Genomic DNA, 144,179 nt, shown 5'->3' with positions numbered 1-144,179 from the left:
TAAAAGCAGTACCAAAGTGGAAGAAGAGGTGGTTGTTAGAGAAGAAGAATATGACGCAAAAGTTAAGCTTTGTGAAGATGAATTATCAGAGTTTCTAAAATTCCATACTCAAGATAACAATGATATGGACAGTTGTGAAAACAGTGTTTTTGTAACTAACTCAGCGCTAAAGAGGAAGAAAACCCCCGAAGACGACCTTCCTCTTAATATGTTAACGGATATTTTCCTCCGTATATTTTACCCCATTTCAAGATGTATGTCTAAAGGCATTGCAATCGGATTAGTGAAGGACCTATCATACGCACCTAACGCAATTTTAAATCATGGAGCAAAAATGTTGTTTTTTTCGGAGCATGCTTGGGACTCATTCATAAAACATTTGCACTTAATCGAATGTTATTTGGCTAAAAACATGTTTGGTAAAAAAACGGCTGTTCGGTTATTGGATTGTGACATAGAAATAGATATTTATAAGTATCGTGGAGGACAGCAAATACGTTTCAGAGACCTATCAAAACACGATATTAAGATTCAACTAACAAGAGAAGAATTTTATGTTTTGGGTTGTGCCGCTTCACCTGTAACTAGATACATGAAACAACTAACTTTTTCAAGCTCTGTAATAAAAGAATATTTAGTGGATGCTATGGATCAATACCCTGACTCCCAGATTCTACACGGACCGATCGATACATCAATTTTTAATCGAATCCCCTATGAGGTTGAAATGTGGCGGAGTATAAAAGACTACGAGATCAATAAGACTACAACGGATGACGTAAAAGAAAATATTGAAGAAACACAGCCAATCTAAGTGTGTTTTAGTTTGAAATAAAAAAAACTAATTTAAACTCGTGGGGTAGGCCTACTTGGGGATGATGCCCACGTTAAATATACATCAACGCGCCTTAACTGTACGGCCTGGTATAAATATAAAACCTACCGTGGTGTGGAAATCAGTTACTTGACATTCTTACCATGGAGCAGAGGGTATGGTTCTCAGACAAAGTTAAAACAATAGAAGAGAAACCCTGTGTGATTGAGTTCCAAGCTTTTCGTGGAAATACAAATGAATATGTTGTTAAGGAGTTAGTAATTTTAGATTTATTAACGTACGTTGTCTATCCCTTTATGTTTAAACCACCACATTCTTTTAAAAAACTAAATTCTAAAGCCAAGTTAACTAATAAGTGGGTTACTAGGAATTTTCATCACATTGCATGGAATGAAGGATTTTTAGATTACAACACTGTAGATGATGTAATGTATCACTTTTGTGCGAAATTCAACCGTATTTACACTAAAGGTTTGGAAAAACGAAGCTGGATTCAAAAATATACCATTGGTAACGTGATTGATGTAACGATTGACTCAAATTTTAAAGTGTGTTATGACGGTATTTGTCTTGCAGGCAAAAACAAATGTCATCGTCAAGGTCAATGTGCTTTAAAAAATGCATACCGTATAGCATCATTCCTAAACCAAAAGGAGAGCTGCGGTAGTGGGGGAATCGATGGGTATAAATATGAGGAAAGTGTGCAGACAACACATCAGTATTGTTCCAACCTAGGACAGGAAAACACCTACAGCTTGACCAATAAAGATGGCATCTCAACTCCAGAACCTTGTTGATCAGTTCAACACTCATTCAAAGTCAAGTGTTTTAATTACTAAAAAGTGTTCAGAACTTAAGGAACTAAAACATTATATTGTGCATAGAATGAAGAAAATGGAAACATCTATTGGGGACGCTATTCTAGTCTCCTTAAGCGATGCACCTTTTACTCCAGGAGATGAACCAAAGTTCCAAATGTTTCTTCCAAAACGGTTTGTCAGCATGTTACAAAATGAGGATCTACGCAGCATCGAACCGGGCTCTCTCTATTTGGTATCTCATGGAGTTAGTGGGAACAACTCTACAGAACTCTCTTTGCACTGTTGTTAGAATAAGAATATTGTACAAATGATTGTATATAAATAAAATATTATAAATTATCATGTTAGTATTTTGTCTAAAATACTAACATGATATTTTTTAAAAACTGATATGGATGACCTTGACCTAAATCAGAAACAACATTTTTACAATCGATTACAAACTAGCTAACCCCCACCCCTCTTCTTTGCGTATAAAACGTTGCTAACAGTTGGGTTTTAATCATTTGGATTGCAGCGAGCCATCTACTCTCTTAATATGTCCGCAACCATTTTGAAGATTAAAATTGCCTTTCCGAACTATACTCACTTTCAAACTAGGCTAAATTCTTTTGAAAAAAGTTTACATAACTCTGTCGTAAACAATTCCAAATGGGAATTATCCGAAGCAGGGTTTTTTTACACTGGGAAGAATGATGAAACTATATGTTACTACTGTGGAGGAGGATTAAAGGATTGGCAAGAAGAAGATGATCCGTGGCAAGAACATGCACGATGGTTTCCAAGATGCCCCTTTGTGGTTGTTAACAAGGGGCAAGACTTTGTGAACAAATATTCCAAGCGAATAAATAAAAATGTGATAGTTAAAAAGAGAAGCTCAACCAAAGGCGTAGGAACAAACGAACCTGTGCAAAAACAAGGATCGGAGTGCATAGTATGTTTGTCCGCAGAGAGGGAAATTGTGTTTTTACCTTGCAAACATTTTTGCAGCTGCATCATGTGCGGCCTAAGTGTTGACAATTGCGTTTATTGTAGAACCCCTATTATTTCTGTGATGAAAATATTTATGGTGTAATACGAGGCCCTTTAAAAAGATTAGTGGTGGGGGTAGCTAGGAGGGGGGGGGGGGGGGATGGACTTTACCTATAAATACAAGAAGATAGTCCTATGCCTTCAATCGTTCTGCAGACTTCCTAGAGGCAACTACAGCTCAATACAACAATTATGTCTCTCAAGGTGAAGTTTGTCCAGTACGACGATGTTCAACTTTCAACCTACCATGATATAGATGTTTTTGCTGAAGAGTTGAGAGTTCTACTTGCAAGTGGGTATGCAGTTACAGTAACAACAACAGCCAACAGCACTCTGCTTCCAGACTACGGAGCTTACAAACCACCATGCCCCAATCGAAGAAAATTTGAAACCGACCATTCAGCATTCAACATATATGGAAGCAGCAGCTCTACGACGAAGAACGATTCCAACACTTCTTAGATTTAACTTAGATTTAACTACTTTACATTATTATTACTATTGTTGATTGTAAAAAAAATAAATGAATAAATAAAAAATATTCTGCACTATTTATCCATTAGTGCAGAATATTTTTTAAAAACAGATTCAGATGACCTTGACCTAATAACAATACCAACCAATCCACAACATACATCGCCAGAGTCGCTGCGTAATTCACGCTGCTCCACAATCACAAAATACTTACCAATTACCTAATTATGACGTCACGGGATCACCCCCGTGTTTTATACTACTATTGGTTTTATACCGTAGAACTAGATACGATTAAACGTCAGTACTGTTGTTTAACGTACTACGTTTGTGTAATAGAATTACAGGATATTTATTGGAATTTAATTGAATTCGAACGTATCCGTTTATACTTCGCACTTATTTATACCAGTGTTTATAGATTTCCTCTGATAATTTATTGTTATTCTTTTAAAATTATTTAAGTAGGAAATAGTTAACACTGCCTTTCGATTTAATTCATAATATTCTGTAAGAATTGTTCTGCTTTAAGAAGGCTAGTCGACCTGTCAGTTCACTAGTGTTGCGCTTGCCTATTGTTCTCTGTATGAATGGGTAAGAGATAAGAGCGGCCCGATCAGCTGTTTGATAACGGTTTGTTATTGGAGTTTCCCCGTAGTTCTTTCAATTCTAGTGGGCTTATTTCTGACAATATTTACATCCATTGCATTGCGTAATATTTATAACGAAATTGACGCGCTTTAAATATTTGGGATCAGAACTGTTTTATAATAATATTGTTGATTAACATATTGTTATACTTCTGGTTGTCCTAATATTTATCAGCAATTAGAATACCCCAGTTTTATTGTATTGTAATACAATATTGTTACACACAGGGAATAACATTGTTAATATAATAACACAGGATTATTATTTTTTGGATCGAGCTTAATTACGACGGTCTACGTACACGTTAGTGATATAATAATATTGTTGGTTAACATATTATTGTATTGCTCAGTAACAATTAGTTCACAACGATCATTAGGCTAACGTATTATCGGAACTTTGTTTACTTATTGCGATTGTAAACATTGATTGTTGGGGTGGTGTATCAGTGGTTTAAATATTATACTGAACATTTGCGATTAGCGACGAGCCTTACGACAGTTACCCAGTCTTTTACGTATTTTTTCGACAACAACCATTATCGTCGACTGTTGTATTTCCTAATAATAATTTAAAAATGACACCTTGGGAATTATTTTTGCGCCTTTGGACTTATCTTTTCCCAGTTATGTATATGCTGACTCCAGATGAATCAGGGAAAAGGCCCCCGCGCAAAAACAATGACCCACCGCCAACTGCTACCGCTCCCGCCGTCACAACCGCTCCCGCCGTCACAACCGCTCCCGCCGTCACAACCGCTCCCGCCGTCACAACCGCTCCCGCTGTTACTACCGCTCCCACCGTTACCACTACAACTGCCGTCACCACTTCAACGTATGTCGCTACAGCAACCACCGCTGCCACTGCCGTTACCACTCGTGGGTCTACGGAATCGATCGTGCCGCGCACACCGTTTGACGAACCGCGCGTCGGGTGGATTTATAGACTGAGCAAAGAGGAGCTGCAGAATGAGATGAGTAAATACGGCCTTTCTACGGCAGGTACGGCTGAGGAACTTAGGAAGAGTTTTGTGGATTTTTGGCGATCGCCATTCTCCGCAATTACCCGTACCGAACCCTACCGGACCGTTGAACCTCCACGCACTCTTAATATCCCGCCGGCGAATTACGGGTTGGAATACGCGTCTAAGGACAAGTTAGGCGTACATACCGCCCTCGACGAACGTGACAGTGTACGGGAGATACTTGGGTTGTCACCGAATGCGGACTCTACGCTAGTGAGACGGGTCCTAGCCTCAATGGTGAATACCTTGAGGTCAAACGACGCGACTCCCACGGGACACTACGCGACCGACACGGTTCCCGCTCACGCCGCACCCCCTACCACGAATTATGCCGATCTGTGCTACGGTGCGGTACCACGTCCTAACGCCTCGGGAACTCGCGAGTTGCGCGATGCCGATCCACCGAGCCACGCAGGCCCTTCAAGCCGCCAATCGCTAGACGGAGCCTCCATTTACAACGTTGTTCGTAAGTGGAACCTTCGTTTTGACGGTCGCAAAGACCCGGTATCGTTCCTGGAACGCTTGGAGGAGCTAATGGAGGCGTATTCCTTAACTCCAGACCAGGTCTTCAGGGCTCTGCCAGAACTGTTGACTAGCAACGCCTTGTTATGGTACCGCAATAACCGGGAAGCGTGGGCCGATTTCCAGGATTTTCGTAGCCATTTCGAAATCCAATATCTACCACTCGGTTATCGCCGTAACTTGGACGAAGAGATTCGTAAGCGGACACAGGGTGACCAGGAGCCGTTCAGAGATTTTGTAGTCGCGTTAAGCACGCTAATTCGAAGGAGAGGATCCATTTCGTCCCACGATAAGATTGACTTGATTTATACGAATATGCGACCCGAATACAAACTTATGGTTCGACGCCAGGACTGCTTGACTCTGACCGAATTGATTAAGCGTGCCGAGGAGTACGAGTCCTACGTTAAGGATAAGAGCACGTTTCGTCCTCCACCCCTTCCGGCTATCTCTCTCATTCCTGAAACCGCGTATCACGGGCGAAGGCGTTCTGAACGTCCGGTCGATAACGCCGCAGTCACTGCTGAACCGCCACGCGAACCGAGCTCCCGGACCTACCCGCAGCACCAGAGGTACGACCGCGCGCGGCAAGGACCGAGTTCGCGACCCAAGGCACAAACACTATCCGTGCCCAACTCCCACTCGAATGTGAGAGGGGCGGCACTGGAGAAACCCGTCCACGTCAACGACCAGTACGTTTGCTGGAATTGTGACCGTACGGGACATTTGTTCCGCGACTGCCCCGAACCAAGAACATGGAAGTGCTTTTATTGTAAGACCAAAGGCATTTCGACCGCAAAATGCAATTGTAAGGCGGGAAACGCACACAGGATTCAGCTAAGGAGGGGGCGGCTGAGTCCAAATCCCCGATCCCGAGCAGAGCCACCCCATCGACCCGCGGTTGCCACGGTCGCGCTGGTGGAGGTATCCCCAGCCAACCGTCGCAATGCCCCCGCCGATACGCCTCACACCCCGATTGCCACCGATTCCACTAGCCGGCCAGTGCCACAGGAGGTGCGCGACATCCTGTCCAATTTACCGTTGGAAGACACGGGGCGGCGAAGGAAAAACCAGAGGATGAAGGTGTTCAGGGGAGATGGAACGTTTTTCCGGGTCCGTACGAAGAAGCTGCGGACGATGGAGCACATATATTGAGGCGACGTGCCCATTTTAAGGAGAGTTTCGATTTCGTTATTTTCTTGCTCAAGAGTTTCGCAGCAGACGCCGACAATACCTTAGGTTTGGGTATTTTTTTTTTCTTTTTCCGTTTTTCTTTTTTTCTCTGCGAAGTAAGAAGGGGGTGTAACGACCCAAAACCCGTCAAGGGGTAAAAACCCGATTTTTAAAAGTTTCATTTTAAATATTATAATTTTCTACGTTCGGGGTAAGCCGCGCTCGCGTTGTCAGCGGTATCGTAGGGGCAAGGGTCCTACGTCATCGTAGAGGGGATGATGCTAGTTACCTACCCCGCCGCCAGGGGCGATGGCGAAGAAGGACCAGAAGAGCAGACCTGATGACAGTCAGTCGTCCACCCGCTACCGAACCGTCAGTACGCTTGCTGTTTGGAGACAATCCAACAGTCTATAACCTCCTAAATTCTGGTCAATTAAAGATTTCCCCCGTTCCTGGTAGAATCATAAGTCATCAGGTTAGTGTGCTACCGAATTTATTTTGTTTAATCTCATTTTTAGAGAAGTTTTATTATTTTTATTTTACTGTGCCGCAGTCGCGCGCACCCCGCACGCCTTTTCACGTACGAGCACACTACCTTTTGTCTTAAACCAGCTTCGGAAATCAGTTAAGTTGCCAGAACGGTTTACGTACGACTTACCACGTTACCCCGGACCGTCCTACGTAAATTTGGTTTAAGAAACCCCGTACCGACTCTGGTGATCGACCGAGTCTAATTTTCCCGACACGTTTACTTTGGTGATTACCAAGTATAACGACCGAGTCTCGTTTTAGTTAAGTTTCTAATTAATTAGGTTATTTCGCATTCATCATAGGTTATTCAAAATTCTAAATTTAATTTCACATATTTTTCGAGTGGCTATGATGAGCACTTTTTGAAGGTAAGCTTAACATTGTAAGCATTATTGTTGTAATTAATATTCTGAGCCAATAAACTCGAAACGATAATTAATTAACGAACACGTTAGAGTCCTGGACTATCTCATAGTAGGCTAAGCTATCTGGACAAATTTAAGGTGTGACCTAATTTCAGGTGAGACGACAATTACGTACTTAAAAATCTAATTTTGTCTCTCAACCCGAAATTTCGTCATATAGTATAGTACTAAAGTTGCTTATAATACTTTCTGAATAAGTAATTTTGCAAAATTAATACTTCGACATTAAATCCAATATAATGGATATTAAATATTGCAATTTAATTCACATTATTTAATAGGTTGGGTAAACTCTGTTGTTGAAAATGAACGCAAAAATTTAAAAACTCAAACTACTTTAAAGTTTTGCAAAATAAATCGAATAATCAACCATGTGACCCTATTATTAAAGTCTAATAAATATAATAACTTGATTGAAAACTATGTAATGAAGTTTATTTTTTGTTAAAGTACACCAACAGGAGAGTAGAGGTAAGACACCTGAGGTGACTTATTGACATGGCAGCCACCGGATATGAGAAGACCGGATATGACATCAGTCTTACACTTTGTATATTGGACCTCTGAACTTATCTCTTCTAAAAAGAAAAAAAAACATCACTAGAATACAGAATGATTATACACTTAAAAGCCGTTGTGTACAATCAATTAGTTCTATAACTCTATGACCCTCCTTAAATACAGTATACATAGCTCCTTAATTTAATTAAAAGTTGAATGGTCACATCTATGTTGATCACCTGTGACTGTGAGGGTTGTACATATCTGCATCTCATTGATCAAGATGAACTTATCTGATGTTTGAGAACATTTACAATGATAAATGATCACTGAAGGAAGAGCTAACTCCGCTGATTTCAGTAATAGAATTTCTATTATTGGAATTCTGTGTACTATTAAAGACATCTTTGAATTATACACTAATACAACTTTTGTAGATGCAAATATTTGGTCTGATATAATAAATTTTGTAAAACAATATTGCATAAAAGTATTTCCTCGATTTATTTCAAAGTAATGCAGACTCAATATGTGCCTAAACACTACACATTCCTTCTAAATTCAAATTAAATTTATATTCCACAAAAAAATATATATATTTTTCCCCTAATATCAAGGCATTATTGAAATTATGGTTAAGGTAGTAACAGCAAAGTTTTAGGTAATTTTCGTCTTATAGGATTAAAAGAGACAATCCTTTGAAATGATTATTGTGCATACTAGTTAGCATACCACTTTTCGTTCTACCATAATCCTTGGTGGAATAAAGGTCTTAGAACTGAATCTAATTGATATTAAACTTGAAAGATAAATTCTTTTTCACAAGGAGTTATGGCCTTAACCAAAGATTAGGATATGGACTTACGAAAATCAATAATTCAAAAATGGTAAAACGGTCCATTCTAATTTCTATTCAAATAGTAGAATATTTGCAATAATACAAGGACAAGAAACACATTTCATAATCGTGCGAACTATGCTGATGGTCGTCTGAAATCATGACACTATTAAGGTATTTTAATGGAATGAATAGTGAACACTTTTTTATTTTTAAATTAGTTTAAATTTTCGCCTTTTATTCGAGTACTGCCTTAAGTGTTATATCTGCGAATGATGTGATCTGTGCATGACAAAATTAATGAATCTAAACCTTTGTATATTATAAAGAAAAGAGAGAAATAAAATCACAGAGAGATGTTCAATAATTAGTTTATATTCAAGTTAAAAGCAATGCATAAAACCATGATGACAGATTTAGTTGGGATCTTTACACATCTAGTCATTTAATTGAGGTTTAATAAAGCAATATTAAACGAATAAATGATATTTTTCGAAACACAGGGGTCGATCAAAAGAATCCAGCCTTTGGTGATGAATAGAAAACCTAGTAGGAAATCTGTATTAGTGGTAATTGGTTGAAATGTTACCATAAAAACACGTTTTTATGCGTTTTTATGCTTTTTATTCCCCATGCTTAGAGTTATCAGTTTTCTAGGAATAGGTTGACCTTTTATTCAGTAGCAATCACTAGTATAGCCAGAGTGCTAGCATTATTATTAAGTAGCTGTATTTCGTTATGAACTTAATTTTGTTTTTGGTGCCTTGGTGGACAATATACTTTTAATGTTCTTACGACTACTAAAACTAAATGACTTCTAATGGGAATTTAAGGTCTAACGGGATGCAAGTTCTAATTCAGAGATTTGTGCGTTATCTGCATACGACATACGTACTTGACTTTTTTTTTAAGTGAATACAATGCAAATGCAGTTTATTAACACCGAAAAATAGTAAAACTTATTATTTGAATTATAGTAGCCTATTATACACTGTTATAATAGTAAATGTTATATTTAGCGTTAATCATCATTGTTTACACAAAACATTTCCAGACCTTTTACATTGTCCAAACTTTATTTCAGTCACGATAAGCCAAAGAATGGAATATTTGCAAAGCAGCGTATTCACTATCTTAAACCGCAAGTTATTCTCTGACAACATTGCGGACAAAATTTAATCTCAAGAAAACATTGAGGTTATGAGGGTACGTCTAAGCCTTTAGATGGAGTTCAGTGCTTTCATTTTAGTACTTCGCAGTAAATCTTTAAGTATTGAGTTAAAATTCGTCTAATGTTGGTGTCAAAGTTTGATGCAAAATATGCGCATTTTAGAGTCACTAAATGATGAAGCCATTCTTTATAAACATCTAATATGGACTCATATCAACTAACTCTACTCAACTACAGTTTAGTGACTGTTAGTATACAGAACCCGCTTTGCAGAAATCCTGCATGCAAATCCTAGTTGCCTTACACAAGCAAATTGATGTTTATTTTTAGATTCAATATATACAGGTTGTCACAAAAGTACGTAACAGGCTCTCCAGAACCAGGCTATACACACAAGGAAATAGGCCATAAACGTCTAATAACATATTTTCGATTTCCGTTTAGTTAGTATTATTCATTTCTTTTAATACGTCTAGGGATTGTACTTTTTTCGTTAAAGGTGTCTTTAGAATTGTACAGAGTTGTTAAAATTGAATCTATAGTACTTTAAATATCCTAGTAGTATTAAATTTACCGATTTCATTTGAGTAAGAATAGATATTTAATGTATTAAACTGTTTTACTTATAGTGTGATTAGTGCAGTATTAATAAAATATGTTTTTGTAATTGTTGTATTATTGTGACTAAAGATTAAACGAATATTCGTCTGAAACGCATTAGAGAGGTTGTAAATCTTTTGAAATAATTCACGTAAAATCCTAAAGCCAATAAATAAATGTTGTGTACTTTGTTCCGAGTCGATTAAATATTTTCAGCCCAAAAGGAACATGAATAAAACAATTTGTTATCTATTTAATGTGCATGAGGATGGATTATACTGGTACCCGTATGCCACATACTGTCTTAATCTAAAAGGAAAACACAACGAGTTTTAGAAAACATTGTATCTTTCATAAAAAAAAATAAAAACTTGCCTTACTAGATAATTTAGGCTTATAATTATAAAACGTTTCTGAAATTTGTATAATGTGTCATCTAAATACATCCACTAAGTGTAATATTTGTAACATGCAAATTATTTACCTGGATATTCACAAGAAAAGATAGACAAAGCATTTTCAATATAAACCTACTCGTTTAGGAGCTACATGATGCAACATGTACACCGGAAGTAATTTTTTCATAGGCTGTAACTCCTAAACGAGTGGATTTATTAAAAAATGTCAAGACTTAAAAAGTTTTTAAATTGCATGTTCTATCTGAAAACATGATCAAATATAGGGTGTTCTATAAGAAATTTCAAAGGTGGTTACCATGTTGGAAAATGGTGGCTGAATTAAACAAATTTCCGATGTCTTATGAATTTCCGATATCCCAATGGTGGCCTCCTTAATTTGATCACCCTGTATATATGAATTTGAACGGATGGTGTTTTTGGCCTCTGGGGAACTCAAAACTAAAAACTAAATCGGCCCTGGGTCCAGGTCTTATCATAAGACCTACGGTGGTAATAGCTTATTCCCTACAAGGGAAATTCGCTAAAATGTAACAATCTGATAAGTATGAAGCAAGGACAATGCAGTAGAACGATTACACCTTGTAGAGACATTAGCCTATTGTTCAGCTTGTAGGATAACACATGATGTATGGAAGGCATTACCTCATGTGTAGCTTGGAGATAATGTCTGTGTCATATTAACACTCGAGATTAGAGATAATAACGAGATACGAGACTGTTGTAACGAGGTAACTCGGCAGTTGTGTCTATGAGTTGAAAATTACAAGCTGCATGTGGTCATTAGTATTTTCTTGTATTGCATAGAGAATAAAACCCTACTAAATTTATTTCATAACGAGAAAATATTTTTGTTTACGGAATAAAAGTTATTTTAAGTAAATAAGAAAATTGTGCTGATGAAATAATGTAACCATACCTCTTAATAGTAATTAAGAAATAATGAGTACTCTACATTTTGTAATAGTATATGTTTGACAAATACTTAAAAACCAAAAAATAAATAAAGCCATTGAGTGGAAAGTTCAATTAAAATGGTGTGATTATGGGTGCTGCAATACCATGAATTGGATGCACAGTATTCACTTTAACTTTCCAAAATGTAATGCATTTTGCAAAATATAAATACTTGTTTAGGTACTGTTTCGTAAAATGCATCATACTATCCAAAACCTTGGCTCTTAAATTATTTTGATTTCAAAATACAAAACACTATGAACTTAAAAATAGAAACGTTTACTGTTTTATTTAAAATTTGCAGACTATTCAAACTTTGCAGTCGTAAACGGCAGGCATCGTGAAACTGTCGCATGCACAAATTAGGTTTATTATCTTAAACTTTATTAAGTTCGAGAACAAAGCTAACTGAGAATAATAGTCACACTTTTAATGTGCTGTGAAAGTTCTAAATGTATTTCAACTTAAAAATAAGACTAGCTCGAAGCTCTTAAAGTTAATTTTTTTATACTTGTCTTTCAAAGTGAGTTTAATTTGTTGTTTGTTACATTCTCTATTCCTGGATTGCATTAACAATCTAAACTTTTTATTCAAAACTGAAGTGATTCTACAAACAATTATCAGATAAAAGACATTAGTTTAGACATATTGTCTAAACCTGAATAAAGAATATTTGATTGATTGATTGATTAAAAGACTCAATTTGTAAATTATTACCAAAAATACCGAACAAATTTAACAAAGCTCACAGTATATAAGCTTATCCAAACAGCTGGATTATGCAGATGGTATTTTGCGCCAGGTTATTGGTATGGTGATGGATTCCAACTTCTTCCTTTATTCAAGCCCGTTATGCAAATTATAGCTTTCATGAATACGTGGACATGAATTTGCGTTTGCATGAAGGGAATATACCGTTGACTTATGTCTGAGTTAATTTTTAACTATAACAATGTAATGTATACAAGGTATTATTTAGATATGTTTTTATAATTATTTATTTTCATTTTAATAAGATATTTTAAGCTTAAAACATGTAATACAATCATAATAACCTATTAAAATACAAAGTACCTTACAATACCAAATCCATATTTTTATCATGCAAGGGATATAGAACTTATAAAAAACAAGCATTGTAAGCTTACACATTTTAATTACAATATCCTTATGATTTCTCGTACCATCAAAACAAAATATTTTGGTTAGGTTAGGTTAGGCTGGGTCAAATTTGAATTGATTTGATTTGGTAGGTATTTGTCTGTCCAAAATAGGTGGGTATGAGCGTAATTATTATAAAAAAAATTATTCTTCAAGAAACGTCAACATTTTATGTTAGTTTTAACAAATATTAAGCATTTAAGTAAAGATATATATGATTGTTTCGTAAAGATATGTTTTATGAAACACACAGAATTATCGCACAAGATTAAGAGATCATAGCGATTTGCCAAAAAAATCACGTAGTCTTAAAAAGTATAATTTTCCAAGAGCAGTAACAATATAAATCGTATATATCTACTTGTATCCAAACAGCAGATTTCCTGTAGCCTTGAAGAGCCTAAACTAATTCAGTTAGTTAGTTGACGTCATGCATGAAGTCAAAGTCCTCCTTATGACGTCAGTGTAATGAATTTACAACGATACCAACTTCAAAGAGTCATCATAATCATTGGATACACGGGTCTTCTCTAAATAGTTAATCTTACTTTCGACGAATCATTCAAATGGATCTTTCACCGTATCCAATAAACTACTAAAGTGATATAGTCAACGCAACAGACAAATACTAAACACATTAATAGCGTAGTGACACTGATAAATACAAATTATAAGCTTAAGAACAATAAGGGATTGCAGTCTTGAACCCAACGAAAGCAAAATACTTTATAATCCTAAATGTTTAATTATTACTTACACTTTCCGAGACATAAGATCACAAATTTATCATGCAAAATGGGATATTGAATAAGAATTACTTTCTAATTTACTGTTGGTTCACGTAAAAGTCACTTTACATTCAAATTTGGAAAAAAGACACTTTGTGTGATCAAATTAAGGTACTGAAAAGTATGTATAAGATTTCAGAGAATCAGTTTTAATATACATTTTAATATTTATACACAACATGTATGCAATATAATTTAAATTAACTTGGAAACACTTAAAATAATAAATAAATAAAAAAACTAATGAAAAACTCTTTGTAATAGAACACATTTTATTATTAAGGAACTATAATAGACTACTTTATTATTAAGGAACTATTTATGATAAAGTGAAGAAATTCATAATTGTACGTTAGTTTAGCGTTTTGATAAATTTTTATTTTCAAACCATCATCACTAATTATCCAAAAAAATGTTTATCAAACTTTATATAGCCAGCAATGTTTCTCAAAATTATTATTTAAAAACTATTAATTCTTGTTTTTAATAAACATACCTTATAGCTTAAATACCTCTCAGAAGTTGATCGATAGCCTCAAACTTGACACGAGAAGTCAAGGCCTCTAAAATGAGGTCATTATTGGTCAAGAATGCCACTAGTTGAACAGTTGAACTTGCTTTCAACACAATTCAATGTCCTAAGCTGGATTAGAAATATTAAACAAATTTAATCAACCGAGCTTTATCCTCGAAGCTAAAACTCGAAACTCGTGTAAAAAAGTAATAAACGCGTGTATAAAGAAAACAACCCACGAACTTGTGCTGTAGGCTGGTTGTTTTCCCGAGTAATTAATTAAGCCACGCCTCAGTATCATCATTGAGGCTAATGGAATCCTGTCTCTCTTGTTCGTATTTTAAGGTCTGTGAAAAGAGAAGGGTTGTTTAGTACGGTCATTGCATTGCAGGGTGCGTGAGAAGGGCCTTTAGGGGTTTCCATTGAGGGATATGTCTTGCCTTGATGTTAAAACATGATGATTTATCTTAAAGACTTAATCTGGCCAACCAATATGAAAGTCCAACTGAAATTGTAGCGTATGTTTAAATTAAGGAGTAAAACGTCTTCTAGTACAGGATAACTGGTTGTTTGGGACAAACATAAACCGATATCTAAATAAATTCATCATTTTTAAAACTACCAAATATAAAATTTATTTTCCTCTTAGGAATAGTTTTATTAATAGTAAACAACTAATAAGACCAATGTATTAAATTTGTATGAAACATATTTAGGTTCATGTGCCTAATGTTCTTTTTTGTATATTTTGATTATTTAGACAAACTAACTTATTTTCAGTGTCCAAATCTTTTTTTGCTGTCACAAAAAAAAAAAATTACAACTATACCTAACTACATTAATACTTGAATAGACCTACTTTACTATATTGATCAATGATATTAAATTCTGTGATAGAATGAAAACCACCATCACACCACATGTTTGTCAATGTAGAGCTATAATATTATAACATTTATTACATTTTCAACAGTACAATTGCATTTAAATAAAATCATGATGTCAAAACTCGACAAAATGTATTTTTTGGAAGCTATTGGAACGCAGTGTTTTGTTGATTAAACCCACGTTGAACATAGACCGTGCAATGTAGAATGTGTTTTGTCTGAAGTCATTCGTCATAAAAACACAATACGGTCTGACCTATAACATCTCACCATCACAGATGGCCTCTGTCGTTGTAGTCTACACCGTAAAGTTTTAGGAGCATTTTGGAAGCTATGATTCTACATAAACAAGCTTTGCTATGACGTTTCATTGATGTATGCAAATATATTAACTGTGTAAACATTCGTTTTTAAAAGCCAATTATTACAATTATGGTATCTACAAGCAACAAACGTAATTGTGTGTTAATAAAATATGTGTTATTGTTTTTTTATGATTTCCTGGCAAAGTCTGCTTCTTAATACGCTTATAAACAATGTATACATCATTATGTTCTGTTGAGCTTGAAATTCTTCGTCTTTAAGTTAGAGATTGTTCTGTGTACGCAATTCAAACACAAAAACGCTTTTAAGGGTTTTTTGGACAATTCGTGGGGAAATACGGTTTTAATAAAACGTGTATAATCGATTTTTAACGAATTTTAATAGTGCAATTCGTATAATACATTTGAAAACTACACTATTTAAATAAGTAATGGTTTGAGGATTATCAGTGCACATACCTTTCACCAATATTTTTGATCTGATACAAAACTGAGGAATATCGTCGCAGTGCGTCTGCAGATCACATTGACCTGAAATGTTGCTATTTCTATTCTGGTTGTTCTTTCAAATAGCATTATATACTTCTATAAAACCCTTACATTGAAATAAAAAACTGTTTCAATGTATATTTACTTTATATAAGAATTGAAGATGTAAAATGACTTGAAATATTGGAAAAGACTTTGGTTGCAGTTATGTTTAACAATATTACTCACTTATTACACTTAGGTCGTGTTTAGTGTAATGGGTATATTCTGTGTTAAAGCTGTGATTAATGATACCTAGTGAAACTAACCCGACCTGTATTCTCTTAGAGTAAGTAATTACTAGTAGCACTGTGACAGATTACAGTTGGGTCCTGTATCAAACACATCTTAATGATAGCAACGGTTTATTTAAAAAAAAAAACACATGATGTTCGCTCAAAATATGTAACAATTTATAATAACAAACCTGATCTTATCCGTACAAATATAAAATAAAATACAGTGAATTAGTAAAAAAAGCAAAACACTATTTTTGCGTATAGTATATATGTATAGTGGATATGAGATTGATATTATTTTGAACTATAGGTTAAAAAACAAAACTGAAATGAAATCCTGTCTGGTTTATCGTTTACTTTGTACAGAGACAGTGTAAACTAGAAGCTATAAAAAATACTTAACAAGTAGGTAAATTCTTGTTACGAAGAGACGTCATGAATATACAATGTATTGTGGAGACAGGACGATCCCTTAAATAAGCTCTTTGACGAACAACTTGCCTCCCTTACACTATTATTTACATGTAATTAAATTACGAGAGCAGTAAATAGTGAAATATTTACCATAATTTCAAAAGTAAGAGGGATATACAGTACCATGTTATATTTTAATGCAGAAACTGAATAGTTTAGTGAGTCGGTGGCTCAGTCGGTAGCGTCGCGGACTTCGGGCCCAAGGCAGCGATGTCGTGGGTTCGGATCCTGGTCACTGCCGATAACATTTTATCAGTACAGTTCACCTTTGTACTGTACCGGCTCACTCCTTGCTTTGCTGTAAACGATCCACGCACGGGCGCTTAGTCTATGTGGACGGGCAAATGCAAGGTTAAAAGAGGCTGCCAACCTCTTAAAAAAAAAAAAAAGAATTGTAGAAAGTTATCAAATCTTGATAGATGATTTTAACAATTTCTGAATTGTTAATAATTTGCATTATTTTAGGTTGGCCTAGCGTGGTCCTAGAAAGCTTGTCTATGGAACGTGTTAAGCAAATCAATGAGAGAGCTGGTACAGTATAAGAATAAATACATTTTTACATTTTTAATAACGGTGCCGAGGTGCGTATGCATGGCATTACATTTCTCCTCACTTCCGAATTTGTTACCAAATCATGACAATGATTTTATTGAATTTTTAAATATTACGCCATTGTAAAAAGGCATAATGTGCTTTATAGCCTACTATTTATTTTGTGTTTCGTAAAAAAACAAGTTTTTAAATTTTCCCATTGCAACCCATTTTCGTTACACTTTCTTGAAAAAAACATGATTTTTGGTTTATGGAGCCATAGAAAAAGGTTCCGGGTCTAGGTCTTACTGAACCCCCTTTGGTAAACAGCACAGAAAAGAGAAGTAATTACTTATCTTGTCTGTAGTAATATATTTTTTCCTAAAAGGAATATTTTCTGAAAAAAATAATTTCTATTTCGATTCTGATTTAGAATCTGACTCGACGCATAGCTCGATTCTTTCTACTTTGTAAACCCACAACAATAATTTAGGTATTTAATTAGACGAATTCCACTATTTCCAATTTGTTTACATTAGGGGACCAATGTTTGTAGCTACAGACGTAATAAATTAATAAAAACCTTATTTGAATAGAAATAAAGCGATTATCGGTAAATAATAAATATTTCCTGAACTATGGTACCTCAGTTTTACCTATTTTTGATCTCAATCTCAAGTGATGGAGGATCGTTTATCAATATTAACTTTTTATCACACTCTAGATATCATATAAAGAGTTTTTAATGCTGATCGTGAGTTTTCATACAGAACACTCACAAAACATCTTTAATTGTCTACAATCCCTAACCTCCATAACTATGCTTCAGATAACAGTTTGTTATTTAAGTATTGTTGAATATTACATTATCAGTATAAGTAGTGGGATATTTAGTGCTACTTCTTCCAAATTTGTATTGTTTTAGGTTTCCATGTAAACTTATGAAGATAAAAACGAAAATACTGTTTTCGCGCACTTACTAATTAGTTTTAATAAGCTTAAAATTAAATTGAAAGGTTCAAGTGTATACTAACTTGAAAATAATGTAGATTTTAGCAATGATAGATAGTGTGTGTAGTTAAGTGGTTAAAGTGCTCACTTTTTAATGTAAAGTTTCACAGTTCAATCCCGAGAATGATTTTTTATTTATCCAGTTTTGTAACTCTTCGTTAATAAGTTTTGACCGTTATAGCACATCATAGAAAATTGACAAAAAAGATACATTTGTTTAAAATAAACAGATAGGTAGGACAAATTGATTGAAACATAAAAGAACGAAAAAAAAATAACAACTCAAATTATTTACATAATTAAAATTAATAGTTGAGGATGTATGAAGAAGTTACTATAATACATAGTTAGTTTAATACATTTTCACGGCACAATAAGTTCATGATTCGGGAACATTTTTCATCGACCCCACACTCTAACGTGGCAGGTTGCGTGCTGAGCTTTGTAGAGCAATCTTGGACATCTGCTTAAACGATAAGAAAAACACGAACCCTTGATATTTGCATTGATAATCTTTGGCTACTGTTAGGGACAAACAACAGAGTTAATTCTTGTAGTCGAATTGGGCTGGTTCGTCAACTTATTCAAATAGATACGACTTAAGATGTGTTTAAACATTACATCAAAATCGGAAAATATTATAAACTTTTAGAGTTATGAAGAAGATATGGAATATGTGAAAACGGTTTATATGATTTAAGGTGGGGATAGGTAGTAAAAAGTATGAATAAAATATAAGTACATTTGAGTTGTTAATGTGGTAAGTACAGGTATAAAATGTGTTATATTTGTCATACACAAACACCAGATGTTTGATCAATAGTTTATTAAAATGTTCGTGAATTAGCTATAACTGTAAATATCAATCGTAAATGAAAAACGAAAACATTAATTATTACATGTGCCAAAGGGATTTCCACCAGTTAAGTATTGCATTGAGAACGCTCAAAAATGTTGGTAAATCATTTACCAAACATATGTTTATAAAACTAATGTTAATTTTTCACTAATTATCGTCATTAATTAACCATCGTCACTAATTATCCAAAAATGTTTATCAAACTTTATATTGGTAGCGACATTTCTCAAAATTATTTAAAACTATTAGTTCTTGTGTTCAATAAACGTACCATGATAGCTTAAATACCTCTCAGAAGTTGATCGATAGCCTCAAACTTGACACGAGAAGTCAAGGCCTCTAAAATGAGGTCATTAATGGTCAAGAATGCCACTAGTTGAACTTGCTTTCAACACCATTCACGCGTGTCCTAAGCTGGGTTAGAATTATTTCACAAATTTAATCAACAGAACTTTATTCTCGAAGCTAAAACTTGAAACTCGTGTAAAAAGAAATAAACACGTGTATAAAGAAAACAACCCACGAACTTGTGCTGTAGGCTGGTTGTTTTCCCGAGTAATTAATTAAGCCACGCCTCAGTATCATCATTGAGGCTAATGGAATCCTGTCTCTCTTGTTCGTATTTTAAGGTCTGTGAAAAGAGAAGGGTTGTTTAGTACGGTCATTGCATTGCAGGGTGCGTGAGAAGGGCCTTTAGGGGTTTCCATTGAGGGATATGTCTTGTCTGGATGTTAAAACACGGGGGATCTGTTTTAAAGGCCCTCGGGTTCAAATCTTGCCAACTGATAAGTAATCATTGTTATAATGCTTAGGCCCGGGGTTCATAGTCCAACTAAATTTGAATGTTTACATAGCAATTAAGGAGTAAAATGTCTTCTACTCGTGGTACCGGATAACTATACTGCATGTGTTTGGGACAAACTCATTTATTTTAAACTCATATTTTCAGGGACCAACTCCTTTTTTGCTTTCATAATAATAATATTACTTTACTTCAAATATTAATGAATTACATTTTGTGATAGAATGAAAACCATTTTCACGTCACATGTTTGTTCCTGTAAAACAATAACATTATAACATTTATAACATGTTCAACAGTACAATTGCATTCAAATAAAATCATGATATTAAAATTCGACGAAATGTATTTTTTTGGAAGCTATTGGAATGGAGTGTTTTGTTGATTAAACCCACGTTGAACATAGGACGTGCAATGTAGAATGTGTTTTGTCTGAAGTCATTCGTCATAAAAACACAATACTGTCTGACCTATAACATCTCACCATCATAACCGATGGCCTCTGTCGTTGTAGACAACACCGTAAAGTTTTAGGAGCATTTTGGAAGCTATGATTCTACATAAACAAGCTTTGCTGTTACGTTTCATTGATGTATGTAAATATATTAACTGTATAAACATTCGTTTTTAAAATCCTATTATTAAAATTATGTAATTGTGTGTTAAAAAATATTTGTTATTGTTTTTTTATGATTTCCTGGCAAAGTCTGCTTCTTAATACGCTTATAAACAATGTATACATCATTATGTTCTGTTGAGCTTGAAATTCATCCTTTTGAAGTTAGAGGTTGTTCTGTGTACGCAAATAAAAGACAAAAATGCTTTTATGATGTACTTTTAGCGAATTTCCCTATAGGGAAGTAGCTATTACCGTAGGTGGCATGGTAAGACCTAGGTGCGGGACCGATTTACTTTTTCATTTTGATGTCCCCAGAGGCCAAAAACACCATTCGTTCAAATTTTATATATGTATATATATATATATATATATATATATATATATATATAGATTTATATATATATATATATGTGTCCGTGAACACGATAACTTGAGTAATTTTTATCCGATTTTGATGAAATTTGGTTTGAAGGTGTAAGGTGGGATAAACTTGAATGAGTTCGCAAACCAGCATGATCGGACCATGGGAACGGGGTTTTACGGAGGTTTTATGGGGTAAAAATTGGTTTTTCTAATTTTTGACCCTACAAACGCAAAATTTCCCAATTTCTCTTCAGACCTTCTTAAAGAGCTTAAAAAAACAAATAATTTAGTATATCAAAGTGTTTTTGTACTATTATTAGTTACGGAGAAAATTCAAATAATTGTTATTTTAAAATTCCCATGTTATTCTTATGGGGAATATTGTAAAATGTTGTAGTCTGCTTGTTTATGGAAATATTTTGATCAAACTTGGTAAATTTATTTATTTTATACTAAGTTATTAATATTTCTCTAAAAAACACACTTTTTTACCCTCCCTGTAGCAGCAAGCCTATGTACTCATAAAAATTAATGTTAATTAAATACATTTAATTGAAAATCAATACAGGCAACTGGAAATTCGCTTAGTCGGCAGGTTTGCTGCGGCGGGGGTATTTTATAATTCGTGGGGAAATATGGTTTTCAGAAAACGTGTATAAACGATTCTTTTGTATTTTTAATGATGTAATTCGTAAAATACATTTGAAAACTACACTATTTAAATTTTTAATGGTTTGGGGATTATCAGTGAACATACCTTTCACCAATATTTTTGATGTGATACAAAACTGAGGAATATCGTCGCAGTGCGTCTGCAGATCACATTGACCTAAATGTTGCCATTTCTATTCTGGTCGTTCTTTCAATAGCATTAAGGTGTGATTAAGGTGGCATTATATACTTCTATAAAACCCTTACGTTGAAATAAAAACAGTTTCAATGTAAATTTACCATAAGAATTGAAGATGTAAAATGACTTGAAATATTGGAAAAGACTTTGGTTGCAGTTATGTTCAACAATATTACTCACTTATATTACACTAAGGTTGTGTTTAGTGTAATGGTTATATTCTGTAGCAAAGCTGTGATTAATGATACCTAGTTTCAACTAACCCGGCCTGCTTTCCCTTAGAGTAAGTAATTACTAGAAGCACTGTGACAGATTACAGTTGGGTCATGTATCTAAAACGAACAGCAGCTTATCTTAATGATATCAACGGTTAATTTTAAAACTTTAAACATAATTTTCGCTCGAAATACGTAACAATAAATCGACAAACGTACATTTAAATACACTAAATTAGTATAAAAACTAAAAACTATTGTTGCTAGTATATTATCCAAAGATTGGTTATTGGTGATATGTGATATGTGAGGATTGGTGATTGGTATTGGTTACAAGTAAGTATGGATATGAGATTGATACTATCATTAACTATAGGCTGGAACCGTTAGCGTAGGTTACAAAAGGGCAAACTATACAACTAATAGTCATTAATATGGTTACTATTGATTTTTAATTGAATCCTTTCCATTTTGCTACCTAGTGACACATAACAAACTTAATAGATTATACATTCTTACAACACCACCATGACGTAGAAAAATATTTGTATGGCATTCCTTCAACAGTGTTTCTATGTAGCCATGATTATTATTACAACAGATGAGATCTACTTAAATGTTATATTTAGGTGATAAATCCGAGAAGGATGTATTTTTCTAAGTTTCTAAATAAAATAACCCCCTTGGAGTGAATGCAACACATTTAAATGATAAATTAGTTTATTATATTTTTTATGAGTTTATACAAAAACATCTCTTTAGGATTATGGGAAAATAATGACAACTATGTGAATGAAAATATATAATAGATTTATTTGACAAAAAACTTCCTCCAGCAATAATTATCAATGGAAGTTAGTTTAAATTAAGACCATTTTGTAAGACGATGCTTAAAGATCATAACTGCAATAAACTCCTGTCTTGAGTTTTCTACTTTAGAAAGAAAAAGTGTAAGCCAGAAGCTTTAAAAAATACTTATCAAGTAGATAAATTCTTGTTACGAAGAGACGTCATGAATATACAATGTGTTGTGGAGACAGGGCGATCCCTTAAATAAGCTCTTTGACGAACAACTTGCATCCCTTACACTAATATTTACATGTAATTAAATTATTAGAGCAGTGGGTAGTGAAATCTTTACTAATGCAAAAAACTGAATTGTAGAAAGTTATCAAATCATGATAGATGGTTATAACAATTTCTGAATCGTGAATAATTTATTATATCAGGTTGGTGGGTTCGTTCCTTAATATTGCCTGGTGTGAGCCTTAGAAAGCTTGTCCTTGGAACGTTCTAAGCAAATCAATGAGACAGCCGGTACAGTATAAGAATAAATTACCGATACATTTTTAGTGACGGTACAGGGGTGTATAACCACGGCGTTGCCTTGGGGTACATACCATCTCACTTCTGAATTAGTCACCAAATCATCATGATAAGATACTTTATGACAATGGTTTAATATTTAGTGTACTGTATTATAATCTTTTTAATATTAAGCGATAAAAAAAGCATAATATGCTTTACTGTCTACTATTTTTTTGTGTTTCGTAAAAAAAACATGATTTTTGGTTTATGGAAACATAGAAAAATGTCCCGGGTCTAAGTCTTACTGAGCCACCTTTGGTAATTAGCACAGAAATGAGAAGTAATTACTTATCTTATATATATATATATATATATATATATAAATATATATATATATACATTGTCTTTTTATCATATATATTATTTCCTATAAGGACTGTTTACTGAAAACACTTGTTATCGAATGACAATTGATAGTTTCTACTTATTTTCAGATTTATAATCTGACTCAACACATAGCTCGATTCTTTCTAATTTGCAAACCTACAACAATGATTTAGGTATAACAAAGTCCTCTATTTCCAATTTGTATGTCCATTAGAAAATCAATGTTTGTATACACGTTTCTGGGGGGAGGCCGGACCCTCTCACCCTTGGGGGACCCCACGGTTATTGTGGCCCAGCTGGCCTCAAAGACACATACATCTGACCCTTTTGTAAATAAGTTTGGAGATCATTGGTCAAAATCATTTAGAAATATAGTCGTGATAAATTAATCAAAACCTCAAGTAGTTGAATAGAAATAAAGCGATTATCGGTAAATAATAAATATTTTCTGAACTATGGTACCTCAGTTTTGGCCTATTTTTGATCTCAATGTCAAGTGGTGAAGGATTGTTTATCAATATTAACTATTTATCACACTCTAGATATCCTATGAAGAGTTTTAATTGCTGATAGTGAGTTTTCACACAGAACAATCACAAAACATCTTTAATTGTCCACAATCTCTACCCTGCATACCTGTGCTTCAGATAACAGTTTGTTATTGAAGTATTATTGATTATTACATTATCAGAATAAGTAATGTAATAATTAGTGGTACTTTTTCCAAATTTGTATTGGTTTGGGCTTGCATGTAAACTTATGAAGGTAAAAAAATTAGGTTTTCTTGCACTTACTAATTAGCTTTGATTGGTTTTTAAATTCAATTAAAAAACGCTTAAGTGTATAATAGCTTGAAAATATTGTAGATTTTAGCATTGATAGATAGTCTGTATATTTAAGAGGTTAAAGTGCGCACCTTTGAATGTACAGTTTCACAGTTTAATCCTGAGAATAATTTATTCTTTATCCAGTTTTGTAAATCTTCGTTGTGTTTGTAACATATGTTTTAGCCATTATAGCACATAAAAAATTTACAAAACACATATTGTTAAAATACACAGATAAGAAGGAAAAATTGATTGAAAATATAAAAGAACGAAAAAATAACAACTCAAATTATTTACATACACTAAATTAATAGTTGAGGATGTATGAAGAAGCGAAAATATGGTCATGATTCGTGAACATTTTTCATCGACTCCACACTCTAACGTGGCAGGTTGCGTGCTGAGCTTTGTAGAGCAATCTTGGACATCTGTTTAAACGATAAGAAAAACACGAACCCTTGATATTTGCTTCGATAATAGTTGTTGCTACTGTTAAGGGCAAACAACAGAGTTCTTGTAGTCGAATTGGGCTGGTTCGTAAACTTATTCAAATAGATACAATTTAAGATGTGTTAAAATATTTAATCAAAATCGGAAAATATAATAAATTCTTACAGCTTTGAATAAGGTAACGGTGGAGTGGTTATAGGTAGAAAGAAGTATAACTAAAACTCTAAAACATAAGTACGTGAAAGTAGTTAATATAGTAAGTAAAAGGTATAAAATGAGTTTAGTAAATTTTGATAAAATAACTTTTTAACGTTTTGATACTTAAAAATAAAAATTCACGAAAACTAATCCGAAACACTGTTAGCTAAGAAATTTAATTTGTGAAATTATAATTGTTTTTTATTCAAATAAACGAAACAGTAGAGGTACAACAAGTAAAGCTGCTCCTTATTGTTAAATGACTTTCAAGTATTTTGATTTGCATTTATGGATTTCATTTAGTACATTTTCATTTTGAATTTAGACATTTAACCTGCCACTATACAAATACCTTGTCAAACCGGTTATAATACATGATGAAGAATAGTCAATGAGTACAGTTTTATTTTAAGTTTTTTTTTAGTTTTTATATAGAGTGAAATACAAAAAGGGGAAACCATGCTTAAAAATAGGGGTTTAGAGATCTCCGACGAACAGGTAAATATTTTTATCATAAATCCAACAATTTCATTGTAAAAAGAATTGAGGGAAAACTCTTCTTAACATTGGTCAGTTTCAAGACATGATCACATTTAAAATTGTATGGAAATAAAAAACAACTGTTAAGTGTTTGCTTTTTCAATAATTTCTCATTTCAGAAACATTAATAAATTGCAGTTTTTCTCAGTTTTGTGCCAAAGATAAGCTTCCTCAGAAGAAAATGTTTTATATTCAAACGGTTGGTGGTGTGTTACAATATTATTAACATTGTATGCCTTTAAAGAAAGGAGCATATTGAAATATGTAGTACATGTTGAAAACACCTCTATGCTCTCAACAACCTATTAACATATTTTTAAAATGTGTTTTTAATAAACTTATGTTAAATAAAAATTAACCAGGTTTATGACCTAAATATAATGTTCGTGTTAAGGAAGACGAGCTTCTTCTAGAGCAGCTCATTAATCTCTCATCTATCCAAGATACATTGTTTATTCATGGAGCTGCATCGTATCGAGTTGAATAAATTTACTCTAAAGGTAATTGAAAATGCGATTAGTTTACTGCTGCACAAAAACCGATATAATAAATGATGTAGTTTAGAATCAGTTAGCTGAAGGTATTAGTTAAGTACTTTAGTTGTATTTCAACTGAATATAAAGAACTCAACAGAAATCTTCTCCAAGCAATGGAAAATGTTGTTTGACAACTACCTCATCACGTAAAAAGTTATAAACCTAGAGACTAGTAACTATACAGTATGTGAAGCAGTATTAATGTGTCTCAAGCAGAGCAGTAGACATAACTCAATACAAACTATCGTTGTCTAAGTCAAAGTGCACTTTTTACGTATTGTTTTGGTACAATATAAATCCATATTTACGAGGATTCACAGCAGTTACGATACATACCAATTTCATATACTTAAGAATTTTTTTTAGCAAAAATACCGTATTTCAAATACTAATAAATCTTTGAATAATTAAAATGGTTTTCGCCCACAATCGTGTCTATTAAATATCTTTGTAATTTGTTTCACATGTTGACCACAACATATATAAATACTTGCTTGTCCACTACTCAATATTTTACATTTGTCAGATGACATGTGTTGCTACGTCAAGAATATGTTGGCGAGACGTGTCAACCGTATGACGTCATAGAAGTTGATGGTTGTTTGTTTGACATCAAAAACTGACATTTCTGAGCTACTCCGTGTCATGCTTGTTAGTTAGTTTGACAAATTTATACATGTATTCTACACAACGTACCTCAAAAAATGCCTTGGGATATAGGTGATTGAACAACGACTGGTATGAAAATGACTGAACATTTATTTCAGGGACATTTAGCTATAGGGTGTAGAGGCAGTGCGATGTTATCATTCAGTCTTATTATAACGTTGAATATTTTTTCAGGAATATATTTATGCTAAACATTTGTATAAAACAAGTTCCAGGGAATTAGTATTTACATAATAATTTTCAGTTATACATTTTAGAAAATGAAAACTAAAAATTAATTCAAACCTTCCATTAGGTCTAAATCTTCAAAGATTTCTGACGTTTTTGCAACTGTGTTTGACCACAGACATTTTAGTTTGTTATAACTTACTAGTTTAAACAATTATTTTTTTCGTTTCAGGTACAGCACGTTTTTACAGTAATCATTAACGATAAATAATTTGAATTATACCCACTAGACTCACAAATTATACTACAGTACTTGAATTACAAATACCAATTAACATCATCGTCATATCTTATATCTTAAACGTTTAACTTCTTGATATGTTAAATTTTGATTACTTGATTTAGGTTTTTAAATACAAAAGTACAGTATTTTAATTACAATAAATAAGTAAGGGTTTGTCGACAATGGCGAAAAATGCACAATTATTTTTTTTTAATTAGAGTTCAAATATACTTAGTCATCTTTTGAAAGCATCCATAAGTCAAACTGTGTTGTGTTTTTTTTATGACAAATGACTTCAACATGTACAATGTTTACGTATTGCTCATGTTCTGTGTCAAACTCTGGGATTAATAAAAAAACTGCCATCCATTCCCTTGTGACCTTGCAAAGAAATGTTTTCTATTGAAATTGCACTGTAAATTTGCATTATTTATAAACCGTAATGTTTCAGTGATATTTGTAATAGCCAGTTATGGGCATGTTTTTATGGTAATGGAAGACTAAATAATCTTTTCTGATATCATAAACATTAAAGTATGTGGCATTATTATGTTTTCAAGGTAGAACTTTAGTTATTTTGTACAAATCCCGTGAAGGATAGGTTTTATTAACTTGAATTAGGTTAGTTTACCAAGACAAAACTTCAAATTTTAATTGTGTACTGTGCACAACCAGTTATTTAGTTGTAGAGGATTTACGAAAAGGTGTGAAATTAAAAATTAAATTAGCCCTATATCCACTTACGATATTTGCATAAAACATTTTACTTGTATATATTGACACGATACATTGTTTTCCTACAGTTACCTAACAATGTACATGATCTCTCACTGATTTGAGAAAGCAAAGTGGCCAATTCGCTCATCAGTGAGACAATGTTAACATTGTCTCACTCTAATTACTTTGTCTCACTCCAGATTTGCAACGTGAAGGCACGTTTCTTTACCAATTTATTTGTTTTATGGTAACTGTAGGAAAAATATAATGTGCAACTCGAGTGCAAAGTGCAATCGCCTCTCTCGAGTGAGGCAATTGCTCACCTAGTTGCACAAATAACTATTGTAATCAAGGCTAAAAATAGTATATTTCATCACTAGGGCGTAAAGTGACTCTTTTTGACCCAAGGTCACGTTTTACCTCGGAACCTTTTACTTCGGAAAATGAGCGAGGGGTAAAAACAGTTTTATATATCAGCAATCAGTACTTAAAACTCTGTAATTTTGGAACGTTTATTCTAAATGTGTTTTGTCCATATTAATTATATACAAAACATATTTGATGATTGTTTAATTGTAGTTAAATCATTATTTTCTATGACTAAACGTGATTTTATGAGACATTTACGACTCAAAATACCTTCTACATTAACCAATGATTTTTATTTTGCTCCAGATACCTGGTTTCAAGCATAAATGACGGACGTTATATAGGTCACCAATTCATAATAATGTACTTTCTTGGTTAGGTTTTACCTTTGACGATGTGATTTCGCATAAAAACAATCAAAAATACATTTCCATTTTCTTCATCCTAAATAGTTGTATGACAAATAGTTTAAAATACATTAAGTTTATGTCCGATATTTATTTAAAGAATTTATAGATTTCCAGCTTCTTGTTTGCTTCTGAGGAGGATTTCAGGCCGGAATATAAATAAACCTTGCAATGTTCTGTACAATATCATGCGTTTACCTGAGGTTAACCCGAGAGGTGGAACGTTTCAGAGTAGAATAATTGACTTTGAGCAATCAGGTTGTGTGGTTAGGTCTACCATCACCGTGTGTAGCTGTGAGCTCGGGGTTGTAATACATTTTCACGGATATGTAGTTTTTTTCTTATGTCCCACCTTCACATCTTAGGACGCCATGCTCTAGCCTAGAACCGAATTAACATTACTTCATGCTAGGCCTGTGGTATTATCGCTTATATAAAACCGATTGGTGATGGGTGGGATTTGAACCCGAGATCTTGGGTGTTATATATACACATTTGTATTGTGTCTTAGAATATTGCACTCTATGTCATGAATGGCCTACTACTTGTCCTAGCATAGAGAACAGGAATAAAGTCTCTTTCATGTTAGCCTCCAATGAGCATTTTATTTTCAAGCTCCCATTTCCCAATGTTTAATTATAATGGTTGTGGCAAGATACATAATATTGGAGACTAAAGACCCGCGCTCTACAACTCTACCAGCTGACTTTCAATTGAATTCCACCACAATATTACAAAACTATAGTTAGCATAAATAAAATATGCGTATGTAAGGATGTTGTTCTCCGTAATCTTTAATATTCAGAAAACAATAACAACGAGTTGGCTTCTGAAGAAATTCACATAAAGAAATCCACATAAAGAAATTCACATTTTACAATGTGATTATCGTGATATTGTATTCTCACTCATTTGTTATTTCTTGAAGCAATTGCTTTCACGTCTAGTTCCTATAAACCTATAAATAGGTTTGCGAATTAATTACCAAGTCATAGAATAAATAATATGAAAGATTAATTCAACATTAGCCTGAAAACTGTTGACTGTTATAAAGGTTTTGATTTACGGTTAGCAATATGCACGGCTATAAAAGTCTATCTAATTTATTAGAAGCTTGCTTATAATATCATTGAATAGCAACTGTTAAACCATGTTAATTTAGAAAACATTTTTCTCCAACCTTCCGTCGAGTAGAAAGAACCTAACTAAACTCACTAACTAAACGATTAAACAACTTTGATAATTTATGCCTATAAAAAGTATTTGGGTTTTGCTCACTATGCGTCGATAAACTAAAGACTCTTTAAAAAAAAATTATACCAACTGTTGAAATAAAATGTGTTGGTATACACAGAAGACAATAATATTCCTCTCATACAAACTAGAATTGGGACCACGTTTACATGACATCTAGGCTATCGTTGGAGTAATAGCTTGAGTTTGGGATGATGTTAGAATCATCATATATTATAACTTGGTGCAAACTTCCTTTAGTGTAAACTAGTAATTTAGTAATGCTAACAGCTTGAATCCACACATTAACACTTTGAAAGTGGTATTTTATTGCACTAATTGTATTTGTACTCTGTATACAATTTATTTAATCCAAACAGAATGTTATAGTTTCAACTCAGTGAAAAATAAGTATCGAAAAAACTGTTAAAAATTAACAATAAAAAAATTTTACAGAACGTGTCAGAGTAAAAAGTTGCATATTTTCCAATGTAGAGCTCGCTGCTTTCAACGTAGAGCCCGTCTAAAAATTGCCTGTTTCATACGACGTACTTGTCTTTGAGCCAATCAAGAACATTACTTTGAACTCAGATGAAGGCTACATACGATTTTAAAAATTAGATGCAAATTCATTTTTATTTCCTGAATCTTCATTCGTTGAACCAGTTATAATTCAAGTTGCTCTAATAATAGCAAAATCGCACAATTGTAAGGCTATGGTTTAGTAAATATTTTTGGGAAAATTTGCTTTTTTCATTATTTTCCTTTTTCTTAATGAAAATAATTCCTTCACAGCATTTGCAATCAATCACATTCAATCTGCAATCTTTAATCTAATGAATTTTTTTCCTAGGGGAGGAGATGGTAAAAATCCCCTAAACCACTACTCTGTTTGCCTGTTGATAAATACTGACCCTTTGCTCCAGATGGTCTTCCATATTAAGAATCCCCCAAGGCTAGAAAGGACATCTGATTGTTTGATAAGTATCTTTCTATAGGATGAGATTTATTAGTAAAGTGCCTTTCACGGATACAGCAGCCTTAACAGATAGCTCAGTTCTGTTAGGTGAAGGTAAATTTAACAATGAGAATGGCAAAGGAGTTTAAACCACGTAATACATAATAAATCTGGCCTTCCGCAAAAATTCCTGGGGGACCAACCAGTTAACATATATTGAGCAAGGCCAGGACAGAGTTGCACTTTAAATTGGATCAATTGAATCAATCAAAATAATGCTAACTGTATTTCAACGTAGCATTTCAACAGAACACCCAAATGTGTTACTGTTGATAATCTATTCAATCATGGACCTCCAGAGTACCTATACTATGACTAAGTTACGATGCCGGGCTGCATTGCATGAATCAAATATTAATCTACTGCATCACCTTATGTTGCAATACTTATGCTGTCGTGGTATCATTAAACACAGCTTTCAAACAACATAAGAATTTAATTTTGCTATCGTGCATCAGTAGAGAATGATATAGCAAGTTGAACTGTAATAGTTTTAATCTGGTTTTCCTTTGGTGTACAGTTTCAACATTTATTTATTCATAGCAAACACCATTTTAAATTGTACATTACAATTTTTTTACAGATGGCAAAAGGAAAAGTAATTGGCGTACTAATAACATGCGTGTGACCATTACAACTACCTACTACCTACACTTAGAATTAACGAAACAAAGTTGAGAAAATAAACATATGATAAATATCACAGCAAGTGGCAATAATGACTGGTTACACATGTAGAAAAAATAATAACAATAAATATTAACGAAGTAGGGAGTAACAATAAGGAAACCCAAAATTTTGAAACACTACAAAATAAATACATAGAATGGATGCAAAAACAACAAATTTACAGAAGAGAACAATGTGCAAAAGGTACGATAAACGCTGGAAAATTCTTAACAATAAAGGTAACAACAAGATAGACCATAAAAATTAATGCATATGAAAAAGTAATGCACAGAAGTGAGGGTTGGTAAACCAAATAGTACAATCTTTTCCTTACTCTAATAATACGTAAAGCGGGTGGATAAAATGTCCTCATACTACGCCAAACAACTTTTATTTAAGATATCTATACAATCTTTTGCCTCTGATACTTCATAAATATATGGAGAATATTATAAATACGACCGTAAGCTTGTTTCGAAAGTGTAAACTGATTGATGCAAACCAATTTGTTATTTTCTTTACCAGCCCTAGGACGAGAACCAGCTATTTATCGTGGTAATAAAGATTTGTCTTGAACCTTTTAGCTTGCATTTCTTTATAGCCAGACTGTGTGTATTGACTACATTATACGGACATTTTACATCACATATGTACAATTTTATCAAAACTGATCTTTATACTTTGTGCCGAGAAAATTTTTCCATTAGTATTTATTTAGTTATATAAATCCTATTCATGAAAGAAAACTTAACAACTGAGTAAAACTAGTTACGAAATGTGAATGAATTTATTTATAATTCTTTATTTGTTGCACAAGTAGCAAGATAATATTAAATTAATACAAAAAAGATTCTGGATTAGTTACTATGGAATGTTACTTAATACCATTCCTTATAAAGGGTTATATAAGATGTTAACATAACATAATGGTTGTTTAGAGTATTTTAAATTGAATAGGGTTTTAAAAAGCAAATAATTATATGCTAATGGATGAACATGTCGATCAAACTTAACAAGCAAATGTTATCCAAGCAGACGATTAAAAGCTTCAAGTAAAAAAAAAAATATTAAAAAAAATATTGTTGACTACATACTTAATTTAGAAAAAAGACCCAAAATAAACCGAATAGGCTACTGTGATTTATTTCTCATACAAATTCAAGTTTGTGTCGGCGTTTCCATGGAATATATTATTTGCATAACTGACTTGAATAAAGGCAGATGTTTGAATCCATCATCATACCATTATCTGTGTTCAAAATACCTCTTGCATAAACCATGCGTTTGGTTACGTCCAGAGGTGTATTCGTTAAACATTGCTAAGGCTTTAAATCAATTTAGATGCATGCTTAGTGTAGCTAGTAGAAGGCTCTTTGCAGATATATTGAAAGCTTTTTATCAACTCGTTTAGGGTAATTTTTGAAGGTAAGCCCTCATTAATAATAGTTGTACCTGTGGTCCCGGGTTCGATCCCCGCCAAGTCACCAATGGATTTTATCTAAGTGATAATGCCGCAACCCCTAGGTCTAGCCTGAAGTAATGTGAAAAACAATCCCAGGCTCGTGCCTAGCGTCCTTAGGACAAAAAAAAAAATAAAAAAAAAAAATAATAGTTGTATCCAAAAAATATTCTTATACTTCTGTGGGAAGGAGATCATAAGGAACGCAATGTATATACAAAATAACACAATTCAAGCTAGTAAGTACAATACCTACTTACTATTATTAGTAGTATTAGTAATGTATCACAATTTTGACACACAAGTAGTATAGTAGTAGTAGCATTGAATTTATGTAGTAGTAATGTGTAGTAGTAATTTTATTAATCATTGTCTATTTTTATTTATTTAAACATCTTCGCAAAAGTGTTACCCTAAAACTGACAGGTAGGGCCTACCGTAAACACAAATTTGAGGAGGAAACAGAAATTTTGAGCACTTAAAAAATATTCATAAGTTTCACCCCAGATTAAAATTAATAAAAAACTATTATTTTTTTATTTTGAAACGAATGTTTTTCATTTCTAAAAGAATTGTAAAAAATCAATTTAAAACACAATTTGAAATACTGCGAAATCAATGTCAAGTATTTTCATAGAATCATAGGTACAAGGGACACTTTCGGACTTTCGAATAAGAACTGATCAAAATATTCATGTTTTTTAAATCATAATAAAATAAATTTAAGATCAAAATTATGAAAATTGATCAGGTAGACCACCAGATCCCACTCGGAAAAAAACAACCAATATATTATATAGATTTCAGATAATAATATCTTAGGCCCAAGAGGCGGAGCCTGTATGGAGGTTCCACCAATTTAATAACAAACGAGAGCATAAATAAAAGAGGTTGATTCTAATTAATATTATTCTCGACTTCAAACATGATGTGTAATTGATCCATTTATCACATAACCAGTTTAATAAAAAGATCAAAGTGAATACGACAAAATACGTCGGGAGAACCTTGGTTACTTGTTATACGATATTGCTATAACTAACGCATTACATCCATAACACTATCAAGCAACAACTCCTTTATTGTCTTGTTAACTGAGCTTTTCATATTACAATGTAGTTGACGTTTAAATACAAAACAACTAGGTTCATCACAACTGTTATGAAACATCACAGTAAAACATTTATGCGAAGTAAAAACTCTGATAATACCTTACAGTTCATGAGTTTTATTAGAACCAATGAATTTTCGTTTACGGTTTGTATGCTCGTCTTTATGATCACAGTCTGAGACCTTAAAGCAGCCAAGTATAACAGAATTTCTCGTTTCATTATATTTGTATAATGTTAAGTATTATAAGTCCTTGCTGGATTTTGGCATGTTTATGTTTTATTTCTTACATGTATACTGCAATAATACGTCATTGCAAAGTAAAATAATTCACACTATACATTTTCAGAACAAATGCATGAGATAACATAGAGAGTTGATAAGTTTTACCACCACATTGAGTTTATTTTATTCATTTTTGATTAGTTTTTGTTTGAATGCCATTATGCTTACTTTGGGTGCGTAAAACCAAACACAAAAATATGATTTGAGTGAATCTGTAACGGAATAGTTTGATACAGACTTAATTCTATTACAGTAAGAAAACTTAAGTGCAGTTGTATCTACATATTTTTTCTTAGTGTAGGTAGATATTTCAAAGGCTTCATTCTTTGTCCTACGATGCTAGGTTCAAGATGGGATTGCGATTGTTTTTAACACTACTTCAGGCTAGACCTAGGCTTGAAGCATTATCACTTAGATAAAATACATTGGTGATTTGGTGGGATTTGAACCCGGAACCCCAATGACCGATGTCCCGTGCTCAACCACTAGACTAGCTCGCCTCCTTCAAACGTGTTTTAATGATGCATACAGTTCAATGATAGTAAGTCTACCTAACTTATATTTCACAAAATAAATACTGCAGACAAATGATGGTAGAATACAAATCGTCGGAGTTAGCTCTCCCTCAGTGATCATTTATCATTGTAACTGATCTCAACTCCGTACTCAAACGTCAGATTTGTTCATATTGATCAATGACGTGTAGATTTTTACATGTAAAACTCTCACAGGTAATAAACATTGATGTATTAGTTAAACTTTAAATCAATATAAGGTGTTATTATGTTTAAGGAGATTCATATCGCTGCCATTATGCTACGGTTCCAGTTGTGCTTGACTAAAAAGGAAATGTCTTGATAAATATGTTACTGTAGAAAGAAGTGTGAACCAATGTTTGAAACAGTCATAGTTTTAAAAGAATAGCAATTGGTTAAATTTTACTAACTGTAATATTTAATTACAACTGCCAAACTATATTAGCTGTATTAATTTTGGGAAATACTTTCTTCAATTATATATTGAGCAAATGATGATGTACTTTGATTTTTGCAAAGCGTTCTATGGTACAAACAAACTTGGTAAGTTAAACCTAGAACATAAGCATTAAAGTTTCCTAACTATACGTCGATAAACTGGTTGAACTTTTTAAAGCTACATACAGTATTTGTTTAAGTACAATGTGTTTGCGTTCTCAAAAGACAATAGTGTATTCCTCTACTCACTGCAAATACTAGTTTTGTGACCACATTTACTTACTTTTTTAAATAGCTTGAGTTTTAATATGACGTTTGAATCGATCATCATATCATCAGCCTGATCATAAATTCAATGTATGATTTGTGTTTCTGAGAAACTGTTCCTTAAAAATTATTGATTTATTTATGTACATGGTAATTCATTATAACATTAGGTTTTAGTTTTACATTTTATCATACAAATCAATGCTATTTTTAACTACGTTTTGTAAGTCTCCTAGTAGCAGAAAACCTAAGTACTCGTAAAACTAAATAAATGTTATTTCAACAGATTTAAGTAAAAATCATATTAGGCAAATGGAAATTCACGTCCTCTGCAGGTTTTTGTGGGGAGGATTTTTAATTTCAAACAGTTTGGAAGTAGAAACATATATTTGTGGTAATATTTATTAAAGGAAAGAATTTTGTAGTGTTATAATACCTAAAGTGTAGTCCTAAGGTGTATAATACTTTAAGTGTGTAGTCTCACCTAAAGTGAACCAATAGCTAACTTTTTGATTATTAGATATATAGTTCACTTCTTATAGGGTACTCCCCTTTATCTTTTAAGATGTTTTTTGGGATTGTTTCACATCTTTAAAATATGCCCATTATTTTCCAATATAGTAGTAGTATATTAGTAATGTAGTAGTGTATATTATTAGTTCTTTACAGTTTATAAATATTCCATTCAATAAAAGAGTTTGTTCAAATGCGTGCAATAATTCAAAGTCACAATAAATGGCGACGAGGAATAGTTTTTCAAAATTTATACTCAGTATTTGGATCCAGAACCTTTTCTAAATTTCTATTTTGTACATTATGGATGCAGAACTACAGCATACAGCATACAGTACTTATGAAAGCATTCAGTGAGAGCTAAATCACTCTTACAGCTACACTTTTAACGAGTATAACAGAGAAACTTCAAACTTAAACCTCCAGTACAACAGAGTAAAAGTATTCAGCCATTTAAACATTTTGATCAGAAATAGAAACATTTTAAAACTATTTGGAACACTTTGAATATTATCTTGCTGTCAAAAACATTCCAGATGAAAAGAGAAATACCCCCGCCGCAGCAAACCTGCAGACTAAGCGAATTTCCAATTTTCTCCGTAATTATTAGGCGCATAATAATGCTTCAATATACTAAATTATTTGTTTTTTTACGCTCTACAAAATGGTTTGGAAAGAAATTGCTAAATTGTAAATTTTCAGGGTAAAAAATTGGGAAAACCAATTTTTACCCCATAAAACACCCCATAAACACCTGTTCCCATAGTCCGATCATGCTGGTTCGCGAACTCGTTCGAATAAACGTAGGTTTACACTTTTGTACCAAATTTAATCAAAATCGGATCATTTTTGCTCGAGTTATCGTGCTGACGGACACACACACACACACACACACACACACACACACACACACATATATATATATATATATATGAATTTGAACGGATGGTGTTTTTGGCCTCTAGGGACCTCAAAACGAAAAAAAATCGGTCCCGCGTCCAGGTCTTACCATGAGTACTACGGTAATAGCTTATTCCCTATATGGGAAATTCGCTAAAACACAACTTCTATGCCCTTCAGTTATTCACTACAATAATACTCGTATTTCAGCATTAATTGGACCTGAAAAACCTATCAAATACCTAGATTTTGCTACTTTGGGCAAATCACTAAGTGACATGTTTTCGCCACACAGAAACGTGTAGTTTCATAGCATTACTTTCTAAGTACTTATCAAAAAGTTAATCAATCAATACCTGAGTACGTAGCTTCACTAATTTACAGTCCAGTTTGAGTATACAAAACAAGTTTCAGTCTTATATATATTTTTAAGAGCTCAATTCACAAGAGGCATAAAAGATGACTGGATTCGAGAGCAATTATTGCAATCAGACACTACTTCATTCAAAGACATTTTAACCAAAGCCACTGCTTTGGAAGCTTCCTGATTAGAGACCCAGGCTTTGGACAAACTGCCTTTAATTCCAACTGATGTAGATATCAATTAACTTTTAAATGTAGGCACCGCGAACTTCCATTAGGAAAGTCATTCAGACTACTGTAACAAACAAAAGTCCGGTCATACTTATAGTTTTATGTCAAAAGTAGATTTCAGTCATATAAAGGTTTGTGGCCCTATATTCATGACAGCTTTTATTTGCATCAGTAACTTGATGACTTGATAACTTTATTGAACTTGGACGACGTTGGAATCCTTCAACATATCATTAGTCTGGTGCAAACTATCTCTTGCAAAATCCATAGGTGTAGGTATGCCAGAAAATCCACTTTATGACAAAAACATTGTAGCTTGTTCTGGTGACAATTTTATTCTTAAGCACTCTGACCGTAAACAGTATAAGCATACAAGCCAACGAAAATAATACGAAGTAAACGAAAATTCGTTGGTTCAAATAAAACCCATGAACTGTAAGGTATTATCAGAGTTGTTACTTCGCATAAATGTTTTACTGTGATGTTTCATAACATTACGATGAACCCAGCTATTTCTCGTTTAAACTCCAACGATATTAACCTCAGTTAACTAGAATATAAAGGTGTTGTTGCTTGATAGTGGTCGTTGTTGTTATACGTTAGTTACAGCGCTATCGTAAACATGTTGCCAAGGGTCCTTCGACGTCTAATATCGTGTTCACTTTGATAGTCCTATGACTTTGATACTGTAACAACCTGGATTAAGTGACAATTGGATAAAGTAAAACCAAGCTTTATAACTAATTATGGTAAAAACGAACCATCTTAGACAATCCTTCATATGTTTTGTAGTGTCGGTATTTAACTTGCTACATGTTTCATATTCATATCTGTTATCGTATTTAATCGTTTCGTGTTTTGTGTTTGTGTTAAATGTGTGTAACAACTCTGACGACACTTCAAGAAGTGGATCCTTTTGTGTGCCTGACGATGGTGGAATTGAAGAACCAGCGAAAAATGTTGCAAGTTTATTCCGACACTGCAAAACATGTCAAGGATTGTCTGACAAGGTACGTTTTTACCATAATTAGTCGTAAAACGCAATCCTGGGGCTGTAAAAATGAATTATACAAGCTTTATAGCTTAGTTATTTTTATACAAATTTTTATCCAGGATTAAAACTTAAGTAAATTTTTTTAGTTTCCTCTAAGTAATATCTGTTAATGGTCATCATTTCAAAATAAAACTGTAATACACTTCCTAAGGAGAAATGTTTGGAAATAATAAAATATCTATTGGTTAAAAAATTTTTAATATACTAATGTAAAAAGTCGAGCAAAGCGATTACGATAGCATGCATTTCATACCTCATTGCAAGTAAATGTGTTTAATTGCGTTTATTATGATTAATTACGTTGTCCAGGTACTAGCTAGGTGAATAAAAAAGTTAATTGTTTTATCGTGATGGTGGTCCAGGACCTCTAATCCAGGTCTGAAATTCAATGTTGAACTTTCATTGTTGAAAAAAAACCATTTAAATATCTTTTCGTCTCATGAACAGGCTTGGACTTTAGTATATTTGTCTATTTTTGCCAAACTTATTGACACCATTAAAGATCTTTTAAAAATTCATTGATCGTCTCTCTTTGGAGTTTGCCTTGACAAATTAGTGACTTTTTTCAAATGTTTTTGGTCAAATAGACCTTAACCAAGATTTTCATTTTGTCAATACTCTATTTAGGCCACTTTATGGTACATTAAGATACAAACATACAGATATTTTATTTTATCTTTCAATATCACAAACGACTTACGTTGAAAGCAGAAGATATAGTAGTATATTTCAATTAGTAAATATACATATATGTACAGCAGTGTAAACTGAGTACACATAATGCTGATGGATGGAAACTAAATACAAATTTATACAGTTAGAAGAGCTTGGCTAGTATTTATCCACTTGTCGATTCAGCCTACATTGTAGACAACATACACAAGCTCAGACTGTTCTGTTATTCAGATTATGTATACATTGGCATCTTCACCAGACGTGGCTTCAATTAATCTCATACATCAAATTATTGTAAAACTCTACTTTGAACGTATATTGATCGAGTTAGTAAGTAACAAAATGGCGGAGATATGCAGTACACATATACAAGTAGTTACATAGAGTTTAAGTATTTGTCATAAGCACAATACTATCTTACAGAAAAACATCGCACATTGACCATGTTTTATTTTGTTTTCCCCATCAAAGCTTGAGTGTGCAATCCATTTAAGGGATGTTTGTCAATGAAAGCTCAGAAGATCTAATCAAAATAAAAAGCGAATTTGTTACTTTAGTTTATGTATTTGTTGTTTACCTAATAATTTTTTAAATTAACTAACAGGCTACGTCAACTCGTGACTTCATAATCCGTAATTTATTAGAACTATTTAATTGTCTATTGCTCTGAGTTAAGTTTAAAATTGTAAATTTTTTACGTGATAATCATTAACTTTAGAAAACACAAAATCTAACGCAAGTCATTTTCTTAATTATATTTCAAACAAATAACTTACGAGAAAATAAATGTCTAACGTAAGTAATTTTCTTTTTTACATTTTATACCAATAACATTACAATATTTTACTAAAACATCACCAAACTTTAACGATAACCCCATTTTCTATTAGTTTGAATGTCAACTAAATTGTATCATGGTCATCTGTTTTGATGTCAACTTAAAACAATACTTTCTCCATATACTATGGTATAGGGGGAGAAAGTAAAAGGTCAGATGATTGACAACATAATTCATCACATACTCTAAAATTTTCAAGGCATATAGGATGAAGGGCTTTCATGGGATTACATCCAAACCTGCAAAAGGCACATCTAGAGGATGAGAGCTTTAAATTCATACCCAATATTCCTATGAAAATAAATATTTAGGGGTCGATTTGCTGAATACAATAATCCAACAAAAATTAGTACGGTAATGGAAAAAAAACGTGTTGTTGTTGAAAGAAAAACCACATTAGTAAATATCTTAATAAGTTAATATAAAGGGGGACTGTTTTTCTAGTGGGTCCTTGGTCTAATACACTCTTATTGGTTGCCAAAAGTTTAATTTTTCAAACAATTAAAACAGTAGAAAAAGCTTAAAACATTTAAGATTTTTAATTTAATCTGTGCTTTAGAAAAATCTAGATTAAGCTTATAGATCAGATAAATAATATTGCTCTGACAGATATAACAGTGCACAATACACATCACATATGAGGAATATATGGTGCGATAAATAAAACTGTCGCCAAATAAGTGTGTGAGTTCCGCACTGCGTCTCTCTAACATGTTGACTCATTTCACTCAGCATTCACTCATTTTTCATCTCATAAAGATAGAAAGTTCGTCACGGAAAATTCAGGTGTAAAAATCGCTCGTAAAATTATACGTATCATAAACTAGGGGGATAATATTTATTCAATAAAAAATACAACAATTAAAAATAGGGGCTTTGCCCCTTTAATGTTTGAAATAAATTCTTTAACAAAAATTGGCCTATAATCTAACAAAGAAACACCATATTTCGTGTTTATAAATTTCTCAATAAATATTTTGTGGATTATTGAATAACCACTGCCAAGACAGACATAGGGATACCAGAGTTGTCAACTACTCAATATCAATATCAACTACCGTCACATTTCTTAATATCTTGCGCTCATATAACTTAGTTGTAACCAATTTGTCTCCAACCAGAAAAAAGTCTTGTATTGATAATGTTTTTGTTAATTTTTCTGAGGATCTATACAATGTAAAAATATGAAATCCTGTTTATCTGATCACGATCCTTTTCTTATTAATTATAAAATAGATAGAAAGAAACATGTAGAAATTAACTCAGATAAATCTGGAATCAAACATTATTTTCGCAGACAAGATTAAGAACAAATTTCCTTGTTTATTGAGTGTTTAAAAAATGAACACTGGGAAATGATAAGCTCCTATCTATGTAATGAGATAAATGTAGAAACTTTGTTTGACTTATTTTTTAAAAGGTATGTTAATCTTTGGCATTTCGCTTCTCCTTTAGTATCATCTAAGAGTAAATGTAGAACCAAACAAAAATTTAATTGGTATTCAGACGATCTAAGAAAATCTAGAGATCTAATGCTAGGTTATCATAATGTGTATAAGTGCTTTGAAAGAGATCACTCGGTCCATACTGATGCGTCTTACAGAGCTTACTTGTTTTTTAAGAAGCAATACAAAGATAATATTAAAATGGCTAAGAAGCAGACGTACGAAAATTATATTGAAAACTCAAGTAATAAGTGTAAAGCCGCGTGGGAGGTGATTTATTTAGAAACACAATCACATACAAACAACACTAAAATAACAATTGATCAAAACCATTTTAACAATTTTTTCATTAATTCAGTTTCAGATATACAGAAAAATATAACAAGCACCAACACACAGGCACATAACCTCACACGGAACTCGAAACAAAAGTCAATTGCTTTCAATTGGTGTGAGACCAATTGAGACCAAGTTGAGACCAAGACGTGAGGTCTCCACGGATCAGGTAATGAAAACAGTGACAAATCTTTCCAACTCAAAAGCAACAGATTTTTACTGGATATCTAATTTTCTTCTAAGAAAAACCATAATGTATATTAGTGAGCCTCTTGCATTCATCTTTAACCAGTGTTTGACTCAGGGCTATTTTTCTGATTTACTAAAAGTCAACGATTCCAAAAAAAAGTCTAAGGTGATTCCTGTATATAAAAAAGGGGATAAGGCTCTGGTACAGAATTATCGACCAATTTCAATTGTTCCCATCTTCTCTAAGGTATTTGAGTCACTCCTACACGTTCAGCTTAATCATCACTTCCACATAAACCATCTACTTAGTCCCTACCAGTTTGGGTTTCGATCAAAGAAATCAACAACCACTGCTGTGTCTACTCTGGTTGACAACATTCTTACTGCTTTTGAAAATAAGGAATCAGTGTCTCTAAAGCTCTGCGATCTGAGTAAAGCCTTTGATTGTGTTGAACATCGTATTCTCCTTGACAAACTCTCTTACTACGGCATCTCACACAACTCTGAATTTATTGAAGTCCTATCTGTCTAATCGTAAACAATATGTTTATTTTAGTTCTAGCCAATCAACAACATTAACTGTAACAACTGGTGTTCCCCAGGGCTCTGTTCTTGGACCATTTCTTTTTGTAGTTTTCATTAACGACCTACCTTACAACATACCCTCTCAGACAGTCATTTATGCTGATGATACAACGTTACTTTCATCACATTCCAATCTGAAAACTCTTGAGGAGAACATAAATCATGCTTACAACTCTGCACAAATATGGTTTTCATCAAATAAGTTGCTTTGCAATAATGATAAAACTCAAGATTTATTGCTAAGCATGGCAGGTAGAAGTAACTATAAATCAGTAAAGCTTCTTGGTTTTCATTTGGATTCTAGACTTCATTGGAATGATCATATAGATGGCATTTGTAAGAAAATTTCCAGAGTGTCTTTTTTAATGTGGAAACTTAGAGATTGTGTGAGGGATGAGTATTTGAGGATATCTTATTTTTCTTTTATCCAATCACATATTTGTTATGGAATAGTTTTGTGGGGTCACTCTAGTGCTGTACACGACATTCTCATAATTTAAAAGAAAATCTTGAGAACTATGTGTAGAGTGGATGAAGTGGAACACTGTAAACCATTGTTTATCAGACTAAATATAATGACAGTAATAAACCTTTACATCTACCAAGTACTTATCCACTCAAAACTACACCTTTCAGATTTCACCACCAGAGACCACTTTCATGCACATGACACGAGAGGCAAGGCTAAGCTGGATCTACCCCAACACAGGTTGGCCAAAACAGGTAAATCCTTTAAAGCCAACTGTGTAAGGTTTTTTAATAGGCTCCCCCAAACTGCAAAACTCATCCCATTTAATCACTTCAAAAAACTATACAAAATTGGCTAGTTGAAAACCCTTTTTATTCGCTTTGATGAATTCGAAATGTCAGAGTTTAATGTTAAGTTTTAACCTGTTGTACATAGTTTTTAGTTAATTTTAATTTAATGTATTAGCATTTAGTAAGAATATTTGACTGTTCCTATTTCTGTATTGCTATAGATCAATGGAATAAATACTCTTGACACTTGACTATCTTTTACATTTGCCATCAGTTGACACATGTCACCACCTCAGAGATATGTTGACGTGACGTGACATCCGTATGACAAACGTCATAGAAGTTGACGGTTGACAGTTTGACCAGGTGTCTAGTAAAATAAACTTTATCAATCTAGTATATACTATTGTTAAACAACAATTAATCTGTTTTTGTCATTGAAGTGTTACACTTAAATAAATCATGCTGGTTCGTTAGTGTAAACGTAATGTAATGCTATTTTTTTAACTACACATTTAAAATATACTTGTTTGAAAAAAGAGAAAAAAACACACAAATACGCTTATCCTGCAGGTTTGCTGCAACAGTCGTATTCTCTGTAGTCTAGAAACGAACAATGTATTGGATTTTTGTGATGAATGGCTTGAGCATGTCGTGACTATATTGCACGTGTGTTGTGTTAAACTTTGGCCTAACTCATCAAACCTGATGTCCCTCCACTCGTAGCTGTAACGAAAATTTACTTCATTCAATATTTACCTACCAGTTGTATTTCCTTTTAAGAATGTGTTAGAATTTATAAACATCACGAGGAAATTGGATGGACAGGTTTCCGTAAGATGTAAAATGTTTATGGATTATAAAGTTTACAAATATCTTATACCATAGAGGTTTTAACCTCAACTTATACATAATTTACAATGGTGTGTTTGAATTAGAGAAAAATTAAAACCAATAAAACTTAAGCCGTGACCTCGATGTTGTCTTGAGATTAAATTCTTACAAAATGTATCTGAGAGAATAATTTGAGATTTAACAAATGCTGCCTTGCAAATATTCTGTTTGTTCTCTTGGTTCTCTTCTCGAATAAAAGACTGTTTGAGTAGTTTCTAAAAGGATTTAAAAAACTCTTAGTTAAAAATGTATTTTATTCAAATATCGCCTCTTGTATAAAACGCTGGTCATATACAATATTTAAAATTAATATGGTCGAATGGCAGTTTCCACTACTTATTTGATTTAAAAGCCATAAACGTTTATTAAATGAAGTGGTATGGTAATGTTATTTCCAACAGTTTTGACTGATGTCTAAATATTTTAAACAACATAAACCTTATTTATAAGGTTCTTTGTGCAATGTTTGCTTACTATAAAGTTAAATTATAATTGCCAAACAGTGTTAGCTAACTTAATTTCATAAGCGCAACTTTCCTTAACTAACTAGAGTGTATAGAAACTTTGCACTTTACTAAATGCTCCACGGCTTTAATAGTATTCCTTAAATGGTTTACGTTTTTTGAATGGTCACAGATCTTTGGTGATTACTAGGGCTAAATAACAGTTTTAAAACACAGTGCGCTTTCACATGTTATAATGATAAATATATAATATTACATTTATGTTGTATATGGTAGGTTCAATATGTTTATAAGCCATTAAACTAGGTAAATAGTTTATCATTTAAATCAAGAACAATTATTTTAGGTAAATCAGTCAACACAAAAGAATAATATTCATTCTCTTAATGATATAAGGTCGGTATTGTGTCCATTCATGCATAAATATCTTTAAAATGGAAGAAGCAACTGTTAATTATACCTAGCCGAGAATGAACTACGTTCACCTTTAATCATGCGATTTATAATCTAAATGACTGCAATATATGCTTCGAATTTTAAATTAGACTTTGTTTTTAAAATCCTGATCAATATTAATTCGTTAAAAAATATTATTATAGTATGTATATAGTTAATAAAACTAACATCTAAACTCATTTTGAGCTAAAAAAAATATGTTTTTGTAATTATTTAAAATATTAATAAATCATCAGCAAGTGACAAAATGAAGAACCTGGTGCTGAATATGAACCTGGTAATCTCATAGAAATTCGTCATATTAAAAAAGTAAAAAAAAAAACTTTTTATAATTCATTAATCACGTTGTCATAATTAATAAAATATAAATATATATTTTATCTGCCACAAGAAATAGAGCCATCTTTATTCCCATTTAAAGATTTCTCTAATTCTTACTGTTTCTGATTTCCCCAAAGGTGGCCTCCTTGAGTTGATTATAGTTAAGCTTCATTATATACTAAAATTACTCTGTGTAAAAATCTAAAGTTACTGTAAAGAAAAAAAAGTAGATATATATTGATTTTATGATTCCTCACCAGAAGAGCTTGGTTCAGATTATCCATGCAATGTAATAGTATATTTCGTACCTAGGGCCGAAAACGAGGTTTTGCTGGCTTGAGATAGTTTTTAAGTTCGAGACGAAGTCGAGAACTTAAATCGATCGAGAGCTGCAAAACCATTTTCGGTTCGTGGTACGAACACTATTTTTTACCACACTACTACTATTCACAATATTAATAATGGAAACTGATAGTCAACGCAACTTCAAGGTTATATGTGAAGATGTAATTTCAGGAATCAGCAAAAATAATAATAAACAGTTGCTAGGCAACAGTGAAAATAAAACAATTCTATTTCAATGCTATGGATACTGTTTGTGTATTTAATATGCAAGCGGGCAGCTGATTTTGCGGCCCCGGGATGTAAAAACCTGCTCGGTCCCCAAATTACGATGACAGCTGGCATGGCCAGCAAAACGTAGCTTTCAGCCACCAATTAACGTATGTAATACAGCCAAAAACATCATAGTGTGGTGAAAACATCATTGCAGCCTTGTTTGTCATGAGGGTACGGTGAGTCTAAAACCTAATTAATATCTTTGCCACAAATGTCTTTAACGCTACCTTACTCCTTCCACACAGTAAATGCTGCGGATTTGCGTGAAAATAATTACGTCAATTGGTTAATACAGACTTGATAAATAGCAAGTTAAGAAAGTAAACTAAAAAAGTAGTTTTTTGTTATTTATTATTATTTTACCTTCCAACGGTCAAGAACCAATTTACAATGTGTTTTGTAGATGACTTATCTGACTTAAACATAACATACAGAATAATTTTTGACAAAGACATGCAGCATAACTTTAAATACAACCAATAGACAAGAACAACAAATGAGAAAATTGAGTGAAAAAATAAATGAACGACAAACAATAAATAAATGTGAGTTTCAACAATAACAATAAATATATGAGTTTCAACAATACAAAAAATATATGAGTTTTTAAATAACAATAATATAATATGAATTTCACCAATAACAGTAAAATAATTTCAACAATACCAAGAAAAACAAGATTTGTAAGAAGATAAACCATTCATTGGTATGAAACAAATAAAAATAGAATAATTTTGGGTGGTAACTATGATGTGCGGTGGAAGTCAGCCAGTACCCTCTTCCGGATTGTTTTTTGGCTGTCTGTGAAGATGTCGAAAGTGGCACAGAAGACATTCCCATTCCGAAGCATCCTTGCAAGGGGTCCATGGTACAGGTATCCACGTGCATAATGCCTCCTTCCGAATAGGTCCTGGGATCTTGTACCAGATGGAACACGAATGTCCACTTCAGACAGCAAGGCAGGACAATCAATCAACCCGGTTACGAGCTTGGAGAGGAAGACCATATCAGATGCACAGCGCCTCGCCCGAAGATCCTGGAGATTTAGGTTTTCCTGCACATCCCGATACTGTAGACCCTGGCGAACTCTAACCAATCTCAAAAACTTCCTCTGGATGCTCTCAAGCTGGCCTATCTGGCCGATTAAATGAGGAGACCAAACTGGGCAGGCATATTCGAGCAGCTGGCGAACAAGAGAGCAGAACAGAGTCCTAAGCGCCCAGGTGTTGCTCAGTCCACGGGTCGACCGAAAGAGAAATCCCAGAAGCCGGTTTGCTCTGCTACATATATCGTCAATGTGGTTGTCGAAGGTAAGATCCGCCACAAAAGTAACACCCAAATCTTTCACCACTGAGACTCGTTTCAAAAACTGACCATCTATCGCATACCACTTATAAAGCTGGTGGGTGTTAACCACTTATAAAGAAGCAAAAATGTCGAAATGTGTTGTGAAAATCTTTTAAGCCTGATGTTTTTAGCTATTGTTTCATAAGTATAAAAAAATAAGCTGTAAATACTGAATTGTACTGAATGTATTAGTTGACATAGTTGACATAAAGTGTGTATTATCAGTATTTTTATTTAGTGGTTTGGAGGCATAACTGGCAATTATCGTCCTTTTATTTAAGTCCATTAGAAATTAAAATGACAAATGCTACCTTCCATTGCTCTTTACCAAGGTTTATGATTTTAATAATTTTGTTTTTAATCTGAATGTAATACTTTTGGCAAGTCAAACACTCATTATTCATAACTTAATCACTAGAACTGAGGTAGCGTGTTTTCTGGTAATTCAACACTATAATGGTCCGTGTATTGTATAGGGTCATAATCTGGATTACAAGCTTATTTTCATGGCAATTAAAGACTGCAAGAGTATGCTATTATTATTCTAATTAACAAACCTTAATAAATGAAATTCGTTAACAAAATTGACATCTATTGATTAAACTATTTACCTCAAACAGTCACACAACACTATCAGGCTCGTGCTTATACCGTAAACACCTAAATTTGGGCCTATTGTAATATACCACCTACATACAGTACATTAAACTGTCTGTATTTTAACTCATAAATTCAATGGAAAAAATCTCTTGAATCTTAAATTAAACTGCAACATTGATTATTTGCTCTACTATCAACATTGCTGTAATAATAATTCGGTTCAAACATTAGTAAATGAAATATCCCCCTCAGGAAAATACAAGTATTCGACCGCATATTCATGCAAACTATCATTTGCATAGTTGGCAGGAATAAAGGAAGATCTTGGGATAAATCATCATACCATTAGCCTGGTGCAAACTACCTTCTGCATAAACCAACCATTTGGATAAACTATCCAACTGTAAGTTATGTTAAAACTATTCAGTAGGCTGGTTTATTTTATTACCTTCGTTATACATTGTATTGTATGGTATATTAATACAACATAACAGTATAATTTAATAATGCTTTTTGAAATAAGGGTGGATAATATTTATTCTCCTGCCCATACAAACATTGTTCAGTGTTTAATAAAAAGTAATACGGTACATTTCCTCGATGTATGGTATACCATGATTTTAACTTATAAATTATGTATTTATTCGTAAAAAAATGCGTTGTTTACAAAAAACTTTATTACACATACCTAAATATTTCAAAGCTGTAAATGGGGTTTATGAGTCCCTACATCAAAGATTTGATAAAACAAACGAACTCATTTTCGGAAATCTCTAGACCTTTGTCTTATGTCCAGAGCTTATACTTTTATGCTTTCAGCTTACGCTTTTAGCTTAAAAAAATTATTTACCATTGCCAAACTGCATCAAAGAATCACATTGAAACATAAGATGAATAGAATTGTGGACACAAAATATTTCTTTCCAGTGACTTGGTATAGACGAAATGAGATTCGGTCTAAAAAACCAATATTACTCGACTTTGAACATCATATCCGGTCAGTATAATCCTAGATCGAGCAGTTTCTACAGAAATGTTATTTACTGGAAAGTTATCTATGAGTAATATCTATATGATAATACCTCACTGTTTGTTGGTCTATTTAACCAATGAATATTTATTTAATTCTGGTGAGCTACTGGTTAAATGACCAAATTATCTGAGACAATATAGTGGCTACATACGTTTTCTTTTTGAAAATGTTTCTCCATAAAATGAACTTTTTCTCACGTGTAATAAAATGTCTGGTTCATGTTAACAAATGCCAAAATACCATTACACTATATATATAAATTATATTATACAAATATAATTAACTAAATTATCTATGTTATTAAATATATGTTATTAAATATATTAAAAATAAATAAATATATAAATAATATATGTAAATATGTTATTAAATTATTATGTTGTTAGTAAGGTCTAATTAATAGTACTTTGCCCTTTATCTTTAAATTGTATCATAAATGTTTTAGTAAAGTAAAATATCGGTATGTATACCAACTTAATAGAGTGGGACACAAACACATGAGACGAAATAAGAACGAAATAATATTTCTTTAAATCTGTTTATCGACTTTATTCTGTAAAATACACTTGAGATGTATACACATAGATTCATAATATTCATTTGGAAAAATTGTGTAAGGTGTATCTAAGTCAAATACATCTGCAAAAGTCTACAGAATGCAGCAGTACCATATACCGGGACACAACTAGGTCAAACTACTCATATTACCTACATATTATTCATGACATTGTAACACATACGTTGCAGCTTTATCCAAATCACTTATGGAATCTAAAGATACATTGCGCAGTCAACATTCTCCTTTTCATACTATTATAAATTAGTAAAACTGTTTGAATTGTTCCTATCATCAATTGAAAAGTCTAGTAGCACTTAGAATATGTTTCAAGTTATTTCATTTCTGTCAGTGTCCATGGCTAAATGAGTTAGGGGTTTTATTTAACTAAAATAAAAAGGGCTCAAAATGTTTCACATTTAACGAAGGTTACTTTCATGAAAGTTACTCAAGGAAAATAAACGGTATCAGCATTCTGACACATACTTTCTCCCATAAGTTTGTCAACAACCTTTATCATGTGTAAGCGGTGAGAGTAAATATACGGAAATGGGATTTGTACAATTTTGTTCAGAATTTAAAGGACTATAACATACTAAATTTTTATCAAAATCGTTCGGGCCATTTTTGGGAAAATCCGAACTTTCTGTTATTTTATGGGGGTTTTATGGGAAAAATGACATAATTTACAATAATTTGTTCAGAATATAAAGGACTATAACATACTACAACATTTTTATCAAAATCGTTCGGGCCATTTTTGGAAAAATCCTATTTTTCCATTATTTCATGGGGTTTTATGGGAAAATCCCCATTAAAAATAAAAATTTCAAACAAATTAAAAAAACTATCAAAATTGTAAGGACCATAACATACTATGTTAAATCAAAACCGGATTTTTTTCTAAAGTCCTATTTTTCGTTATTTTATGGGGTTTTTATGGGAAAATAACATTTTTGACCATAACTTTTGAACCGTAATTTTTACAGAAATGGGATTTGTACCATTTTATTCAGAATTCAAAGGGCTACAACATACTAAATTTTTATCAAAATCGTTAGGGCCATTTTTGAGAAAATCCTATTTTTCCGGTTTTTATGGGGTTTTATGGGAAAAATCCCCATTAAAAATAAAAATTTCAAAAAAATGAAAAAAATGCCTGGAGATACCATGGATTAGAACTTACATACCAAATTTCATCGAAATCGGCCCACAGCTGTAGTCTCTAGCTCTGTACACATCCAGACACACAGACACACACACACACACACACACAGACATCACTTCGAAAACCACTTTTTTGGGTCCAGGGGGACCCAAAACGGTACTTCAGTACTAAACGGAGGCCACATTTTGTCAGCGCGCTGCGGCGGTTATGTTAGGTTGGGTTATCATAATAGAAAGTATCGTTCGATTCATAACGAAGCGAGGAAAGTCCTACACACATAATATTTACGATAACCCAACCTAACATAACCGCCGCAGCGCGCTGACAAAATGTGGCCTCCGTTTAATACTGAAGTACCCCCAAAACGAATATATCCACTCAAAACTCAAACTCGAAAATTTTGACGAAAACAATACTTTCTCCATATACTATTGTATAGGGGGAGAAAGTAAAAAATTAAAATAAAGTAAAAAATACAATTCTTATATTTTAACCTTAAATTTCAAGGAACTTTGACCATTTTCCTTTTGTAATGAATGCACAATTGAAACATGTACAAAATTGACTACACATCTTATTTAAACCACAGATAATAAAACATTAAAACATCCATAGTAAGAACGGTGGAAAAAAATGGTTAAAAAATCACATAACCAGCAAACCATAACCAGCATTGTTACTGTGTATTAACAATTTAATAACATTTTTGGTACAGAAAACATGTACTTTAATAAAATAAATGGTCATAGTTTGAAACAAATGTTTTAGGGAAACAAATTATTAACTTTAGTAAATTATCTCAATGAAAAATGCAATCATTACAATAATACAAAAAATTCACAATAATAAAGATGCACAATTTTCAACCTTCGACATTTGATATGAGACAGTTACGAATAACAATAAATAAACCCCATGTTATTGATTAATGATTTATATTTAAATGCACATACTATTAGACAAATAATACACTATTTTAATTAATAACAGTTAGAGGGACGATGCTACAATTTGAAATAAAAATTAAATGAATTCAAAATGTATAGATCAAACAAAATATTTACAAGCCATTCTAAATTTAGGTAAGCCTGTAGTTAGTCTATACTTTGGCACTAAGGTATAGACTACGTGGTCGCTAGTAATTTGTCATAGTAATGGTCCGTGTGTGGTTCATACGAGTAAGTACATAATCATAACACATTGTACTTAAGTAGGCTCTTAATCAGAAATGCATGTTGGTTTATACTTTATACTCGGGCTGGTGTACATATTTGCAACGGATAAACTATAATATCGTACTCGTGAGTTAATCAGGATTCTAAGGGAAGACGAAGAAAAATATTTAATTTTTGTTACGTTCAAAATAATTTTTTTCGTTTTGGGAGGGATTTATTTTCAAGCTCTTTTCTACATATTTATATTTTGTGGGGTTTGGTGGTAGTGTTTATAACGAGGTATGGTTTAAGTTTTAATTGAAGCTATAGTTCAATACTAAGCCGTACAAGAAATTTATTTGTATGTGTTTCAAATTTTAATTTCATATTTTAGATTGAATCCAAACATTATACTATATCGAAAACTACCTATTTAATGTAGGTCTTTTGGTCAAACTGTTGATTATATATGATGCTGTGTGTGTTTTGAACTTATAAAAGTTCCTTTAGTAACAGTTTAGATAAAAAAACAGCACATTACCCTACATTGTTCGTAGTATGTTATAACATAACAACAAGAAATATCTACTGTAAATTATCTCATACGTTCCCTATGTACTCAATACAGGATCAGTTAAACGTTTTGGAACTACTCCATGTTTTTCTTTTGTTTGTCCGTAAATTGAATATTTAATAATAAAGGTGTCAAGGCCACAACCAATACTAAATACGAACTTTTAAAGGCACTGAACGTTGTGAAAATGTTTCTATGATATCGGTAGAATCATTCAAGAGATACAATGACATATAGTTAATACTTCCATTATACAATTCCAAGCCTAAGCTTGTCACAATAAACCAGTAGTGTATAAGATCACCTTTGTAATATAAATGAAATGTCTCTTAAAATGTACGAATAAAGAAGTACCGCGAGACATATTTTTTATCTTTATTTTACCCAAGATCACAAACCAGAGAACCTGCCTTATATAGTTAAAATTTTCCCAGAACAAGCCGTAACTATTTACGCAAGTTTCAAGAGAATTTGTGGATATTTACTGAAGACTTGAGTTACATTTGCTGCAATGTTTGAGTGTTGACTTAATACAATGACGGTTGACTATTATTTATTATAAGCACCTATCACTGCAATTTTGAAGTACAGTATAGGAATTATAATTTATAATAGTAATGTATAAAATAACTCCGCCACAGGTTGAAGACCTGCAAATTTAGACTAAGAAGATATTCATTTGACTGAAAGGGCTTTTGTGAAAACATTTCCTGTCACATATCGGATATGTTCTATTTAAGTGAACTTTAAAAGCATGGGAAACGAATAATTATTTTAGAACATGTGTACTGTATGTAATAGTAGGTCTATTCCATCCAACTAAAAAAAGTTAGTTTATAAAATAATAATTTTAATACAATAGTTATAAAGTAGAATTCATGTGATGATATGTACGTTGTAAAGTCCAACCTTAACTTCTCACGATAACACGTTAACTTATTAACTCAATGTCATGGAACCTCTTCAAGGATAAAAATGATCGTTCAAGGAAGCTGAAACTCAAACTTAAATATCTATATTTTGGACAGTTGTCCCAAACTGCATAAAAGCACCAACGCAAGCTTTTCTTAAAACAAATTAAAACAACATGTTCTTATAGATAAAACCTAAAATTAAAGATCATTGTTATAGTCACTGCCGGAATCTTAAAACGTCTTCAACGATGTAACAACAGAGTGACAAAAGAAGACTTTCAACATCTTTACCGAAATTTGTACACATTTTTTTTCTTCAGGGGAGTGGGCAGTACATTGAACAGTTTAATGCCATTGTGAAGTAAATGATTTTCAAAAAAAGCTGTTTTGTGTTTTGGAATGTCTAAATCGGACCGGCTTCTCAAGCCATAGAAGATAGGGTGAGACAGATTTTAAAAAAGTCAATATTTTTCTTAAAAAAATACAAGAGAGTTCAAGATATAGATGGTCGAAAAAGTAAGAATTTTATTGTTATTTGTTTTTAGTTTGTTTTATTGTTATTGAAGGAAATTACATTTGTAACCATGCAAGTTACAAGCGTTTTAAATGATTAATTTTATAGTTGAACAGAGTATTTTATAATTAGATGTAATACAAGTATTTTTATACAATATCTGATTAGTATGAAGCAAGGACAATGCAGTAGAACGATTACACCTTGTAGAGACATAAGCCTATTGTTCAGCTTGTAGGATAACACATGACGTATGGAAGGCATTACCTCGTGTGTTGCTTGAAGATAATGTTTGTGTCATATTAACACTCGAGATTAGAGATAATGACGAGATACGAGACTGTTGTAACGAGGTAACTCGGCAGTTGTGTCTATGAGTATGAAGCAAGGACAATGCAGTAGAACGATTACACCTTGTAGAGACATTAGCCTATTGTTTAGCTTGTAGCTTGTACACATGATGTATGGAAGGCATTACCTCGTGTGTAGCTTGGAGATAATGTCTGTGTCATATTAACACTCGAGATTAGAGATAACGACGAGATACGAGACTGTTGTAACGAGGTAACTCGGCAGTTGTGTCTATGAGTATGAAGCAAGGACAATGCAGTAGAACGATTACACCTTTCAGAGACATAAGCCTATTGTTCAGCTTGTAGGATAACACATGATGTATGGAAGGCATTGCCTCGTGTGTTGCTTGGAGATAATGTTTGTGTCATATTAACACTCGAGATAAGAGATAATGACGAGATACGAGACTGTTGTAACGAGGTAACTCGGCAGTTGTGTCTATGAGTATGAAGCAAGGACAATGCAGTAGAACGATTACACCTTGTAGAGACATAAGCCTATTGTTCAGCTTGTAGGATAACACATGATGTGTGGAAGGCATTACCTCGTGTGTAGCTTGGAGATAATGTTTGTGTCATATTAACACTCGAGATTAGAGATAATGACGAGATACGAGACTGTTGTAACTAGGTAACTCGGCAGTTGTGTGTGTGAGCATGGCAATTACAAGCTGCATGTGGTTGATTGATATTTTCTTGTACTGCATAGAGATTAAAACCCTACTAAATTTAATGGGTAGACTTCCGTATCTGTTGGCACAAACAACCGAATGAAAAAAATTGACTATTCGATTGTTTCATTCGATATATCGTACGGTTTGTTAGATTAGGTTTACTATATTTGTTTTCGGAATAAAAATTATTTTGAGTGACGAAAATTGTGCTAATAAAATAACGTGTACCTCTTAATAGTAATTTAAGAAATAATGATTACTGTACATTTTGTAATAGTATATGTTTGACAAATACTTAAAACCCAAAAACTAAATAAAGACATTGAGTGGAAAGTTAAATTAAAATGATGTGATTATGGGTGATGCAAAACCATAAATTGAATGCACAGTATTCACTTTAACTTTCCAAATGTAATGCATTTGTCAAAATAATACTTTTTTAGGTACTTTTTCGTAAAATGCATCATACTATCCAAAACCTTGACTCTTTAATTATTTTGATTCCAAAGCATAAAACAATATGAACTTAAAATTAGAAACGTTTAATGTTTTATTTAAAATTTGCAGACTATTCAAACTTTGCAGTCGTAAACGGCAGGCATCGTGAAACTGTCGCATGCACAAATTAGGTTTATTATCTTAAACTTTATAAAGTTCGAGAACAAAGCTAATTGAGAATAATAGTCACACTGTTAATGTGCTGTTAGAGTTCTAAATGTATTTTAACTTAAAAATAAGACTAGCTTGAATCTCTTAAAGTTATATTTTTTTATGAGTCGATTAAAGTGAGTTTGATTTGTTGTTTGTTGCATTCTCTATTCCTGTATTGCATTAACAATCTAAACTTTCCATGCAACTAAACTGAATTGATTAAAAAAAAATTATCAGATAGAAAAAAAACACGATTACGATGTAAATTAATTGTTAAAATATTAATTTTTTGAATTTTCGATAAGCCATACAAATTAAAGAATACATACATAACAACATTTTATTTCGAGTATTATAATCGCGTCTTCCCAAAAGCACTACCAGTGATATACAAAATAATCTGCAGACACACAACCAAATGTGGATTGTTAGTAATGGCCGGATGACGTTCAAAGTAGATTGCTAAGCCTATTAGTAATTGAACTTAATCTTATGTTGTATATTACCAAGACCTTTTGTATAAATATTCAAATTTTACTATCATACGTTGTTTAAATGATTAAACACAAGTTTGTGATCCAATATGGCCATGGAAAATTCGTGGTATAAGCTATTTACACAATAGCCCCCAGTTTTTTAAGGATATATGTATCAATTTTTTGTGTAGGAACTGAAAAATTCGTTTGTGCCATGTAGCTCCAAAATTGGAAAAGAACATCTTAATCATTAATAGTTTGTATTATTTGTTGTTTTTACGATCGTACAATGGTAAACATTTTTCCTGTTGATGGATATTAAACTCCATAGCTTAATCATGATTTTTTAACACTGCTATTGTTAATTTCAAAACACTCAATTTGTAAATTATTACGAAAAATACCGAACAAATTTAACAAAGATTACAGTTTGTTAGCTTATACAAACAGTTGACTTATGCAGATGGTAGTTTGCACCATGATATTGGTATGGTGATGGATTCCAACTTCTTCCGTTATTCAGGCCCGTTATGCAAATTATAGCTTTCATGAATACGTGGACACGAATTTGCGTTTGCATGAAGGGAATATACCGTTGACTTATGTCTGAGTTAATTTTTAACTACAACAATGTAATGTATACAGGGTATTATTTAGATATGTTTTTTTAATTATTTATTTTAATTTTAATAAGATAATTTTAGCTTAAAACATTTAATACAATCATAATAAACCTATTAAAATACATTACCTAATCCATATTTTATCGTTCAAGTGATAAGAACTTCTTTCAAAAAAAAAGTATTGAAAGCTTACACAATGATTTCTCGAACCATCAAAACAAAATATTTTGGTAGGTTTTTTCTGTTCAAAATAAGTGGGTATGAGCATTATTATTATAATAAAAAAAGACTCGTTCTTCAATAAACATCAACATTTTATGTTAGTTTCAACAAATATTCCAGTATTTAAGCAGATATATATTTGATCGTTTCGTAGAGATATGTTTTATGAAACACACAAAATTATCGCACAAGATTGAGAGACCTTAGCGATTCGCCAAAATAATCACGTGGTCTTAAAAAAGTATACATTTCCAAGAGTTGTTACAATATAAATCGTATATATCTACTTGTATCCAGACAGCAGATTTCCTGTAGCCTTGAAGAACCTAAACTAATTCAGTTGGTTGACGTCATGCACGAAGTCAAAGTCCTCCTTATGATGTTAGTGTAATGAATTTAAAATGATACCAACTTCAAAGAGTCATCATAATCATTAGCTACACGGGCCTTCTCTAAATAGTTAATCTTACTTTCGATGAATCATACAAATGCATCTTTCACTGTATCCTACAATAAACTACTAAAGTTATATAGTCAACGCAACAGTCAAACACTAAAACATTAATAGCGTAGTGACACTGATAAATAAAAAGTATAAGCTTACGTACAATAAATGTTTGTAGTCTTGAACCCAACGAAAGCAAAATACTTCATAATACTAAATTTTCAATTATTACTTATACTATCCGAGCCATAGGATCACGAAACAATTATGCAAAATGGGATATTGAATACTGATTTACTTTCTAATTTACTGTTGGTTCACGTAAAAGTCACTTTACATTCAAATTTGGAATAAAGTAAAACAATTTGTGTAATACAATTAAGGTACTGAAAAGTATTTATAAAATTTTAGAGAATCAGTTTTAATATACATTTTAATATTTATACACAACATGTATGCAATATTATTTACACTAACTTGGAAACACTTAAAATCATAAATAAAAACTAATGAAAAACTCTTTGAAATAGAACACATTTTATTTCTATGTGTATAGTAGAGCCGAATCGACTACTTTATTGTTAAGGAACTCTTTTACAAGACAAAGCTGGATATTTATGATAAAGTTAAGAAACTCATAATTGTACGTTAGTTTATCGTTTTGATAAATGTTTATTTTCAAACCATCATCACTAATTATAAAAAAAAATGTTTTTCAAACTGTATATAGCCAGCAATGTTTCTCAAAATTATTAAAAAAATATTAGTTCTCGTTTTCAATAAACATACCAAGAAATAGCTTAAACACCTCTCAGAAGTTGATCGATATCCTCAAACTTGACACGAGAAGTCAAGGCCTCTAAAATGAGGTCATTATTGGTCAAGAATGCCACTAGTTGAACTTGCTTTCATCACCAATCACGTGTTTGTCCTTACCAGGGTTAGAAATATTTCACAAATTTAATCAACAGAACTTTATTCTCGAAGCTAAAACTTGAAACTCGTGTAAAAAAGTAATTAACACGTGTATAAAGAAAACAACCCTCGAACTTGTGCTGTAGGCTGGTTGTTTGGTTGTTTTCCCGCGTAATTAATTAAGCCACGCCTCAGTATCATCATTGAGGCTAATGGAATCCTGTCTCTCTTGTTCGTATTTTAAGGTCTGTGAAAAGAGAAGGGTTGTTTAGTACGGTCATTGCATTGCAGGGTGCGTGAGAAGGGCCTTTAGGGGTTATCCATTGAGGGATATGTCTTGCCTGGTTGTAAAACACGGGGGATCTGTCTTAGAGGTCTCCGGGTTCAAATCTTGCCAACTGATAAGTAATCTTTGTTATAATGCTTAGGCCCGGGGTTCATAGTCCAACGAAAGCTGTATGTTTACACATCATTTAAGGAATAACAAATGTCTTGTAGTACAGCATAACTGGTTGTTTGGGACAAACAATGAGATGAACATAAACCGATATATCTCAATAAATTAATCATTTTTAAAACTACCAAATTTATAATTTATTTTGCTATTATGAGTAGTTTTATTAATAGTAAAAACTAATAATACCAATGTATTAAATTTGTATGAAAAATATTTCGATTCATGTGCCTAATGTTTTTTTTTTTATTATATTTTGGTTATTTAGACAAACTAACTTATTTTCAGTGTAATAATCTTTTTTTGCTAGCACAACAAAAATTTCAACTTAACTTTACTACATCAACTATGTCATTATTGATGTATTAGTACAGTAAAAAAAATGTTTTGACCCAACAAAAATTAGCACAACCGGGGAATTTGGTACAGATGTTGGGTGTACCTTCCTTTTGAACATTGGTTGTTTGGGACAAACAATGAGATGAACATAAACCGTTATCTAAATTAATTATTCATTTTTAAAATTAACAAATATATATATTTTTTACCTATTAGGAATAGTTTTAATAATAGTAAAAAACCAATAAGACCAAAATGTTAAATTTATATGAAAAATTTTTAGTTTCGTGTACCTAATGTTTTTTTGTTGTATATTTTTGTTATTTAGACAAACTAACTTATTTTTGGGGTCCAACCCCTTTTTTGCTTTCATAACGAAATGTTACTAGTCCCTAAAGTAGGGTTTTTTCGGGACGATATCGTGTTTAACTGAAATTCGATTAAGTGACAAAATAGCATTTTATGACGAGTTACGAACAATGTTTTTCATTACATTGTCCATATACTACAGTAGAAAATACAAAATACAGTAACACTGAATGAATAAGGTTATGTAAGAAACAAACATAGATTGTTTATATATTGTTGAAGCATTTTAATGGATCAGAACAACTGATTTGTTTTTGAGATAAGCTTTGACATAACCATATGATTCGAGTCCGTAAAAAGCTATCTTTAGGTACTCAAAACGATCCGTAAGACAGCTGTTTTTCAGAGAGTGTAGTAAAAAAATATTACTTTACTTCAAATATTGTTAAATTATATTAAATTTTATGATAGAATGAAAACCACAATCAAGTCATATGTTTGTCAATCTAGAACATTATAACATTTATAACATGTTCAACAGTACAACTTCATTAAAATAAATCATGATATTAAAACTCGACGAAATGTATTTTTTGGGAAGCTATTGGAATGGAGTGTTTTGTTGATTAAACCCACGTTGAACATAGGATGTGCAATGTAGAATGTGTTTTGTCTGAAGTCATTCGTCATAAAAACACAATACTGTCTGACCTATAACATCTCACCATCACAACGGATGGTCTCTGACGTTGTAGTCAACACCGTAAAGTTTTAGGAGCATTTTGGAAGCTATGATTCTACATAAACAAGCTTTGCTATCACGTTTCATTGATGTATGAAAGCATATTAACTGTATTAACATTCGTTTTTAAAATCCTATTGTTAAAATTATGTAATTGTGTGTTAAAAAAATATTTGTTATTGTTTTAATGATTTCCTGGCAAAGTCTGCTTCTTAATTCGCTTATAAACAATTTATATATCATTATGTTCTGTTGAGCTTAAAATTCATCGTCTTGAAGTTAGAGGTTGTTCTGTGTACGCAAATAAAACACAAAAATGCTTTTATGATGTACTTTTTTATAATTCCTGGGAAAATATGGTTTTAAGAAAACGTGTATAAACGATTCTTTAGTAATTTTAATAGTGTATTCGTATAATAGTGTATTCGTAAAAAAATAGTCTTATTGGAAAGGTAGAGCTGGACGGTCAAATTCTTGTGGTGTCTGATTCTGTTAAGGTGTTAGGTATCAGAATTGATTCTCAACTCAATTTTCGCTCACATGTTAGTTACATTTGTCAGAGAGTCTCAAATAGGTTGAGAATTTTACACCGTTTGAGAGGGATACTATCTGAAAATGCTAAGCTAGAATTGATCAAATCAACAGTCTTCCCTATTATTCACTATGCACTTCCATCGTTTGGTGAATGTCTTACTCTTGACTGTAGAGTTCTTCTTACGAGGTTGCAGAACCGAGCCTTAAGGTTTGTCTTCAATCTGAGGAAGTTTGATCATATATCTGCCTATCGCAAACAGGCTAAGGTACTCTCTTTGGAAAAACAATGTTTTCTACAAACTGTTTTAATTGTTCACAAGACACTGTCTTCTAATTTTCCTCCCTATTTGGAAAGGATATTTATGCCTCGAACATCAGTTAGGGAACGCTGTACTAGGCAGGACGGCTTGCTTGAAATGCCGAGAGTGCGGCGTGAGATAGGTAAAAAGGGGTTCTCATACTTTGGACCCCAGGCATACAATACCCTCCCAAGAAACATGAAAATCATGTCATGTAATTCATTTAAGGTCAATTTAAAGCTACTTTAGTTCCACTGTTTGTAATTATTGTGTACTTGTAAGCTTTTTGTGACTTTGAGTTGTCTTGAAAACCAGTGTATCTGAAGACCGCTTTAAATAAAGGCATTTTATTATTATTATAATACATTTGAAAACACTATTTAAATTAGTAATGGTTTAGGGATTATCATTGCATATACCTTACACCAATGTTTTTGATGTGATACAAAACTGAGAAATATCGTCGCAGTGCGTCTGCAGATAACATTGACCTTAAATGTTGCCATTTCTATTCCGGTTTCTTTCAAATAGCATTATATACTTCTATAATAGTCTTACATTGAAATAAAAACTGTTTCAATGTATATTTACTATATATAAGAATTGAAGATGTAAAATGACTTGGAATATTGAAAAAGACTTTGGATCCAGTTACATTCAATAATATTACTCACTTATATTACACTTGGGTTGTGTTTAGTGTAATGGTTATATTCTGTGGCTAAGCTGTGATTAATGATACCTAGTTTCAACTAACCCTACCTGTATTCCCTTAGAGTAAGTAATTACTGGAAGCACTGTGACAGATTACAGTTGGGTCATGTATCTAACACGAACAGAAGGTTATCTTAATTATAGCAACGGTTAACTTTAAAACTTTAAACTTGATTTTCGCTCAAAATATGTAACAATTTATAATTTCAAACGTGATCTTATCCGTACAAATATACAATAAAATACACTGAATTAGTATAAGAAGCGAAACACTATTTTTGCTAAGTATAGTGGATATGAGATTGATATTATTATGAACTATAGGTTGAAATCAAAACTGAAATAAAAACCTGTCTCGTTTATTTTTTGCTTTGTACAGAGACAGTGTAAACTAGAAGCTATAAAAATTACTTAACAAGTAGATAAATTCTTGTTACGAAGTGACGTCATGAATATACAATGTGTTGTGGAGACAAGGCGATCCCTTAAATAAGCTCTTTGGCGAAAACTTGCCTCCCTTACACCAAAATTTACATGTAATTAAATTATTAGAGCAGTGGATAGTGAAATCTTTACTAATGCAAAAAACAGAATTGTAGAAAGTTCATGATAGATGGTTTTAACAATTTCTGAATCGTGAATAATTGATTTTTTTATGGAGACATAGAAAACTGTTCCAGGTCTAGGTCTTATAGAGCTACCTTTGGTAATCAGCACAGAAGAGAGTAATTACTTATCTTGTCTCTGGTAATATATTCTTTCTTATAAGGAATATTTGCTGAAAGCAATTAATTTTTATTTCTATTCTGATTTAGGATCTGACTCGACATATAGCTCGATTTTTTCTAATTTGTAAGCCCACAACAATGATTTAGGTATTAAATAAGACGAATTCCACCATTTCCAATTTGTTTACATTAGGGAACCAATGTTTGTAGCTACAGACGTAATAAATTAATAAATAGAAATAAAGTGATTATCGGTAAATAATAAATATTTTCTGAACTATGGTACCTCAGTTTTACCTATTTTTGATCTCAATATCAAGTGGTGAAGGACCGATTATCAATATTAACTTTTTATCCCACTCTAACATCGTATGAAGAGTTTTTAATGCTGATAGTGAGTACAGAACACTCACAAAACATCTTTAATTGTCTACACTCCCTACCCTAAATACCTGTGCTTAAGATAAAATTTTGTTATAGAAGTCTTATTGATTATTACATTATCAGAATAAGTAATGTAATAATTAGTGCTACTTTTTCCAAATTTGTATTGGTTTGGACTTTCATGTAAAGTTAGGAAGGTAAAAACAAAAATGAGGTTTACGTGCACTTACTAATTAGTTTTAATAAGTTTTAAAATTAAATTGAAAGGTTCAAGTGTATAAAACTTGAAAATAATGTAGATTTTAGCATTGATAGATAGTGTGTATAGTTAAGTGGTTAAAGTGCGCTTTTGAATATAAAGTTTCACAGTTTAATCATGAGAAGATTTATTCTTTATCCAGTTTTGTAACTCTTTGTTGTGTTTTTAAATAAGTTTTGACCGTTATAGCACATTAACAATTTACAAAAACACATATTGTTGAAATACATAGATAAGAGGGACAAATTGATTGAAAACATAAAAGAACGAAACCAATGAAAGAAAAATAACAACTCAAATTATTTACATAAATAAAATTAAAGTTGAGGATGTATGAAGAAGTGAAAATAAGGTCATGATTCGTGAACATTTTTCATCGACTCCACACTCTAACTCTCTCAGGTTGCGTGCTGAGCTTTGTAGAGCAATCTTGGACATCTGCTTAAACGATAAGAAAAACACGAACACTTGATATTTGCATTGATAATAGTTGTTGCTACTGTTAGGGGCAAACAACAGAGCTAATTCTTGTAGTCTTGTAGTCGAGTTGGGTCGCAAACATATTCAAATGGATATAACTTAATTAAGAGGTGTGTTAAAAATTTCATCAAAATCGGAAAATGTAATAAACTTTTAGAGTTTTGAATAAGGTATGGAAGATGTGAAAACTGTTTATATGATTTAAGTGGGTATAGGTAGTAAGAAGTATAACTAATACATAAGTACGTGTTACTAGTTAATATAGTAATTAAAAGGTATAAAATGTGTTTAGTAAATTTGGATAAAAAATTTAAACGTTTTGATACCATTTCACGAAAACTAATCCGACACTGTTAGCTAAGATATTTAATTTGCGAAATTATAATTGTTTTTTATTCAAATAAACGAAACAATAGAGGTAAAAAAAGTAAAGCTCCTTATTGTTAAATGACTTTCAAGTATTTTGATTTGCATTTATGGATTTCATTTAGTACATTTTCATTTTGAATTTAGACATTTAACCTGTCACTATACAAATACCTTGTCGAACTGATTATAATACATGATGAAGAATAGTCAATGAGTAAAGTTTTATTTTATTTTTTTAGTTTTTATATAAAGTGAAATACAAAAAAGGGGGAAACCATGCTTAAAAATAGGGGTATAGAAATCTCCGACGAACAGGTAAATATTTTTATCATAAATCCAACATTTTCATAAAGAGGTTGTAAAAAGAATTCAGGGAAAAATATTCTTAACATTGGTCAATTTCAAGACATGATCACATTTAAAATTGTATGGAAATAAAAAACAACTGATAGGTGTTTGCTTTTTCAATAATTTCTCATTCCAGAAACATTAATAAATTAACTATGCATTTCCTAACAGTTTTTTGCCAATGATAAGCTTCCTTAAAAGAAAATATTTTATAGTTTCACGGTTCGTTGTTTTTTACAATATTATTAACATTGTATGCCTTTAGAGAAAGGAGAATATTGACCTATGTAGTTTGTGTTGAAACCCCCTCTACGCTCTTTTAACCACCTAATAACATACTTTTAAAATGTGTTTTTTAATAAAATTATATTGAATAAAAATTAACCAAGTTTATCTTAATTTTATGACCTAAATATAATGTTGGTGTTAAGGAAGACGAGCTTCTAGAGCAGCTCATTAATCTCTCATCTATCCAAGATACATTGTTTATTCATGGAGTTGCATCGTATCAAGCTGAATACATTTACTCTAAAGGTAATTGAAAATGCGATTCTTTTACTGCTGCACAAAAATGGATACAATAAATAATGTAGTTTAGAATCAGTTAGCTGAATTAGTTCAGTACTAGTTGTATTTAAACTGAATATAAATAAATAAATAGAAATCTTCTTCAAGCAATGGAAAATTTTGTTTGACAACTACCTCATCACGTAGAAAGTTATAAACATAGAATCGTACAGTAACTATACAGTATGTGAAGCCGCATTAATGTGTCTCAAGCAGAGCAGTATACGTAAGCATAAATTAAACATACCCCCTTAGGGAGTATGTTTAATGTATGACGTAAGCCAATACAAACTATCGTGTCTTATGTCAAAGTGCAGTTTAATTTATTGTTTTGGTAAAATATAATTATTTTTATACACACGAGGATTCATAGCAGTTGCGATACATATTAATCTCATATACTTACGAATTTTTTTACGCAAGTATACCGTATTCCAAATACCAAGAAATCTTTGAGTGATTAAAAGGATTTTCTCCCACAATCGTGTCTATTAAATATCTTTAGTAATTATAATTTATATTACGTATTCACCACAACATGTATACACTGAGATACTTGCTTGTCCACTAGTTAATATTTAATATTTGTCAGCTGACATGTGTCGCCACGTCAAGAATATGTTGACGAGAAGTGTCAACCGTATGACGTCATATAAGTTGATGGTTGTCAGTTTGACATCAAATATTGCCATTTCCGAGCTACTCCATGTCATGCTTGTTAGTTAGTTTGACAAATTTCAACGTAGCCTCAAAAACTGCCTTGGGATATAATATAGGTGATTGAAGAACGACTGGTATGAAAATGACTGGGCATTTATTTGAGGGACAACGGTAGCTGTAGGGTGTAGACGCAGTGCAATGTTATCATTCAGTCTTATTTCTAACTTGAATAATTTTTTCAGGAATAAATTTATGCTAAACATTTGTATAAAACAAGTTCCAGGGAATTAGTTTACATTATTATTATTTGCGGTACTACATTTTAGAAAATTAAAACTAAATCTTAAAAGATTTCTGACGTTTTTCAATTGTGTTTGACCACATACATTTTAGTTTGTTATAACTTACTAGTTCAAACAATTATTTTTTTCGTTTCAGGTACAGCACGTTTTTACAGTAATCATTAACGATAAATAATTTGAATTATACCCACTACACTCACAAATTATACTACAGTACTTGACTCACAAATACCAATTAAAATTATGTACCGCCGTTTCTTATGTCTTATACGTTTAACCTCTTGTTATTTTAAATTTTGATTACTTGATTTAGGTTTTTTAATACAAAAATACAGTATTTTAATTACAATAAGTAAGTAAGGGTTTGTCGACAACGGCAAAAAAATACACAATTGATAATTTTTCATTTCATAAGAGTTCAAGTATACTTAGTCACGTTTTGAAAGTCTCCATAAGTCAAACGTGTTTTATGTCAAATGACTTCCACATGTACAATGTTTACATATTGTTCATGTTCTGTGTCAAACTCTGGGTTTAATGAACAAACTGCCATCAATTCCCTTGTGACCTTGCAAGGAAATATTTTCTATTGAAATTGCAGTGTAAATTAGTATTACATATCGGTTCTAAACCGTAATGTTTCAGTGGTATTTGTAATTGTCAGTTATGGGTATGTTTTTATGGTAATAATATGAATAAATATTTTTTTCTGATATCATACACATTAAAGTATGCGGCATTATTATGTTTTTAAGGTAGAACTTTAGTAATTTTGTAAATATCCTGAAGGATAGGTTTTATTAATAAATTGGTTTAGGTTAGTACCAAAACAAAATAAAAAACTTGAATTGTGTATTGCTATACACAACCAATTATTCAGTGGTAGAGATTTTACGAAAAGGTGTGAAATTACAAATTAAATTAGGCCTTTAACCACTTATGATATTTGCATAAACATTTTATTTGTATATATTGACACTATGCATTATTTTTTATTAAGTCTGCAAAAAATATTTTACATTTAAATAATAATAATAAAAAAACACTTAATTTATTTTATTTACGGGTTTTACAGTTTATAACTATGTCAAAAATAATAAGGGACTTTAGTTAATTTCTTTTCGCGACCAATTAATTATACAATTAAAAATCTATAATGTGTTCTAGTTTCAAATTTATATTTAGACGAACTATAAAAAGTCAATCCGATATATATGATGAATCAATTATCGTAGAAATATTCACCAGCTATATTTTAGTGGTTTTACCCTAAACTACAACACGTTTATACAATTACAATTGTTGTTGTTGTCTTAATGTTTCAATTATAGTTGACGGACGTTATATAGGACACCAATTCATAATAATGTACTTTCCTGGTTATGTTTTACATTTGACTATGTGATTTCGCATAAAAAACAATCAAAGATGCGTTTCCATTTTCTTCGTTATGAATATTTATGTGACACATAGTTTAAAATACATTAAATTTATGTCCGATATTTATTTAAAGAATTTATAGATTTCCAGCTTCGTGTTTGCTTCTGAGAAAGGTTTCAGACCAGAATATAAATAAAACTTCCAATGTTCTGTACAACATCATGCGTTTACCTGAGGTTAGCCAGAGAGGTGGAGCGTTTCAGAGTAGAATAATTGACTTTGAGCAATCAGGTTGTGTGGTTAGGTCTACCATCACCGTGTGTAGCTGTGAGTTCGGGGTTGTAATACATTTTCACGGAAATGTAGTTTTTTTCTTATGCCCACCTTCACATCTTAGGACGCCATGCTCTATCCTCGAACCGAATTAACATTACTTCATGCTAGGCCTGTGGTATTATCACTTATATAAAACCGATTGGTGATGGGTGGGATTTGAACCCGAGATCTTGGGTGTTATATATACACATTTGTATTGTGTCTTAGAATATTGCACTCTATATCATGAATAGCCTACTACTTGTCCTAGTATAGAGAATAGGAATAAAGTCTCTTTCATGTTAGCCTCCAAAGACTGAGCATCTTATTTTCAAGCTCCCATTTCCCAATGTTTAATTATAATGGTTGTGGCAAGATACATAATGTTGGAGACTAAAGACCCGCGCTCTACAACCGTACCAACTGAATTTCAATTGAATTCCACCACATATTACAAAACATAGCATAAATAAAATATGCGTATGTAAGGATGTTGTTCCCCGTAATCTTCAATTTTCAGAAAATAATAACAATGAGTTGGCTTCTGAAGAAATTCACATAAAGAAATTCACATAAAGAAATCCACATTTTACAATGTGATTATCGTGATATCATATGTATTCTCACTCATTTGTTATTTCTTGAAGCAATTGCTTTCACGTCTAGTACTATAAATAGGTTTGCGAATTAATTACCAAGTTATAGAACAAATAATATGAAAGATTAAATTAGCCTGAAAACTTGTAACTGTTATAAAGGTTTTTGATTTATGGTTGGCATTACGTACGGCTTTAAAAATTTATCTAATTTATTAGAAGCTTGCTTATAATATCATTGAATAGTAACTGTTAAACAGTGTTAGTTTAGAAAACTACTTTCTCAAGCTTTCCGTCGAGTAGGAAGAAACTAACCAAACTCACTAACCAAACAATTAAAAAACTTTGATAATTTTGCCTACAAAAAAACTATTTAACTTTAACTCACTATGCGTCGATAAACTAAAGACTCTTTCAAAACAATCAAACAAAACTGTTAAAATAAAATGTGTTGGTATACATAGAAGACAAGAACATTCCTCTCATACACACGAGAATTGGGACCACGTTTACATGACATCTAGGCTATAGTTGGCGTAATAGCTTGAGTTTGGGATGATGTTAGAATCATCATATATTATAACTTGGTGCAAACTTCCTTTTGTGTAAACTAGTAATTTAGTAATGCTAACAGATTAAATCCACACATTAAAACTTTGAGAGTGGTATTTTATTGCAAAATACAAACTACACAAATACAATTACAATTAATTGTGTTAATACAATTGCACTAATTGTATTTTTACTCTGTATACAAATTATTTCATCCAAACAGAATGTTATAGTTTTAAAAATTAATTTACAGAACGCGACAGAGTAAAAAGTTGTATCTTTTCCAATTTAGAGCTCGCCGCTTTCAATGTAAAGCGTGTTTGAAAATTGCCTAATGTAGTTTTATACGACGTACTCGTCTTTGAGCCAATCATGAATATTACTTTGAACTCAGATGAAGACTACATATGATTTAAAATATTAGATGCAAATAAATTTTTATTTCTTAAATCTTCATTCGTTGAGTTATTAATTCAAGTTGCTCTAATGATAGCAAAATCGCACAATTGTAAGGCTATGGTTTAGTAAATATTTTTGGGAAAAATTGCGGTTTTCATTATTTTCCTTTATCATAATGAGAGTAATTCCTTCACAGCATTTGCAATCAATCACAATATCCAATCTGAAATGTTTAATGGAATAGTAATGAATTTTCTTCCTAAGGGAGGAGATGGTAAATCTCCTAAACCACAATTACTCTTTTAGACTGTTGATTAATACTGACCCTTTGCTCCAGATGGTCTTCATCATAAGAATTCTCCAAGGCTAAAAAGGATACCTGATTGTTTGATAAGTATCCCTCTATACTGTAGTGCTGTATTACTGTAGGTTTCTTGGCAAAGTGGCCATTCACGGATACAGCAGCCTTAACATTTAGCTAAGTTCTGTTTGGTGAAGGTAAATTTAACAATGAATGGCAAAGGAGTTTAAACCACGTAATACATAATAAATGTCTGGCCTTCCACAAAAATTCCTGGAGAGCCAACCAGTAAACATATATTGAGCTAGGCCAGGACACAGTTGCACTTTAAATTGGATCAAGTGAATCAATTACAATAATGCTAACTGTATTTCAACGTAGCATTTCAACAGAACACCCAAATGTGTTACGGTTGATAATCTATTCAACCATGGACCTCCAGAGTATACTATGACTAAGTTACGATGCCGGGCTGCATTGCATGAATCAAATATTGATATCCTGCATTACCTTATGTTACAATACTATGCTGTCGTGGTATCATTAACACAGTTTTCAAACAACATAATTTGATTTTGTCCTCGTGCATTGGTAGAGAATGAAATGGCAAGTTAAAGTGTAATAGTTTTAGTCTGGTTTACCTTAGGTGTACAGTTTAAATATTTATTTATTTATTTATGGCAAACACCATTTTAAATTGTACAAAAATTTTTTTACAGATGGCCGAAGGAAAGAAAATTGGCGTACTAATAACATGCGTGTGACCATTACAACTACCTACTACCTACACTTAGAATTAACGAAACAAAGTTGAAATAATAAACATATGATAAATATCACAGCAAGTGGCAATAATGACTAGTTACACATGCATAAACGATAATAACAATACATATTAACGAAGTAGAGAGTAACAATAAGGAAACCCAAAATTTTGAAACACTACAAAATATAAACATAGAATGGATGCAAAAACAACAAATTTACAGAATAGAACAATGTGCAAAAGGTACTATAATCTCTGGAAAAAAAACTTAACAATAAAGGTAACAACAAGATAGACCATAAACTAAAATAAGATATTTACACAATCTTTTGCCTCTGAAACTTTAAAAAATATATGTATAATCTTATAAATACGACCGTAAGCTTGTTTCGAAAGTGTAAACTGATTGATGCAAACCAATTTGTTATTTTCTTTCCCAGCCCTAGAACGAGAACCGACTCTTATTTATCGTGGTAATAAAGATTTGTCTTGAACCTTTTAGCTTGCATTTCTTTATAGCAACACTGTGTGTATTGACTACATTTTACAGACATTTTACATCACATATTTACAACTTGATTAAAACTGATATTTATACTTCGTATCGAGAAAATTTTTCCATTAGTATTTATTTCTTTATACAAATCCTATTCATAAAAATACTTCTGACTAAAACTAGTCAAAAAATGTGTATGAATAATGTTTAAGTGCTTTATTTGTTGCACAAGTAGCAAGATAATATTAAATTAATACAAAACAGATTGTGGATTAGTAACTACGTAAGGATGTTAGTTAATATCATTCCGTATAAAGGGTTATCTAAGATGTTTATTACATAATCATGGTTGTTTAGATTATTTTAAAATTAATAGGGTTTGAAAACAAATAATTAAATGATGGGTTAGCCTCTGGATCGAAAATTGCAATATAAAATGGTTTAGGTTACCTTTTGCGTCGAACGATCCACACAAGGATCGTTCGACGCAAAAGGTAACCTAAACCATTTTATATAAATAATTAAATACTAATGGAGGAACTCATTAAGATAAAACTTAAAAAGCATATTTTATCCAAGCATAGCATTAAAAGCTTGAAGTAAAAAAAAAATATTGTTGACTACATACTTAATTTAGAAAAAAATACCCAAAATAAACCGAATAGGCTACTGTGGTTTACTCCTCATACAAATTCAAATTTTGAGTCGGCGTTTCCGTGGAATATATTATTTGCATAACTGACTTGAATAAAGGCAGATATTTGAATCCATCATCATACCATTATCTGTGTTCAAAATACCTCTTGCATAAACCAGCCGTTTGGTTAAATGTCTGGAGGTGTATTCGTTAAACATTGCTAAGGTTTTAAATCAATTTAGATGTATGCCTATATTGAAAGCATTTTATCAAATCGTTTAGGGTAATTTGTGAAGGTTAGCCCTCATTAATAATAGTTGTATCCAAGAAATATTCTTATACTTCTGTAGGAAGGAGATAATAAGGAACGCAATGTATATAAAAAAAATAATATTCTTAGGCCTAGGAGACAGAGCCTGTATTTAAGTTCCACCTATTTAATAGCAAACGAAAGCATGAGCAGAAAAGGATAATTCTAATTAATATTACTTTCGACTTCAAACATGATTTGTAATTGATCCATTTATCACATACAAGTTTAATAAAATAATCAAAGTGAGTACGACAAAATACGTTGGGAGAACCTTAGTTACTTGTTATACGATATTGCTATAACTAACACATTACATCCATAACACTATCAAGAAACAACCCCATTATTTTCTGGTTAACTGAGCTTTTCATAGTACAATTTAGTTGACGTTAAAACACAAAACAACTGGGTTCATCACAACTGTTATGAAACATCACAGTAAAACATTTATGTGAAGTAACAACTCAGATAATACCTTACAGTTCATGAGTTTTATTAGAACCAATGAATTTTCGTTTACGGTTTGTATGCTCGTCTTTATGATCACAGGTTGAGACCTTAAAGCAACAAAGTGTAACAGCATTTCTCGTTTCATTATATCTTGTATTATAATAATATAATATAATATTTAATAATAATAATATAATAATATAATATAATAATATAATATAATATAATAATATAATATTTAATATAATATATAATATTTGTTGTTAAGTATTATAAGTTCTTGCTAGATTTTGGATGTTTATGTCTTATTTCTTACCTGTACACTGCAATAATACGTCAATGCAAAGTAAAATAATTCACTCTATAAGTTTTCAGAACAAATGCATGAGATAACATAGAGTTGAAAAGTTTTACTACCAAATTGAGTTTATTTTATTCCTTTCTATAAGTTCTAGTGTGAATACCATTATGCTTACTTTGAGTGCTTGCCAACCAGTGCATAAGCGATTTATCATTGGAAATTTATATTCAGGGAAACGTGTGACATAAATCTAAGTAAAATACAGCTGCACAGTTGTACCTCAAGACACCGGTGGGGGGGGGGAGGCAACTAGGCCTATTATTGGCGCACCCTTCTTGACATTACAATACATAAAAATTTTTTTCTCAAACAAAGGCTTAGTGTTTAAAACATTTTGAGAATATATATCTAACAAGACCAGAGTTTGTACCGTTCCCTTTCAAAACGTAAAAAATGCCACTGGCGTAAAATGACACACAAAAATAAAATGTTACATGAAAAGGTTTTGAGTGAATCTGTCACCGAATAGTTTGCTTAATTCTATTACAGTAAGAAAACTTAAGTGTAGTTGTATCTTCACATTTCTTCTTTTTCAGGTCTATATTTTAAAGGTTTCATTCTTTGTCCTACGATGCTAGGTACGAGCCGGGATTGTTTTTAACATTACTCCAGGCTAGACCTATATGAATCATTATCACTTAGATAAAATCCAATGGTGATTTGGTGCGATTTGAACCCGGGACCCCAATGACCGAGGTCCCGCGCTCAACCACTAGACTAGCTCGCCCCCTACAATGTTTTAATGATGCATACAATTCAATGTTAGTAAGTCAACCTAGCTTATATTCCGCAAAATAAATACAGCAGACAAATGATGGTAGAATACAAATCGGCGGAGTTAGCTCTCCCTCAGTGATCATTTATCATTGTAACTGATCTCAACTCCGTGATCAAACGTCAGATTTGTTCATATTGATCAATAACGTGTAGATTTGTACATGTAAAACTCTTACAGGTAATAAACATTGTTGTATTAGTTTAACTGTAAATTAATTTAAAGAGTTGAGTTAATATGTTTAACGAGATTCATATAGCTGCCTTTATGCTACGGTTCCAGTTGTGCTTGACTAAAAAGGAAATATCTTGATGAATATGTTACTGTAGAAAGAAGTGTGCACCAATGTTTGAAACATAGCTCTAAAAGAATAGCAATTGGTTTGAATTTTTCTAACTGTAATATTTAATTACAACTGCCAAACTATATTTAGCTGTATTAATTTTGGAAAATACTCTCTTCAATTATATATTGAGCAATTAATAATGAACCTTGATTTTTGCAAAGCGTTCTATGGTACAAACAAACTTGGTAAGTTAAACCTAGAACATAAGCATTAAAGTTTCCTAACTATAGTCGATAAACTGGTTGAACTTTTTAAAGCTACATACAGTATTTGTTTAAGTACAATGTGTTTGCGTTCTCAAAAGACAATAGTGTATTCCTCTACTCACTGCAAATACTAGTTTTGTGGCCACGTTTACTTACTTTTTTAAATAGAGTTTTAATATGACGTTTGAATCGATCATCATATCATCAGCCTGATCATAAATTCAATGTATGATTTGTGTTTCTGAGAAACTGTTCCTTAAAAATTATTGATTTATTTATGTACATGGTAATTCATTAAAACATTAGGTTTTAATTTTACATTTTATCATACAAATCAATGCTATTTTTTTTTAATTGTACACTAAACTATTATTATTTTACTAAAACTACGTTTTGTGAGTCTCCTAGTAGCAGAAAACCTAAGTACTCGTACAAGTAAATAAATGTTATTTCAACATATTTAAGTGAAAATCATATCAGGCAAATGGAAATTCGCATACTCTGCAGGTTTTTGTGAAAGGATTTTTTATTTCAAACAGTTTGGAAGTAGAAACATATATTTGTGGTAATATTTATTAAAGGAAATAATTTTGTAGTGTTATAATACCTAAAGTGTAGTCCTAATGTGTATAATACCTTAAGTGTGTAGTCTCACATAAAGTAAACCAATACCTATCTTTTTGATTATTAGATATAGAGTTCATTTCTTATAGGGTACTCCCCTTTATCTTTTAAGATGTTTTTTTTGGGATGGTTTCAAATCTTTAAAATATGCCCATAACTTTTCCAATATAGTAGTACTATATTAGTAATGTAGTAGTGTATATTAATAGTTCTTTACAGTTTATAAATATTCCAATCAATAATAGGGTTTGTTCAAATGCATGCAATAATTCAAAGTCACAATAATTGGCGACGAGGAATAGTTTTTCAACATTTATACTCAGTATTTGGATCCAGAACCTCTTCTAAATTTCGACTTTGTACATTATGGATGCAGAACTACAGCTTACAGCATACAGCATACAGTACTTATGAAAGCATTCACTGAGAGCTAAATCACACTTATACTCCCTCCAGTACAACAGTGTAAAAGTATTCAACCATTTGAACATTTTGATCAGAAAAAGAAACATTTTTAAACTATTTGGAACACTTTGAATATTATCTTGCTGTCAAAAACATTGCAGATGAAAAGAGAAAAAAACACAACTTCTATGCCCTTCAGTTATTCACTACAATAATACTCGTATTTCATCATTAATTGGACCTAAAAGCCTATCAAAGACCTAGATTTGCTACTTTGGTCAAATCACTAAGTGACATGCTTTCACCCCACAGAAACGTTGTAGTTTCACCTAAGTACACTTCAAAAAGTTAATCAATCAATTCCTGAGTACGTAACTTCGCTAATTTACAGTCCAGTTTGAGTGTACAAGTTTCAGTCTTATATATATTTTTAAGAGCTCAATTCATAAGAGGCAAAAGATGACTGGATTCGAGAGCAATTATTGCAATCAGACACTACTTCATTCAAAGACATTTTAACCAAAGCCACTGCTTTGGAAGCTTCCTGATTAGAGACCCAGACTTTGGAAAAACATCAGCCTTTCCAATTCCAACTGATGTAGATATCAATTAACTTTTAAATGTAGGCACCGCAAACTTCCATTAGGAAAGTCATTCAGACTACTGTAACAAACAAAAGTCTGGTCATACTTATAGTTTTGTGTCAAAAGTAGATTTCAATCATATAAAGGGTTGTGGCCCCATATTCATGACAGCTTTTATTTGCATCAGTAACTTGATGACTTGAACTTGGACGACGTTGGGATCCTACAACATATCATTAGCCTGGTGCAAACTATCTCTTGCAAAATCCATAGGTGTAGGTATGCCAGAAAATCCACTTTATAACAAAAACATTGTAGCTTGTTCTGCTGTTTAAGCACTCTGACCGTATACAGTATAAGCATACAAGCCAACGAAAATAATACGAAGTAAACGAAAGTTCGTTGGTTCAAATAAAACCCATTAAAGGTATTATCAGAGTTGTTACTTCGCATAAATGTTTTACTGAGATGTTTCATAACATTGCGATGAACCCAGCTATTTCTCGTTTAAACTCCAACGATATTGTACTTTGTAAAGCTCAGTTAACTAGAATATAAAAGTGTTGTTGCTTGATAGTGGTCGTTGTTGTTATACGTTAGTTACAGCGCTATCGTAAACATGTTGCCAAGGGTCCTTCGACGTCTAATATCGTGTTCACTTTGATAGTCCTATGACTTTGATACTGTAACAACCTGGATTAAGTGACAATTGGATAAAGTAAAACCAAGCTTTATAACTAATTATGGTAAAAACGAACCATCTTAGACAATCCTTCATATGTTTTGTAGTGTTGGTATTTAACTTGCTACATGTTTCATATTCATATCTGTTATTGTATTTAATCGTTTCGTGTTTTGTGTTTGTTTTAAATGTGTGTAACAACTCTGACAACACCTCAAGTGGATCCTTTTGTGTGCCTGACGATGGTGGAATTGAAGAACCAGCGAAAAATGTTGCAAGTTAAATTCCGACACTGCAAAACATGTCAAGGACTGTCTGAACTGTAATGCACTTCCTAAAGAGAAATGTTTGGAAATAATAAAATATCTATTGGTTAAAAAATGTTTAATACACTAATGTAAAAAGTCGAGTAAAGCGATTACGATAGCATGCATTTCATACCTCATTGCAAGTAAATGTGTTTAATTGCGTTTATTATGATTAATTACGTTGTCCAGGTACTAGCTAGGTGAATAAAAAGGTTAATTGTTTTATCGTGATGGTGGTCCTGGACCTCTAATCCAGGTCTGAAATTCAATGTTGAACTTTCATAGTTGAAAAAAAAACCATTTAAATATCTTTTCGTCTCATGAACAGGCTTGGACTTAAGTATATTTGTCTATTTTTGCCAAACGTATTGACGTCATTACAGATCTTTTAAAAATTCATTGATCGTCTCTCTTTAGAGTTTGCCTTGACAAATTAGTGACTTTTTTCAAATGGTTTCGGTCAAATAGACCTTAACCAAGATTTTTATTTTGTCAATACTCTATTTAAGCCACTTTATGGTACATTAAGATAAAAACATACAGATATTTAATTTTTTTTCAATAACACAAACAACTTACGTTTAAAGCAGAAGATAGAGTAGTATATTTCAATTAGTAAATATACATATATGTACAGCAGTGTAAACTGAGTACACATAATGCTGATGGGTGGAAACTAAATACAAATTTATACAGTTAGAAGAGCTTGGCTAGTATTTATCCACTTGTTGACTCAGCCTACATTGTAGACAACATACACAAGCTCAGACTGTTCTGTTATTCAGATTATGTCTACATTGGCATCTTCACCAGACGTGGCTTCAATTAATCTCATACATCAAATATTTGTAAAATATTCAAATACTATCTCTACTTTGAACGGATATTGATCGAGTTAGTAAGTAACAAAATCGCGGAGATATACAGTATACATATACAAGTAGTTACATAGAGTTTAAGTATTTGTCAGAAACACAATACTATCTTACAGAACAACATCGCACATTGACAATGTTTTATTTTGTTTTCCCCATCAAAGCTTGAGTGTGCAATCCACTTAAGGGATGTTTGTCAATGAAAGCTCAGAAGATCTAATCAAAATAAAAAGCGAATTTGTTACTTTAGTTGATGTATTTGTTGTTTACCTATTTTTTTTTTAACTAAACTAACAGCCTACGTCAACTCGTGACTTCATAATCCGTAATTTATTAGAACTAATTAACTGTCTATTGCTCTGAGTTAAGTTTAAAATTGTAAATTTTTTACGTGATAATCATTAACTTTAGAAAACACAAAATCTAACGCAAGTCATTTTCTTAATTATATTTTAAACAAATAACTTACAAGAAAATAAAAGTTAAACGTAAGTAATTATCTTTTATACATTTTATACCAATAACATTACAATATTTTACTAAAACATCACCAAAATTTAACGATAGCCCCATTTTCTATTCGTTTGAATGTCAACTAAATTGTATCATGGTCATCTGTTTTGATGTCAACTTAAAACAATACTTTCTCCATATACTATGGTATAGGGAAGTAAAAGATAAGTAAAAGAAAGTAAAAGGTTAGATGATTGACAACATAATTCATCACAAGCTCAAAAATTGTCAAGGCATGTAGGACGAAGGGCTTTCATGGGATTTCATCCAAACCTGCAAAAGGCACATCTAGAGGATGAGAGCTTTAAATTCATACCCAATATTCCTATGAAATAAATATTTAGGGGTCGATTTGCTGAATACAATAATCCAAGAATTTTTTTTATAATACTAAAATAATAATTAATAATAAACCCGGCTTTAACGCAAAGAGTTTGACGATTTTATAGTTCATTACGGTAATGGAAAAAAAACGTGTAGTTGTTGAAAGAAAAACCACATTAGTAAATATCTTAATACTATAAAGGGGGTCTGTTTTTCTAGTGAAGCCTTGGTCTAATACACTCTTATTGGTTGCCAAAAGTTTTTTTTTCAAACAGTTAACACAGTAGAAATAGCTTAAAACACTTAAGATTGTTAATTTAATCGGTGCTTTAGAAAAATCTAGATTATGTTTACAGATCAGATAAATAATATTGCTCTGACAGATATAACAATGCACAATACACATCACAGATGAGGAATATATGGTGCGATAAATAAAAACTGTCGCCAAATAAATGTGTGAGTTCCGCACTGCGTCTCTCATGTTGCTCGGTATTCACTCATTTTTCATCTCATGAAGATAGAAAATTCGTCTCGGAAAATTCAGGTGTACAAATCGCTCGTAAAATTATACGTATCATAAACGAGGGGGATAACATTTATTCAATAAAAAAATGCAACAATTCAAAATAGGGGGTTTGCCCCTTTAAATTTTGAAATAAATTCTTTTACAAAAATTGACCTATAATCCAACAAAAAAATACCATATTTCTTCATGTTCAATAATTTTCAATAAATATTTAGCGGTTTCTTGAATAACCACTGCCAAGACAGACAAAGAGATACCAGAGTTGTCAACTACTCAATATCTTTTACATTTGTCAGATGACACATCACCACCTCAGAGATGTTGACGTGACGTGACATCCGTATGACACACGTCATAGAAGTTGACGGTTGACAGTTTGACCAGGTGTCTGGTAAAATAAACTTTATCAAACTAGTAAACTTCATTGTTAAACAACAATTAATCTGTTTCTGCCATTGAAGTGTTACACTAAAATAAATCATGCAGTATCGTTAGTGTAAACATAATGTAATGCTATTAAATTAACTACACATTTAAAATATACTTGTTTTAAAAAAGATAAACACACAAATACGCTTATCCTGCAGGTTTGCTGCAACAGTCGTATTCTCTGTTAGTAGTCTAAAAACGAACAATGTATTGGATTTTTATGAAAAATGGCTTGAACATGTGACTATTTTGCACATGTGTTGCGTTGAACTTTGGCCTAATTCATCAAACATGATGTCCCTCCACTCGTATCTGTAACAAAAATTTACTCCATTCAATATTTACCTACCAGTTGTATTTCCTTTTAAGAATGTGTTAGAATTTATAATCATCACGAGGAAATTGGATGGACAGATTTCCTTAAGATGTAAAATGTTTATGGATTCAGTTTATAAATTGGTACTAAACAGTATTTAACCTAAACTTATACATAATTTACAATGGTGTGTTTAAATGAGAGAAAGATTTAAACCAATAAAACTTAAGCCGTGACCTCGACGTTGTCTTGAGATTAAATTCTTACAAAATGTATCTGAGAGAATAATTTGAGGTTTAACAAATGCTGCTTTGCAAATATTCTGTTTGTTCTCTTCTCGAATAAAAGACTGTTTGAGTAGTTTCTGAAATGATTTTAAAAAGTCTTAGTTAAAAATGTACTTTTTTTCAAATATTGCCTCTTGTATAAAATGCTGGTCATATACAATATTTAAAATTAATATGGTCGAATTGCAGTTTCCACTACGTATTTGATTTAAAAGCCATAAACGTTTATTGAATGAAGTGGCATGGTAATTTTATTTCCAAAAGTGTTGACGGGTGTCTAAATATTTTAAACAACATAAACGTTATTTATAAGGTTAATTGTTCAATGTTTGCTTAATATGAAGTTAAATTATAATTGCCAAACAGTGTTAGCTGACTTAATTTCATAAGCACAACTTTCCTTAACTAACTAGAGTGTATAGAAACTTTGCACTTTACTAAATGCTCCACGGCGTTAATGTTATTCATTAAATTATTTACGTTTTTTGATTGATCACAGATCTTTGGTTATTACTAGGGCTAAATAGCAGTTTTAAAACACAGCGCGCTCTCACATGTTATAATGATAGATATATAATATTACATTTAAAGTATATGGTAGGTTCGATATGTTTATAAGCCATTTAACTAGGTAAATCGTTTAACATTTAAAGCAAGAACAATTATTCTAGGTATATCGGTCAACACAGAAGAAAAATATTCATTCTCTTAATGATATAAGGTCGGTATTGTGTTCATTCATGCATAAATATCTTTAAAATGGAAGAAGCTACTGATAAATTATACCTAGCAGAGAATAAACTACGTTGCCTTTAATAATGCGATTTATAATCTAAATGACTGCAATCTATGCTTCAAATTTTAAATTATACTTCTTTGGTTTTAAAACCCTGATCAATATTAATTCGTTAAAAAATATTATAATAATATGTATATAGTTAATAAAATTAACAGTTAAACTCATTTTGAGCTAAAAAAATTAATTTTTGTAATTATTTAAACTATTAATAAATCATCATCAAATGACAAAATGAAGAACCTAGTGCTGAATATGAACCTGGTAATCTTATAGAAATTCATCATATTAAATAAGTAAAAAGAACTTTTTATATTTCATTAATCACGATGTCATAATTAATAAAATATAAATATATATTTTAACTGCCACAAGAAATAGAGCCATCTTTATCCCCATTTAAAGATTTCTCTAATTCTTACTGTTTCCGATTTCCCTATGGTGGCCTCCTTGAGTTGATTATACTTAAGCTTCATTATATACTAAAATTACTCAGTGAAAAAATCAAAAGTTACTGTAAAGAAAAAAAGTAGATATATATTGATTTTATGATTCCTCACCAGAAGAGCTTTGTTCAGATTATCCATGCAATGAAATAGTATATTTCGTACCTAGGGCCGAAAACGAGGTTTTGCTGGCTTGAGATAGTTTTTAAGCTCGAGACGAAGTCGAGAACTTAAATCGATCGAGAGCTGCAAAACCATTTTCGGTTCGTGGTACGAACACTATTTTTCACCACACTACTACTATTCACAATAATAATAATGAAAACTGATAGTCAACGCAACTTTAAGGTTATGTGAAGAAGTAATTTCAGGAATCAGCAAAAATAATAATAAACAGTTGCTGGGCAACGGTGAAATTAAAACAATTCTATTTCAGTGCTATGGATACTGTTTGTGTATTTACCTAACCCGCCATGTTAAACTTCCCTATCCTAAGCGTGATGTATACAACTTCCTTACTTCTCGAGTGATGTAAAGTATCAAAACACTCACTCGGTGATGTAATGAAACCCATTTAAATAACATTGAGTGGATAACTTAAAAAATATAACTCTATGGAGCCAACGACGTTTAACGCTAGAAATCAGCTGTGTGCTTGAATTTTATTGTTATGTTTTGAAGAATTTTCCTAACCTAGCTTTTGTTTGTAATTGAACCTTACTGTTTTAAGATGAGTGAAATGGGTAATGAAAAATATTGTTCGTAACCTCCTGTATATTGTCGGGTCAGGTAAAATCTTGTACGTTACACGTTACGCAAGAGAGTGTTTACATCACTTAGGTAAATTATGCAACTCGCTTCGCTCGTTGCACAACTTTCACCTGCGTGATGTAAAAACGCTCTTACTACACTTGTAATGTAAATAGCTATTAATATGCAAGCGGGCAGCTGATTTTGCGGCCCCGGGATGTAAAAACCTGCTCGGTCCCCAAATTACGATGACAGTTGGCATGGCCAGCAAAACGTAACTTTCAACCACCAATTAACGTATGTAATACAGCCAAAAACATCATAGTGTGGTGAAAACATCATTGCAGCCTTGTTTGTCATGAGGGAACGGTGAGTCTAAAACCTAAGTAATATCTTTGCCACAATGTCTTTAACGCTACCTTACTCCTTCCACACAGTAAATGCTGCTGTTTTGCGTGAAAATAATTACGTCGATTGGTTAATGCAGACTTGATAAATAGCAAGTTAAGAAAGTAAACTAAAAAAATTGTTTTCTTTTAACTACTTATATAAAGAAGCAAATGTAGAAATGTGTTGTGAAAATCTTTTAAGCTCAATATTTTTAGCTATTGTTTCATAAGTATAAACAACTCAGTTTAAAAAAAATAGCTGTAAATACTGAATACATATATTAGTTGACATTGTTGACATAAAGTGTGTATTATCAGTATTTTTATTAATTAGTGGTTTGGAGGCATTAATGGCAATTATCGTCCTTATATTTAAGTCCATTAGAAATTAAGTGAAAAATGCTACCTCCCATTGCTCTTTACCAAGGTTTATGATTTTAATAATTTTTTTTTTAATCTGAATGTAATACTATTGGCAAGTCAAACACTCATTATTCATAACTTAATCACCAGAACTGAGGTAGCGTGTTTTCTGGTAATTCATCACTATAATGGTCCGTGTATTGTATAGGGTCATAATCTGGATTACAAGCTTATATCCATGGTAATTAAAGACTGCAAGAGTATGCTATTATTATTCTAATTAACAAACCTTAATAAATGAAATTCGTTAACAAAATTGACATCTATTGATTAAACTATTTTCCACAAACAGTTTTACAACATCTCGGGCTCGTGCTCGTACAGTAAACACCTACTTTTCGACCTTGAAGTGTAATATACCATCTTCATACAGTAAAGTAAACTGTCTGTATTTTAACTCGTAAATCCAATGGAAAAATAATCTTTAGTCTTAAATTAAACGTTTCATACTGTAACACTGATTATTTGCTCTACTATCAACATAGCTGTAATAACAATTAGGTTAAAACATTAGTAAATGAAATATTCCTTCATGAAAATACAAGTATTCGACCGCATATTCATGCAAACTATCATTTGCATAGTTGACAGGAATAACGGAAGATCTTGGGATGAATCATCATACCATTAGCCTGGTGCAAACTACCTTCTGCATAAACCAACCATTTGGATAAACTATCCAACTGTAAGTTATGTAAACATTATTCAGTAGGCTGGTTTATTTTATTTCCTTAATTTATTGTATTGTATAGTACATTAATACAACATACCAGTATCATTAATTAATGATTTTTGAGATTAGGGTGGGCGTATTATTTATTCTACCACCCACACAAACATTATTCAGTGTTTAATAAAAAGTAATACGATACATTTTCTCGTTGTATGGTATACAATGATTTTAACTTATACATTATGTATGTATTCGTCATAAAATACCTTGTTTACTTAAAAAGTTTATCAAACATGCCTAAATATTTCAAAGCTGTAAATGGGTTTCATGAGTCGCTACATCAAAGATTTGATAAAACAAACGAACTTATTTTCGGAAATCTCTGGACTTATGTCCAGAGCTTACACTTTCATGCTTACAGCTTACGCTTTTAGCTTATAAAATTTATTTTACATTGCCAAACTGCAACAAAGCATCGCATTGAAACATAAGATGAATATATAATTATTAACAGAAAATATTTCTTTCAATATTTCTTTCCAGTGACTTGGTATAGACAAAATGAGATTCGGTCTAAGAAACCAATATAGCTCGACTTTGAACGTCATATCCGGTCACTGTCATCCTGGATCGACCAGCGTGCACAGAAATTTTATTTACTGGTGCGTTTAAAAATGTGAAGTAATATTATATTATAAAGGGGTTATTGCAATTCTCATTGTTATGATATATAAGCGTAAATATATACTTTTATAATTTTAACCTAATCTTGAACAAACTGCACTTATACAATATTTACATCTAAGTAGTGAGATAAGTGGTAGTAACTAATATCTAATCAGATTATGATTAATTTTATTAAAATCGTTTCAATGCAGTTGAACAAATTAAGAGTGTTAATTTTATCCCAAAAAACCCTAATGTAGCCCACATAAATAGAAGCAAAAGTCAGAACGCAATTTATTATTGCAAATTAAACTAATGTTTAAGGCCATCTAAAAATATCAACTAAAGCTGTAATTTATTTTCAAGTTAAAATACATACAAACTTATGTAAGTATGTTAAGAGGTTTGAGCGTTATGCTTGTCTAGCTTTGTACTCAAGATAGTGAAACTAAGGCATGTGTCAGTTTCTGTTATATGTCGTTATTTGTTATTTGAATGCTCTACAAAGCTTTTTGTAACAAAATGTTATGCAAGATTTTGCTTTGACTATACAGAACATACTTAATATATATAATATATATATATATATATAATATATAATCTATGACATGATAATACCTCACTGTTGGTTCTGGCGAGCTACTGCTAAAATGAGCAAACTTCTTGAGACGTTATAGTGGCTACATACTTTTTTTTATGAAAAATGTTCTTTATAAAATGTAGTGTTACGTGTAATGAAATGTCTGGTTCCATGTTAACAAATGCCAAAGTACAATCCCTTTTGCCTTTTATCTTTAAATTGTATCATAAATGTTTTAGTAAAGTAAAATATCGGTATGTATACCAAGTTAATAGAGTGGGAAACTAACACAAGAGAAGGAATAAGAACTAAATAATATTTCTTTAAATCTGTTCTTCGACGTTATTCTGTAGAATAAACTTGAGAGGTATTTCTCATCAGTAAAATACACCCGAAATTCATAATATTTATTTGGAGAAATGTGTAAGGTGTATCTAAGTCAAATACAGCTGCAAAAGTCTGCATAATGCAGCAGTACCATATACCGGGGGACAACTGGGTCAAACTACTCATATTACCTACATATTATTCATGACATTGTAACACATACGTTGCAGCTTTATCCAAATCACTTATGGAATTTAAAGACAGATTATGCAGTCATTATTCTCCTTTAGGGATTCGTATGCTAAACTAGTAAACCTGTTTGAATTGTTCCTTTTGATCAATTGAAAAGTCTAGTAGCACGTCGAATATTTTCAAGTTATTTCACTTCTGTTAGTGTCCATGGTGTTATGAATTATAAGAAAGCTATGGATTTAACTTACAAGAAACCTTCCAATGTATATACCCCCTATTTAAGTGACACAACCTCTTGCAGTACCACACTTTCATAGGTAGCTCTTTCTCTATTGAAGTCGATTTTATCTAATTCATTGTATTGTTTCTAAGAACATGTATACTATTTATGGTGTTTTTGGAAATAGGTTTGTAACAAAATATGGTAAATTAAACCTACAATTTTAAAAGGAAACTAGCATATTAGTAAAATGAATAGTAGCATTAATGACTAAATGAGTTAGGCATTAAGATCTCAACTAACTTATACTGTACTTATACTGTAAAACTTTTCTTCAGAAATTAGTTGAAAATTATAAGTAGTTAGGAAGCATATAGCAACATCCTTTACAATATTTAATAAGTATATGTATGTACATATATATACAATTTTTAACTACAACTAAAATAATAAAAGGGCTCAAAATGTTTCACATTTAACGAAGGTTACTTTCATGAAAGCTACTTAAGGAAAAATAACAATTGTACAGGACAAATTGTAAAGTACCGCTGTATTTACTCGTTTTGATTATATGGCTAGACATATTTTTATTTTACCCAAGATCACAAAATAGAGAACCTGCCTTATATAGTTAAGATTTTCCCAGAACAAGCCGTAACTATTTACGCAAGTTTCAAGAGAATTCGTGGATATGTACTGAAGACTTGAGCTACATTTGCTGCAATGTTTGAGTGTTGACTTTATACAATGACGGTTGACTATTTATTTAATACTAAGCATCCATAACTGCTATTATGCAGTATAGGAATTACAATGTATAATAGTACTGTGTAAATTAACTCCACCACAGACTGAAGACCTGCAAATTTAGACTAAGAAGATTTTTATTTGACTGAAAGGGTTTTTGTGAAAATATTTCCTGTCACATATCGGATTTATTCCATATGTTCTTTTTAAGTGAACTTTGAGTTATGAAACAGACAAATAAATAACATTTTCAACGATTTAGGAGAAATGTTCTAAAAGCAATTGGGAAACGAATAATTAATTTAGAACATGTGTATGTAATAGTAGGTCTATTCCGTCCAACTAAAAAAGTTAGTTTATAAAATAATAATTTTAATATAATAGTTATAAAGTAGAATTTATGATGATGTGTACGTTGTGAAGTCCAACCTTAACTTCTCACGATAACACGTTAACTTATCAACTTAATGTCACAGAACCTCTTCCAGGATACAAATGTTCGTTCAATAAAGGAAATTACATTTATAACCATGCAAGTTACACGCGCTTTAAATAACAATTAATTTTATAGTTGAACAGAATATTTTATTACTAGATGTAATACAGGTATTTTTATACAATATCTGATTAGTATGAAGCAAGGACAATGCAGTAGAACGATTACACGTAGAGACATGAGCCTATTGTTCAGCTTGTAGGATAACACATGATGTATGGAAGGCATTACATTGTGTGTAGCTTGGAGATAATGTCTGTGTCATATTAACACTCGAGATTAGAGATAATGACGAGGTACGAGACTGTTGTAACGAGGTAACTCGGCAGTTGTGTCTATGAGTTGAAAATTACAAGCCTACAAGCTGCATGTAGAGTTTAGTGTTGGTGTGTGTGTAGGTGTAATTTAATGGATTGTATGGATTATAAGAAATGTTGTTGAATGGACATTGTGAGTTCCAAAATGGCAACATCGGATATAGGAACGAGGTGATTTATTTCAAAAATATGTCTTACATATCGTAACGATCAACAACTTAAAAGCCGAATATTTAAAGAAGAAAAACAATATACAGGGTGTTTTTTTTGCGAATTTCCAACATAGGGAATAAGCTATTACCGTAGGTCTCATGGTAAGACCTAGACCCGGGACTGATTTACTTTTTCGTTTTGAGGTCCGTTAGCGCGATAACTCGAGCAAAGATGATCCGATTTTGATGAAATTTGGTATAAACGTAATACTACATTTATACAAACGAGTTTGCGAACCTGCATGATCGGACTATGGGAACGGGGGTTCGAGGGGGTTTTATAGGGTAAATATTAGTTTTTCCCATTTTTTACTCTAAAGAAATAACATTTTACAATATTTTTCCAGACCATTTTGAGGAGCTTAAAAAAGATATAATTTTGTATATTGAAGCGTTGTGTGCCTAACGGTTACGGTGATAATATAAAAAACTTTAAATTTAAAATTCACATGTTATTCTTATGGAGAATAAATAAACTGTTATAGTTTGCTTGTTTATGGATATATTTTGATCAAATTTGGCAATTTTGTTTTTTTATACTAAGCTATTAACATTTCAATAAAGAACACCCCTCATTACCTTCCCTGTAGCAGACAAACCTAGGTAATTATTAAAATCAATGTTATTTAAATAGAAAATATATCTGACATTTTTCAGGGAATATTTTAGTAGAAATCCAGCCTGGTAAATGGAAATTCGTTACTCTGCAGGTTTGCTGTTCTAACGTTAAACAATAACTTATGAGATGTTAGAAACAAATAATGCTAAGCTTTTTAGCGAAACGAGTAATATATAATTTAAGTGTAAAATGCAGTATATATTTCAAACATGATTTTACTGACTCCATGTATGTCTATCGTGACTTTTAATAATTCTAATGATGATTGAGTAATGTAAATATTGTAAGTAAATAATATATGTATGTAATAGTGACTTGAAACTAACTGAATTTACCCTTGTGACCTAGAGATATATGTTTAATGTTTACCGATTATCTTATTTGATATTTATCATTAAGTTAATTATTTTCATATTTCGACCAGGTGAAATCCATAGAGTTTCACATATTATATTATCATATTATATAATATGTGAGTAGGCCCTAATCACATTTGATAAATATGATAAAAGATCAATTGTATTGTCTTTGCAGACAATCATAAATTACAAAAATATCCATAATCCTTTCTATAATATTTCTGTTACATAATTAGTATTTCCTGGAGGACATTTTTGCATGTAGATGAACGGTACCAGATAAGTTTACAGATCTAATAAACACCGTGTGAGACTGACGTCATATCCGGTCCTTCTCATATCCGGCGTCTGACACGTTATCAAGTCACCCCTGGCCTACTTCCTGCCTCCTGGGTTCGTTGGGTGTTGTAGTATTAGTAAATTAGTTTTATACTTTACATCCTCAATTTATAATAGTATATCTAGTTTCAATAATAGCATTGACTAAATAGAACAAAATAAATACCAAATGACTAAAATGACTGCATGAGCCAAACCTAAACTTGCCCTCAAAATGTTGTTAAGCTGTATAAATGTAGTGGCGACATTAAGGAAGTGTCGGCTCATTGTAAGCCGGTCACGATTTGTAGAGACTTAAGTTGGACATGGCAGGACTTGATGACTTTGTGGTCTATTAACCATTCAAAATCACCTCATGCTTTTATATTTTCGCTGTGTTTTGAAATAATCACGGCTGTCATTGTTTGAAAATTTAATTAATATTCTAAATATAAATAGTGGATAGCAAATAATTCCTTGAAGTGTATAAACATTATATAACGGTTTAAAATTATTGAAATACACAGCTATTCAGTGTTAATATAACCGACCCATTTAGCTTAAAAGACATTTATTTCGAGACAGTATACATTTACTATTTATAATATCTCCTCATAAGTATTTCCATAGTTTTATGATAACATTCTTAACTATTGTTGAGAATTGCCATTACCTTTTGTGTTTTATAGATTAACATATTAATTGAGTTTATAAAAATAATAACTTTTAGATATATTAATTTTAGCTGGCTATGAAAAATTAAAGGACTCTTAAAAGTCAACCTAAATCTTTGAATTTCATGACACTCAACATTTGAATTACTTGACGGGGTACTGTACTATAATTATTAGCTAAATATTTGGTTTCGTACTGGGACTAATAGACACAAGAACTTTTTAAAAGTACAAAACTATCTCGAGAAAAATACTGATATACGTAATTTGTGTAAGAATTTTAGAAAATATGACATTAATAAATGGTAACTAATGAAAAAAAACCGGTTATAAAAAACCTATAGACTTTGGTTGATTATAAATTATAAATTACTTTGCTCAGCGCTATGCATGAAGTAGGGCAATGTAATTTCACACTCGAGCTAACTCTCGGAAAGGCTGAAACGACTCTTAAAGTATATACAGTGTTTAATAATAGAGTAGTTTTATATTTTAAAAAATTTCTCGGTCTGTACCCATCGATATATAACTACTGGCTATACCTCGTGTTCGGCCACATTAAAGTTTTGAGAAGCAAGTATTGTCTTATCTTACAGGAAAAAAACACAATGTTTATCAATGTCATTATTTGTTGCTGTAAAGTTCATTGAATCAAACTAAAAATTACGTTTGAATTTTAACTTTTAAATTAACACCCAATGGTAGATGAGTACTGTTTACAAAACGTACATTTTCTTTTGCGTCTCCATTTCTTTTGGAAAACACTGGTATAACGACTAGTTTATTATCAGTTTATCCAGCTCTTAATGGTTTTACCTAATTAATACTTATGGATAACACGATGTTTATGGTTGTTACTTATTACGATACATTTATCAAATCATAAATGTTGTATGTCTTTCTACTGATTAAATTTACATTGAGTCCGTTATTGTAAAAATCGTGTTTTCTTGTAATTAAACTGTATTCAAATACACTGATCGTTCTATTATCACCCAGTTCTAAACAACAGCCAGGTTTGTAGTTTGTGCCCCAAGTACGCAATAGTTTGCGAGAGTCAAACCACTACGAGACCAACTCTTCTCACCAGTTGCCAATTTTGAAGCTTCCAATCCAGTCGTAGCCCGACCGTCTTTAATACTAAACTTGTTAAATGAAACTTCAAGTTTTTATCAATTGTTGTGAGCTAACATGGTATTTCGTTATTGATGAAACAATCACCAATAACGGCGTTCAGAAGAGAAAGATGGAAGGAGAATAAATTAGACTTGATTTTCGACTTTTTTTAGTGTGTAAAAATACCGTTACAGAAAAATTCTCTCTAGAAACATCTTCAGAAACGGAAGTTTATTAGGAAGATTATTTGATTATTAGGCCTATTAGGATTGTTAACAACACATGTGAACATGTTAACTAAACCCAACAACATTTGCTGGACTGTTTTTGGTAGCAAACTAATTAGGCTTGAGCTTAACGAACTGAAAGATAATTAAAACTGCAATTTTTAGCGATGTTTAAGCTTCTTAGAGCAGCTTTGATCCAATAATGACAATTTTTGAACAAATCCGCTAAAAATCTTTTTCTAAGAGGTTGGCGGCCTCTCTTCAAGCATTTGCCCGTCCACATATACTACAGATCTGTGCGTGGAACGTATACAGCAAAGAAAGGGGTGAGTCGGTACAGTACAAAGGTGAACTGTACTGATAAAATGTTTTCGGCATTGACCAGGATCCGAACCCTTGGGCCCGATGTCCGTGACGCTACAGACTGAGCCATCTACTCACAATCCACCGACTCACCATGCTCTAAAACAATGAGATAAAACTACTTTTTCTACTAAGGATAGTATTGATAGCATATCGCCACTAAGTACTCATGGCAAAAAAAATACATGTTAAAAAATAAGTACTGGATGGAAATAATTTAGTACAAAACTATTTTGCTTTTTTTTGATTTGGCAAAAGTGTGTATAAACTGGATCAAAATGTAGTTCAAATGTTAGTTTACTGCGTGATATTCCTTACAAATTCCCTGAATTGCAGGTCTGCTGCTAAAATAGCAACAGCGTTATATCTCTCGTCTAAAAAATAACCGTTATTTTTTAATTTCGTGGATAAAAAAGGAGAAGTATCTAGTGTTAGGGAGTTGTCAATGAGTCAAAAAAGTATTTTTTTTTTTTTACAAACATCTTTAACTTAATACTACGAACTATATTACTTATACTAAACTGGACACTTTCTGTCTCAAACTATGGGTTTATTCAACAAACCACGGTACACATTTTCATGATATTTAATTGAATATTAACTTAAATATAATATTTAATTTTCTTTATGAACATTTAGAGAAATTTATGAAATCAAGATAAAGTAGTATTGACACATTTCTGTATGGATAGGAAGTATTTAGTATTAATATTGAATTTAGGACTCTAGGAAGTTAAAAACCATAACCAGTACAAACATTTTTCATTTACAACGATGAAATAAAAAGAGAGAATCATGAAAATATTATCAAACTTTAGAAGTAACCTCAATGCTGCCTCGAGATTAAGTTTTACACGAATATTGTCTGGAATAATAACTCGTTTAAAACAGGCTGCCTTGCAAATACTCTGTTTCTTATCTCGCTTGCGTTCTCGATTGAAAACTAATTTAAAACTACTTTATAAAAGGTTTTGTGTAAAATACTGTACGTGTTAATAAAAATATTAATAATTGCAATAGCAATCATGAAGTTTTAAGTAACAACTCTCCATATATAGGATTGTGAAACTCTATTGACAATTTATATCTTTCCCCTATATACTAATTTCTTAAAAATTATTAATAATTCTGTTTCGTATACTCAAAAATAAAAATCATTGAAGATAAAATAACACTTCCAGGCCTTATTCCATTATTTAATCGGTCACGCTGGCCTAGAAATTGCTCTCTAATCATCACCGTGGCATTTTTGCCACTCGAATCCTATAACTATTGAAAATAAAATAACACTTCCAGGCCTTATTCCATTATTTAATCGGCCACGCTGGCCTAGAAATTGCTCTCTAATCATCACCGTGGCATTTTTGCCACTCGAATCCTATAACTATTGAAAATAAAATAACACTTCCAGGCCTTATTCCATTATTCAATCGGCGACGCTGGCCTTTAAGAATACACTTTGGCCACCGTGGCAATTCACAAAATATGCGAAAAGATTTACATCGTTATCGCTGTTGACTGTGGTTCTCCAGATCCAAACAAAAAATTCATTCAGATGCCATATTATTACCAACATTTAACAATACCATAGCAACTAAAAATCATTATTTTGAATTTCAAGTCAACATTCACATCGTATAAATTTGAGTTATTTTCCAATTTAATAGAATATGGCGAGACAATTACTTACCCTGCATTCACAATGACAAGTTGGACGAAGCGGAAAGAGTCAGAACGTTTCACTTGAAGTCCAGGATAATGGCACATTTGCGAAGCCTGGTTCCAGAAAAAATTCTTGAAGCGGTCAGTCAGGATAGTGTAGCCAATCACATTATGCGGGTCCTTAAGACACCCAGGTCTACTCGTATACAGCCCGACGCACGTCAATGAGTACGTAGGATTGTGTCGTCTCATGAATCTGAAAACATAGGACATCCTTCGGAAGAATTGGCCATAATGTATTTTTGTCACGAGTGTTACGATGGTGGTGAACTACAAGAATTATTACGACTTTATGGTCCCCTGTAGTTACTTTGGTTCATGGTGGATTATCTCCAGCCTCTCCATTTCTTCGTCCTACTACACCTCCTTATCCTCAAAACCATTCACTTCCAGGGCCGTCAACTCCTTCGCCTTACTCGTCTTAGCCAATATCACCTTACACGGGGATACCATTACACCTTATCCCCACGCCTAATTGGATGACACTGAACTCATGGCCCTCTCCATCAACATTTCCTGGTCCTTCAATAATATAATGACTAAGACATAATTTTTAGAATACAACTTCAATAATGTAGAAGGACGAAGAAACGGAGTGGGTGGAGAGTATCCACCATGAACCAGGGTAACTACAGGAGGACCATAAAGGCGTAATAATTCTTGAAGTTCACCACCATCATAACACTCGTGACAAAAATACATTACACCCAATTCTTCCGGAGGATGTCCTAGGTTTTCATATGTATGAGACGACACCATCCTACGTACTCCTTGGCGTGCGTCAGGCTGTATCCGAGTAGACCTGGGTGCCTAAAGGACCCGCATAATGTGATCGGCAACACTTGCCTGACTGGCCGCTTCAAGAATTTTTTCTGGAACCAAGCTTCGCAAAAGGGCCATTATCCTGGACTTATTAATGGTCTTCAAGTGAAACTTCCTCACCCTTTCGGCTTCGTCAAACTTGTCATTGTGAATGCAGGGTAAGTATTGTCTCGCCATATTCTATTATTATAATAGGAAAATAACTAAAATTTATATGATGTGAATGTTGACTTGAAATTCAAAATAATGATTTTTAGTTGCTATGGCATTGTTAAATGTTAGTAATAATATGGAATCTGAATGAACTTTTTGTTTGGATATGGAGAACCACAGTCAACAGCGATAACGATGTAAATCTTTTCGCATATTTTGTGAAATGCCACGGAGGTCGAAGTGTATTCTTAAAGGCCAGCGTGGCCGATTAAATAATGGAATAAGGCCTGGAAGTGTTATTTTATTTTCAATGATTTTGATTTGTGAGTATATGAAACTGAATTATTAATAATTTTGTAAATTAGAATTAGTATTAGTATATAGGGTAAAGATATAAATTGTCAATAGGGGTTCACAATCCTACGGAGAGTTGTTAGTTAATACTTTATGATTGCTAGTTTACAATATAAGTACGAGAACCGATTTGAAAGACATACTACAGTACGCTAGTGCATAATATAGGTACGAGAACCAGCGAAGGCGTAAACTACCTGTATAGTCGTGCGCTCTTTCGGCGATAGATGGCTTTATGCTTACAAATTACGTATCAAATGTTTACATGCACAAACATGTGTTGTAATACATGTTGTGAAAGAAAGCTAAACGTGTATATTAACGTGTCATTGAATCTGCATAACATTTACAGGCCGGAAAACGATACTAGAGACCAACCAAATTTATTATTTACATTCCATTTTATAATTCATTTTTGAACTTACTAGATTAAAAATAGGAATGCCACCAAATAGGTTATTAAGTTCTCAATACATATATTTAATATTCTAAACAGGACATTGTATAAATGCTAAAAGTCATTGTTATTAAATAAAAAAAATCATATTCTTGGAGTGTTCAAAATGACGGCAGATCCTACTCTTATTTGTATTAAAATAATACTTACTCTAATCGTGAACACACCTTCCAAAAATAACTTATTCGTTTTCGTTAGTGGTACAATTCGTTTAAATTACGATCAAATTCGAACAAAGCAGAAATAAATTACTCTAGGATTACCTGGATACTTTTTATATGTTTATATAGTTATTTCAAAACTTGTAAATAGATTTTCTTCAGATACATGAAGGTTATAATGCATTGAAGATTGAACTCCTTAGTAAAAAAAAAATAGATCATAAATATCCTACAGTGAAAAACCTAATCTTAAGGCCTTTATCATGCACCTTACAATGGCATTACAAAACAATCCTCTTCGTTTCGCAGCTTAACATACGTACAAGAGAGCTATGATTACATTAGCTGTTCGTCTGTGGTTTAACAGAGATGGGTTTTAATTAATTTAGCTAGCGGAAAACCCAGCCGAGTTTACAATATTGACTACTTAAAGCTCCTTAGCTGTAATGATAAAATCTTTGGAATATTACATTTTGTGAAATATTTTTAACAGACCCAGCAAAATATAAATACGTAGAGTGTGTTAACAAATATTACAATGCCATCTTGACCAATTATGACCTTATTTCAGAGGCATTGACATTATGTCTTAATTTTGTTTCTATCGACCCTCTTCTGGGAGGTATTATGTTATTTTAGGAGACAACTGTTTCAAACAAATAATATTTGTAATTATATTTCCATAAAAACAATTTAATTGTCCAAATAGTTGTAAACATGCACTGTTCAGTTAATAAAACTGCTGTTTTCACAGTTCAAGTAGCTTTTATGAGTGAATTCCTTGCATTTACATACTTAATATAATATGGCAATTCATCCCAATGCCATTTTCTTTTCACCACTTTTTATATTTAATGGGTCTTTTTTAAGCTTATACTAACGACAACATATAGTAGCTAAACAGGTTATTTTCTTTAGGCAATCGCCTCCCCCTATCTTTTGGGTTATTCCTAGAGAACGCTTTTAAAGATACAGTAATGCTGACCAACTTCTTTGGTCGGGTTCAAATTTAAACTGCAATAAAATAGCTAGTCCTTGAGTTAAATTTTAACAGTAGTCAGATTGTGGAAAAGGGACAACGTATTTCATTCAATTGAGTTTTAATGGTCGCAATCTGATTGAGGTAGGTAAATCTCGCTTTGTAGTATAGATCTATAGTAAAAAAGCATTTATTGTACATTAGTGGTTTATGTATCTATTAGTTTTGATCTTAGAACTGTCTTAAACATACTTAATATTTTATGGGTATAGCGTTTTTGTATTATTTTGCCTCACGAATATGTTTTAAACCATAGTAAAATACACGATTCATGCCCTAGTCTAATGGTTATTATTTAATTGGATTTATTAACCCATTTCATACAGTGGTGATTACGCTCAGTATATGAGAATCAAAATTATATATTCTTATTTTTGGGGTTTCTGTTCTATTGTACGAGTAAATATAAGAAAATGCATTAAAAATGTTCTTAACATCCTAATGACACCTAATAATACCAATTAGAATACAAGGAAACATTGATAAAGCTAAGATGCCTAACATATTGAATGAGAGGTATACATTTTACAGAATGTAGACTAGCGTTCAGCAAAGGTAGGCACGAACTAAAATTGAAATTAGGTGTCTATAACACTGCCTATCTAATAGTCAGTGTTACTGCGTTATAGATTTTCGCGGCCTCGGTAACTATGGGAAAGTTATAATATTGTAACACACTAAAGTTATAACATTGTATACGTTATGAGTTTGGTTGAAATATAACACTGGATCTCTGAGTTTGGCCTCAGATAAGCTGTGATTTATTGGTCCTTTTAGACCCATTACATGATGCTACGAATACATTGCTGCTTTACTCCTCATATCTAAACTTATTAAACACATTTAAAGTGGTGATAAGCGGATAAGCACACCTATGTTTTGTGTTTACTTACACATTATGATGTTTTAAATTATCATGTATATTAAAACGTGACAGGGTTTGTTATTTCACGATTCTAAATCAACCACTTGACGGATGTTCATGATTTTTGTGTTGAAAGAAAGATAATTTTGAAAACTAGGGTATGTTGAAGCCATAATTATAGTTTAGGGTTTCAGGTTTTTTATTAATTAAGTATGAATTTTTTTAAGTCTAGCAGACGATGTTAACATTCTACACTAGCTTTTGGTATAATATCATTTTCTCAACGTAACAGCTGTAAACATTCAGCGTATGCCAAATTTAGCATTTGTATAAAAATTACATGCGAAGGTTTGACTTATTTATGTGTGATGCTATGTGAAATAATAATTATTAATTTTTTAAATTCGTTCAGAGGATGACATATTAATTATTTAAATATACATAGTAAAACTTTAGATGATCTTATTTATTTTTTAGAACAGTCTTTAAAATTTTAAGTTTGTTTTAGTGCAATATAATTTGTTTTAACTGACAGCTGGTTGAATATACAAATAATTTATAGAACCATGAGATTGGTTTATTATTTATTGTACTCTGTGATTTAGTAATTGGTTATAGGAAATAGGCGAGATTCTATAACCATTGCTGTATAAAATCGAGGCTCTCCTCATTTTATGTTTACTAGACTGTGTTGCTGTATACAAGCCGATTTTACACATTAAACTGACATAATTTGTCTAAACGTGTGTAAACTAGCTGTTCTGAATTAGATTTAGTTTTAGTTGACTACTCGATTCCCGTACGTAGGACGGGCCAACAGCTCGTTTAAATAAGAGTATGAGTATTATTTCAAACAAAAAAATTATGTGGGGAATCATATTTAAACAATTTTACGTACATATTATATTTAAAAGTCAATATACTACTTTAAAAGTCAATCCATACTGTCTTTAAGAAAACAAGCTCAAAGGATTAAGACAAGTCATCGTAAATAAAAGAAGGGGACTGTCATCTTTGGGCTATTAAGGAAAATATCAAAATAATCGCTCGGAGAATAATAATTGGAACCTAAAAATCATATAAAATTATCAAATATGAATCGAGTATTGATATAAAATTATCGCACACTTAATATTAGTTTTTATAAAAACCGAATGTATAATTCTCAGGATTTAGTTTGGTGAATTCAAGATTACTATATCCATATGATAAACACATAAGCTCACATCTGCATAAAATGTAACCACTTATATTTCGGTTGAAAATAGTAATTTTCTAAAATAAACATAGGCATACTTTACACGGGGTGATATATTACTTCAGCATGGACTTCGACAAATACAAAATTAAAAAGCCTTAATACAAAAATACAGTTTTTTACAACTAGTTTTATCATGATTAATTTACTATGGAATTAGCAACTTTGAAGCTCGACAGCATAGACTTTTTACTAAACTGGATATGACCTTGACACTTATTATCTCATGGCAAATGTAGTGTATCTATCAGGAAAATTTCATTATCAGTCCTAGTTTATAAGCTGTAGACAGCAGACAATCTATCACTAAATCTATTAAAAAGAATAATGCTACTTTGATTGGTACAATATTAGAAGATGCTAATGAGCATTTAACTTCCAACTAAGTCAGCAGCCAGCTGTTAATTGTTGCTGGTGTTAATGTACTTGCTCATTAAACCCCCATCCACACACCTGGATAGTTAACCACAGATGTTTTGGTATCAATTAAAACAATGAACAACATCAATAAACACATAAAATATGGTTTTTGGGATTCCTGTTTTTAATCTATTAATAAGGCTAGAAAAAAAATAAAGAAATAAAAAATAGCATATGAAATATTGTTGAACTTCTAATAAGTACTTGGCTTTAATTACCATACGAATCATACAAAAAAATCTATAGTATAAAATAAATCGAAATAGATATTTATATAGTTTTAACGTATTGGGAATAGTAACTGAGAGTAATAATAGAAAAATTCAACATAAGAATTTAAATAAAAAAATAATTATATCACTACTTTAAAGATTCCATGATTTCAAAGTCAAAGTCAGATTAACTTAAAAGGGAACATACTATTAATGATGAATCAATCTAAACACATGCAATATTTCATAATTGTTGTGGGATCCTCCAGCTCAGGAGGTTTTTAAAACATTAGTTATCAATGCTCCATAAATCTTTTAGTTCATGATTACATTTTATTTGTTGATTAAGTGTTGGTTATAATATATTTTTATATATTTTTTAAGACGCATCTCTATTTTACCAAAGCACTTTCCTGTTAATTACAGGGCAAGGCAGACGATTACATTTGAATGATTCACCAAAAGTAAGATTAACTATTTAGAGAAGACCCGTGTAGCTTGTGATTATGACGACTCTTTGAAGTTAGCATCATTGTAAATTCATTAACTTCCTAAGGAAGACTGTGACTAAGGTTTCAACCTTTTAACTGTTTGAATTACATTTTACTTCCACTTACTACTTAATCCTGTAAAATATTTTGTTGTACGCCCAGTGTGTGTTGGCCTTTACTTGATTGTACAAGTTGTAGACTATCCCAGAAGGTATTAAACCTTGATACTTACCAGTATTATTATTGTTTGGATTTGATGACGAATATTAAGGATAGATGCCTGGCTCTCTAACCACAAGACTAACATAACCCAACAACTACATACCCAATAACATACCTTAACAACTGATCTAACTGAGTACCTTATCTTAACTGAGTTGGAGGATGTGTAATTAAGCTAGTCATTAATTAAAGTTAAATGTTACTTTCAGGGCAGAATAAAAAAGAAAATTATAATGTACTGTCTTCACTTTATAATTCTAAGCCATGATTGCTGCTCTGCTAAGTGTTGAGATTAACGCTCCTTGCCATCTGCATAAGCAATCTTCAAATTTAACGATGGCACGGGTGACGGGTGTCCTAACTAGATATATAGTTTGATTAATATACTTGGTTGTCAAGTAAACAAAAATACTCTTATTAATAATTAATTACTGCAGAACCATTGACCCAATAAATAATTTATGTTATATACTCTTTTGACTGCTTGATACTGGTTTTAAGTAGTGAAATGTGTACTAACATTAGTATTGAGAAAATACAAGGTTAAATGTATATAGCACATAGACAAAACGTTTACTTTAGTTAACATTTATGCAGGACAATTGGACCCCTAATTTGTGTGAATAACAGTTAAATTGTATTTCTGAAAACAGTTTTTAAATCTAAAACTCACCAATAGCTCAAGGTGGGACGGTTATAATGGCAGACACATTTTAGAAATGATTCAATCTTGGAGGGGAAGTGTATTAATTTTTGTTGAGCGAAGTACTGGGTCATATCTTAAATTAAAATAAGGAAATTACGCATGTCCATACATTGAAGAATTCATACTTACTATCATCAAACGCGTTAGCTTATTCGAGCACTCATAGCTTTTCATTACTTCATAATTGACAACCTCAAAATTAATAAACTACCATAAAAAAAACTACGTCTTAGGTATCAGTAAATAGATTATTTAGTGTGTCGACGATTCCTTTGACTTAAAGTGGAGTTTACCTACCCAACAAAACTATAACCACATATTTAATATAGATTTCAAACATCGGTTAACATGCATCTTGAAGCAGGTTAAAAACAACCAACTACAGGAAAACTATTTAAGTTGGAAGCAATATTACGATAATGTTTAAGGGAACTATTACTGTAGCAGTGCCGAATAATATTTTATCACGCAATAATAATTAAGGGGGTATTAGTTGTATACATATGATGGCAAATACAATAAATAAATAAACCTAAATTACAATACAACAAAGAGCGACTGTTCAAATTTATATTATGTGTTATTTGCAAAATAAAATGCATAGTTGGACTGCACTTTACATAAACTATGTCCCAAGTGAGCTTTGGCACATTGCGGGCTCTAACAACATTAACCTTGGTTTGGCTGACTTTTCAACAATGTGGGTTAATCCACCTGCAGTTGCCATTTGACAAAGCGTAAAGGTGCATTTGAAGGTTTTATTAAATACTTTGAATATAGAATGTATGTTTTTAGATTTATTAGCTTACAAATTCATCGAATAAATAATTTGTTATGAAACACATATTCTTAATGGTTTTGCTTTTACGTATTGACATAACAAGGTTTGAGATTAAACCAAACATTTATAAGTCCAAGGTTCAACGTATTTAAGATATTTTATTATAAAAAGAATAGAATTATTTTTCAAATCCGATTCTTACATCTGTCATATTCATGAAAGTACATGAAAGTAAATGAAAGGTTTACATGAACAATAGACAGAAGACATTTTAAAGAGGTACATGTACCGAAGTAGTATAATCGCTTTATTGAACAATTCGAATAATTGAAATATGGAGGTAAAGAAATATATTACATAGTTTCCTGATTTACTGAAATCTGCTACCATATGCATTATTTTGTTTGTTATGTTACATGGTTGACCTTTCATCATAGAAATGATGAAGTAACCTTTTACTGTGAAGAACCCTAAATTTGCTTACCTGCTATTGAAATATATAGCCATATAATTGTTTTTTTAGTTACACCATAATAACAAGTTATAAAAGAATAGAGGTATTTAACTGTAGTCTTCATCAAAATCTAGATACGGGTAGATATTCTAGATAATCTAGATATTCTTTATTGTTGACCTTTTTTAGTTGGAAAAAAGTTTTTTTTTATAGATTACTGTGTCTACAATTCGATTTTGCAAAACAATTCCTAGAACTCAATCCTGAACACTAGTATCGTACAGAAATACTATACGATGTGTATATATATATATAATGTGGATATGTATTTACTTATATATGTGTTTGTATATGAGATCTCGTGTTATGGATATATGTTTGTACGATGTGTTTGTAAATGTGGTGTATTTAAGGTTACCAATGTTTTTAAGGGATACTACAATAGCTGCCTGCCACCTTACAGAGAAAAATTTAAATAGCTGTGATCACCAAATATAAATATAAATATTATTTATTTATATTTAATATCTTGAGCAAACTAATGCATTTTTAAATTATTGTAAAATCTTTATACAGTAAATAAATGAATATCACTTTTGTATGGATTTATATTTAACATCAAAATTTTTTATTCATGGTATGCGTTTAGGAATAAAGAGTAAATTGTGCATTCCAAATAGCAGGAATCCTAAATCCCTCTAATATAGATTTTTATAGGAAGGGAAACATCACTTAGTCACTTGGGTGATTGACGTAAATGATTATGGTCCAGCAATCAGTGATCTTCCAATTCAGATTAAAATTGTCAGTGGTATAAACTCAACAGCCCGCATTTAGGGGGAAAAATACGAACTATTTGTATGTGTTTCAAAGTGCTACAACAATCTTTTCCCCATTTTCGTGGTTTCTTGGTTACAAGAGTAAAAAAATAATATCATCCTACGGTTTTTTTTTTATAGTTAAGCATAAATAAAATATTTTCCGAATATAATTACACCTCTTGAAAGCCTTAGGAAATTATATGATTAATTCTATGCTCAACTAGGGTCGTTATGTCATAGAAAACATTATATACAATCACAAAGAACATTAAATTTTGAAAATAAATTAAAAAGGCTATAATATATTTTTTTGACAAATAATTATTAAACAGTATAATTTATTTAACCATTTTAAATTAACTCCACTAAATTCAGCAAATTTAAAAAGTGTTCAAGGAAATTGAAATTTTAATAAGTGAAGTGTTTATTTTCCCTTTAAACCGCATGTGTCTAGGTGACGACCACATTGGTCCGATCACAACCAACAGCTGTCACACGGGGACAGCTGGCCTGGCATTGACACAACACACTCGCTTTTGTTATATTATATTGTTGTTTTATATTGGAGATATTTCCGTAATAGGAAAAGCAAAATTAATCTTAGAATAGAACATTTAGAAAACATAAAAATAGAAATACAACTCTTGTTACAAGTGCACGTTTTCAGAGTGCACATTTAAAATATTCTAGTTGGAAACCTGCATTATTTGGCAGAACCTCAAGAGTCAAAGGCTCTTTTACACTGAACACAGAACACTTTTACACTTTTACATAACTGAATAGTATTTTGATGGTAGATAGCCCCGCCGCAGACAACCTCCAGACTTAGCGAATTTATATTAGCTTGATTGGATTTTCACTAAAATACCTCGTTAAAAATGTGATATTTATTCCCTATTTGAAAAAAACAAATTAGTTTTACGAATATATAGGTTTGTCGCTCCAGTGAAGGTAATAAAGTGTCTTTTAGTAAAGTGATAATAGTTTAGAATTAAATAAAATATATTTCCAAATATGTTCATAAGCAAGCACACTACAACAGTTTACTTATAAGTACCTGGGGACCGAGTCGTGGCTCGATTTAGTTTATTTGTATTTATTTATATGTTTATTTGTTTATTTATATCAAGAATTCTATGCTCAATAGTAACAACTGTTTTTTTACCCTTTGAACTGTATATATGTATATCTGTGAATTATATAATAGAGAGTTTCAAACCTAGCCTGAATTACACCTACAATAACGACCCCGCTTTATGACAGAGCCCTTACATTGTCTATCATACTATGTGTTAAAAACCAACTTTTTATACCTATTGTTATAGTCTTAGATAAATAATTGTTCTGGTTTTTTTAACGTCTAAGGATAACTCTAAGGCTTGACCAATTAAACCGTAAATTAATTTCACAATTTCCACAACAACCAGACGTGTTTTGAGTAAGCATTGTAATCGGCAAAGTTATAAGCCTGAGGTAGTTAGTGAGGTGATTCCCACGGATAAACCACTTTTAGGGATTCCCTGATTATTTCAGGGAAGCCTTGTTAGTTCCACATATTGCGTTTACATTGGATCCGTTTTGTAACATTGGATGTCCAGAATAGTAGAGATTGTTAAGTTTAAGGTATTGTTTAGATTTATGATGAATTGTTATGATAGAAACACGATTTAAGTCAATATATTGAAACATAGTATCCAATAGTCAATGATAGTACATAATATAGTTTTATTATTGAACTAGCTGTACCCGCGGGCTTTGCCCCGTTTACTTCATAAGTATTCGCATGGCTCAATCAATCATGGTTGAAGTTCGTTCGCTCCGCGAGACCTTTAGGTTGGAGCTCGTTTGCTGCGCTCACTTGCCTTCAGGTTAGCTCGTTCGCTACGCTAACTCGTTATTGAATAAAAATTAAGGGTGTGTATGGTTATGATTCATTGTAATGTATATCTGGCCGTTAGAACAAATAACATGTTTTGAATAGGATAGCTGGATTTTATTATATGACCTCTCAAAATAAATCCTCTAAAAATAAGAAGATACTAGGTCACCTTATTATGATTATATTTTGAAAAGGTTTAATCTTAAACCTTTGAACTAATAGTTAGGAATGGCAAAGGGTAAATTGGTAAATTAATTTACCAATTAATTTAAAAGCCTAAGTCAATTTTCAATTATGTTTCAATATTGAAATACGAAATGTAACTAAAACTAGTAAAAATATGTTAACACAACTTCTTTTGCTATTAATTTAATATGTCCTGAAATACATTGAATAGCTTAATTCTTTATGTAAACTTTAAAATTAGGATTTTAGTTATACTATAAGTTCAATTAAGATAAATTGAAAATTTTTATATTTGGGGTATTCTGTTAAAACCCAATATTAGTTTTCCTCTCACAATTGGAAGGCAAAGTTGTACCTTTGACCACAGATAATATAACCCCTAGTACAACCCACTAGTAGGGGTTATATTATCTGTGCTTTGACGAAGTGGATATTCACTATTCATGGTCTATGCATACATAAAGACTAATACACTTTAAAGTACTGTGCTTCAACTATTTTGTAGAGCATAAACAAATAATAGTTTAGTATATTGAAGCGTTTTTGTATGCTTAATGGTTACGGAGGAAATAAAAGAATGTATCAAATTAAAAATTCCCATGTTATTGGTATGGAGAATAAATAAACCATTGTAGTTTGATTGATTACGCATGTATTTTATTCAATTTTGGCACTTTATTTTTTTTCATACTAAGCTATCTAAAAATTATTATTTATTTCAGCGTACTGGTAGTTGAATTATAAATTATAAGTTCACATATAAAATGGAGTTAACTCAATCACGAAGATACGGTACAAAGAGTCTCAAAGCCAAGCAAAAGCTATGTCAAAGTTTTTTCCTGAAATAAACTTAGGATTAGGTTTCCAATTTGAAAAGAGTTTCTCGTTACTCATTAGACTTAGTCTCTCACCAACAGAGAGGAACAAAAGATAAAGCAAGTTTACAGAAGCCGAGTTTGCTTTGTTAACAGTAATTGTACCAGTATGAACTGAGATTTTATTTTCCTGAATGTGAAGGTTTTCCTATTCCTGTGATCTGTAACCTGATTTCCTTTTAGGTGGGCCTTAATGAAATGAAATACTGTCTAATAAAATGTAATCATATACTTGCTCCACAATCAATATGTTGATAATTTTTTGAGGAATCTGGTTCTAATAAACGCGAGAAATCACTAGACTCATGAGGGAAATGGGTCAGAACCAATAACAAATAATAAACAAGTACAAAATACACTTTTAGGGTGATTTATGGCTCCTAACTTAATATTCTTTAACATACGTTTGTGTATTGTATCTGGATCGGAACCAAATTCAAAATAGAAACGCCACGGTGACGAAATTATATTTAGTTTCCGGACTATTTATTCTTAGATTAATAAACAATGTCGAGAGTTTTGAAACAAAGTGGTTTAGTACATACAGTATGATGAATACAGGAAACACATGGGCTTCGTGATTTAAATAGATTTCTCTCCATAAAAGGTTTGTCGTAGAAACTAGGATTTGTTCAAAAGCACCGGTTAAGGATCTATTACATTTTATTACCATAAACTTTGTCTAAGCTGGAGCCGTTACTGTAAATGAAAAACCAAATGGTTTACGTAATTCCCGCCGGACAGTTAAAACGGATATATATTCTTAGCTGCCTGGTATGAGTTAAGTTAATAATTTAGCCTTACATCACTTTCAAAAGCACATGGACTTAAAAAATGGATTTTAAGTGTTACTGAAACCATACAAAATTTTTACTCGAGGAATAAGAGATTTCACAGATTTTTTGCTGCTTAGTTTTTATGGTCTATAATATTAAGTGATGATGTTTTATCGTTGGTGTATGTTGTAAAGAAAGTCCTAAAACCTGTGATATCGTACTCTTTGTTAAGAAAACATATATCATAGTTTTGTTCTGATTTAAAAGCAATTCCTACTATGATAAAACAATGATTATACTCATTGTTTATTATCTAGTAATGCAACACTTTTGTTTGCAAAGGATAAATATCTTGTAAAATCTGTGTTGATGAAACATTCCGTGATGTGCCTAGATATTGTATAAGTTATAGAAGTTATCCAAGGAACATATTTGCTTCGTTGTTCAAGGTATCAGCTTACCACTAAAGGCTACAAGGGACAGATTTGTCATGATCATGGAAGGCGGTGCCACGCTTGTGTGTAGATTTTGTCATCAAAGAAATATATGAAATGATGCTTGTTACAATAAGGAACAAAAAATACCAGTAAATTAAATTAATTTTTACTGAAACTAAACTACTAGACTTTTTACTATTGACGTCTGCAATTATATACATATATCAGATACAAAATCTTTTTAAATTTAACTCAATCTGCATAGTGAGTTTTATACTTTTAAAATAAATTGAAGTTGTATCTGGGCTCCAACCTAACCCATCCTAATCTAATCTAACCTAACCCTTAGCTGGATTCGTTGATAGTTAAAACATTTTCAATTGAAAAATATAGTGGTGTTAGTTGAACGGAAATGGGGGATATTACATATACTGTTTTGACTTTCTGTAAATTATTACTGACATTTAATGTACTATACAAGTCAAATGACACAAACACTGTTTCTTTAATCAACACATCAGTTAATTTAATTCAAGGATTGGTGTGTTAAAAGGTAAATCTTCAAATAACCGATTACTGTCCAGCAATACAAACTGTCCTAAAATCAACTCTCAAAAAATAATTTTGATATAATCCAGAGATTTGCTGTTTTATGACGAAAAGACTAAATATTTACACGAACTAGTTTTGTAAAGCTAGTTCATTTGTTTTGATAAACCACTTTTATTGGTAAGGTAAAATTGATGTTTGAAACGATTAACTGATGTAATGAAACTAGACGAGACGTTGAAAAGTATCATTTCCCAAAGGTCCAAAGGAAACAATCCATTGTTATATCGTAATCAAACCCCTTCCCTTTGCTAGTCTGATTGTTTTACAACAATGATATAGTTGCAGTACTCATATTTGGCACAGTTATAAAATGATGATGGAAATTTTATCAATAGGCCTACATTATTATCAAAAATATCTTACTCTAGTTCTATTCAGTTCTGCTAATTCAATTCATACATATGGAATCTAAACTCCTTATTTAAAATATTTACAAACTTATTATCTTCACTTGATGAAACTACGGGTTAGTGGTAAGCACGAAAAAAACCCGTTAAGTTCCCCTAAAATAACGTAATGGATTAACCTCGAGACGTTCATTTAAAATAACTAACAACATGAAGACTATGCTATTTATCTCGACGATAAATTTCGTATCTATTGTATCTTATATATTATCTTCCTGACCAATTCATTTTTAATAATTTTGTTAGCAATTGAATTTATAATTTTCCAATTTGTATACTGAACTTCAATGTAGTTCCCGAATCTATAACTGAAGACACTGCGTTAACATAAACAAATAAGAACATCTTATCATTTTATAGCTTCATTCAACCCTATAACATTAATTACTGTTATGTGCGAATTATAAACATCTATCATATCCTATCAAACTGTACGTTAACCTAATATTAGTCTACCAATCCAATTTCTCAATGCTATTCAGCTAGCAATCTCATTGGGCACCAATCATGGACCTCCGGGACTGTATGAGTTGATTAATCTACCAAGTATATTAAATGTATAGTCTTTTGATACAAGATTATTCTATGTAATATCTTAGTGATTGTGGCGTCTGTTCACTGACCCTTTCAGGATTGTCTAAAATCTCTCTAGCACACTCACACAAATTAAAAGTACAATGGTAATTTTTAATATTTGAAAAAATGCGTTAACATCTCACGGATGATATGGAATATTATTAATTACCGATTTTGAAAGCTTGAATTAAACATGCTCATTTTAAATCTGAGGTCAAAAACTCATCTTTGATTCTGCTTTGCAGTTCGTGTTCATTTTTCGTCCCAATAACTGATTCACTGATTCCATTTTAATTTTCAGAATTTATTTCTAAAAACATGTTAAGTTAGTTAGCACTATTACCTTTTAATTGCACTAATTTATAGAAATCAATTGATGTATTGTAATTTGATATTTTTGTTTAGGCTACTGTCTGGTGAAACATACTGTCATGTTGTAGTTTCAAGATGCTATGCAGATACTTAACACTCATGCCTTACTTCTAATAAGCTTTTCCATGGAAATATACTTCATTGAGTACACCTATCTATTCCACTATTTCCACATGTTTGTTTGTAAAACTCATGAAATGTACCCCTCAAAACATACAATTACAGTACTAAATTTCTGTCATAACAATTTTGTAGAGCATTAAAAAAAAATTGATTACTATATTGAAGCGTTTTTTGTATGCTTAACGGTTATAGAGGAAATACAAATATTTTTCAAACTAAAAATTCCCATGCTATACTTATGGAAAATAAATAAACCATTGTAGTTTGATTGATTACGAATATATTTTAGTCAATTTTGGCAAATTTCTTTATTTAATAAAAAAAAAATTTATTTATTTCAGCGTACTGGTAGTTGAATTATAAATTATAAGTTCCCACATAAAATGGATATAATTCAATCGCGAAGATACGGTACAAAGAGTCTCAAAGCCAAACAAAAGCTATGTCAGAGTTTTTTTCCTGAAATAAACTTAGGATTAGGTTTCCAATTTGAAAAGAGTTTCTCGTTACTCATTAGACTTAGTCTCTCACCAACAGAGAGGAACAAAAGATAAACCAAGTTTACAGAAGCCGAGTTTGCTTTGTTAACTGTAATTGTACCCGTATGAACTGAGATTTTATTTTCCGCATGCCAAGGTTTTCTATTCGTTATTCCTGTGATCTGTAACCTGATTTCTTTGTTATTAGGTGGGCCTTAAAGAAATGAAATACTGCTCTAGTAAAATTAAATCGTATACTTGCTCCACACAATCAGGATGTTGATTTAAAGAAATCATCCATGACTCTATGAACAAACCATAGTATAATTATTAACATCGTGTTATTACACATGGGATACGTGTTATGACCTATTTACCCTAACTGCCTATAAATGTATTGATTTTACATTTTATGTAATTAACATTGATTGCACATTGAGTTAAGCTCACTCTGATTAAAAAATAAGGCTGTTACATACTGATTATACGGGGTGGCCTGTTAATAAACAACCAAACTCCATGAAATGGTTCTATTGGTCAAAATAAAGAGAAAATCAAGAACATTTTTTTCCAAAATGACTTCGTTACCCAGGTATTCGCCATTTTGTTTTTTCACATAAACATAACATTTTTATCTTAAAAGTTTTTTAACCGACAATTATGAAACTTCGTATATATGTTAAGGTAATAGAAGCCCATGTTAGGAAAACAATTCATCAAAGATTCATCATACAATTTCAAAATGACGGCCATTTTAATTCTTTAAATTTAAATTACTAAAAATGTCTAATTTTATGAATTAACGACAAGAACACTTTTATTTGGCATTTCCGATTCCCTATCAAACGATACCAAGTTCAAAAAGATCGAATATGAAATAGCTGATATATTACAATTTTTAGTTATAAAATGGGGTAGAAAAAGGCTAAACTAGTAAGGTTTGCCCATTTTACAAACAGGGTTCATTCACGCCGATACAAACTGTCCTAAAATCAACTCTCAAAAAATAATTTTGATATAATCCAGAGATTTGCTGTTAAATGACGAAAAGAGTAAATATTTAAACGAAAAATGTGTTTTGTAAAGCTAGTTCATTTGTTTTGATAAACTACTTATATTGTTTAGGTAAAATTGATGTTTGAAACGATTAACTAATGTGTTGAAACTAGACGAGTCGTTGAAAAGTATCATTTCCCAAAGGTCCAATGGAAACAGTACATTGTTGTATCGTAATCAAACCCCCTTTCATTCACTAGACTGATTATTTCACAGCAATGATATGTTTGTAATACTCAAATTTGGCACAGTTATAAAATGATGATGGAAATTGTATCAATACATTATTACCATATATATCTGACTCTAATTCTATTCACTTTTGCTAATTCAATACATACACATGGAACCGAAACTCTTTATTAAAAATATTTACCAACTCATTATCTTCACTTGATAAAACCACTATAAGGTTTCAGGTTTTTTGTGGTAAGCATGAGGAACAAAACCCGTTTATTTCCCATAAAATAACTTAAAACCTTGATACATTCATTTAAAACAAACTAATAACATGAAGACTTGCAGTGCTATTTTATTCGACGATAAAGTTCCTATTGTATCCTATACATTATCTTCTTGGCCATGAAATTTTCATTTTTAACTAATTTCACATTTCCTAATAATGTTTTTCTAATTTTTTAGCAATGAATTTCTAATTTTCCAACGTGTATACTGAACCTCAATATAATGTAGATCTCGAATCTATAACTGAAGACACTGCGTTAACATAAAGAAATAAGGACATCTTATCATTTTATAGCTTCAATCAACCCTATGACATTAATTACTGTTATGTCCGAGTTATAAACATCTATCGTATACCATCAAACTGTACGTTAACCTAATATTAGTTTAGCAATCTAATTTCTCAATGCTATTCAGCTAGCAATCTCATTTGTCACCAATCATGGACCTCCGGGACTGTGTGAGTTAATTAACTTACCAAGTTTATTAAATGTATAGTCTTTTGATACAAGATTATTCTATGTAATATCTTAGTGATCGTGATGTCTGTTTACTGACCCTTTCAGGATTGTCTAAAATCTTTCTAACACACTCACACACATTAAAAGTACAATGGTAATTTTTAATATTAAAAAAAAGGCGTTAACATCTCACGGATGAGATGGAATATTATTCATTACCGATTTAGACAGCTTGAATTTAAAATGCTCAGTTTAAATCTGAGGTCAAAAACCCATCTTTGATTCTACCTTGCACTATCATGTGTTTCTTTTTCGGCCCAATAAATATGTCGAGGAAAATATTTCTCCTATAATCAAATTGAATTGTAATATATTTACAGTTAAACATAATTAGACAATTTAGCTAAATAAACATTTCTTTTCAAGGCAACTAAAATCTCATTTGCTTACCTGTCATTAAAACTTAATTCTAAGTTTTCGTGCAAAGTAAACATCGTTGTATATGCAGATCTGTTTATCATGCGGGCGCGGTGACTGTAAAAGCTACATAATCTCCTTGCCGCAAACGCTCGTAAAGCGATCCCACATGCAACGTTCAGAAAAACTAGAAATATTTAAGTTTCCGGTATTTTTAGGGACTCTTACCATCATTAGGGGGGTTTTATATTCCCCTTAGTTTAATTAAAGTAAACTTAGCTAAGGTTAATACAGAATTCGCCAAAAACTTATCTGTTTATACAAGTTTTTAAATTGAATTCCTTTAGGAGATTTGTGGGGGGGGAGTTGAAATCACCACAATTGTTGGAACTATAAATATAAATAATTAGAAATTTTACGTTATCTAATTGGCCCAAACATCAATCAATCACAATACAAATAATGTATCTCTTTATAACAGAAAGATATGTGAGCGATAACAATTTACCCTGTTACCATCTGTTGCGTTGCAGGTTGAAAACACAACAAATCAAATTATCAATGAAATTTCGTTTACAAATATTTATACGGGAATGATTTATTTTGTTATTATTTAGGCAGTTTGGGGATGTCACATTAATAACTGGAAGAACAACGAATCACGAGGCAATGCAGTGATTTAGTCACTGACAAAGTTGCCAATGATGTAAACAGGGCATTGCATGTCCAAACGTTATTCCTTTCATCATTAAGCTTAAAAGCGATTATCTTTATACGTTATTTTCATGTCACTGCCAAGAAACAAAGATCAGGTAGGAATTAGATTCCAAAGGGCTAATTCATTTAAAATTACAATACAATTTTATATTTAGTAATATAAGAGTATTTACTCTTAAGAACTCTTAAGGACTCTTAAGAAATTTAACCGTGAGAATTTAAACGAAATTATACACATATACATAGCTAACATATACATAGTTTTGTCACAACCCAGTTTAGTCACATAGTTGTTAGTAGTGGTTGGTAACATTTTGTTTTCTAATCATATTTGAAGCATAAGTAAAAAATGTTATTGTCAAAAGGGGCTATAGATGAGGTAAACGGATTCCCTGATATACTTTTAGTTGGTTAATAAAGTAGTTTGAAAAATAATTTAATTATATATTGATAAAAAGTATTACTTGACTATACGAAAGAGAAGTAAGATAAGTATTCTTATTCCTCTGTACCATAAACCTAGACCTAGACCCTGTATATTGAATAAAATTATTCCACAAACTGGCTACTAGCCTTAGCACAATCTAAACACTGAAATGTCAAAGCAGATAAGGTGATCTTGCGACTAAATGGGGCACTTGGCGGAACTAAAGCTGCAAAGGTCAGCACCATTACGGTAATGAAGCTTTCCGGCTGACGAGAAGGGGTATATAGTGTGGGGGGGTGAAAGAGCCTTGAGGGCCTGTAAGGCACACCGCCATCTTTGGCTGCCTTGCATATCAAGTGAAAAATATTCGCATAGATGTGGAGGAATCTTGCTTTTGCAAACTTTGGAATTGTTGGGTATATTGATGAAAGGGGTTGTCTGTGTATTGTGCTTTAATCATTAGCTTTAACAAGGACTATAGAGACGTGTGTATGCAACACAATGGTTGTGGGGGAGGATGATGGCAGAGGGACCTTTGAGGTAAACCATATTGGGATCCCATCCTCCCATCCACTGTCAATATATCAATATTGTTTTCAATATTTTTTAATGTTTACTAATTTAATGATTACTTTAGATTATTTAAATTTACTTATATAAGGGAATAAGTTTTTATTTATTTATGTTTGTTGTTGTGTATGTATTGTTGTTTAGTTATGTTTGTTTATGTAAGTGGTAGAGAGGACTTGCAAGTCCTAACTTCGCCTCTTAAATAAAGACATTTTTAATTTAATTTAATTTCATTTCATTTCATTGTTTTGATACGTGTGTTGTATGTCCCTAAAGCTGGGTTTTCCTAGGCGCGGAGTCGGCGAGCGGAGAGAGGAACGCGGAGGGCGGAATTCAAGTTAACATGGCATTCCGCTCCGCTTCTAGGAAAACAGTAACATTAAATTGCCTAAGACAAGTCCGCTCTCCGCGTTCCTCTCTCCGCTCTCCGCTTCCGCGCCTAGGAAAACCCGGCTTTAAACACAAACTACGGATATTTTCCAGTAGCTTTTTAGGTACCTGATCAAAAAAGGCAAATCTAAGGATTGGAAATTTCTTTGTATGGAGCTTCTGCATTGTTCGTTACTATATAAATCTTTAAAAATACAAAAAATATTGATTCAATAATTCTTAACTGTGGCACGTAAGGATAGTTGGCCATCTTTGACTTTAGGTTGCCTGATAAGTATGCTTATTTTGAGTTGAAATAAAACATTATCAAAACTTATGAAGAGTTTATCAAAAGTCTCAAGAGAATTGTATATCTGAAGATTGATAAATAAAATACTAGTTATATTGACTTTTATCGAGATAATGAAATGTGTTTTGTTTACACTAGTGATTTATAATAGTAAAAATATTGTCCTTTCTTGATGAAATACTAAAATTAACGATCAGTTAAGCCGGGTTTTCCTAGGTGCGGAAGTGGGGAGCGGAGAGAGGAACGCGGAGAGCAGAAAAGAGATTAACATGATGTTCCGCTCCGCTTGTAGGAAAACAGTAACATTAAATTACCTAAGACAGTGGAGTCCACTCTCCGCGTTCCGCTCTCCGCGTTACTCTCTCCGCGTTCCTCCCTCCGCTCTCCACTTCTGCGCCTAGGAATCCCCGGCTTTAAAGGAGTTTAACAAAATAATTAATGCTGGGACTATCATAATAGTTTTTTTCACTATCGATGTTTTTTTCGTACCTGCGGTTAAGGTAATTAACTAAGTAATTATAAAATGCACAGAATGGGTTTCCATATGTGTATTTTGTTATCGGAAATCCTACAATGATTTTATATATGTTATGTCTTCATTTATATTATAATGAGCATATTTATAATACTTAGATATCCGAATATTATGAGTTTAAACCTTAAGTCCGTGAACAAAAAAGCAAAAACGTTTGATGTAGCTTGAAGATAAACCTATAAAATGGGTCGTAACAAGCATTTTGCCAATTACGCCGTTGTTTTATCCTTATTAGAAGAGTCTGCAACGTTTCAGTTTATTTCCGTAAAAAGAGGAAAACTTGTGTTTAATCAATTAGAGTGTTTTACGTCTACATAAATGCCTTGGAACCATGTGAATAATCCTGTAGTTTTTGGAATATATCCCGTTATACATTTGATTGGTGTTTATATTCAAGCATATAGACCAAAATGTTAGTTATCAAACAAACTTTAATCTAATTTTTAATCGCACGTTTGTTGTTGTATAACTTACTCAAAATATCATATTGCAGCCACCAATAAAACCCCTTTAGATTTTCTACTTATAAAATAGATGTATACAAACAGGTTTAAAAAGAGGAAGTACAATTAAAACTAGGATATCTATTCCTAGAACGTTATGTGGGATACGAACACATTTCTTACAACTACTTACATTTTTATCAAATATAGTTCCTAAACCTAACTTTAGATCCGTTTCAGTAATAATCTACAGCTTAACTGCAGTTTTATGTTATGTTAAGCCAAAAAAGTAGTAGTTTTAATTGTTGTATCAAAATATCAATAGTGCAAATGTACATATATTGATACAAAATATAATTTGTATTTAAATTTCTTTCTGTGGATATGTTTAGTTTAGACAAAAATTATATTAATGATTGGAGTACAAATTATCCGAAAAACTCTGACTGCGCTGATGTAATAGAACAGTACTCTGACTATTCCACAGTTATTTTCATCATCTTAAGTGCAGTAAGGTTATGTCAAGTTACGTCACGATTTAAGTATCAATGGACTGTCGTAGATTACGTAGATTACAAAAGCAGTACAACATTGTTGGTTGAGTTTAAAGGGCTATTTTGATCTTCCTGAGATATAATAGTCGTACATAGTTCAACCAATAATATCTAATTCAATGCTTAGCATGCAATCAACTGACTATTGAGTGAATATTTCTCTTTGTCTCAGCCGTACCAGCAATTTATTTGGGCGAATAATTCTTAACTACTTAGTTCTTAGTTCTAATAAGCTTTTCCGTGGAAATATAGCTCATTGAGTACACCGCCCTTTTGTGTATGCTCAACGGTTACGGAGGAAATAAAATAATGTTTCAAATTAAAAATTCCCATGCTATACTAATGGAAAATAAATAAACTATTGTAGTTTGATTGATTACGAATATATTTTAGTCAATTTTGGCAATTTCTTTATTTAATTTAACATTTTTTATATTTATTTCAGCGTACTGGTAATTGAATTATAAATTATAATCACATATAAAATTGAGTTCATTCAATCACGGAGACGTGGTACAAAGAATCTCAAAACCAAGCAAAAGCTGTCAGAGTTTTTTCCTGAAATAAACTTAGGATTAGGTTTCCAATTTGAAAGAGTTTCTCGTTACTCATTAGACTTAGTTTCTCACCAACAGAGAGGAACAAAAGATAAACCAAGTTTACAGAAGCCGAGTTTGCTTTGTTAACAGTAATTGTACCAGTATGAACTGAGATTTTATTTTCCTGAATGTGAAGGTTTTCCATTCGTTATTCCTGTGATCTGTAACCTGATTTCCTTCTTATTGGGTGAGCCTTAATGGAATGAAATACTCTCATAGTAAAATTTAATCATATACTTGCTCCACACAATCAAGATGTTGATCTAAAAATATCAACAATGATTCTATGAACGAAACCAGAGTATAATTTTATTAACATCTGTTATTACACATGGGATACGGTTATGACCAATTTACCCTATCTGGCTATAAAAGTATTGATTTAACATTTTATGTAATTAACATTGATTGTACATTGAGTTAAGCTCACTCTGATTAGAAAATAAGGCTGTTACAATATATTGATTATACAGGGTGTCCCGTAAGTAAACAGCCAATCTCCTTGAAATGGTTCTATTGGTCAAAATAAAGAGAAAACCAAGAATAACATTTTTCCAAAATGGATTCGTTAACTAGATATTCACCATTTTGTTTTTTTCACATAACATTTTATATTTACAGGTTTTCAACCGATCACTATGAAACCTGGTATGTATCTTAAGGTAATATAGACCCACGTTCGGGGAAAATCATCTTGATTCATCATAAAATTTCAAAATGACGGTTATTTTAATTCTTTAAATTTAAATTACTAAAAATGGCAAATTTTATGAATGAACGGCAAAAACATTTTTTTTGTCATTTTCATTTCCCTATCAAACGATACCAAGTTCAAAAAGATCGAATAAGAAATAGCTGATATATTACGATTTTTAGTTGTAAAATGGGGTAGAAAAAGAGTCAGGTTTGCCATTTTATAAACAGGGTTCATTCACGCCGATACAAACTGTCCTAAAATCAACTCTCAAAAAATAATTTTGATATAATCCAGAGATTTGCTGTTAAATGACAAAAAGAGTACATATTTACAATAAAAATGTGTTTTGTAATGCTAGTTCATTTGTTTTGATAAACTACTTGTATTGATTAGGTAAAATTAATGTTTGATACGATTAATTACTGATGTAATGAAACTAGACGAGTCGTTGAAAAGTATCATTTCCCGAAGGTCCAAAGGAAACAATCCATTGTTATATCGTAATCAAACCCCTTCCCTTTGCTTGTCTGATTGTTTACAACAATGGTACGTTTGCAGTACTCATATTTGGCACAGTTATAAAATGATGATGGAAATCGTATCAATACATTATTATCAGAAACATCTTACTCTAGTTCTATTCTGTTCTGCTAATTCAATACATACATACGGAATCGAAACTCCTTATTTAACATATTTACCAACTTATTATCTTGACTTGATGAAACCACGATAAGGTTTCAGGTTTTCTTAAGTGGTAAGCACGAAAAACCCCATTTAGTTCCCATACAAAACTTAATGGATTAACCCGGAGATGTCCATTTAAAATAATCTAACTAACAACATGAAGACTGGAAATGCTATTATATTCGACGATAAAGTTCCTATCTATTGTATCCTATATATTATCTTCTTGACAATGTAATTTTCATTTTTAACTAATTTCACATTTCCTAATATGTTTTTCTAATTTTCCAACTTGTATACTGAACTTCAATATAATGTAGTTTCCGAATCTATAACTGAAGACACCGAGTCAACGTAAACAAATAAAAATATCTTATCATTTTATAGCTTCATTCAACCCTATAACATTAATTACTGTTATGTCCGAATTATACACATCTATCACATCCTATCAAACTGTACGTTAACCTATTATTAGTTTACCAATCCAATTTATCAATGCTATTCAGCTAGCAATCTCATTGGACACCAATCATGGACCTCCGGGACTGTATGAGTTGATTAATCTACCAAGTATATTAAATGTATAGTATTTTGATACAAGATTATTCTATGTAATATCTTAGTGATTGTGATGTCTGTTCATTTACCCTTTCAGTGTTGTCTGAAATCTCTTTCTAACACACTTTTTTTATCATGCCTCATTATACAACAGATTCTAACATTACCTTTGGTCAGTTGCCTAAATTAAAAAGTGGTGACAATATGTTTTAATAAAACCTATGCAATTTATACTATCTTAAAACATTTCATCTAGGCTAACATTTTAAATTTCATTTCAGGAATAAGTTTGTTTCTTTCAAAAAACAATATGATTGTACCAGTTTCTAAGGTTTTTTTTCAAATAATACAAAATAAAAGTCCAATGATAATTTTTAGTTTAAAAATATTGTGAAAAAAATCTCACGGATGAGATGGCATATTATTCATTACCGATTTTGAAAGCTCGAATTTAAAATCCTCAGTTTAAATAAGGTCAAAAACTTATCTTAGATTCTGCCATCCAGTATAGTGTTTTTTTTTCTTCCCAATAAATATGACGAGGAAAATCTTTCTCCTATAATCAAATTGAATTGTACTATATTTACAGTTAAACATAATTAGCCAATTTAGCTGAATAAACATTTTTTAAATGCAACTAAAATCTCATTTGCTCACCTGTCATTAAAACTTAATTCTAAGTTTTCGTGCATAGTAAACATCGTTGTATATGCAGATCTGTTTATCATGCGGGAGCGGTGACTGTAAAAGCTACATAATCTCCTTGCCGCAAACGCTCGTTAAGCGATCCCACATGCAACTTTTAGAATAACTAGAAATATTGAAGTTTCCGGTATTATTAGGGACTCTTACCATCATCAGGGGAGTTTTCTATTCTCCTTAGTTTAAACTGAGCTAAGGTTGATACAGAATTCACAAAAAACTTATCTATTTATACAACTTTAGGAGAAAATTTGGGGGAGGGGGTTAAAATCGCCACAAATGTTGGAACTATAAATGTAAATAGAAATATTACTTTTCCGACAGCTCTTTGAATAAGTTATCTAATTAGGCTGCCCACTCATCAATCAATCCCAATACAAATAATGTATCTCTTTATAACAGATATATGAGCGATAACAATTTACCCTATTTTACCATCTGTTGTGTTGCAGGTTGAAAACACAACAAATCAAATTATCAATGAAATTTCGTTTACAAATATTTATACAGGAATAATATATTTTGTTATCATATAGGCAGTTTGGAGATGCCCCATCAATAACTAGAGGAACAACGAATCACGAGGCAATGCAGTGATTTGGTCGCTGACAAAGTTGCCAATGATGTAAACAGGGCATTGCATGTCCAAACGTTATTCCTTTTATCGTGAAGCTTAAAAGCGATTATCTTTATACATTACTTTCATGTCAATGCCAAGAAACAAAGATCAGGTCATTACATTGCAAAGGTAGTATTTAAAGTTAGAATAAAATTTCATGTTAAGTAATATAAAAGTATTTCACAGACTCTCAGAAAAATTTAACTCTAAGAATTTAAACGATATTATACACCTTATACATAGCTAATAACAACCCAGTTTTGTCCCATAGTTGTTTGTAGTGGTAACATTTTGTTTTCTAATCATATCTGAAGCATAAGTAAAAAATGTTTGTCAAGAGGGGCTATGGATGAGAGAAACAGATTTGCTGATATACTTTTAGTTTGTTGATAAAGTAGTTTGAAAAATAATTTAATTATATAATGATATAAGTATTATTTGACTTTACGATAGAGAAGTAAGATAAGTACTCTTACTCATCTGTACTATACACCTAGCCCCTGTATATTGATTAAAATTATTCCACACAAACTGGCTACTAGCCTTAGCACAATCTAAACACTAAAATGTCAAAGCAGATAAGGTGATCTTGCGACTAAATGGGTCACTTGGCGGAACTGAAGCTGCAAAGGTCAGCACCATTACGGTAATGAAGCTTTCCGGCTGACGAGTGGGGGGTATATAGTGTGGGGGGGGGGGGTGAAATAGCCTTGAGGGCCTGTAAGGCACACCACCATCTTTGGCTGCCTTGCATATCAAGTGATAAATATTGGCATCTCTTGCTTATGCAAACTTTGGAATCGTTGGGTATATTGACGAAGGAGGTTCCTGTGTATTTAGCCGTAGTCGCTAGCTTTAACAAGGACTATAGAGACGTGTGTATGCAACACATAATGGTTGTGGTGGATGATGGCAGAGGGACCTTTGAGGTAACCGTTGACCATATTGGGATCCCATCCTCCCATCCACTGTCAATATATCAATATTGTTTTGATACGTGTGTTGTATGTCCCTAAAACACAAACTACGGATATTTTACAATCGTTTTTTGTTACCTGATATAAAAAAGGCAAATCTAAGGATTGGAAAATTCTTTGTACGGAGCTTATGCATTGTACGTTATATAAATCTTTAAAAATACAAAAAAATATTGATTTAATAATTCTTAACTTTACCAGGTAAGGATAATTGGTAAGTTCTAACTGTTGGTTGCATGATAATTATGCATATTTTGAGTTTAAATAAAACATTATCAAAACTTATGAAGAGTTTATGAAAAGTCTCAAGAGAATTGTATATCACTCTGAAGATTGGTAAATAAAATCCTAGTTATATTGACTTCCAGTTTTATTTTTATCGAGATAATGAAATGTGTTTAGTTTACACTAGTGATTTATAATAGTAAAAATATTGTCCTTTCTTGATGAAATACTGAAATTAACAACCAGTAAAAGGAGTTATAAACTAATTAATGTTGGGACTATTATAATAGTTTTGTTCACTATCGATATTTTTTCGTACCTGCAGTTAAGGTAATTAATTAAGTAATTATAAAATGTATAGAATGGGTTTCCATATGTGTTTTGTTATTGGAAATCCTACAATGATTATATATATGTTATGTCTTCATTTATATTATAATGTGCATATTTACTTAGATATCCGAACCTTATGAGTTTGACAATTAACAGTATGTGAAAAAAAGCAAATACGTTTGATGGAGCTTAGAGATAAACCTATAAAATGGGTCGTAACAACCATTTTGCCAATTACACCGTTGTTTTATCCTTATTAGAAGAGTCTGCAACGTTTCAGTTTATTTCCGTGGAAGGAGGAAAACTTGTGTTTACTCAATTAGAATGTTTTTACGTCTACATAAATGCCTTGGAACCATGTGAATAATCCTATAATATATATAAGAATAATAAGTTTTTTGAACATATCCTATTATGCATTTGATTGGTGTTTATATTCAACCATATAGAAACAAATATGTTAATTGTCAAACAAACTTTAATATAATTTTTACTCACACTATTTGTTGTTGCATTGAACTCACTCAAAATATCATATTGCAGCCACCAAAAAACCCCTTTAGATTTTCTACTTATAAAACAGATGTATACAAACAGGTTTACAAAGAGGAATTGCAATTAAAACTAGGATGTCTATTCCTAGAACGTTATGTGGGATACGGACACATTTCTTACAACTACTTAAATTTTTTTCCTAAATAGTTCCTAAACCTAATTTTGGATCCGTTTCAGTAATAATCTACAGCTTAACTGCAGTTTTATTTTATTTAAACCCTAAAAAGTAGTAGTTTTAATTGTTGTATACAAAAGCAACTCTGCAAATGTACATTATATTGATGCGAAATATAATTTGTATTCAAATTATTCTATGGAAATTTTTAGTTTAGAAAACTCTAAAATTGGGGCACAAATTATCCGCAAAACTCCAACTGCTTCCTATGTAATAGAACAGTACTCTGACTATTCTACGGTTATTTACCTCATCTTAAGTGAAGTACGGTTATATCAAGCTACGTCATAATTTAATCATCAATGGCCTGTCGTAGATTACAAAAGCAATAAAACATTGTTGGTTGAGTCTACAGGGTTTTTTTAACTTCCCGAGATATAATAGTCGTATATAGTTCAACCAATAATACCTAATTCAATGCTTAGTATACAATCAACTGACTAGGTATGCTCTTCAGTTGTTTAATCAAATAAGCTCGTCTTTTGACGTAGTTGTCCTAAGCTTTGACAATCAGATGTTTGATTAATTAAACTATAAATTGATATTGAGTGAATATTTCTCTTTGTCTCAGACATACCAGAAATTTATTTGGGTAAATATTTCTTTTCAACTTAGTTGTAACAGGAATTGATTTTAAATTCATATTTAGATACTTATACAAGAATTTAATATTGAGGAATTATTTTTCTTGGCCTTTAATGTCGGCCTTAGTCACTAACAAGACTACAAGATCGCGCCACTCATCCTGGACTCATCTCCATTCATACTTGGCTTAAAATACCTACATTGTATGGTCGCCATTTCATAAGAAAGTATAAAAGTATAAACACTGCTTGTGTCTTAACCACAGCTTTCTGGGATTCTGGGTCATTAGGGTCGATAAGAAAATAAAGTTTAAAAGTTTACGTTTTAATGGATTTAACTTTATTCTAGGACTGTATAAAGTTAAAACAACAACTATGAATAAGAGAAAGTCACACAAAACATGTAATCATAAACAAAGTACTGTAGTAGGAAAACTATGGAGACGACACCAGAGTGCCTTACTCGATTAATATTTACGAGGTTGGGATTTCTCGAGAGAAGATTTTTGACAAGAATAACTCTGTTTTCGTAGGAGTCTTTCTGGTGTTAATGTAGCTAACAATTTATAACAACAATGGGGTGAGGTGATATGCATAGATTTTTACTAAAAATACATAACTCACATTAAATTAAAAATAACTGCAACGTCCATAACTATAATATAATGTAATTGGTAAATATTGAGTATATTAAGATCTTTACATGGAATATATTCATTATGAAGAAGCTTAAGTTTACATATGTATATAAAATTATTCATAATAATATGCAAACACAGTTTAACATAATGAAAATTGTGTATCTCTTTGTTTTTAATTATAACGCACGATTTGATAGACACACATTATTTGTATTATGCTAGAGCAGTATTCCTAGTATTTTTCAATGGTAGCAAATATATATTAACAGGGAATCGCTGTGTAATATTCGCCATCGCTTCGGATTTGTGGATATATTTTATCCAATTGAACATAAAATGAGTACTAAACCAGCAATACTCATCGCTATCATTTCCAATAACGCACTCAACTTTATTTTGTGGTTTACTTTTAGGGCTTCGATAAGGATTCTAAAGTAGTTAGTTAAAATACAAATTAGTTTTCATTCATGACCACGTAGCATCTTTTTTTAATCGTGGATCGAAAATTGATATTTATTATACACTGGGAATAGCCATATAGTGCTGGAATATTAAAATTTATAAACGCTGCTTTCGTGAAGGTTCCGTACACAATAATATTCCTGCTGAAGCTTATTTATACTTATTCTCGTCCTTAAGACAAACCAAAGTGGAACAATTGCAGATGATTTTTTTTTGTACAAGACAAACAAATGTTCATAAATCTCAACGAAACATACACTAACATTTTATTTCAAACGTTAATATTTTAATGTTAAGTACTTCACTAGCTAATTAGTTATCGTAAATAGTTTCCTACATACGTTTTGCTTGTTTCAGAATCAAATTAAATGAAAACAGATTGGTATGAATAGATATAATATAGGGTGAATTTTATTTCTATGGACAATATAGGCTTTCTGTCATTGGAAACACTCTACCTACAACGAAGGTCCTGGTCCTAAGTAAACTTATCTGTTATCTGCTTCAACCAGAGTGCTCTAGCCTACGAGTGGCAACTAGTTACAGCAATGTTAAATGAAAAACGTAAACGCCCGTAACACATTAAAATTAAACAGATTTGTTGTCGTAAACGTGTAGTTCACCTTTAACTCATTTAAGATTTCTTTTTATCAATACTTTCACGATGTTGGTTCTATCCATATTAAAACCAATTTAAGTCTCACATGTAAGCCGGTCGACGCTAATTTAATTATTATAATCAATGGCTGGACATTTATGATCGATACTATGCCAGCCGCCACGAAAAATAAATACTTATAAATTCACATGGACAACCTATTTATATTTTATGTTTTATAAATACTGTAGGAATTGTTAAAATAATACATTAACACGTCAACTTGGCCCTAAAATGACAGATGACAGTTACAATGTTGAATTAGTCAGGTATCAATGCACCATCTAGTGATCGTTGGTCGAACCGAAGGACATCCTTTGGGTATGCTTTTTAGGTGCCGTTACCATAACTGTCAAATTTTGAAGGAAAACAACATAAATTTTTCTATGAATAGACCATGTGATTTTGAGAAGGACGATGATTTTGATCGATCACTCTAATCGTATTCAGACCCAATTCAAATTCAAATATATTTATTTGGAAATTACAACAGCTTGGCCCAAGTTTAAAAAAAATTGTCAGTGAGGTCCAATTGATGCAAAAGCCTAACAAACAAATAGTTTACATTTTTTCCTTTTTTTTGTTTTGAACTTATTAACTGTTGGATTAGTGTAGTAGACATTTGACTAAAACCTTTTCAGAGTTCGTGGAGATTTGTGTATAAAACCTCCTCATCAGAATAATCCCTTCCGTAAGGATCAGTGGAATAATAAAGCGTTTGTTAAGTTGCGACGCTACCTACAATGCACTGGAAAAAAATTAAAAGTGCAGTCGCAACCGTTTGCCGGGGATAGCTCAGCCTACAATGGCTGGGTATTGTTCCAGGGTCTGCGATAAGGTCAGGGAAACCACTAGGCCAAAAGCCGGGTCTAACCGGTATAGGACTGGCTCATACACGGGCACTGTGAACAAGTCAAAAACAAGTCACCAAAACAAACGTGCAATAATCACTACCAGGCCTACGCCGATTCTCCACACTCCTAGGGGGTCGTTGCTGACTACGCAACTCGGGCTTCGTCCTAACTATCCAATAGTTAAGCCCAGAGTGCCTAAAACACGGTGAGTTACACGACGACTTGCCAATAAAAACCACAACGCGTGTTATCACCAGGCGGGGTCTACTAGGCCACTATAATCCAATACACAACTCTAATGCCCAAGCTAAGAATCAAACAGTTCACTCAATAATCGTACCACATAATAATATACAAGTACACTATAGGTAGAGTGACTACACCACTAGTAGCTGGTCTCAATAAATACCAAGCCAAACAAGCAAAACTAAATGGCAATTGCACTATTAAAATATTGAGCTACTTAGTAGCAGATAAATAAATATTAACTACGTTCCAAACACTAGATAAATATATTACCTGATAGCCGGTACTCCGCTATCCAAGCTACCAAGCTAACGTGTTGGATTACTAAGCAAGCTGTTCAGGTTAAATTAAAATAATTAAATGATTAATCAATACCAACCCTACTGCTACTACTACGACATCAACGTTATATTACTTAGCTGGGCTTCTGTTAACAGGCTAATACAATTAGCTACTAGCCTACTGGCCGCGTGCTTCCAACTACGCACGCTAAATCGTGCAGCCTAGGTTTGTCGGGCCTCAGAGTTATTAGTAATATAACTAACTCTAGGTACAACGCAAAATAATATCCACTACAGTCAATTAAATTATATTAGTTGCGCTCTAGCACCTGCCCAGAACCGTCAGGAATATACTTTTTATTCCTGACACCTGTAAATAAATCCTAACTACCGTCAGGCTTTGACCAGCACGGTTACAACTCTAACTCTCTAACTCTCTTAAACCAAAATATAATAAAACGTCGTCCACTCACCACAAGTGGGTCACTGTCTCACTACCCAACTTGAATGCCGACACTCACTCCTTGAGCACCAATCTCACACGACACCGATGTCACCAAAACACTCCACGTCTCACTCGACAAACGCTCGCTCTTCACTGCACGGGATCCACGACTCGAATCTCCTTCTCGGCTATCCAGTAGTCCCAGGATACCCAAGCTTATCCGAACTGATAAGCCGGGTCAAAGGGCGCTAGCCAGGTTCGCCGCCGCCGCTTGCTTACCTCTACAATCGGTACGCGGCCAAATAGCAAAATATACCCCCCTAGGAAAAATAACTCGTTACATCCCCCACTTACATCGGGATGAAAAAAAAGAAAACGGCCAAAAGAAAAAAAATCTTTGAACTCCGGCCAAAACAAAATACTCCGGCTCTTAACCCAATAGTGAATCCTTCACCACAGGTCTCAAACTCAAAACAAAGAAAAACTCTTGTACTAGTCACTACCAGCCAACAAGGTGCTGAATGGTTTAGCATCAGCAACCAGACGGGGATTTCCATTGCAAGGGCCTTCGGGGTCTTCGTCACCAATTTTGACACTGTCTATGCGGCCACCTTGGCCAGAGCAGCCATCACCCACGCCCATTCTTATCACCTCCGTCACGACCGTCACAAGTCCGAGATCTCGTATGACATCCATACCCAAAATCATATCCGTGGTAAGGGTGGGAACGTATAAGGCGTCTCCAACCCACCGTCTTCTCGCAGCCTCTCCTGCCAATCGGAACGAATACTCGGCCCTAGACCGCGACCCATCTGCCATCCTCAGAGGAGAGGGTTTCTTAAAAGGTTCTACCCCCTGGTGTTGAAGATGATCGGCGACTTCGCGCCCAACCAGGTTAACTACGGACCCAGTGTCCAATAACGCCTTATAAACGCTGCCCATCAGCACAACTTCAACAAAAGGCCTTGTCTCCGAAACCAGCCGGTTCTCGTCTACTCCACCTACCAGGCTGTTTAGTTTTCCGAGCCACTCGGACCACTCTTCTGAGGTCGTTCGTTTTGGGTGGCCTTGCCCAGTTGACCTCCTGATGTCTGAGCTGGCCTGCCGTTTCCCGCCCGACATCCACACTGACTCACCGTCAAATCAGGTTTGCCACACCCAAATCAGGAGACGGTCCTTGGTTTACCACATTCTCGGGCAAAGTGACCAATCTCCTGGCACCTAAAACATTCCACCGTCCCCTTTGGACCCTCAGGCGCTCTAGCTGCTGTCACGGGCCGTTGACCGTGGACCCGATTCAACTTCGAAGCCACCTGCCCAAGCGACTCAGCTTCCGGAGATGGTCTCTCGAAACCCCGCTTCTCGACTGTGGCAGTTTCGGAGCGCTTCTCCTCCTTCTTTTTGGGTGCGTAGGCGGTTTCCAAAACCAGCGCTACGTTCGGAGAAGGAGGAGGTCGGAAGGCCGCCTTCTCGCGCATATAAGCCTCATAATCTTCGGCCAACTCAACCATCTCGGCCAGGTTCCTGAAGTAACGCCGGCGTACCATGAGTTTGTATTCCGGACGCATGTTGCTGTAGATTAGGTCTAATCTACCATGCTCCGACAACGTACCGCTACGCCTAAGCAAGGTACTTATGGCAACAACGTAGTCCCGGAAGTGCTCGCCTTCACCCTGTGTGCTTTTCCGGATCTCCTCATCCAAGTTCCTCCAATATCCTGGTGGGAAGAACTGGATTTCAAACTGACGCCGGAAAGCTTCGAAGGAATACAGGAGCTCCTTGCAGTTCCTATACCAAAGAAGTGCTGAACCTTTCAGCAGCTCCGGTAGCGCTCCGAGCAGGTCATCCGACGATATAGAGTACGAGACCATCAGCTCTTCAAGACGCTCCAGGAATGACACAGGGTCTCTACGTCCATCAAACTTTAAACCCCACTTTCGGACCATGTCACATATCTTGGAGCAATTCTTCGGCTCCACCCTGCTGGCCTCACTCGAGAGCATACCCGATCCACGTGGCACCTCCACACTAGAAGGATGGGCTGGTCTCTCCAAATGATCACGAGGTCGCTGCCATCCCTCGGGTCTACTAGGTAACCCAAAGGTAGGCATTTGAGCAGCCACAACAGAGGACGTAGGGTTGGCGGGTCTTTCGAACCCATAGCCGACCCCATTACTCGGCGAGCCCCTCGCCTGTCGCACCACCAATGCAAGTTGTTCTCGAAGAGTCCGGGTATCAGTCTCCAAATACAACCCAAGAATCTCTTTGACCGCCTCTAACTCCCTGCTAAGTTCCCCTATCTCTATTTGGCCCGAATCAGTACTACCCAGTACCTGAGGTACGGTTCTCGGAGGGTCAGAAAGTCCCACAGTTGTAGTAGCCGGCGGTACATATGCCGGTGCAGCAGCCCCAGCCGTACACAGCCTATCATCGCTGTACCGATGGGCATTCCGCTGCTTCCAAAACGACGAGAATCTCTGCCGTAATTCCGCAGAAGTTCCAGTGGTCACCAAACCATACTGGTCCATCGTCCTCATGAGCTCCCCTTTCGAGAGGTCATATATCCAACCCACGCGACCGTCCCGGGGCTGCGACCCCAAGGACATAGTCGCTGGCGCGGAATAGGTCAGAGACGTTGTCACCGTCGTAGCCACGACCGATGAAATAGTCGGCCAAACGGGCGAAGACGCCGGCCACAATGACGATGTCGTCATCACCGACAGTTCGGAGCTAACCCCAGAACTAGTTGTAACAATAGCAGACGTGATAGGCGTACCGCCCAGCACAGACGTCGTATTTGTAGTCACAACCATATTTACAACTCAAATCCACGACAAATCCGCAAAAATAAGAGCGAAACCGATTAAAATGTATTTAACACCGTTATAATAAATCAAACCAATTATAGGTGTGAAAGTCAAACCACAAATACACAATAAGGGTTCTCACTCAAATAATATGCAATGATAAAACTCAATTAATTAGCAAAATAATATTACTAACTAATATATATGTATACAACCACTAAATAAATTAGGGTTCTTAAACACACCACGCTGTAAAAAAACAGGTTAGGCCTACCCAACCTACTATAAAATCACAGCAGGTCTACCTAAAACTCTGCTCAACAGCTCAGGTCCGCAGCCAATCTGCACAAGTCCGCAGCAAATCTGCACAAATAAAATTATTTTGTTCGGGCGCCGTTAATACGTCAGCAACTCAGCACCACTGCCAACCTCAGTCCCTGTTCGCAGGCGCCATCTTGCGACGCTACTTTCTGCACTGGAAAAAAAATTAAAAGTGCAGTCGCAACCGTTTGCCGGGGATAGCTCAGCCTACAATGGCTGGGTATTGTTCCAGGGTCTGCGATAAGGTCAGGGAAACCACTAGGCCAAAAGCCGGGTCTAACCGGTATAGGACTGGCTCATACACGGGCACTGTGAACAAGTCAAAAACAAGTCACCAAAACAAACGTGCAATAATCACTACCAGGCCTACGCCGATTCTCCACACTCCTAGGGGGTCGTTGCTGACTACGCAACTCGGGCTTCGTCCTAACTATCCAATAGTTAAGCCCAGAGTGCCTAAAACACGGTGAGTTACACGACGACTTGCCAATAAAAACCACAACGCGTGTTATCACCAGGCGGGGTCTACTAGGCCACTATAATCCAATACACAACTCTAATGCCCAAGCTAAGAATCAAACAGTTCACTCAATAATCGTACCACATAATAATATACAAGTACACTATAGGTAGAGTGACTACACCACTAGTAGCTGGTCTTAATAAATACCAAGCCAAACAAGCAAAACTAAATGGCAATTGCACTATTAAAATATTGAGCTACTTAGTAGCAGATAAATAAATATTAACTACGTTCCAAACACTAGATAAATATATTACCTGATAGCCGGTACTCCGCTATCCAAGCTACCAAGCTAACGTGTTGGATTACTAAGCAAGCTGTTCAGGTTAAATTAAAATAATTAAATGATTAATCAATACCAACCCTACTGCTACTACTACGACATCAACGTTATATTACTTAGCTGGGCTTCTGTTAACAGGCTAATACAATTAGCTACTAGCCTACTGGCCGCGTGCTTCCAACTACGCACGCTAAATCGTGCAGCCTAGGTTTGTCGGGCCTCAGAGTTATTAGTAATATAACTAACTCTAGGTACAACGCAAAATAATATCCACTACAGTCAATTAAATTATACTAGTGGCTTGCAGGGGCAATAGCCCCTATATATATTCTAGTATATATTTTCTACAAATTATTAGCCTCATGGGTTACCCCCCCCCCAAGGGGTTACCCTACCTTGAATTATCGTTTAACATTTTTGTTTATAACTGTGAGCTGTTGATATGTATAGTACTGATTACATACCTGCAAAATGCATTTTGATGTCTGTTCTGTTTAAAATAAAAATTCCAAAGGACATGATGTGTGTTTATAACATAAACTTTCTAATCATAATACAACTAAAGTAACATTTTCTAATAATAATCTTCACTACTATTATTTATATCTATATAGAGTTTTCTTTGAATATAGGCAAATTCACTTAGAAAAACACATAGAGATAATGTCATCATCCAAATTGTAATTGTAAAATGCTACTATAACAAAATATCTCTGAAAACAACATTTATTTGTTGTATAGTATCCTTTTTGGTTGATTCCTTGGTCTTTATTTGGTTCCAGTACTGTTTTAACATCATCTGGCCGCTTTACCCGGCTGAACGCAACACTAAGTTGACCATGAAGACCATGGGTAAACCCAAGGTAAACCTGGGTTTTTTAAATAAATGCCAACTTTTGTGAAGGTTCGGCCTTGCACCACAATTTCACCAAATCAAAGTGGTAATCTATACACAGGAATTACTTCATGTTCATCCGATGCTCATTTATTCTTCTTATATTAATGTTCTCATTTCAAGGAACAATAGGTACCTCTGCGTGTTGGTCTACAATATTACTGTGCAAAAAACAATACATTGTAAAGTATTAAGTTTAAAAGTATCAAATTGTTTGTTTAAAAGATTTTATCAAATGTTCACTTTGTATTTGTATATTTGTGCATCACTAACAATTTTAATTTTACAATAACAAAATAACGCACACTCAGGTGGGGTTATAATTTTTTTAATCTCAGCTGTGTTTACACTAAATAAAAAGACATTAAATTAGATTCCCATGCTATTTAAATGTGAATTATATTATTCCGTAACAACCTTTTGGTGCATAATTAAGAAAAATGAATAATTTTCCCCAAAATTTCATGCCCAGACCTTTAAAATGAGACCTCTCCCAGCATTCTACAGCCTCCCGTTCGCTCACAATTTCATTGTAAAATTTTGGGCTTACGGAATTAGATATATAGATTATTTGCGCTCTAGCACTGTTGATACAGTATTGTATAATTATATATTCTATGTTTCCATTCCTCTATGTATCTCCATTCCCCTTCCGTTCCACCCTCTAGTTTCATTCCAACTACACACTCTTCCGTCAACTCCTCAACATGTGACCCTGTGTATCTGTTGTGATTAGAATGTGGTTTTATTAATAAACTTGTGTTACTAATTACACACTTGTTTTAATTAATTAATATGACCCATAAACATGGTGTCAGGTTATGTTGTTAGTTTTCACTTGTGTGAACAGTAAATTCAGTGCTAGTCAGCAGATTAAAGTGGATTAGTTTTAGGTTAGGTTACGCGAGAATTGCCGTAAGTACCTAGCATAACCTATTACTCAGTGTGGATAATCTTCATTGAAGAATAAATTTCAGTAAGAACTGTCAAATTACCGTAGTAAAATGGCTTCCTCATCATCTAGCCCAAATACAAATGCCAGTATCGATTCAAATATAGGCCCCATAAGTTTAGAAGGAAACCTAGCCCAGAATTGGACGTTTTGGTATCAACGTTTCAAGATATTCCTAACTGCCTCAAACCTTGATAAAGAGGAAGATGAACGGAAAATTGCAATCCTTTTGCATAATTTAGGTGCAAAGTGTTTCGAAATTTTCAATTCCTTTAATCTAGACTCTAATTCATTAACCAACTACAACACTGTGGTAGATAAGTTCCAGGCCTACTTTTCCCCAAAGAAGAACTTGACTGTAGAAAGACACAAATTCCTCACCAGAAAGCAAAATCCCGGTGAAAGTTTTGACTCGTTCTTCACAGATTTGGTTAATAAAAGCTTAAACTGTGAATTCAAAGAACTTCGCGAAGACCTAGTGCGTGATGTAATATGTGGCCTCGAAAATCAGCATATGAAGGAAAGACTTTTACGGGAATCGGACCTCACCCTAAACAAAGCTGTTGCCATATGCAAAGCTGCTGAACTGTCGTCAATTCAAATTAAAGAAATAGAAGGAGCCGAAATTGCCCAAGTTAGTGCCTCAAGCAAATTCGCCAAGCCTAAAGTGACACCCAGCGCTCATCAGTCAAATAGCCAGTCTAAGTTTAGGCCTAATCATAAGAAATTCATTAATAGTTGTAGAAATTGTGGTAGAAATCATTTAGTGAATCAATGTCCCGCGTATGGTATTGAATGTTTTTCTTGTAAGTATAAGAACCATTTTGCAAATTACTGTCAATCTAAGTCAAAACCAACTAATAATCAAATCAAAAGCCAAAATAGGCCTACAAAGTCCTTCAAAAAAGTAAATGAAGTAAATTTTGATGAACTAAATGAGACTCAACCTAGTGAAAACCTAGATGAAAATAACCTACACCTTGAGAATTTCACTATTGAATGTGTGAATCATACTCAAACTTCTGCTGATTGGTTTGAAAACGTAGGAATTAACAGTAAAGTTGTCAAATTTAAACTTGACAGTGAAGCTCAAACTAACCTAATTTCGTTTTCACTTTTCAAAGAGTTAGGTCTAGATCAGAACATAATCTACAAATGTAACGTTACTGTTTCATCTTTCACGGGTCAACAAGTAAATGTCATTGGTAAAGTTGATATAATTTGCAAGGTTAAGAACAAAACACACTTAATCTCTTTTGTAATAGTAGATATAAAATGTACACCATTGTTAGGCCTAGAAACCTGCTGTAGCTTAGGTCTCATAAGTAGAACAGTGAATTCTGTAACAGTTGAAAATGCTGATGACTTTGTTTTCAAAGATTATCAAACCATGTTTGATGGTAACTTAGGTACAATCCCTGGTGAGATTAAATTAGAATTGTGTAGTAATTATGAGGCTAAAGTTGAGCCTCCAAGAAGAGTCCCTTTTGCTTTGTTGGAGCCTTTAAAAAATGAGCTAAACAGAATGGAGAAATTGGGCATAATAGTTAAAATAGACGAACCTACTGAATGGGTACATGGTATGGTTTTAATTAATAAAAAAGGCTCTGGTCTTAGAGTTGTACTAGACCCCAGAAATCTAAATAAGTATTTAAAGCGTCCCCATTGTCAAATTCCCATTGCAGAAGAGATTAGTAGTAAGCTAACAAATTCTAAAATATATTCTGTTCTTGACGCTAGTTCTGCCTTTTGGATGTTTAAGCTTGATGAAAATTCAAGTAGGTTATGTACCTTTAATACACCATTTGCAAGATACAGATTTCTACGTATGCCCTATGGAATCAGTTGTGCCCCTGACTATTTTCAATCTAAAATGAAAGAGTTATTTGGTAATTATGAGGGCGTAGTGTGCTATTTTGATGATATTTGTATTAGTGCGGCTGATCAAAAATCTCACGACGAGCGACTTCGTAAAGTCTTAGAAATCGCAAAGGCTAACGGCATCAAGTTTAACATGTCCAAATGCAAGTTCCGTGTGCCTAAAGTTAAATTTGTCGGGTTTGAGTACTCAGAGTGTGGCGTTTCTCCAGACTCCTCGAAGGTTCTTGCGATACAGCATATGCAGGTCCCAGCTGATCGCAAAGAGCTGGAAAGGTTTCTTGGCGTGACTAATTATCTATCTAAATTCATCCCTAACTATTCAACAATAACAACACCTTTAAGAGAGTTGTGACGAAAGGATGTTGTTTTTCGTTGGGATCAGCCACAAGATATCGCGTTCCGGAAATTAAAAGAGATTTTGGTCAGCCCCCCAGTCTTGTGTTATTTTGATCCTAAAAAAGCGGTGACATTGTCTGTTGATAGTAGCTCAACAGGTCTAGGAGCGGTGTTATTGTGTGATAGTAACCCAGTGGCCTATGCATCAAGGTCATTGACTCCGAGCCAGGTAAATTATAGTCAAATTGAGAAAGAAATGCTAGCCATAGCATTTGGTTGTACTATATTTCATCAGTACATATTTTCTAAGAAAATAACTGTAGAGACAGACCATAAGCCCCTAGTTAGCTTATTCAAAAAGCCTTTGTCACAAGCCCCTTTGAGACTGCAAACTATGTTGTTAAAAGTGCAAAGATATGATCTTGACGTGATCTATAAGCCTGGTAAACTTCTGTATATTGCAGACACCTTATCAAGGTCATCCTTACCCTTTCAAACTAAAGAGGAAATTGATCATACAGATGATGATATAATATGCCAAGTCAATTTGTTCAAAAATAGTTTACCTATTTCTCAAGAAAAATTTAGCTTGTTTGTTTCTAAGACAGATGAGGACAGTACTTTAGTTCAAGTAAGAGAATTTGTTAAATCTGGGTGGCCTGAAAACAAAAATAATCTTGACAATTCTGTAAAACCGTTTTGGAACTTAAGGGATAGTCTCCATGTAATTGACAAACTTGTGTTTAAAAATGATAGATTAATAGTTCCTCGCAGTTTGCAAAAAGATATGTTAACAAAACTGCACGAAGGTCATGTTGGTGTAAGTACATGTGAAAAGAGAGCAAAAAATATTTTGTATTGGCCTAGTATTAAGTCAGACATACAGGAGTTTGTAAATAATTGTATGACATGTGCTTTACATTCCCCCAATAACTGTAAAGAACCAATCCTGTTTCATGAAATACCATCCCTGCCATGGTCTAAAGTTTCAGCAGACCTCTTTGAATTGAAATCTGTGCACTACTTAGTTGTAATGGATTATTACTCTAAATACATTGAATTAGTGTCTCTAAATGATATTAGCACAAAAGGTGTTATTAACAAATTAAAGTCAATGTTTGCAAGACATGGAATCCCCCAAATACTAGTAACTGATCCAGGTACTCAGTTCACTAGTCATGAGTTTCAAATATTTGTAAATAGCTATGAATTCAGTCATGTCTTATCGTCACCAAAGCACTCCCAGTCCAACGGACAGATTGAGTCAGGAGTAAAAATAGCCAAAGGTATACTGAAAAAATGTGAACATTCAAACACAGACCCCTACATCGGTTTACTCAATTACAGGAACACTCCTAAAGGTAATTTACCTTCACCCGCACAATTATTGTTTTCGAGAAACTTAAATTCATTATTACCATGTTCAGCAAAGTTCCTAGAGCCAAAGGTCACAAAACCAAACCCCAATCTTGTAAATAAAAGAAAACAGTCTGTACAAAAATATTATGACAAACATGTTAAACCTTTATCAGAGTTGAATGTAAATGACAAAGTTCTTTTTAAAAAGAACCTAGATGGTCCTTGGTCCCCTGGTAAGATAACAGCTTTAGGAAATGCACCCCGTTCCTATGTGGTAAAGGATGATAATGGTAGATTGTATAATCGCAACAGAAAGTTTTTTATTTTATCTCCAACTGACAATCCCGATGAAAATGTAAATCCATCTCTTCCTAGCACCAATTCTAAGGATCCTAATCATAAAAACCAGAGTCCCACTCCCAACCAACAAAAATGTCTAATTCAGCCCAGTCCTTTGATTCCTCCCACTCCCAGTGGTCATGACGAAAATAATGTTATCCAAAACATGGAGGGTTATGTGACTAAAAGAGGTAGAACAATCAGAAATCCTAGGAGACTTACATTTGATGCTAACTAGTACTTCATTGTAACCTAACTAGATATGAGTAGGCTGAAAATGTTTGTTTAGTTCTTTCACATATTCTTAACAGTAAAAGTAAAAAATTTGTTATTTGTTGATAAGGGAGATGTTGATACAGTATTGTATAATTATATATTCTATGTTTCCATTCCTCTATGTATCTCCATTCCCCTTCCGTTCCACCCTCTAGTTTCATTCCAACTACACACTCTTCCGTCAACTCCTCAACATGTGACCCTGTGTATCTGTTGTGATTACAATGTGGTTTTATTAATAAACTTGTGTTACTAATTACACACTTGTTTTAATTAATTAATATGACCCATAAACATAGCACCTGCCCAGAACCGTCAGGAATATACTTTTTATTCCTGACACCTGTAAATAAATCCTAACTACCGTCAGGCTTTGACCAGCACGGTTACAACTCTAACTCTCTAACACCAAAATATAATAAAACGTCGTCCACTCACCACAAGTGGGTCACTGTCTCACTACCCAACTTGAATGCCAACACTCACTCCTTGAGCACCAATCTCACACGACACCGATGTCACCAAAACACTCCACGTCTCACTCGACAAACGCTCGCTCTTCACTGCACGGGATCCACGACTCGAATCTCCTTCTCGGCTATCCAGTAGTCCCAGGATACCCAAGTTTATCCGAACTGATAAGCCGGGTCAAAGGGCGCTAGCCAGGTTCGCCGCCGCCGCTTGCTTACCTCTACAATCGGTACGCGGCCAAATAGCGAAAATATACCCCCCTAGGAAAAATAACTCGTTACAAAGTTATCCGGCGTTCCGTGATAGAGAGAGGCTGTTAGTTATACTCTTAAACATGGTCAAAAAGTCTAGTACTTGCACTTTTCACAAAGAGAACTAAGGATGAGATTTTTTCGGAATTTTGGGTAGCATTTTCATCAAGAAATATCTTTGAAAAATGTTAATCTTTGGCGTGAACGAAATATCTACCACAAAAGAAACAAATCATACAACTCAAAGACACTTAATAAAAAAACATCTCACAATATAATATATACACTTATAAGCTAAGGATTGTTGTACAACACATTGCGTATTTAAAAAGCTAATTCTTGGTTTAATTGTATTGAGTAAAGTTCTCTTAAACGAATGCTGTTGCAAAAAAGCTAACTACACCACCAAAGTTGGCATTTTTTTAATGTAGGGAGTTTTTTTTTTGGGTATTTTAGTTCGTGGGGTGGAAAACTAAATGTCGTCCTTAAAATGATGCTATAAAACCGCTGATAACACAATTCGTTTTATGAACATGTACTTAACAAACATAGAAGTTATTTAGAACAAATTTGGAAAACTACTATTTAAAAAGTGAAGTTTGATTGGAAGAAAAAGTAGTAACATAAACAATAATAGTTTATTTGGTATTTGTATTTTGACCTAACAACGGTTCTTGATACCACCTCTTAATTCATGTCACACTTCTTTTATTAGTAAATATCTTAGTTAAGAGTTCAAATTTATTTAGTATAACTAACGAAGGACGCGTAGCCTGTTTAATAAGGTGGCATCTGGCTTCTACATAAATTAGCTGGATTAACCTCGGTTCAATGAGGAGCTCATAGAAACTCCCTTCAAACGAGCCGCCTTCATTTTTGTCTTTATTATCAAATCACATCTAGTTAGTTTTTTAAAAGTTTACTTATATAATTTTTCGTTATGAAAGTACATTTAATATTTTTTTATGTATTAAGAAACACGAATAATAACATTCCATGTTGCATGAATAAGTGCTTTGCTGTACGTTATACACTTTGGAATATGCCTAGATAAAAGATTGTGAAAGGTCGTAAGGTCGTTTACATTAAAACTTGTATTAACGTTTATGGATGTAACTGCATTTCATATTAGTTGAGTTATTATCCTTGTTTGTAGATTGATAGTATTTTTTTTTATACAGAATTTATGTGCATGTTTAAAACAAAATAATTACCAGTATTGTTACATGTATGTCATAAAAAAAATAAAAAAAAACCATTACCACTACTATATTTTTTTCTACAATTCTAAACTATGTGAATTTGTTTCAATATAAAAGTGTTAAAAGAGAATGCATCTTCAATTGAACTGAAATTGCATTATGCATATTTTAGAATGTAGTTTAGATATGTTATCAATATTAAGTTAAAATTGCATCAAACTTAATTATGTTTGTAACACTAATATACAATTATTTCAAAACCTGCCACGTATTTGTTACTAGTTTTTTCTAAGAACATCGAAAAAGAATTAAAGAAATTATTGTAACGAATTAAAATAGTAATATAGCAAGTACTAATAATAATGATAATTATAATAATAATATTACATCGTTTAATTATCACATTGTTACAAATAATATCATTTTGTACTACTATTACTAATATTATAATTGAACTATAATAATAAAATAGTTATACTCTATTATAACAAATTATAATTTAATTTTTACCGTACTCTTAAGCCAGACAATAGCAACAAATCAATGTACAATAAAACGCAATGAGCTTGTTGGCGAAGTATTCAGAGTAGCATTTAGGCAGGTTCGGTATCTCTGGTGATCAATACGAGTTTCGAGGGTTTTCCTAATCAGCATTCTGCTCCACTCGCCGTCTCTCTCTATCATCAAACGTGCCTACCGATGTCACTGCGTGCCTTACTACTCCAACTGATGTATAAAAATTATTATTTTATTGCAATTTTTTTAGAAAAACATTCGATGTCCGTATGGAAAATAAATTATGCAGTTTGGTGCCGTTTTTGTTTTTTGGCCGATAGTCACTTTATTTGTTCCTTCTTCCTTAAAGCAGTTTCCTTTTAATGTTTTTAAAAGCTAATGCCCATATAAACTGTTTTTTTTTCTCCCTATGTATATTTTAACAATTTGTACATTAGGGTCTTATTTTTTTTCTTTTATAAATATTTTTTCTCTTGGTTTTCTTAGGAAGATAGGAAGTTGGAAGTTAGTACCTAACATATTACTTGATGTTGCCATTGTAGTTAAAATCAAAGTTTTCTGTCATGCAGGCCAAACAAAATATTTTACCTTGCTTGTACAATTGTTTTATTAGCTTATTATTGTTAATTTTTAAAATCTTAATGTCAATACATATGAAATTTTGATTGGTAACAGAAAATTAATTTTAAAGTGTCTACTAATCAAGCATTTTTGTAATTTAACTTATAAGAATTTTAATAGCTACCATTTTAAAATTTAGCCTTCTTTCCCTTATAATACACACCAAAGTATCATAATGAACAATTGTAAAAATTCAAGGATAAGCATGATTTCATAAAAATACAATTATTGGTGAATATTTGGCTGACGAAAAGTTTTTTTTTAATATAATTCATTGTTGATTTTCAGTGAGTCAAAATTGTAAACCTGTACATTTAGTTATTTATTATTATTTGCATGTCCCTTTTAGATATGAATTATTTATAATTTTGCTATCCCATTAAGGATATTGCGGGAAGTTTTACTTAAAATGCGTACGGTTTATATGCATATTAGGAAAGCAATTTCTATCAGGCCAAGCACTTTTGCTTCGAGCTTTAACAACGTTTTGAATATGAAAGACTTTTCTTAAACTTCACAACAAAATATTATACACTTACTACTTCAACTGGTACCCATACTTGCAAATACATTTTCTTACTCAGTACATATACCTACTTAAATCATTATAATCCGTTATTACCTGTTCTATACCTCTTTCATAACGTTGGAAGAGTTTCATAACATTCTCAGATTTGATTAAACTAGAAAACAAACGTACGAGTACATAGTAACCATCTGAATAAGTTGACGAACCAGCCCAATTCGACCACAAGAATTCTGTTGTTTACCCCTAACAGTAGTAACAACTATTATCAATGCAAATATAAAGGGTTCGTGTTTTTCTTATCGTTTAAGCAGATTTCCAAGATTGCTCTACAAAGCTCAACACGCAATCTGCCACGTTAGAGTGTGGAGTCGATGAAAAATGTTGCCGAATCATGACCTTATTATAGTTGCCACTACAACTATTCATTTAATCCAATGTCTATTATTTAATATGCTGTAGCCTAATATTTTTAAAAGCAAGTACTTCTTTTAAATGTCCCAAATTTTTTTTGTCAGTCTTGTTTAGAATTTGTTAAAAATTTCCGTACAACCCTTAGATCAATATATTGAAGTGTATTAAAACAAAACTAAGTATGAAAATGGCTGTCAAATTGCTATGTATTTTATATTGGGTATAATCTAAATCTATTAGGTTGAATTATTGAATTCAGATTTGTATGTGCGTTGAGCAATGTACTTAGTTTTTGTGGTCCCTATTCAAAGTAATCTGCGTAAGATTTTCTTTGCCAGTATGCTATCGTTGACAATTAACTTCTTTAGTCTTAAGTGCGAACTAGGTTCAATAAAAACTAACAAACTGTTATATTCATGGAACTATCGATGTATACTGGACTGCTTTTTCCCAGATATAAATCCAATTATACAAGTCCATAAACCTGTGTAATAATTTAGCTTAGTGTAACCTTTTCGTCTTAATTTGGTTTCCAAAGCCTTAAAACTATTTATTGATCGTACGTTAACAAATAAAAGACCATTATAACAATCCATATATGGCCATAATAGGTTTGATTTCATAATAAATAACGCTAATAACAATACAATAAATATGATGTAGGGATATAGTTAAATAATTATCTATAAACTTTCGGTGCTCAGTATGAAACTTTTAACTTTGGTACAATATCTAGAGTGAGATAACAAAACTCGTATCGATAAAGTTTAGTAAGCCCTGGTTAAACTACCTTTAAACTTCATACTCCAGCCATGTAGAGCATTCATCTTTTATTTAATTTTAAATACTTCAGGTTTTCATCATTTTTTTCTACTGTAGTCCCAAATAACTTTATTGGAGAATAAGTAAATCACTGCAATTTGATTATAGATACATTTTGCTAAATATTTGCAAAGTTATTCATATTATAATAAACTATTCACTTAAAAATTGAAAAAAAGACTTTCCTATATCAGCAAATCTAAGTACTTGATCAAATAAATTTTATTTTAAAATAAAATAAATATTACACGTTTAAGGACATAACATGGGAAACATCTAAGGATAAAGCTATCGATTTTTCTCGGCTGCAAGTTTTTTGCGATGTGACTATTTTTATAATTTAGGTGTTTTATATTTATTAGTCAGATTTAAGATAGATGAGTACAAAACATTTAGTCTTCTAAGTAAGAACCGAGTGAATAAATGTTCCTCCTTTTCCATTAAAATATGGACAACACGGTTTTTGTCATGTGTAGAGCCGTAGTAAAAGAAACATCATCTTCCTGTTCGTGTTATGATTATAATTTGTTCTACTAACAGGGCTTAATATGTTAGGGCTTTGTCCTTACATCCTTCATCTACAGGGGTCCAAAGAATATTTTGTATACATAAATGTTTGTTAATGAACTGATATTTATAAACATTATTTATAAAATAAATAGAATAAATCATTGGCACACACAAAAATGTATTGTACACAGGCTATATCGTACCAGTGCTATATCGTGGTGAGTTGGTGGCTTTAAGTCGTGAGTTATCGGAAGCGCATTTGACTGTAAAATTAAGACAAGGATTTCTTGGGTTCGCACCAAGCTGTTAATCATTTTAACCCTTGCTTTGGTTGGTAGGTTCCAAGGACAGACTTCTTGGGTCTATATGGACAGGAAAATACAAGGTTGAAAGAAGCTGCCAACCTCATAAGAAATAATTCAGTTGTTAAGATTACCCATTCCATCATTATTTTATTTGCTACAATACAGGAACTGTATATCTGACTTTTGAAATGACTAAATAAATAAACCAAAGAGTTTATATAAAAGGAAAGATTCCATAAGCAACCGCTCTTATAAGTTCATTGAATGTAAATATTAGTGTAAGGGAGGCAAGTTGTTCGTCAAAGAGCTTATTTAAGGGATCGTCCTGTCTCCACAATACATTGTATATTCATGACGTCACTTCGTAACAAGAATTTATCTACTTGATAAGTAATTTTTAAAGCTTTTGATTTATACTGTTTCTGTCCTAGGTAAAAAACAGACTAGGGTGTGTTAGAGTCTTGTTCCTTATAACTATCATACAGGATTGTTATAAATTTAAATATATTTTCCCTACTTTATAATTGCTAGTTTCAGTAAGAATTGAGTTGTTAATAAGTTTTAGATTAAATTAAAATAGCAAATCTTTTAGTTTTTCCTACAAATCTCTGATTCGATGTAACCATTAATTTAGCAGATGGTTTTAATGATCAATTCATAATATTTTGCATCTGCCCGTTTAGTAGCCTACAACATTTGGTTTTTGTAAGCAGATTTCGTAAGTCGGTTGTAACCAATGTCACGGTTACCTAGATTAGCCTACATCAATAAATTAAATATGATGAGAAAAATAAAAAAATAAAGATGAATAAAGATTCAATGTTAGCCAGCTGGAAGCTATTCGTTGAGTATCTTGTCCTTTTGTTAAGTACAGTGGCAACCAAGCCTAGATAAAATAATAAAAAACATTTTCAAATTTCTCTCAAGTTTCCAACAATAGTTTTACGGTTGAGATACTATTTGTATTTTAAATTGGTACGTACACCAGGGAAAAGTACTTACTTAAAATTCGAAAATAGCTGTTACTAGTGGTAGCCTTGCTTAAACTACAACAACTTTTTTTAATAGATATATCTGTGTTTTGTCTCCGAGCTATTCTCATCACTAACTACTTAATCTGAACAATAATGATGCAGGTCGGGTTAGTTTAAACTAGGTACCATTTATCACAGCTTTGCCACAGAATAATATACATTTGGTATTACCATTGAGCAAACATGTAACATACGCTGTAAACGAATACAACTTAAGTATGTAGTATGTTTTATCTTAACTGGAGCCAAAGTATCTAATTTCAAGTCAACATTTTGTTATTTTAAATTTATCTCAACAGGAATATTTTTTCTCATACTTTGCAGTGTCTTAGGTTTTTATTGTTACGTTTTCTTTACAATATAAGTGTGTTATCAAAGATATTATTAAAGCAAATAAAAACTGGATAGAAAGAACGACCAGAATATAAATGGCAATATTTAAGGTCAATGTGAACTACAGTCGCAGTGCGACGCCATTCCTCAGTTCTGTGTCACATCAAAAACATTGGTGAAAACATTTGCACTACTGATATTTCCGAAAACATGCTAATTAACCTTTATAAACGTATAAGTTTTAATGTAAATTACAATAACCACAATATTGTGTACAAGCATTTTCTTATAACCACTTTTTATTTAAACTCTGTTCTTACGATCCACTGATGTTCCAAGAACGTACATTTTAAACACTTGTGTTTCATGTTATACAAACCAAACTCAAACTACAAGACCAATAAAGAATTTCTAAGAAGATCAATAATAAAGAATAATAAAAAATTCATCGTAATTCGAAACATGAACAGACAGCTTTTTAATACTAAGAAGCATACTGTAACTGGAAATCATAAAATATAGCTTAGTAACTTAATACATTTTTGGAACACCCGATTATATTATAAACACTTATGGATCCTTTAACTCAAACTACAAGACCAATAAAGAATTTCTAAGAAGACCAATAATAAAGAATAATAAAAAATTCATCGTAATTCGAAACATGAACAGACAGCTTTTTAATACTAAGAAGCATACTGTAACTGGAAATCATAAAATATAGCTTAATAACTTAATACATTTTTGGAACACCCGATTATATTATAAACACTTATGGATCCTTTAACTTATGGATCCTTTATTGAAGGCTTTTGAACAGGAATGTTTATACAGTAATGTTTGATAATGTTTGAGAATCGTTATATAGAATATTGGATATTTAAAAGCCTACCTACTTCATATACCCAACCAGACAATTAGAATTCGACCAAAACCAACTGAGATCATCTATGATCGTAGTGAAATTATATAGGTCAGCACGTATTGTGTTTTTACGACGGATGACTTCATCCCGTATAGAGTCTGCATTGTTCGACCGCGGGGTTAATCAACTTAGCTTCTTTCCATTTCAAAAGCTTACAATAACGAAATTGGTTGAGTTTTTACACATTAATTTATTCGAAATTAATTGAAACAATTAAAAAATATAATATTGAAGTCAAATACATGTCGGGGGAATTTTCTTTCCATATAACTTTTAAATATTTAGAGTTACATTGTATTATTTACCATACATAAAAAAGTTATGTTAGGAACTCTAAATATCCGAAATTGTGCAAAGAAAATAAACCATCGAAAAAGGTGAAAAAATAATTTACTTAGTGATTCCTTGGGTCAAATAAAGAGGAAATGAAGCATAACATTTTTGTTAAATGGTTAACTAGATATCCGCTATTTTGTATTTTTTACGTAAAACTTTTATCTTTCAAGTTTTTTAACCGATCTTTATGAAACTTGGTTCTCATGTTAAGGTTGAAGAGCCCCATGTTGGAAAATATCTTGATTTAACTTAAAATTTAAAAATTGTGGCCATTTTAATTCTTTATACAACAATTACTAAAATATGGCTAATTTCATAAAAAAATGCAAGAACACTTTTATTTAGCATGTTTATTTCTATATCAAATAATACCAAGTTCAAAAAGATCGAATAAAAAATAGCTGAAATATCATGATTTTTGTGAAGTAGAATAAGCTAGTCAGGTTTGCCACATTATACGTACAACTAAAAATCGTGATATTTCAGTTATGTTTTATTTAATCTTTTTGAATTTTCTATCTTTTGATCGGGAATTAAAAATGCTACATACAAGTGCTCCAGATTTTTTTCATAAATCAGCAATATTTTAGTAATTTAAGATACAAAAATTAAAATAGCCG

The sequence above is a fragment of the Macrosteles quadrilineatus genome, unplaced genomic scaffold, assembly GCF_028750875.1.
Source record: "Macrosteles quadrilineatus isolate MER2022 unplaced genomic scaffold, UCM_ALF_1.0 Scaffold_8__2_contigs__length_117827958, whole genome shotgun sequence".
Lineage (NCBI taxonomy): Eukaryota > Metazoa > Arthropoda > Insecta > Hemiptera > Cicadellidae > Macrosteles > Macrosteles quadrilineatus.
The sequence above is the reverse complement of the archived record's forward strand: the minus strand, read 5'-3'. Positions refer to the sequence as shown.